Source organism: Dermochelys coriacea, chromosome 9 (genome assembly GCF_009764565.3).
Source record: "Dermochelys coriacea isolate rDerCor1 chromosome 9, rDerCor1.pri.v4, whole genome shotgun sequence".
Classification (NCBI taxonomy): domain Eukaryota; kingdom Metazoa; phylum Chordata; order Testudines; family Dermochelyidae; genus Dermochelys; species Dermochelys coriacea.
The window spans coordinates 59,060,609-59,183,148 of NC_050076.1; the positions used below are offsets into that span (position 1 = coordinate 59,060,609).

At 49.1% G+C, this 122,540-nt stretch overlaps 4 protein-coding genes, 1 long non-coding RNA gene and 5 other non-coding genes across 14 annotated transcripts; 7 read left to right on the top strand and 3 right to left on the bottom strand.

The window, feature by feature from the left end:
- Positions 1-13,056: 13,056 nt before the first annotated feature.
- On the bottom strand, positions 13,057-31,172 carry LOC122455944. The gene is made up of 3 exons (XR_006274480.1): positions 30,695-31,172; positions 20,688-20,692; positions 13,057-13,066 (listed from the first exon to the last, which is right to left on the bottom strand). It is a non-coding gene; the product is annotated as an uncharacterized LOC122455944 (long non-coding RNA).
- On the top strand, positions 27,029-30,423 carry LOC119861243 (40-kDa huntingtin-associated protein-like). The gene has a single exon (XM_038416090.2). It carries the CDS (start codon positions 27,078-27,080, stop codon positions 28,104-28,106), a length of 1,029 nt encoding a protein of 342 aa, XP_038272018.1. The 5' UTR covers positions 27,029-27,077; the 3' UTR covers positions 28,107-30,423.
- A 225-nt stretch (positions 31,173-31,397) lies between the features above and the next one.
- Positions 31,398-48,184, top strand: DKC1 (dyskerin pseudouridine synthase 1). 3 transcript variants are annotated; one of them, XM_038416087.2, is made up of 15 exons: positions 31,398-31,556; positions 32,697-32,761; positions 34,634-34,720; positions 35,290-35,381; positions 36,466-36,650; positions 37,186-37,250; positions 38,114-38,240; positions 38,928-39,058; positions 39,975-40,118; positions 40,535-40,655; positions 42,364-42,482; positions 43,558-43,661; positions 44,286-44,343; positions 45,177-45,335; positions 46,019-48,184. In XM_038416087.2, the coding sequence occupies exons 1-15, from the start codon at positions 31,541-31,543 to the stop codon at positions 46,088-46,090; spliced, it is 1,545 nt and encodes a 514-aa protein (XP_038272015.1). In that variant the 5' UTR covers positions 31,398-31,540; the 3' UTR covers positions 46,091-48,184. The 3 variants fall into 3 exon arrangements, with proteins under 3 accessions (XP_038272015.1, XP_043348926.1, XP_038272016.1); XM_043492991.1 differs by lacking the exons at positions 44,286-44,343; positions 45,177-45,335; positions 46,019-48,184 and having other exon boundaries at positions 31,420-31,556; positions 43,463-43,656; XM_038416088.2 differs by lacking the exons at positions 44,286-44,343; positions 45,177-45,335; positions 46,019-48,184 and having other exon boundaries at positions 31,421-31,556; positions 43,558-43,665.
- On the top strand, positions 37,629-37,872 carry LOC119861986. Its single transcript, XR_005295101.1, has one exon. It is a non-coding gene; the product is annotated as a small nucleolar RNA SNORD17 (small nucleolar RNA).
- LOC119861976 lies at positions 38,728-38,801 on the top strand. The gene has a single exon (XR_005295091.1). It is a non-coding gene; the product is annotated as a small nucleolar RNA SNORD83 (small nucleolar RNA).
- LOC119861982 lies at positions 39,113-39,249 on the top strand. Its single transcript, XR_005295097.1, has one exon. It is a non-coding gene; the product is annotated as a small nucleolar RNA SNORA36 family (small nucleolar RNA).
- LOC119861985 lies at positions 41,443-41,691 on the top strand. The gene has a single exon (XR_005295100.1). It is a non-coding gene; the product is annotated as a small nucleolar RNA SNORD17 (small nucleolar RNA).
- On the top strand, positions 42,860-42,935 carry LOC119861975. The gene has a single exon (XR_005295090.1). It is a non-coding gene; the product is annotated as a small nucleolar RNA SNORD83 (small nucleolar RNA).
- Positions 48,185-48,993: 809 nt separating the features above from the next.
- On the bottom strand, positions 48,994-101,272 carry MPP1 (membrane palmitoylated protein 1). Of its 3 annotated transcripts, none has more exons than XM_038416089.2 (12): positions 100,626-101,272; positions 81,839-81,982; positions 81,328-81,406; positions 79,708-79,793; positions 78,468-78,536; positions 70,928-71,124; positions 70,313-70,419; positions 67,626-67,706; positions 66,117-66,197; positions 64,307-64,509; positions 63,019-63,093; positions 48,994-49,518 (listed from the first exon to the last, which is right to left on the bottom strand). In XM_038416089.2, exons 1-12 carry the CDS (start codon positions 100,725-100,727, stop codon positions 49,342-49,344), a joined length of 1,401 nt encoding a protein of 466 aa, XP_038272017.1. In that variant the 5' UTR covers positions 100,728-101,272; the 3' UTR covers positions 48,994-49,341. The 3 variants fall into 3 exon arrangements, with proteins under 3 accessions (XP_038272017.1, XP_043348929.1, XP_043348927.1); XM_043492994.1 differs by lacking the exon at positions 100,626-101,272 and adding an exon at positions 95,153-95,467; XM_043492992.1 differs by lacking the exon at positions 48,994-49,518 and adding an exon at positions 60,021-60,134 and having other exon boundaries at positions 100,626-101,068.
- On the bottom strand, positions 55,113-59,400 carry LOC122455943. Its single transcript, XM_043492995.1, has 2 exons — positions 56,023-59,400; positions 55,113-55,595 (listed from the first exon to the last, which is right to left on the bottom strand). Exons 1-2 carry the CDS (start codon positions 56,887-56,889, stop codon positions 55,251-55,253), a joined length of 1,212 nt encoding a protein of 403 aa, XP_043348930.1. The 5' UTR covers positions 56,890-59,400; the 3' UTR covers positions 55,113-55,250.
- Positions 101,273-122,540: the final 21,268 nt, after the last annotated feature.

The following is a 122,540-nucleotide window of genomic DNA, read 5'->3' on the forward strand; positions in this document are numbered from 1 at the left end:
AGACTGCAGCAGAGAAAGCGCTGCCATGTGTTCACACTGTCAGCTGCAAGCGCAGTTGCATGGCCACATTTGCGGTACTTGCAGCAGCATTGGGAGCGGTGCACAATGGCAGTTATCCCACAGAGCACCTCTTCCCATTCTGGTGCTGGGGCTTGTGGGAAGGGGGTGGGGGTGGGCTTTCTGGGTCCTGCCCCAATGCCCCGTGATGCATTGCTTTGCATCCCAGCAATCCCTGGGCTTCCATCCACATTTGGCGCCATATTTCAACGTTTTTTGTACTGTGCTCTCTGTCTTCCCTTTCGGTCTGTGGGAATGGATCCTGAACTTGTGAGGAATATGCTGATGGGTCTTGCCAGCGCGTCACGAATTGCAGTCAAGTTATTCCTTAAGCTACAAAGTGACAGTGAGAAGTCCGACGATGATGTCGACTCTCATAATGCATACGACACGAAACTGTTTGTGGCATTCACGGACATGCTTACCACAGTGGAATGTTACTTTTGGGCTCTGGAAAAAGCACTGAGTGGTTGGATCACATCGTCATGCAAGTCTGGGATGATGAGCAGTGGCTGCAGAACTCTTGGATGAGGAAAGCCTCTTTCATCGGACTATGTGCTGAGCTCACCCCCACCCTGTGGCATAAGGACATGAGATTGAGAGCTGTCCTCCTGGTGGAGAAGCGGGTGGCTATTGCAATCTGGAAGCTGGCAACTCCAGACAGCTACCAATCAGTCACTAATCAGTTTGGAGTGGGAAAGTCGACCATTGGAATTGTGTTGATTCAAGTTTGAAGGGCCTTTAATTGTATCCTGCTCAGAAGAACCATGACTCTGGGCAACGTGCATGACATTGTGGCTGGTTTTGCACAAATGGGTTTCCCTAACTGCGGAGGGGCGATAGATGGGATGCATTTCCAATTCTGGCACCAGAGCACCTAGCCTCTGAGTACATAAATCTGAAGGGGTATTTCTCTATGGTTCTCCAGGCGCTTGTGGATCACAGTGGGCGTTTCATGGATATTAGCACAGGCTGGCCCGGAAAGGTGCATTACGCACGCATCTTTTGGAACACTGGTCTGTTCAGGAAGCTGCAAGCTGGGACTTTCTTCCCAGACCGGAAGATCACCATAGGGGAAGTCGAAATGCCCATTGTGAGCCTTGGAGACCCTGCTTACCCTTTTATGCCGTGGCTCATGAAACCCTACACAGGGAGCTTTGACAGCAGCAAGGAGCGGTTCGGTAACAGGCTGAGTCAGTGCTGAATTACTGTTGAGTGTGCTTTTGGCCGTTTAAATGGCTGCTAGCACTGTCTGTATGGGAAGCTGGACCTGGCCAATGACAAATCCTCACAGTTATAGCCGCGTGCTGTACCCTCCATAACATTTATGAAGGGAAGGGTGAACTTTTCACTCAGGCATGGACCACAGAGGTTCAACACCTGGAAGCTGAATTTGAACAGCCAAAGAGCAGAGCTATTAGAGGGGCCGAGCGCGGGGCCTTAAGGATTAGGGAAGCCGTGAGCAATTTGATGCTGAAAGCCATGAGTAATGTTTGGTGCCCTGCACGGCAGTGAAGTGCAGTGGTTCCAATGCTAGTAGGCATCTGTGTTTGCTACATATGATGCACTGACTTGCAGTGCTTGTTGCTTTCCTGGGCTATGGTATCTTTTACTTAATGCAATAAAGAATGTTTTCAAAGCCAAAAAAAATCATTTATTGAAAAGACATACAACTGCTTGGGAAACAGAAAGGGCATGACACATCTGTGCTGTGTGGGAGGAGGGAAGGAGGTGGGGTGGGGAACGGGACAATCACAGATTTGCATATGTCATATTATCATATTCAGCCTTCCTGTCTGGAGTGCCGTGCAAAGAGTACTGCACTTCAGGCTGGCTAAAATGCATGGTGATGGGGGTTGAGTGCAGTGGGTAAGGGTTGTAGTTTGCAGGGCTGGGTGGTGAAGCTACAGATTTTGGAGGCAGCTGGTGGCGATAAGAAACCAGATGTTGGGGGAAGTGGATTGGCGGTGACATGGGGGCATAAGGGAAAGAGTTTTGGGATAAGGGCTGTGGGGGGAAGCGGGGCAGGTGCGGATCTGCTCCATCTGCAATGCTATGAGTGCCTGTATCGAGTCCGCTTGGCGCTCCATAATGCTTATGAGCCGCTTCGTGCTTTGGTGCCAGCGATCCGCATTCCGCCTTCTTTCAGTCTCCCGCCATTCCTGTATTTTTTGATTTTCAGTAAGGGACTGCTGCATGACTTCATGCAGTAGGTCCTCTTTGGTTCTTCACAGCTGCTTCCTGGGTCTTTGCAGTCTTTCAGCCACTGATAACAAGGAAGACTGGGATCTCAAGGTTGCATCTGTAAAGCCAAAATGCAACAGTTAACAGAGGCAGCATTGTTCACGCTAGACAGAGCAATGATTTGGCCGTATTTAAAGACAAGTACAGTGTACACAATAGCAGAAAGTGTCCATCCCAAAGTGAGCGCACATAAGCCCCAGGAGCCCCAAAATGGTAAGCTCAGGGGCAAGGGGGACTGATTGTTTCAGGGCCGTACTGTCCTCTGGGGTTGGTTATGTGCCTTGGGGAGAGCCAACAGCTGCAGGGGGCTCCTATACTGAACACTGTCCCCACATTTTCCACAGGGTGAGTTCATCCTGAAAGATATCTTGCTGCTGATGGTGACGTGGAAAGCAAGGGAGGGTCTTCTACTGCAATGCGGATTCTGCCCTTGCCCATATGTTGCTTGCCTGTGTGCAGCAATTGTCCCCCCGCTCCTCATGGCACAGTGGCATGGACATGTTAGCCTTAATGGAACAAGAAGTACAGTTGCTCTGCCAAGGAACATGCACAAGCAAATTGCCTGGCTACTGCATGAGACCTTTGAAGAGATCACTGAGGCCAATTACCGTGATGTGAGAGAGCACATCGACACCCTATTCCGCATCTAGGCATGCACACAGCCCTATCCCTTCTTTCTGCAACCCTCCTCTCCCCAAGAGCCCACACTGAACAACTACCTTCCCAAAATAAAAGCCACTTACTGGGCACCTCCTCTGCTGTTTGTTCTTCTCCAAGCACCATCTGCTGCGACTGGCTACCTTCCTCCTGGCTTGAAAACAGCTCCTGGCTGTATGCATCCTCTAGCTCTGGGCCCCCCTCCTCCTGAGCACCCTCGCTCCCACTTTCCTCCTCCTACCTTGTTGAACTCTGTGCTGCTACAGCCTCTGAAGTGTCCATGGTGGTCTTCGGAGTGGAGGTGGGGTCACCCCAAGTATCACATCCAGCTCTTTGTAGAAATGGTAGGTCGCAGGGGCAGCACCGGAGCAACTGTTTGCCTCGCAGGCTTTGCGGTAGGCATTCCGCAGCTCCTTCACTTTAACCCTGCACTGCAGTGCATCCCACTCATTGCCCCTTTCCATCATGTCCCTTGATATCTGCCCAAAGGTATCATAATTCATAGCCATAATTCCTATGGCTGCAATGCAGTTGGGACTGGACAGCTTCCTCCCGCAAACACTGATGAGGTCCAGCACTTCGCCATTGCTCCATACTGGGAATCGCCTGGTGCATGGAGGCATGGTCACCTGGAAAGATGTGCTGAGAGCACTCCATGCCTTGCTGAGCAAACAAGAAGGGGATTTTCAAAATTCCCAGAGAATTTAAAGGGCGGGTCTGATGGCTGATCACCTGAGGGCAGGGCAGTGGAGTTCAAAGTGATAACCAGAGTGGCTAGAACAGGCATTGTGGGTGTCATAAATATAAAGGGAAGGGTAACAACCTTTCTGTATACAGTGCTATAAAATCCCTCCTGGCCAGAGGCAAAACCCTTTCACCTGTAAAGGGTTAAGAAGCTAAAATAACCTCACTGGCACCTGACCCAAAATGACCAATGAGGGGACAAGATACTTTCAAATCTGGAGGTGGGGGAACAAAGGGTTCTTCTGTCTGTGTGATGCTTTTGCCGGGAACAGATCAGGAATGCAGCCTTACAACTCCTGTTAAGTTAGTAAGTAATCTAGCTAGAAATGCATTAGATTTCCTTTTGTTTAATGGCTGGTAAAATAAGCTGTGCTGGAGGGAATATATATTCCTGTTTTTGTGTCTTTTTGTAACTTAATGTTTTGCCTAGACGGATTCTCTATGTTTTGAATCTGATTACCCTGTAAGGTATTTACCATCCTGATTTTATAGAGGTGATTCTTTTACCTTTTCTTTAATTAAAATTCTTCTTTTAAGAACCTGATTGATTTTTCAATGTTCTTAAGATCCAAGGGTTTGGGTCTGTGTTCACCTGTACAAATTGGTGAGGATTCTTATCAAGCCTTCCCCAGGAAAGGGGATGTAGGACTTGGGGGGATATTTTGGAGGAAGACATCTCCAAGTGGGCTCTTTCCCTGTTCTTTGTTTAAAACCCTTGGTGGTGGCAGCATACAGTTCAAGGACAAGGCAAAGTTTGTGCCTTGGGGAAGTTTTTAACCTAAGCTGGTAAGAATAAGCTTAGGGGGTCTTTCATGCAGGTCCCCACATCTGTACCCTAAAGTTCAGAGTGGGGAAGGAACCTTGACAGTGGGACACTTCTGGAGGCTGATCAGAGCGCATTAATAGACCAGGGCATCCACATTGCACCACGGTGCTCCAGCCGGGGCACAACAAGCTCTATGCTTCTCGTGGAGGTGGACTGCAGCGGCACTCCAGCCGCAGAGTCCGGGTGCTTTATGGGCCTTGCCAGTGTGGAAGCATCATGAGTTAGGGTGCCCGGGGCTGATTTAATGTGCTCTAACTTGCAAGTGAAGTCAAGGCCTTATGGTCTCATCCTTCTTTTGCCTTTACCCATCCTGTATATTTGAACACTCCTCCTAATTTCAATCCTTGGGGAAAACACCTTGGCCACTCCTGGTGTAAGTGCTATCTCTGAGAAGTCGCTTTTAAATACGGTTCGTGGGATAGTTCCTGGGAGTGTGAATTCCTTTACTGGGCCATCAGCGTGTCTGGCTTCTCCATTGTTGCAGCTGAAAGGCTGGTTGTGGGTGTTTCCAACCTTACAACATATTTCAGTAACACACATAGAGCAAAACTGCATAACTTCCCATATGATGATAGCACATGCTATCTAATAGGATATTAATGGTCAACAGATCAAGCCTTTTAAAATGATACCTCAAAGCATACTTTGTACCAAACAGATCATAAGTATATGGCAGTGGTGAATAGGGGGGTTTCAAGGCTCCCAGACCCGCCATGGGGAGAAGGGACCTCTGGTGAGTGTACCTTGATAAATATAATACTTGGTTTAAAAGCAAGCGTGTTTAATGATTAATTTGCCCTACAGCTACTGGAAAAGTCTGTTAAAGTGTCTGGGGATAGAGCAGAAATTCTCCAGGGACGTCTCCATAAAGCTCTCCTGGATGGTCACTCCTCATGGTCACCTGGTTGAAATAGGGTAATTTTATTAAGGGGACATTCAGAGGTGGCCGTTCCTGCTTGGCTGTTTGCCTGTGGCTGAAAAGAAATATTCCCCGCTGTTATCCACATGGTGGGAGGAGGGGGTGAAGCGAGCATGCCAGAGAACTGGGGGGGTGGGTGGCCGTTCCTGCTGGGCTGTGTGCCTGTGGCTGAACAGAAATCTTCCCCGCTGTTAGCCACGCTCTGGGGGGTGGGGTGAAGCGATCATCCCAGAGAATTGGGTGAGGGGGGTTAGTTGGGTTTGTGCTGCACATTTACCCGAAAACTGCAGCCCCTCCTTTTAAATTGCCAACCCATTTTAAATGGGCAACCCAAAGGCTGCTTGGTGTGGTAAATGAGGCCGCTGCTGTTTGAAACCATTCCCACATGTTAGGAAGGTTAAAGAAGCCAAAAGATTGTGGCTTACCGTGGTTGCCGAATTCTGTTGCCCAGCCCTGGGTGTGTGATCTCTCACACCAATCCAGCAGACCCTCAATATAAGAGGCAAAATGCAACCTTGTACCGAAAGCACATGTGCTATGTAATGTTAACAGCAAGGTTCACCATGAAAGAGTTCTCTAAAATGTGTCTTTTTAACTACTACTCTCCCTTTTTTCCCTCCCACAGGTGCAAATGTTTCAATGCTCACACTATCATCTCCGTCCCAGAGGCTAGCGAAGATTAGAAGGTGAAAAAAACGCACTCGCGATGAAATGTTCTCTGAGCTCATGCAGTCATCCCACACTGAAAGATCACAGCAGAATGCTATGGAGGCAAGCAATGTCAGAGTCCAGGAAAGCACAATATGAATGTGAGGACAGGTGGCAGGTTGAAGATGATAGGTGGTGGGTTGAAGATGATAGGTGGCGTCAGCTTGCTGACAGAAGGCAGGAGGCAATGCTGAGGCTACTGGAGGATCAAACTGATATGCTCTGGCGTATGGTTGAGCTTAAGGAAAGACAGGAGCACAGATCGCCGCTACAACCCCTGTGTAACCAACCACCCTCCTCCCGAAGTTCCATAGCCTCCTCACCCAGATGCCCAAGAACGCGGTGGGGGGGGGGAGCCTCCAGGCACCCAAGCATTCCACCCCAGAGAACTGCCCAAGCAACAGAAAGCTGGCATTCAGTAAGTTTTAAAGTGCAGTGTGGCCTTGTCCTTCCCTCCTCCCCGACCTCTCCTGGGCTACCTTGGCAGTTATCCCCCTATTTGTGTGATGAATTAATAAAGAATGCATGAATTTGAAACAACAATGACTTTATTGCCTCTGCAAGCGGTGATCGAAGGGGGGTGAGGAGGGCGGTTGGCTTACAGGGAAGTAGAGTGAACCAAGGGGGTGGGTTTTCATCAAGGATAAAAAAACAGAACTGTCACACTGTAGCGTGGCCAGTCATGAAACTGGTTTTCAAAGCTTCTCTGATGCACACCGCACCCTCCTGTACTCTACTAACCACCCTGGTGAGTGGCTGCATGTAATCAGCGGCCAGGCGATTTGCCTCACCCTCCCACCCCACCATAAATGTCTCCCACTTACTCTCACAGATATTGCGGAGCACACAGCAAGCAGTAATAACAATGGGAATATTGGTTTTGCTGAGGTCTAAGCGAGTCAGTAAACTGCGCCAGCGTGCTTTTAAATGTCCAAATGCACATTCTACCACCATTCTGCACTTGCTCAGCCTATAGTTGAACAGCTCCTGACTACTGTCCAGGCTGCCTGTGTATGGCTTCATGAGCCATGGGAGCAAGGGGTAGACTGGGTCCCCAAGGATAACTGTAGGCATTTCAACATCCCCAACGGTTGTTTTCTGGTCTAGGAATAAAGTCCCTTGCTGCAGCTGTTCATAGAGACCAGAGCCCCTGAAGATGCGAGTGTCATGTACCTTTCCTGGCCATCCCACACTGATGTTGGTGAAATGTCCCTTGTGATCCACCAGTGCTTGCAGCACCATTGAAAAGTACCCCTTTCAGTTTATGTACTCGCTGCCTTGGTGGTCTGGTCCCAAGATAGGGATATGGGCTCTGTCTATCGCCCCACCTCAGTTAGGGAATCCCATTGCAGCAAAGCCATCCACTATGACCTGCACATATCCCAGAGTCACTACCCTTGATAGCAGCGGCTCAGTGATTGCATTGGCTACTGGGATCACAGCAGCCCCCACAGTAGATTTGCCCACTCCAAATTGATTCCTGACTGACCGATAGCTGTCTGGTGTTGCAAGCTTCTACAGGGCTATCACCACTCGCTTGTGAACTGTGAGGGCTGCTCTCATCTAGGTATTCTGGTGCTTCAGGGCAGGGGAAAGCAAGTCACAAAGTTCAATGAAAGTGCCCTTATGCATGCAAAAGTTTTGCAGCCACTGGGAATCATCCCAGCCCTGCAACACTATGCAGTCCCACCAGTCTGTGGTTGTTTCACGGGCCCAGAATTGGCGTTCCATGGCATGAGCCTGCCCCATTGCCACCAGGATGTCCAAACTGCCGGGGTCTGTACTTTGAGAGAAGTCTGTGTCCATGTCCTCATCACTCTTGTCACCGCACTGCCGTCACCTCCTTGCCTGCTTTTGCAGGTTCTGGTTCTGCATATACTGGGGATAACATGCGTGGTGTTTACAATGCTCATAACTGCCGTGGTGATCTGAGCGGGCTCCATGCTTGTCGTGGTATGGCATCTACAGGAGAGCAGAGTGGCAGCAGAAGCGGTGGGTGGATGATGCTGCTGACAGCAATATGGCACCTGCATGGAAAAAGGTTCGAAACTATTGTCAGCCATTGCTTTCACGGAGGGAGGGAGGGGGAAGCAAGGGGTAGGCTGGGAGCAGACGGTGCACTCCTGGGTGCTCGCCAGCAGACGGTGCACTACGACTGTAGCTGTCATCATTTCCAGGCAGACTGAATCTCCATGAGATGAAACTTAAGAAGAGAATGACCTGGAGTAACTCCTATGTCTGCCCAGATGCCCCCAACCGATCTCACCGAGGTCGGCCAAGAGCACCCAGGAGACGATGATGACGATGACAACGGCTACCAGTCGTACTGCACTGTCTGCTGCCACAAGGCAATGAGCTGCTGCAGTATAGCAATGCAGTACCACATCTGCCAGCACCCAAGGACATGTACAGTGACGGTGAGCTGAGCGGGCTCCATGCTTGCCATGGTATGGCGTCTGCACGGGTAACCCAGGAAAAAAGGCGCAAAACGATTGTCTGCCGTTGCTTTCACGGGGGAGGAGAGGGGGTTGATGACATGTACCAGCGAACCACCCGTGACAATGTTTTTGCCCCATCAGGCATTGGGATCTCAACCCAGAATTCCAATGGGTGGCGGAGACAGCGGGAACTGTGGGATAACTACTCACAGTACAATGCTCCGGAAGTTGACACTAGCCTCGATACTGTGGACACACTCTGCTGACTTAATGGTCTTAAGTGGGGACACACAATTGACTGTATAAAATCAATCTATAAAAAATCGATTTCTATACATTCAACCTAATTTCGTAGTGCAGACATACCCAAAGCCTCTGCTTTTAGCCCCTTTCTGCTTGTCGGTTACTGTGAGATCACTGGTGGGAGCAAAGGTCATGAGTGCTGGATTCCGATGCTCTTGAGAACAGAGCTCAAAATGATGGAAGGAGAGGACAGACCCAAGTGTTGCCAACACACTAGAAGTCCATGAGCTCTAGGTTGCATTTGATTCCTTCATGCTTACCCTGAACCTGACACTCAGTGATAGCGTCACCAGTCATGACTTGTCTGATCTCCCTGCTGCCATACCCTACCCATCACTCTCTGGAGTGTATGGCTTACAATGCCATATCCTGACTTGCCTTTCTGTACTATATGGTGCTGGTATCAAATGCTGACCTGTCTCTGTGATAGGTTCAATGGAGTGCTCTCGCTCTCTCTCTGCAATAGGATTGCCCAGTGCCACCTCTTCACCCCTCTCTCTATAATAGGGTCCCCACAGTTGCATCCTGTCATTATCTGTCTCTCTGTGGTGTAAGGATGTTGTCCCCATTCGTTCTGTAAACTGCAGGCCAGTCTTCACTGATCAGCGCTGGCTCCTGATCTTCAGATCAAATGAAAACCCCACAGAGATCAAAAAACTTAAAGATAAAGCTCAGAGAAAGTCTAAGCACTGAGTGAAACCTGATTTCTGCACTGACTGTGGTGGAAACTCAGCAGAGAAATGTATTATTGAAGGCTTCCAACTCTGAAATCTGGGTGTGCTGAAGCTATCCAGGAGCCTGCAATATCAGCCACACCAGCTCTCTGCGTGACCAGTGTATTGCTTGCAACTTTGAGTGCCCTGAAATTTGTGTGTGCAGTTTTGAAAACTTGATCTTTAATGTTATAATTGCTCCCCTGCCCCGCCCCTTCTCTCTCAGTTAGTCTTTTTATCTATTTGTATTTATAGTCCCTCAAAACTAGGTCAAGTTAGCACATGCGATGGCCAGCATGGAAACCACACTTGTTCATAGCAGCATTTCTAGCATTTGGGAAGACAAACTAAGGAAGCCTGTGGGCAGACCTCTGGGCCACCTCTTGGGGTGTGTCAGCACAAGCTGCATTCAGCATAGCCGAGTCCTTGCTGTGAGCAGGCTAAATGTCACCAAAGAAACAATCTCGTTTCCATCGCAGGTTGCTGAATCACCACGAGAAATCCCAGGCTGAGGAAACCTCCCTGAATGATTTTCCCTCCAGGCAATCTACAAAACCTACCCAGCCACTTCAGCCATTTGGCCCAATGTCCTAGAATTTCCTGCCCTAGTGCAGCAAACCTAGTCAGCCTTGCACTGCTCCCTGTGAAGAGAGGGTTGTCCATTATCTGCAGCCCAATAGCAGACACTACTCTCTAGAGAACTCCGTTCAGCATTACCTGCAGACAGACAGTGCTTAAAATGGTCAGAGTAGCAAGGGATCATGGAACCAGCACCTCTCTGAGAGGTGGAAGAATCTTCCCATTCACCTAGCTGATTCTACAGTGTGAATTAGGTGCACCTCATTACATTGCACAGAGTGCAACATTTTTCACAGCCCTGAATGATGTAGCTAGGTCAAGCTAATTTTTAGGTGTGGACCTAGCCTTACGTGTCTGAGTAATCCCATTGGAATTAGGTCACCCTTGTGAATAGGGGGTTGACAGTCTGGCCCAGAGCAATTATTCTTTTCCTCCTCAGTGTTATTCAAACTGCAAAGGAGATTATTTTGGCTGACATGCCTTGAAACAGGAAAAGGATGGAAAGCTGGAAGGAAGGGGTCCATGGTAGTTAAGAATAAGAGCTGAGTTCTGAGAACAGGAAATAAGATGATATAAGGCAGGTTTATAACTATTAAAGGTTTGGAACAGACTCTCCCTGGCTAATGAGAAAAGCTGTTCTCTAGAGTTCCCTCTGGGATACTGGCAAAATGACTGATATTACTCATGATTCTTCTTTGAGTGCTTGCTCATGACCATTCCAATAGAGGAGTGTGCGCATTGTGTTCACCATTGCAGGACATTTTTCCCCTCGTATTATCCATCAGGTTGATTCTGGAGTGGCGCCTCCATGGTGCAGTATATAGGTACCTGCCCATTGCCTCCTCAGTTCCTTCTTTCCCTCAGTGGCTGTCGCTGGAATGCTCTATCTCTTGCTCAGGAAGCAATACTCCGTAGTGATTTTCTTCCTGCAAATAAATTGTAAATAAGTGCAAATAGTTAGTTAGAATAAGTTAGTAGGGTAGTTAATAGTTAGAATACTTGTAAACTCCTGCCCTGCGGGGCTAGCCTGCCCGGACTCCAATGCATGCCTCGTTCCCAGGGCTTCAAACCGTGTGTGGTTTACCGCAAACACATGCTGTTAGGGTTCCCTCCCCACTCTGAACTCTAGGGTACAGATGTGGGGACCCGCATGAAAGACCCACTAAGCTTATTTCTACCAGCTTCGGTTAAAAACTTCCCCAAGGCACAAATCCTTCCTTGTCCTTGGATGGGTACTGCTATCACCACAAAGTGAGTTAGACAAAGATTCAGAAAAAGAAAAGGAGTACTTGTGGCACCTTAGAGACTAACAAATTTATTAGAGCATAAGCTTTCGTGAGCTACAGCTCACTTCATTGGATGCATTTGGTGGAAAAAACAGAGGAGAGATTTATATACACACACAGAGAACATGAAACAATGGGTTTATCATACACACTGTAAGGAGAGTGCTCACTTAAGATAAGCCATCACCAGCAGCAGGGGCGGGAAAGGAGGAAAACCTTTCATGGTGACAAGCAAGGTAGGCTAATTCCAGCAGTTAACAAGAATATCAGAGGAACAGTGGGGGGTGGGGTGGGGGGGAGAAATACCATGGGGAAATAGTTTTACTTTGTGTAATGACTCATCCATTCCCAGTCTCTATTCAAGCCTAAGTTAATTGTATCCAGTTTGCAAATTAATTCCAATTCAGCAGTCTCTCGTTGGAGTCTGTTTTTGAAGCGTTTTTGTTGAAGGATAGCCACTCTTAGGTCTGTAATCGAGTGACCAGAGAGATTGAAGTGTTCTCCAACTGGTTTTTGAATGTTATAATTCTTGACGTCTGATTTGTGTCCATTCATTCTTTTACGTAGAGACTGTCCAGTTTGGCCAATGTACATGGCAGAGGGGCATTGCTGGCACATGATGGCATATATCACATTGGTAGATGCGCAGGTGAACGAGCCTCTGATAGTGTGGCTGATGTGATTAGGCCCTATGATGGTACCCCCTGAATAGATATGTGGACAGAGTTGGCAACGGGCTTTGTTGCAAGGATAGGTTCCTGGGTTAGTGGTTCTGTTGTGTGGTGTGTGGTTGCTGGTGAGTATTTGCTTCAGATTGGGGGGGCTGTCTGTGAGCAAGGACTGGCCTGTCTCCCAAGATCTGTGAGAGTGATGGGTCGTCCTTCAGGATAGGTTGTAGATCCTTGATGATGCGTTGGAGAGGTTTTAGTTGGGGGCTGAAGGTGATGGCTAGTGGCGTTCTGTTATTTTCTTTGTTGGGCCTGTCCTGTAGCAGGTGACTTCTGGGTACTCTTCTGGCTCTGTCAATCTGTTTCTTCACTTCAGCAGGTGGGTATTGTAGTTGTAAGAATGCATGATAGAGATCTTGTAGGTGTTTGTCTCTGTCTGAGGGGGGACCACTTGGAGTTCCTGTTTCCCTAAAATATCCCCCCAATATCCCCTTCACCTCCTTTCCTGGGTAGGTCTGAGAATAATATACCAACCAAATAGATAAACCAGATTCTTAAAAAACAGAACTTCATTATAAAGAAAAAAAAGAAAAAGAAGAACCTCTGTAAAATCAGGATGGAAGGTAACTTTACAGGGTAATCAGATTCAAAACAGAGAGGATCCCCCTCTAGGCAAAACTTTAAAATTACAAAAAACAGGGATAAACCTCCCTCTTAGCACAGGGAAAATTCACAAGCTAAAACAAAAGATAATCTAATGCCTTTCCTTGCTTTACTTACAATTTTTGTAATCCTAGATATTATTTCAGGCAGGGTTTTAAGAGATGGTTTTTCCTGCCCCTGGTCCCTCTCTGGCTCCGAGAGAACCCACACAAAGAGACAAAGCAAAAACCTTTCCCCACAGATTTGAAAGTATCTTCTTCCCTTATTGGTCCTTTTGGTCAGGTGCCAACCAGGTTATTTGAACTTCTTAACCCTTTACAGGTAAAGGAGGGATTTTATGCTACCCTTAGCTGAATGTTTATGACACATGTGAATAAGTAATCCCCACGACAGTTATTAGAAGTGCCTGGGAGATGGTCACATCCAAGAAAAGTGCCAGATTTGCAAGAATTTCAAACCTAAAACTAAGAAGAAGAGAGACAGTTGGCTGAAATTCCTCCTCATAGAGGGAGCGCTATGCTCCTCTTCGGAGCGACAACCTGACCCAGCACTGAGCACTTCTTTGACCAGGAATGCACCATCATCTATTAGAGAAAACCAGTGTGACCTGCGTTCCCCAGTACCAACCACCGCCTGGCACCGTCACTCCTTTCTGGAACCCAGGAAGGCAGTGCCGACAGCACGGCACTGCTGGTCATCTCTGGTGCCGAAGAGGACAAAAAAGTCAGACTGGGGACATTCCCCCATGAGAAAAACCCATATCAGGCCGCGTCCAATTGGTCACAACTCAGCTGGTGCCGTTGACTCCAGCCCCAGCGGGAGACCTGTCAAGTCTGGTGCCGATGGACTCCCCTCTTAGGCTTGTGGACCACTGGAGCAGGTCCTTCATCATTCACTATGAGCTGGCTGTGTAGTGCTGAGGGGATCAATAAAACACCTATATTAAATTCATCCCTAGGAGCACCATCGACGCGAGAGGCATGTGAGGTGGTGCAGAGCCCCTGTTCTCTGGGCTCAAGCACCGCAGGGCCTGGTTCCAAGAAGACAAGCACCGTTCTTGGGCAAGCCAGGAATGATGGTGAGGCACCGCCCCCAGTCTTGCTCATCTTCCAGAGGCTCAACACTGTGGCCATGCTCGCCACAGCCACATCATTCCTCACCTCAGCACTGGTCACAGTTCCAGCACCAACCTCATTCACAGTACTGGTCGCACTCCCAGCATCAGCTGCAATTGTGGCACAGCTCATGATCCTGCCACCACTCTGAATCATGGCACCGCTCCCCATCATGTCTATTTGGCAGCCGGTATCAAGTGGAGTGCCCCAGGGGTCAGTCTTGGGGACGGTTTTGTTCAACATCTTTATTAATGATCTGAACGATGGGATTTATTGCACCCTCTGCAAGTTCGTGGATGACACTAAGGTAGGGGGAGAAGTAGATACCCTGGAGGGTAGGGATAGGGTCCAGAGTGACCTAGACAAATTGGAGGATTGGGCCAAAAGAAATCTGATGAGGTTCAACAAGGACAAGTACAGAGTCCTGCACTTAGGAAGGAAGAATTCCATGCACCACTACAGGCTGGGGACTGACTGGCTAAGCAGCAGTTCTGCAGAAAAGGACCTGGGGATTACAGTGGATGAGAAGCTGGATATGAGTCAGCAGTGTGCCCTTGTTGCCAAGAAGGCTAACGGCATATTGGACTGTATTAGGAGGAGTATTGCCAGCAGATCAAGGGAAGTGATTATTTTCATTCGGCAATGGTGAGGCCACATCTGGAGTATTGTGTCCAGTTTTGGGCCCCCCGCTACAGAAAGGATGTGGAAAAATTGGAGAGAGTCCAGCAGAGGGCAACGAAAATGATCAGGGGGCTGGGGCACATGACTTATGAGGAGAGGCTGAGGGAACTGGGCTTGTTTAGTCTGCAGAAGAGAAGAGTGAGGGGGGATTTGATAGCAGCCTTCAACTACCTGAAGGGGGTTCCAAAGAGGATGGAGCTAAGCTGTTCTCAGTGGTGGTAGATGACAGAACAAGGAGCAATGGTCTCAAGTTGCAGTGGGGGAGGTCTAGGTTGGATATTAGGAAACACTATTTCACTAGGAGGGTGGTGAAGAACTGAAATGGGTTACCTAGGGAGGTAGTGGAATCTCCTTCCTTAGAGGTTTTCAAGGTCAGGCTTGACAAAGCCCTGGCTGAGATGATTTAGTTGGTGTTGGTCCTGCTTTGAGCAGGGGGTTGGACTAGATGACCTCCTGAGGTCTCTTCCAACTCTAATGTTCTACGATTCTATAATCGCCACCCCACTCCCCATCATGGCACTGCTCCCACAGTGGCATCGCTCTCCATTTCAGCACCATTATTCGGCACCAAAGAGCACAGCATCACAATGATCATTTAGGAGCGGGTCCTCAGGTTCCGAATCACAGGTGGATTCATACATCTTGTGAGGGAGCAGACTCTGGGTGGAGCATATGTGCTCTACTGCCATGGCCCAGGGGCTTGTTCCGGCAGCATGGCCTCCTGGTCAATGGCAGATGCCACTCCAGTGACTGATGTGAACCCCTTGGACGACTCACATGCCCCAGGCGGGATGCTCACAATCAGCAGCCTCAGAGATGAGGGCACCCCCGCCATCCTGGTTGGAGAGAGGTTCCTTCTCCAGGGCAGAAGTCTGGGTCTCTCAGGTCATACTTGCAGGTGATCCGCCAGCACCGGAGGATGTACAAGGTCCTATTGTACTGAAGAAGTTATCACAAAAAAGTTAAACTAAATTAGAAGATTGTGATTTGGCCCCAGCATCCAGTATCTATCACCTGGTAAAATAAAATCCCTCACACCCCACCCAGCAAACCAGGTAAGTAAAACTTAACCCAAGTTTAAGGTACAAACAAAGTGTTATTTATTTGGGGAAAGTGAACACAGTTAAGGGGGAGAAACAATAAACAGAGCAAAACAGCACAGTGGTCAGAACCAGTTGGGCCTGAAGCCCGGCTCCCAACTAACCCTTAGCAAACCATGGGTATCCCTAATTAGAGCCCTTTTTATACTTGCAGGGTGATGGCAATGACTGACAAGTGGACAGTGGACTGTTGACCGGGAACCTAGTCTCTCCAGCTGCTGTTGGGCTCCGGACCTTCCAGTGCCTTAATATGGAGTTTGCAGGAGGAACATGGAACCTGGCTGAGATGGAGCAGATGGTATGGCTCAGGATTCTCCTGGATGGTTTGCAGATGAGTGATGTTGACTCTCAAAGTGTGTGCAAAGTGACGGGTTCACAGGCTGCCTCTATGGCAGAGAGCCACCATTGCTGGGCGCAGCATCGTTATACATATAACCTCTATGATGCAAAAGTTCTGTAGAGAAAGGCTGTTGTTTAGCCCTATTCAATATGGCAATACCAACAAGATGGCATCCAAAACCATCAGTGTGCATAAGCAGCATGCAAACATCAAACATTAACCCATTATAGCATAAGGATTCACATAACAAAACAAAACCTGAAAAATAAGCCTACAGTCTGGTAACTGTACAAGCCTCTTCGTCATCTTCGCCTGATGAGGCAGTAGCAAGTATGACCATAGCCTTGATGCAAAATGATTACAAGGCTCACCAGGAGCTCTTGCGTCGGATTGCTCAGAACCTCATCCTCCAAGTAGAGAAGGTAATGGAGTCAGCCCAGGCCTTGGTAGACATACTGACCCCTACTCAGCGAAAGTAGCCTTGCCCCTGAATAAGGCTGTCTTGTGATCCATAAGGGCACTTTGTCAGTCCCTGACCTCTCTTCAACCCACAGCTAAACAAGTGGAGAGGAAATACTTCGTACTCCACAAGGGATATGAATACCAGTAAACTCATCCTGCTCAACCAGGTTCCCTGGTTGTTGCTGCAGCCAACAAGAGGGAAAGGCAAGGGAAACAGGGACCACCACCCAAGGCAAAAGAGGCCAGGAAACTGGACCTTTTAGGGAGGAAAATATACTCCACGGGGGTTCTCCAGTTAAGAACCACCAGGCGCTGTTCAGCAGGTATGACTAATTCCTGGTCAGCCATGCAGAAGTTTAAGGAGCTCCTACCATCGGACTCTAGATCAGAGTTTACTGCCATGGCAGATGAAGGCAAGACCATAGTCAAGGCATCCCTCCAGGTGGCCTTAGATGCCACGGATGTGGCAGCCCAGGTGATGGCCACAGGCGTGGTAATGAGACAAAACTCCTGGCTTCAATTGTCTGGCCTATCCCATGAGGTCCAACAGACAGTGCAGGATGTACCATTTGAGGGACTGTCCCTCTTCTCAGAATAAACAGATGCCCAGCTTCATAGCCTAAAAGATTTGAGGGCGACGCTGAAGTCATTCAGCAGTCACACTCCAGCCCCACCCCTCTCCTCCCCTCCATCCCATTCCCAGAAGCATTACAAACCTCAGCCCATGTGCCATTTTTACCCGCCTTAGCACCTGCAGAGACACGACTTAGGTTGATGAAGGAATAAAGGCTTCAGAAAGAAACAACTAAAGGGCAATAAGCAAACTTTTGAGGGTGCGCCCGAGGACTGTGCACCAATCCATAACTTGGATGTCACCCAGAGGTGAAAGTGGGCCCCAGACCCTTTAAATCGCCGCCGGAACCCCGGCCGACACAGGCCGGGCAGTACGGAAAAGCTGGCTGGGGAAGGCTGACCCCCCCAGCCCCACCCTTTTTGCCTAAGGCCCCGCCCCTTTCAGGGGCCCAGTAAGTCTTTTATCTTACTTTCAGCCCTGATGTCACCTCTATGTTTGTGTACCGTTTGTCCAGCTTTTACTGGGCATGGACCAACATCACTTCCGACCAATGGGTCTTCATATGGTAGAAGTGGGATATACCTTGCAGTTTATTTCTTCCCCTCCTTTCCACTTCCCCTCCCTGTCCCCCTTCATGAATCCTTCTCACAAAAATCTCCTGGCCCAGGAGGTGCAGTCACTCCTAAGGGTGAGGGGAGTGGAGGAGGTTCTAAGAGCTAAGAGGCCAGGGGTTTTACTCCCGCTACTTCCTGATCCCAAAGTCCAATGGGGATTTCAGACCCATACTAGACCTTCAGAACCTCAGCAAGTTCATGAAGAAGCTGAAGTTCCGCATGGTCTCCCTAGCCTCGATTATTCCTTCCTTAGATCCAGGGGATGGGTATGCCACCCTCAACTTGAAGGACGTGTACATTCACATAGCCATCTTCCCAGGCCACAGAAAATACCTTCAATTTGTAGTAAACCAGAATCACTATCAGTTCATGGTGCTGCCTTTTGGCCTGCCAACAGTCCTGAAAGTATTCACGAAATGCATGGCAGTGGTAGCAGCCTCTGTCAGGAAATGAGGAGTGAAGGTCTTCCCATACCTGGACGACGGGTTGGTCATGGGTCAGTCCAAAGAACTAGTTGAAGGGCACATAGACTTCGTACAATCCACTTTCAGGAACCTAGGTCTCCTGGACAACAAACACAAAGTCCACCTTGTCAGGATTCCCTCCCCACTCTGAACTCTAGGGTACAGATGTGGGGACTCGCATGAAAAACCCCCTAAGCTTATTTTTACCAGCTTAGGTTAAAAACTTTCCCAAGGCACAAATTTCGCCTTGTATTTGAACAGTATGCTGCCACCACCAAGTGATTTAGACAAAGAACAGGGAAAGGACCACTTGGAGTTCCTATTTCCCCAAAATAGCCCCCCAAGCCCTTACACCCCCTTTCCTGGGGAGGCTTGAGAATAAACAAGATGAGCACAAACCAGCCTTGGATGTTTAAGACCCAAAAAACCCAATCAGATTCTTAAAAAACAGAACTTTATTAGAAGAAGAAAAGAAAACAATTTTGTAAGATCAGAATGGAAGATAATCTTACAGGCAGTCAGATTCAAAACAGAGAATCCCTCTAGGCAAAACCTTAAGTTACCAAAAGACACAAAAACAGGAATACGCATTTCCTCTAGCACAGCGAATTTCATAAGACAAAACAAAAAAACCTAATGCATTTTCTAGCTAGATTACTTACTAACTTAACAGGAGTTGGAGGGCTTGCATCCTTGATCTGTTCCCGGCAAAAGTATCTCACAGACAGACAAAAGCCTTCTCCCCCCCTCCAGATTTGAAAGTATCTTGTCCCCTCATTGGTCATTTTGGGTCAGGTGCCAGCCAGGTTAACTGAGCTTCTTAACCCTTTACAGGTAAAAGGACTTTCCCTCTGGCCAGGAGCGATTTTATAGCACTGTATACAGAAAGGCGGCTATCCTTCCCTTTATATTTATGATACACCTTCACGCCTATTCAGAGGATAGAATTTATAGGAGCGGTTCTTGACTCAAATCAGGCAAGGGCCTCCTTGCTGGAGAACCATTTCAGGGACACTGCAGCTCTCATAAATTACCTGAAAGCGTACTCACCATCATAGCAAGGTGCTGCCTGAAGCTCCTGGGGAACATGGCCTCTTGGATTTACGTGGTGCAGCATACATAATTCAGGCTGCAGCCTTTCCAACTATAGAATATTAGGGTTGGAAGGGACCTCAGGAGGTCATATAGTCCAACTCCCTGCTCAAAGCAGGACTAATCCCCAATTTTTGTCCCAGATCCCTAAATGGCCCCCTCAAGGATTGAACTCACAACCCTGGGTTTAGCAGGCCAATGCTCAAACCACTAAGCTATCCATCCCACGGCTGGCATTGGTATACGTACCAGGTCATCGCCCACTAGACAAGGTGGTCACACTTCTACCGGCATTAATCAGAGCTCTTCAATGGTGGCTGGATCAAGACACGGTGTGTGCCAGCATTCCCTTTGCAAAACCTGCACCCTCGATGGATTTGGTACAGATGCCCCAGACATGGGGTGGGGAGCCCACCTGAGGCCCCTCGGAACTCAAGGTCTCTGGACACCAGAGGAATTAGCCCTGCATATCAACAACAGGGAACTAAGAGCGGTGCGTCTTGCCTGCCAAATATTCCGCCTCAAACTCTAGGGCAAGTGCATGTCAGTCTTCATGCACAACACGATGGCAATGTTTTATATAAAGAAGCAAGGGGGAGCCTGATCCTCTCCCCTGTGCCATGAGGCACTGAGGCTCTGGGATTACTGCAGAGTCCATTCCATTCACGTGGAAGCTGCTTACCTACTGGGCTATCAAAACAGGCTTGTGGACCACCAGAGCAGGTCCTTCATCATTCACCATGAGTGGTCTCTCCGGACATCCTGGATGCTGTTTTCCAGATGTGAGGATTTCCCCAGGTGGACCTGTTTGCGAACAGATGCAACAGGAAATGCCCCCAGTTCTGCTCATACCTAGGACACATCCATAAAATACTGTTTAAGATCAGAAGGGACAAAGCACGCATGATCCTTATGGCGCTGGCATGGCTGCACCAACATTGGTTCACAACCTCTCTTGATAGCCACACCAGTCAGTCTTCTGATGGTGCCGGATCTGATCTCCCAGGAGCATGGCTGCACGCACCACCCGAATCTAGAGTCTCTGTGCCTGACGGCTTGGAACCTTTGTGACTGAGTGAGATGGAACAGTGCTGCTCAGCACCATTATAAGCCGTCCTTATGGGTAGTAGAAAGCAGTCAGCCAGAACGGCCTATCTAGCAATGTGGAAAAAGTTCTCACTGTGGTCACTTCAGAAGGGGATCTCTCCTTTGGAGGCCACACTGCCCCTTACCATAGAATCATAGAATATCAGGGTTGGAAGGGACCTCAGGAGGTCATCTAGTCCAACTAAATCATCCCAGCCAGGGCTTTGTCAAGCCTGACCTTAAAAACCTCTAAGGAAGGAGATTTCACAACCTCCCTAAATAACCCATTACAATGCTTCACCACCCTCCTAGTGAAAAAGTTTTTTCCTAATATCCAACCTAAACCTCCCCCACTGCAACTTGAGACCATTACTCCTCGTTCTGTCATCTGCTACCACTGAGAACAGTCTAGATCCATCCTCTTTGGAACCCCTTTTCAGGTAGTTGAAGGCAGCTATCAAATTCCCCCTCATTCTTCTCTTCTGCAGACTAAACAATCCCAGTTCCCTCAGCCTCTCCTCATAAATCATGTGTTCCAGTCCCCTAATAATTTTTGTTGCCCTCCACTAGATGCTTTCCAATTTGTCCACATCCTTCTTGTAGTGTGGGGCCCGAAACTGGACACAGTACTCTAGATGAGGCCTCACCAATGTCGAATAGAGGGGAACGATCACGTTCCTCTATCTGCCAGCAATGCCCCTACTTATACAGCCCAAAATGCCGTGAGCCTTCTTGGCAACAAGGGCACACTGTTGACTCATATCCAGCTTCTCGTTCACTGTAACCCCTAGGTCCTTTTCTGCAGAACTGCTGCCTAGCCATTCAGTCCCTAGTCTGTAGCAGTGCATGGGATTCTTCGTTCCTAAGTGCAGGACTCTGCACTTGTCTTTGTTGAACCTCATCAGATTTCTTTTGGCCCAATCCTCTACTTTGTCTAGGGTCCTCTGTATCCTATACCTACCCTCCAGCGTATCTACCACTCCTCCCAGTTTGGTGTCATCTGCAAACTTGCTGAGGGTGCAGTCCACGCCATCCTCCAGATCATTAATAAAGATATTGAACAAAACTGGCCCCAGGACCGACCCTTGGGGTACTCTGCTTGATACCAGCTGCCAAATAGACGTGGAGCCATTGATCACTACCCGTTGAGCCTGATGATCTAGCCAGCTTTCTATCCACCTTATAGTCCATTCATCCAGCCCATACTTCTTTAACTTGCTGGCAAGAATACTGTGGGAGACCGTATCAAAAGCTTTGCTAAAGTCAAGGAATTACATATTCACTGCTTTCCCCTCATCCACAGAGCCAGTTATCTCATCATAGAAAGCAATCAGGTTGGTCAGGCATGACTTGCCTTTGGTGAATCCATGCTGACTCTTCCTGATCACTTTCCTCTCCTCTAAGTGCTTCAGAATTGATTCCTTGAGAACCTGCTCCATGATTTTTCCAGGGACTGAGGAGAGGCTGACTGGCCTGTAGTTCCCCGGATACTCCTTCTTCCCTTTCTTAAAGATGGGCACTACATTAGCCTTTTTCCAGTCGTCCGGGACCTCCCCTGATCGCCATAAGTTTTCAAAGATAATGGCCGATGGCTCTGCAATCACATCCGCCAACTCCTTTAGCACTCTCGGATGCAGTGCATCCGGCCTCATGGACTTGTGCTCGTCCAGCTTTTCTAAATAGTCCTGAACCACTTCTTTCTCCACAGAGGACTGGTCACCTCCTCCCCATGCTATGCTGCCCAGTGCAGTAGTCTGGAAGCTGACCTTGTTCGTGAAGACAAAGGCAAAAAAAGCATTGAGTATATTAGCTTTTTCCACATCCTCTGTCACTAGATTGCCTCCCTCATTCAGTAAGGGGCCCACACTTTCCTTGACTTTCTTCTTGTTGCTAATATACCTAAAGAAACCCTTCTTGTTACTCTTAACATCTCTTGCTATCTGCAACTCCAAGTGTGATTTGGCCTTCCTGATTTCATACATAGATACATAGATACTAAGGTCAGAAGGGACCATTCTGATCATCTAGTCTGACCTCCTGCACAACGCAGGCCACGGAATCTCACCCACCCACTCCTGTGAAAAACCTCACCTATGTCTGAGCTATTAAAGTCCTCAAATCATGGTTTAAAGACTTCAAGGAGTAGAGAATCCTCCATCAAGTGACGCGTGCCGCATGCTACAGAAGAAGGTGAAAAACCTCCAGGCCTCTTCCAATCTGCCCTGGAGGAAAATTCTTTCCCGACTCCAAATATGGCGATCAGCTAAACCCTGAGCATATGGGCAAGATTCACCAGCATTCCTGCATGCCTGAGCAATATTTTTATACTCTTCCCTGGTCATTTGTCCAAGCTTCCACTTCTTGTAAGCTTCTTTTTTGTGTTTAAGATCAGGAAGGATTTCACTGTTAAGCCAAGCTGGTCACCTGCCATATTTACTATTCTTTCTACACATCGGGATGGTTTGTTCCTGTAACCTCAGTAAGGATTCTTTAAAATACAGCCAGTTCTCCTGGACTCCTTTCCCCCTCATGTTATTCTCCCAGGGGTTCCTGCCCATCAGATCCCTGAGGGAGTCAAAGTCTGCTTTTCTGAAGACCAGGGTCCATATTCTGCTGCTCTCCTTTTTTCCTTGTGTCAGGATCCTGAACTCGACCATCTCATGGTCACTGCCTCCCAGATTCCCATCCACTTTTGCTTCCCCTACTAATTCTTCCTGGTTTTTGAGCACCAGGTCAAGAAGAGCTCTGACCCTAGTTGGTTCGTCCAGCACTTGCACCAGGAAATTGTCCTCTACACTTTCCAAAAACTTCCTGTATTGTCTGTGCACCGCTGTATTGCTCTCCCAGCAGATATCAGGGTGATTGAAGTCTCCCATGAGAGCCAGGGCCTGCGATCTACTAAATTCTGTTAGTTGCCAGAAGAAAGCCTCGTCCATCTCATCCCCCTGGTCTGGTGGTCTATAGCAGACTCCCACCACGACATCACCCTTGTTGCTCACACTTCTAAACTTGATCCAGAGACTCTCAGGTTTTTCTGCAGTTTCAGACTGGAGCTCTGAGCAGTCATACATACAATGCAACTCCCCCACCTTTTCTGCCCTGCCTGTCCTTCCTGAACAGTTTATGTCCATCCATGACAGTACTCCAGTCATGTGAGTTATCCCACCAAGTCTCTGTTATTCCAATCACACAATTCCTTGCCTGTGCCAGGACTTCCAGTTCTCCCTGCTTGTTTCCAAGGGTTCTTGCATTTGTGTATAGGCACTTAAGATAACTCGTTGATCGTCCTGCTTTTTCAGTATGAGGCAGGAGGCCTCCCCTCTTGTGCTCTCCTGCTTGTGCTTCCTCCCGGTATCCCACTTCCCCACTTACCTCAGGGCTTTGGTCTCCTTCTCCCGGTAAACCTAATTTAAAGCCCTCCTCACTAGGTTAGCCAGCCTGCTTGCGAAGATGCTCTTCCCTCTCTTTGTTAGGTGGAGCCTATCTCTGCCTAGCACTCCTCCTTCTTGGAACACCATCCCATGGTCAAAGAATCCAAAGCCTTCTCTCCGACACCACCTGCATAGCCATTCATTGACTTCCACGATTCAACAGTCTCTACCCGGTCCTTTTCCTTCCACAGGAAGGATGGACGAGAACACCACTTGTGCCTCAAACTACTTTATCCTTCTTCCCAGGGCCACGTAGTCTGCAGTGATCCACTCAAGGTCATTCTTGGCAGTATCATTGGTGCCCATGTGGAGAAGTAGGAAGGGGTAGTGATCTGAGGGCTTGATGAGTCTCAGCAGTCTCTCCGTCACATCATGAATCCTAGCTCCTTATCCTGGACTACCTGCTTTACCTGAAGAGAAAGGGTCTTGCAGTGTCTTCCTTTAGAGTTCACCTAGCTGAAAGCTCAGCATTCCACCCAGCTCTGAATGACAGGCTAGTTTTTTCCAACCCAATTTGTGATCAGTTCTTAAAAGGCTTAGAGCGTCTTTACCTGCAGGCACATCAGCCTCTGCCTCTCTGGGATCCCAACCTGGTGCTATCTTGGTTGACAGGGCGGCTGTGTGAGCCATTGGCAGTGTGCCCCTTGATCTACTATCTTCCTGATGGCCATTACCTCGGCCAGGAGAGTTTCAGAGATCTGAGCCCTCGCCTCCTAACCACCATACACAGTCTTCTTCAGGGACAAAGTTCGGCTTCGTTCACACCTGTCCTTCCTTCCTAATGTGGTCTCATATTTCTATGGTAGTCAGGACATTTTTCTCCCAGTCTTCTATCCTAAGCCTCATGCAAACAGACAGAAACAGAGGTTGTACTCTCTGGACATTAGATGTGCTCTGGTCTTTTACATAGAAAGGAGCAAACCCTTTCAGAAGTCTACCCAACTTTTTGTTGCTATCACAGAAAGGATGAAAGGGATACTGGTCTCAGCACAAAGAATCTCTTCTTGGATAACATCCTGCATCCACACATGCTATGACCTGACGAAGGTGGCTCCCCCATGCTTAACAGCGCACTTCACGAGATCACAAACCTCATCATTGGTATTCGTAGCTCATGTCCCAGTCCTGGATCGCTGCAGGGTGGCAACCTGATTTTCATCTACACGTTCACTATGCCATCACTGTACAGGTGAGAAGCAATGCAGCCTATGGTATAGCAGTCCTCCAGTCCATATCTCAGATAAATTCCAATCCCACCACCTAACTGATTGCTTGGGTATCACCTATATTGGAATGCACATAAGCAAGCACTCGAAGAAGAAAAGATGGTTACTAACTTTTCTGTATCTTTTGTTTTCAAGATGTGTTGCTCATATCCATTCCACAACCTGCCCACCTGCCCCTCTATTGGGGTTGCCCTCAAGAAGGAACTGAGGAGGTGGTGGGCTGGCAGGGGCATATATGCAGCACCACGGAGGTGCCAGGGGGCACCAGAGTTGAGCCGACTGATACCACTAGGGGAAAAACTTCTGGTGACGGCGCACGCGATGCACGCACACCTATATTGGAATGGACACAAGCAACACATCTCTAAGAACAGTTAAGGAAAGGTTAGTAACCGTCTTTTCCAGAATAATGAGAAGTAGCCAGGCACAGTATATGGTAACCAGTGAAGTGAGTTTCATTTGGTTTCTTCTTATTTCCATGTGAAAATAAAACCATTGCCCAAAAATATGAAACACACAGCACAGTCAGTCTTCAGATTTCCTCTTGGCATCCAGATGTCCATCTCTGCAGCAGCCCTAACTCCAGTTTTTTTTTATGCATCCATAAAAAAGATAAATAACCAGACCTTGCAAACTAATTAAGGAGGGGACACAATTTCTACAGCAAATGGTGCAGAGATTCAAAAGTACTCTTTTGCCATAATGCCACCTAAATACCCGAAGAGGAGTGGGTATGACCGTTCACCAGCATATACTTGCCAGTATATACTTGTTTATCCTTTGTGGTTCTTACTCGGCCATGGTGAAGAAGTTTAGTTTCTGGAGCACCTGGGAAAATGTCTAAGGAACTATGAATTCTTGATTTATTGTATAGTGACTTTATGGGTAACATACCTTATGCTGCTCTAGAGCTGCAACACTGCTGGCTAGCAGAGTAAACCGCAGGGAGATCTAAGCATATTTTTTTCTTGTGGTGGGAGGTGGGATTAGTTTACATGTGCACTGTTGCTTTCTTACCAACCAAGGGAATTTTGCACTCACCATTATTTATCACAGAAGGACTGAATCATGAAATCAAGATTTCAGATTATAGCATTTCTTCAGAGAAATTCACCCCACATCAGTTTCAGATTCCTGAACTACAGCATATTAGATGTTTCTTGTGTTGCCTACTCTATCCCATGGCTGGATCTGGGTAGGCTGAGCCATAGAGGATCACCTATAGGAGCAAGTGCCATGGTGCTAGGGTTAATTCTACAGAATTAAAGATAAAGATAAGGTTGCAGGTTCTGGCAAACTGTTACTCTATGTAACTTAACTCCAAGATGCAGCACACAATACTGAATGAGCATGTAATTGTGTCCTCTTCCCCCCCCCCCATCCCTTCCACTCTGTTGTTTGTTACCTCGTTTTGTTGTGTTGGGAGCTGGTAGTCTCTTTGGACCATTTTTATGTCACTGGGAGGCCACTAGCCTATGCTTGGACTCTGTGAATGGATACACCCTAATGAAGGCTCTGAGGTGAGGCAGGGAGGGCTGGATGTGCTGCTGACCATGCTGGCAGATGGAGGGCGGGTTTGGGGAGCTAGCCCTTTTCCCAGATGGAACTTGCCCCTGGTTTGTGGGGCTTGCCCAGCGCCGTGCCCGTGGGCTGCCTGTGTCACTGTGTAACGGTGATGCCGTAGCCCGGGGGAGGGGGGGGCTTGCGCCACGGCCCCACGACGGGGTTTCAAGCCTGATGAGCTGGGCTGCAAGGATCTGGGGCTGTTCCCCAAGCAGGCTGGGACACCACACCCCTACTCCGCCCCACTCCCCAGAGAGCCCCTACCCCTCAGCCTCCCAGGGCTTTGGGGAGCCGAGCCAACTCCCCCCGCATTCCCTCTCAACAGAAAGGGGGACTGACTCCCCTCTCCCTTCCCCGGAAGCGGCGGAAATCTCAGCCCCGCCTCTTGCCTGCTCCCGGGGTGCAGCGCTTTCCCGTTAGCTACGCCCCTTCTCTGAAGGGGTCGTGGCAGCTTCTTCCACTCAGGCGGCTGCCCATTGGCTGGCACGCGACGGTTTCACTTCCGGGCGGCAGCCGGTGCGCGGATGGCGGCAGCGGGTGGCTCGGGCCCAGCTGGCCCCGGGGGACTGGGGGCGGCCGGCCCCGGCGGGGGCTGGGACGGGGACTTCCTGGCGCGGTACCGGCTGGTGTCGGCCAAGCTGCGGAAGCGGTTCCTGCGGAAGCCGAACGTGTCGGAGGCGGCGGAGCAGTTCGGGGTGCTGGCCCGGGAGCTGCGGGCCCAGGAGAGCCTGCCCTACGCCGCCTGGTGCCAGCTGGCCGTGGCCCGCTGCGCCCAGAGCCTCTTCCACGGGCCCGGCGAGGCGCAGGCCCTGACCGAGGCCGCTCGCCTCTTCCTGCGGCAGGAGCGGGACCTGCAGCAGCGGCTGAGCCTGAGCGGCGGCTTCGCCGAGCATCTGCAGGCCTCGCACAGCTGCTTCGCCTTCGCCGCCCGCCTGCACCTGGAACTGGGGCAGCCGGCGCTGGCGGCAGGGCTCTGCCTGGAGCTGGGCTCGGCGCTGCGGGACATGGAGCAGCCTGGCCAGGCCGCCCCGCACTTCCAGCGCGCTGCCGAGCTGCTGGCAGCCGCCGAGCTGCCCCTGGAGGCGCTGCGCTGCCTGGGCGAGCTGGCCTCCTGCCTATTGCTCACCCGCGACTACGACGGGGCCCTAGCAGCGCTCACCCAGGCGCAGCTGCTGGCCCAGGGCGGGCCCAGCCCGCCCAGTGGTGCCTTCCTGGAGGTGTTGGTGCGCTGCGAGGTGTCCCGAGTGCTGCTCCTCCTGCTGCTCCAGCCGCCGCCGCCCAAGCTGCTGCCTGAGCACGCCCAGACCCTGGAGAAATACTGCTGGGAGGCCTTCGAGAGTGGGGCGGGGGCTGGGCAGCTCCCCCAGGCAGGGTACCTGCCCCCTGGCCTCTTCCTCCTCCTGCAGTCCACTGTCATGGCCTGTCAGGAGAAGGACCTGGAGGCGCTCAAGGTGCTGCAGGCAGAGCTCTGGCCCCTGCTCAGCCCTGAGCAGAATCACCTCCTCCACCTGGTGCTTCAAGAGATGATCAGCCCCTCTGGGCAGGGGGCCTGAGTCCCCCCACGCAGACTGGCTTCAGTTGCCTGCTGCCACTTCCATAGGGGAGTCAGTCTCCTACCAGAAAGAGAGGCCTGCCCCACCCACCTGCTGCTGCAGCCTTAGTGGGACTAGGGAGATAGGCCTTGTCCACCTTCAGCTGCCATCTCTATGTCACCATCTACCATCTCCACAGAGAGTAACTGCACCTTCACTGATCAGTTGCTATCTCCCTCATATAGCCTGAAACCCTCACCAAGCATCACCAGAGAAATTAACCTCATACACCTACTCCAACGATCCACAGGAGAGAGAAGCCCCATCTGCTACGCTGGGGAATGGCCTTTCCTCTCAGCTGCCAGCCACAGGAGTCTAATCCCAATAGGATCACCACCAACATGACTTGTTTCACCCACCAGGGGATTCTGTTTCCCACAGTAGCCACATAGAGGGTTGTTCCATTTTGACTCATCACCACTACAAAGCCTTAGTGCATCTCCCTGTTACTATCCGCATGTAGGAAAAGACTATGTGAGCTAAAGACTATTTTCCTATTGGGGACAAGGAACTTGGATGTGCCAACACTTCCTATTAACTACTTCTAGTTATAGAGATTTTTCTTTTTCAGCCCCAGTGCAGCCTCTTTGCCATTCTCCTCTCATTCACAGATTTGAGACACCTGCTACTGCAGGAGATGACCTGATCCATTAGAAACTGTGTATGTAAGCTACTACAGTTTAAGGTAGTAAGAGGCTGGATTCTTGCCATTTTTTTATGAAGAGACTACAAATGGCACTCATTTTCCAAACAGTCCACAAATGCCAGGATTCAGTCTTTTAGTTTAAAATTCTTCCATTTGGAGATGTAATGACTAGTGCATTTTTTTCTGTATCTGTTTCAAAATGAGACTGGTTTTGTATCAGTGTAATTCACATGTAAGCAAGCTGGTAAAAATACCAGTTTCTGTTTAAAATGTTAATTTAAAAAAAGTAACTAAACTCAACTCTTTTGCTAAATTGGAAGCTAAAGTTTTATTCTGTACCTTCTGCTCCTTGTTCTGTTTCAATGTTGGAAGCTGTTGCCTAAAAGTTGTACTTTCTAACTACCTGGCTCTCAGTCCTAGCTCTTGCTCTGTTAATATAATGCTGTAGCTAGAACTCTGGAGACACCAATGTATTCTGAAGCCTTCTAGTTCTTTAAGATGTAATTCAGTAAATATTGTAGACTTTTAAAATTGTTTATTGCTCAATGCAAATATCACTAGCTACAACCTAAGCAATGTGGGGAGTCACTGCTGCTGGCTTTTTAGCTTCACTACCTTGTTGGTTTCATTCAACAAGTAGGTAAAGATGGATGTAATATGTTTAATTTTAGCATTTGCTACAGATACTATATTACTTTACATATCAGGCCTGTTACAGCAGTTTAAAAGGATTGTATTGGTGTAGAGGGAACATTTACCTATAACTTTGGTCCTCGGATATGTTTTTGCAACTTCTTTTAAGGTGTATAGGAGTTGTGCAAAATTGAGCCTTGATGTATATCTGAAAAGCATGTGACCTTTGATTAGTTTAACACTTAACATTAATTTTTCCATTTTAATGATAAAGAGAATTGATAATAGACCCTTTCTGTGCTCTAATGAACAAAACCTGGGCCTAGAAGCCATAGAGTTCTGCACTGTGACTCTGTAGTCCGGCAATCATTTAATCTTTGGGGGCCAGCTTTCCTACTTGAATTTCCATTTACATTCCCATTTTACAAATTGGTGGTGTAAATTTAATGTTTGTTTGGCACTTCTTATGTGCTGAAAAATGATAATGCCCTGAGAAGAGCATGTTTCTGGCCATCTTCTGGAAAGAATGTTTTGAAGATGAAGATGCTGAAGATGAACTTTAGTTGCACCTTTCTGGGGTGGGTTCCCTTTAATTGTTTCTTTAGGATGCATAAATGCGGGGTTTTTTTTTTCTTTTTGCGAGCGGGATTACCTTTTACACAAATGGAACCTTGTGGACTTCAAGCTAAGTAGTGTTCCTACATAACATGGTCTTCTGTGTGAATAAAAGTGAGGCTGTTTTGGAAGTTGCTTAAAAAATACTTCAAGCCTATACTGTAGTAAGTGGAGACGAACCATCCCTGTAAAGCACTGGAAATTGATGGGTATTGTGTCTTTATTTTGCTTTATGTGCAACTGCAAACTGATTTATACATATAAAAGTAAACCTTACATTATTTCTTAAATGTTTTGAAACATAATTTTTACTGGCATGTTTTGAAATCATCATTTCATTCACTGATATATGACTCTAATGAAGCATCAATGTACTGGAACTCAGACTGGAGTTTCCTGTCTTTATTGTCCTGAAGTAGTCTTCAGCTCTCTAAGCTTGTGTATGTGCTGCAGGGCTTGAGCCTAGGTGCAGTGCCAGAGGGCAGGATACAGGGAAAAAAATATTAAAGGGAGCTACTATTGTATGTTACATCTTTTAAGATAAAATTGTGCAAAAACAAAGCTCCAGGTGTTCCTCGTGTGGGGAAGACTCATAACCATGTACTGAACTGGTGATAAGCTTCCGTGAGCTACAGCTCACTTCACTACTCATTACCTCCTTCCTCTATTGCACATCTATTGGGTGAACGGTTTTGAGTTTTGACTGTCCTTCTGGAGTCTGAGTACCTCGGCCACAGCTCGCTCTTGTTCACTTGAGTACGCTCCTACCCGCAGCAGCATGCTTACAATAGCCCTATGAACTGGCAATAACATTGCTGTTTAGAGGGGCTGACAGGAGGCAGAGCATTGGGCGTTTCTATGGCTGTGGTACTCCTTTCCCCTAAGAAAGTGGAATGAGCATATTCAGTGTAATTACGGACTCTGGCTCAGCTTTCCTGCAGCAAAGTAACTTTTTTTAAAAGGTGTGACTGCTTCCTATATGCGAAAGAATCAGATAGTCTTTGCTTGCCTTAGGAGGAGGTCTGGCGTTAGCCCTTGGCAGGGTCACTGCGCCCCCTAAGCTCCGGTTACGGACATCCCCGTGGCGTGCGGTTGCTGCGGGGGAGGCACGTTCAGTGTCGCGATGCGGGGAGGTTGACTCTCATGTCGCATCCTGGCCCGGGAAGTTTGTGGGGGTGCCCAGCGCCCCGCAGGAGCTGGTCATGAGGGTCGGAGGCGGCGTGCGCGGGGCTAGCGGGCTGCGGCGGCCTGGCCCCACAGTGAGCGCAGGGTGATGCCCCCCGCAGGGCTAGTCCGTCACGTGATGGGGAGCGGCTCGCGCGCCGCCTTGTCACGTGGCGGGGAAGCAGCGCCCCCCCTTCACCGGGCCGGGTCCTTGAGCACGTGACAGGGAAGGGCCTTGCGCGCGGTGCATCTCGGGACAGGGGCGGCCCTCGAGTCTCTCTTTCTGCGCGGTGGCGGGTGGCGGCAGCACGCGGCTCCCGGAGTGCGCGGGGCGAAGATGGCTGACCGGGAAGGTGGGGAGCTTGTCCCGGCCGGGGGGGTGGTTCTGTCCGGCCCGACCACGTGGCCTGGGGCTGGTCTCGGTCTTTCCGGCTGTCCTGGGCGCGGCCCTGCTCCGCTGCCTGGGCCGCGACCCGATCCGAGCCCCGCCACTAACTGGGGCCGCACCGCTCTGCGTACACGTGGCTTCTGCCGCCCTTCCCCGGGCGACCTTTAGAAACCCGGGAGCTCCTAGAATTACCTCGGGGTCAAATACCTGGTGCCGTGGTGGCAACACCCTCTTCCCCGTACCCAGGACCAGCGGGATGTGCGCGCGGCCCGGCGTTTGCCAGCTCCGCCGCCTCTCGGCTTTCGTTTGCAAACGCTCTAGTCACCCGAGCTGTGCTGGAAACCTGTGCGCCAGTATGGCGTGTGCCTGACTGTGGGCATCCTGGCACGTGGCTCTGAGATTGGGAGCTGTAAGCTTCCTCCCGCTCCTGCCCCATTAATCTCACTTCAACACGGACTCTAAAGCCTAACGAAGATAGTTTTCGTGTCAACAATGGTTATTTCATTATCAGTTTTTGTCAGGAGAGGAGGAGGAGTGAAGCTCCTGGAATTGGGCGTTGCTGCAGAGAAGAAAATGCAGAAGGATTAAAAGTGGGAAAGAAACAGATGGGGAGGGGAGAGAAAGAGAAAAGACAATGGAGAAGGAAGAAAATTGCAGTGTGGAAATAAGAAAAGGAGTATTTGTGGCACCTTAGAGACTAACCAATTTATCTGAGCGTAAGCTTTCGTGAGCTACAGCTCACTTCATCGGATGCATCCGATGAAGTGAGCTGTAGTTCACGAAAGCTTGTGCTCAGATAAATTGGTTAGTCTCTAAGGTGCCACAAGTACTCCTTTTCTTTTTGTGAATACAGACTAACACGGCTGCTACTCTGAAAAGTGTGGAAATAGTTGCTCTTAAATATCATATGTTGCCTCTAATATTGAATGCAACGAAGTACTGAACAAATAATAATTAAGTTTCTTCTGAACCTGATACTGAACTAAGGAATCTAATTTTTTAGAACATAAACGTTGCTTGTGTACAAAATTCTGTAGTGCTGACAGTTTGGATTTGGATGAGTTCTGGTATGAAAATATTTAATGTACCTCTGTTTCAAATATAGGTTGTATAGCTAAGAAGCAGAAGAAGAAAAAGGATAAGAAATTTCTACCAGATGCAGATGTTGCTGTGAGTGAATTTTTTTTTTCCATTTGTCTGACTGAGTTTGCCTCCAGGCTAGCTTGGTGCCTTGACTTGATTTCAAGTTGAGCAAAACTCTTGTTTGGGGAAGATCCTGGAACCTTCACCTGTTTTAAGTATCTCTAGAAAAGGACTCAATGGCCCGCTTCTGGAATCTCTTACTATTTGAGTAATGGTTTAACTATGTTACTCACCTGCAATTTTAGGTCTTTAGTTGGAGGGTGGATGGGAGAGAAGCAGCAGGACAGAAGGCAAGCCGTGTTGTTGCCTGCCTTGGTTTTGGTGAATGCTGTCCATGGGAGCTCAGGGACTTAAGATGGGACAGTGTTATGGCTTAGAATGAAAGACAGTTGAAGTCTTTGTCCTGAATCAGCACCTTTCCTTGCTCCAAGTATCCATAGAAAAATAGAATTGCCCTACTGGGGGCAAAAAACTGTGAATTTCTTTAATAATAACAAATTTTAGCATATTTTTAAGTTCTTTATCAGCTTTGATCCCCAAGCATTTAGAGTGTTGGTGTCTCTTGGAGTAAAACTACTTTTTTTTTCTAATAAAAGTAAATCTCTTGAGACTAAGATGGCTGTTTAGGATCCCATGGAGTGATGTATTTGCTCTACAGTGGACTAAAGGTTTAGTATATTGCCTTCCGCCACCAACTCTCTGTATCAGTTTTTTGTAATGTACCCGAATACTTGGATGCTAAATATCTAAACTATAGTCTTAAATTCATTCACCTAAATTTGGATTACTGCTGGTTATGCACTATGTATCTTATGACTTTAAAAACAAACTGTATTTTTAAATAATCGAAGCACTATACTCACATGTACAAACAGTCTTTTCTCAACCTGTATATTATATAATTTTAACGTTAGCTTTAATACATTTTTAAAATCTGTTCTTATCAGTTTAATTAATTATTCTGGTAGGTAAGGGGTGGGGGGAGATGCTTGTGCTTAGAATGTGTTATTTAAAAGACAATCTGTCCTAAATTGGCCTTTATTCATTTTTAAATAGAAATAATTCATTATTGGATTGGGATTTAGTATTTTTTCACCCATTCACTGAGTCACCTGAAGTCTAGAGAAGCAAAATAGCACCTCTTTCCTTTCAAATTGTGATGCATGCATTAAGACGTAATTAGCCAGTGTTTTGGGTTTGTTATTATGGCAAAGTTGCTTAACTGAGGTCATGGCTACACTACAGACCTTGCACAGCTGTACTGCAGCAGCTGTGCTGCTCTAAGGTCTCCCGTATAGCCACTCTATGCTGATGGGAGTGAGCTCTCCCATTAACATAATTAAGCCACCATCAACTAGCAGCGATAGCTATGTTGTCGAGAGAAGGGCTCCTGCCAACATAACGCCGTCTACACCAACGCTTCTGTTGGTGAAGTTTATGCCGGTTGGGATGTGGTTTCTTTTGCAATGCACCAAAGAGATTCTGCCTCCTATGGTCTTTTGGAACTGAAACTTTGCTAGTATTTTGGTGAGTGAAGGGAGCAGACTGGGATCATTATTCTGCATTCAAACATGTAGCCATCCTTTAGTACTTTGACTTGCCATGGAGCTCTGAGGGGTGTTTCACGTCATTCTTCATTAATTCAGTTCCAGAACTCTTCAGTTTTACTTGATGTTATAGCCATAATCTCTCTGGACAATGATCATTTTGCAGCGAATTCATGATGCTGTGGATATATGTTGCTTTGGTGTAGCTGTCATTGAAGGGAATTGTGTAAGATATGTTAGCAATAATTTGTGAACGTTGGTAGCAGAATACAAAAGACTTTCAGTCTTAAGAAAGAGATAAGACACTTTGCATGTCAACTCCACTTCTCTGATCTGTGATTTCTCTCCCCAGGACATACAGCACACAGAGGAATTCTTCATCAAACCTGAATCCCGAGTGGCTCAGCTGGACACATCTCAGTGGCCCTTGCTGCTGAAGGTAAAGAGGATTATAGGATTCCGTCTGTGTGTACAGATATAAAAACATTACTCCTTGTTTCACACGTGTTCCTTAGCCTACATGGGAACCTAAGGCAGAGGGTAACGAATCTCGCACCAGGTTCTATGACCCAACTGAAAAGGGCTTTGAAAAGGGCTTTCGCTTGTGTGCCTGATCTGTCAAATTGCATATGATCTTGACCTGCCTTATAACCATCCCCACAGGATTTACACCCATCCCTTCTTTCTGTGGAGGGATAATGTTTGTGTAAGTCTCCACAGAGACCCTAGTTCTGTACACAGGCATACTGGGTTTGCTCTACTTTGTAAAGCTCTGTTGTTCTACAGAGCTTTTAACCTTCTTTTCATAGCGGCCTTTTCTTGCTGTGGAAAGTCTGTTTCTAGAACTGCCAGTATGGGAGAGGCATTTTCGGTTAATTGTAATTTAAACTAGGTCAGATTATGTGATTGCAGATCTCCATGGGGATCAAAAATTCCAGGTAAAATGGGATTTGTTTCTAAAGACTTAGAGTATTTTTATTTATGGCACGTTTTGTTTGGATTTTGTAGAACTTTGACAAGCTAAATGTGAGGACAACGCACTACACACCCCTTCCTTCTGGCTGCAATCCCCTGAAGAGAGACATCACTGAGTATGTTAGGTATGTTTATTGGGGAAAACTGTAACTTCTGTCACAGTTTACACACTCCAAGGGTTTGGTGACTCTCCCAGTTTAAGTAGGTCTGGAAACAGTTACTTTTCCTTCACTGTTGTTGGCTATACAAAATTCCTCTTTAAATTTGGTTACCAGTCTCCTACATTTCAATTTGTTCTAGTCACAGATTCTTTTCAGACACCATAACAAAGTAGAGTAATGTTATGGTGTCTGAAAGCTATATAACTTCCCTTTCCCAGCATGGTTCACTTTCTGTCATTGTATAGTGGGTATTGATAAAGAGATACAAGTAAATGTACATCCAATATGAAGACTTTAGTGGAGATGTTTTGCCAGGCTGGGGGAGTTTTCTCTTGTAGTACCGACATCGTGCATCAACTATGGGAAAGGGACTGAGAGACTTTTTCCATTGTTCCATATGAACTGGAACCATAAACTCACTGAACATTAAATCCCACCAAATGAGGGTAGAATCCATCCTCCACATCATATCCGCTCATTATACTCCACACCTGAATATAGCCATTATATGGACAACATACCCCCATAGCTCAGTGTCTGTACTCTGACCCGTTAAACTTTTACCCCAAATCGGGGAGATTGCAGATTGTGTTCCTTATGCCACCCGCTCCTAAACCGAATTTCACACCCCTTGATAATCTGTACCTTATTCCCTGATAACCAGAAACTTCTATGCCTAAAGTCTGTACCGTTTTCTTTTTACTTCAACATTATCTTAATAAATTATTAAATTTGATGCAGTCAGGCCAAGGTGGCAGTAAGGCCAAGATTTTCAAAAACGGGAGTTTAGAGTTAGGCTGTTTAATAAAAGTCCTGTTTTAAATATAGAGCACCTAATAGCTCATTTGACTTAAATGAGAGCTGTTGGTTGCTCAGCACTTTTGAAAATGCTCCATATTAGGAGGAGCTCCTATTCTCAAAAATCTTGGATGTAGTTTTTCTTGGCTGCAAAGCATCTCTCTCTTTAGAAGCCAGATGTCCTTGGTAAAATACAACCAGGATATCAAATGGCATTGAAGGTTCTAATCATCTGTGTGCTGTGTTCCAGGACAGGCTTCATTAACCTTGACAAGCCATCCAACCCTTCTTCCCATGAGGTGGTTGCCTGGATCCGGCGCATCCTCCGGGTTGAGAAGACAGGGCACAGTGGGACGCTTGACCCCAAAGTGACGGGGTGTCTGATTGTGTGCATCGAACGAGCAACACGGCTGGTTAAGTCTCAGCAGAGTGCAGGCATGTCATTTATAGCTTTGGGGTAGTTTACTCTCTCGTTTTTTTTAAGTGGTCAGATGAAAGACTGACTGACTGTCTGCATTTTAATGATGAGCAGAGGATTCCAGTTCCAGGCCTCTAAAGCCTGCCTATTTCTAACTAAGGTTTGCTGTCCATTATGGCAGAATACAAAGTTGGGATGAACTGAAGGCCTGGCAAATAATTGTTTTCCTGAACTTTGTGGTGTCACCATTTTTAGCTGATTAGGTCTCAGAACAGCAAATTTTAATTTACACACAAGAGGTTACCATTGCTTTTATTCAGCCTTGTGCTGCCCTACACAATAAATCTTGCTCCATAAATAAACCTGCAGCCTGTGTTTCTTTGTTGATAGATTCAAGGGGTTAGAGCTTTTTGTGCTTGAGATGTTTCTAAAAGTCAGTGGCTGTTAAGAAGACTGGCCTCTATAGATGTTTGAATTGTAATAACACCGACATGGCGGTGAACAATAAAATGCAAGTGGCCGCTCCTGACTACTCTTCTGTCATTCTTTCAGGCAAAGAGTATGTGGGAATCATTCGGCTGCACAGTGCTATTGAAAGCGAGATTCAGCTTTCCAGGGTAAGTCTCTGCATGCTTGAACCCATGTTTGCTTCCTGCTGTGTTGTCTCATCAGTGTACATTGGAGATGTGGGTAAGAGCATTCCTTAAAGAGCCATTGAGAGCATTTTGTTGCAATAGAGGTAATAAACAGCCCCTAATAAAATCAAATTTGTGCAGCATGACATCGTGTTACTTAATCAGATGCTTAATTTGCTTTGGTTCACTGTATATTTGCTGTCTGTGTTTTAGTATATTGTCCATAACAATTGCAATTCTCCCTTGAGAATACAAACCTCAGGCCTTGAGATGCTGACATGCCCTTGCTATTTCACAAATGCTGTGATTGTGCATTTTAAAAAAGACCTTAAGTCTCCTCCTAGCAGGCATGCGGTGTATGTGAAGTGATGATGAATCCATTCTCAGAGTGCTACTGCATTGCCCTCCCTTCAGCATGCAGATTCCTGTTCTAGAGTCCCCGTGCTGTGCAGCCTCCAAATACCCTCCAGCCTTTCATTGTTTTATTGGGAGCTGCTGTGTGGCCAACTCTGTGCAGGAGAGGGGCAGAGCCAGAGCCAGCAGGGCAGGAGCCCCTCTTCACAGGGCTCTGTCTCAACCAAGATGAGTGATGCTGTCTGATCACATGCTGCTGCCTGGTAAAGTAACCCCATTGGTAGCTGGGGGAGTAATTCCTATCAAGGGGGTGCGTAAGTGGCTCATATGGGCTTGCTTTAATGTTGTATGATCAGATACAATGTGATATACAATAGGAAAATGATTTTTATTGCCCAAATAGCAGCATGCTTTTGTGTCTAGATGTGCTGATAGAATGGTGTGGGCTGTGTAAAGGTGAAGGCTGACAGTTCTTCTGCTTCTTCCCCTAGGCAATAGAAACTCTGACCGGTGCCCTGTTTCAGCGACCTCCCCTCATTGCAGCTGTCAAGAGGCAGCTGAGGGTCCGAACCATCTATGAGAGCAAACTGGTAGAATACGACCCTGAGAGGAGATTAGGTAAAACACCTCATAGGTTCTCTGCTAGCACTTCAAAGCATGAAAGTGCTGTTGTGGACTCTCCCTGTGAGGCTCTAGTGAACACACCACTAGAGGGGACTTGCTGTTCCTTTTCCAAGTGCAGTGATGTGCAGACACTTGATGGTCCCATTTTAAAATCCAGGCTTTAACTTGTTAATTGAAACTGGCTTAAAAAAGAGGTCTGTGTTCCAGGCTGAACTCCAAAGGGGATGCACTGCACTACAGCCATCTAAGGAAAGGAAAAGTGCCCTCTGTTTGTGTTCCTGGGGAAATGTGATGAATTCCTCATTATGGTGATTTCTGATGACTGACAGAATCCCACCAGTGCACCTACTTCCATGTGGGATGAGCTTCTTCCCAGTAGAGAAATGCCCTTAGACTGCCAGTCCCCACCCTCTGCAAGAGCTAAAATTGTCTTGCATATTTTCCCCATGATAGAAGTTGCTGAAATCTTCTTCCACGAAGAGCCAAATGATGCAAAGTAGACAACATTAGCACTGTGCAAAGATGACTTACATCTATCACCCAATACTGATGGCTCATTAGAGGCACTGAACATGGAGCCAATCACAGGGCTCATTTTAATCCCCACAGGCAAGTGTGTTAAATTATGGTAACTCTGGATAGCTCAAAATTCTTCTCTCCCCTCCCTATATTGCATTCCAGGTATCTTCTGGGTGAGTTGTGAAGCTGGCACCTACATCCGTACGCTGTGTGTCCACTTGGGCCTGCTGCTGGGGGTTGGAGGCCAGATGCAAGAGCTCCGGCGAGTGCGCTCGGGGATCATGGGAGAGAAGGTAGGAGGGTATGGCTGGCTTTCTTTTGAAAGGCCCTTGCTGTAAGTTATCTTAACCCAGAGTGTTGAGTTCAGTTCAGGGCTGCTGTCCCTGTTCTGGTAATTAAACTTTGGGACAGTGAGTGGCTGGGAGACATGTCAAGATGATGGGAAGCTTCGCTTTCTGCCACTTCTGTCACTCAGCCCACAAAATGTCCATGTACTGAAAGAGCTCAACTGCTTTCTTGCACTCTGGCTTTGGGCTCTTCAAGGTATCTAATGTAGGAAACATACTTGGATTAAAATGAGCACCTCTTTGTAAGGTCCTTGGCTACTGCTGTGCTGGGGGTGGTATAAAAGCCTAGGTAGACTTTCCAGCATGGGCCCAGATGGTCCTGGAGTTTGGATAAACACTTCATTTGTGGAACAAGTTCTCTGCTCTTTTCATAGCAGGGAGACTCTTGATGCAGCCACTTTTCCTAAGAGCCTGTGATCTTAGTGCCTGTTACACTGCATCCAGAGTACTGAGGTTTCTGACAGGGTGTTTGCTGCCATTGCAGACAGCGTTGTTGTGTGCGCGATTTGGGGCACTAGGTAGCTCAGCCTTTCACGTGCTGATGTTTCATGTGTGGGAAGCTAAGTTCATTTGTGGGTCAGGTCACAAATGAGTTTTTGTGGTAAACATTGTATACAAACCTGGCAATTTGTGGTCAGGAGGGTCCCAGGACTGGAACAGCAGAGGGTTGCTAGCAGAGTTACGTGGGGGGAGTTTGTATTGCACTTGGTAATTTTATCTTCAACCCCTTTTGGGAACCCCAGAATTCATCACTGCTTTTTCTGCAGTGTATTTCTCACCATTGTTTTAGCCAGTTTTTCTTGGTCTGATTTGATTGGGTGGCTGGGCCAAGGGTAAACTTAGTGGGCATCTCTCTCTGCAGGACCACATGGTGACAATGCATGATGTACTGGATGCCCAGTGGCAGTATGACAACAACAAGGATGAGAGTTATCTGAGGAGGGTTATCTTCCCCTTGGAGAAGCTGCTGACTTCACACAAACGGCTGGTTATGAAGGACAGTGCGGTGAGTTCCTGAATGGCTTTAGAAAATATCAGCAGGTGGTGGGACAGTAGGGTGACTCTAATGCATTTCACCCTAACTTCACCTCCAGCTTGGACAACAAGTAATAAATAACTTTGGTGGTGATGATCCAGATCCTTATAAACAACCACCAGCATCTCTTTCAAGGAGGCAGTGTGCAGGTCTGAATAGCAGGGGGTACTGTTCCTCAGCATAGAGGAGCAATGGCCAAATCCTGGAGTGTGGGGGGAGATGCTCTTAAGTCATACATGGAAAAAATATCATTTTATCACTGGGGCAGCACCAATTGGTATTTAGTGGCTGAATAAATTTGCAGAGTCAATGTTATGCATTGGTTAAGACCATGTAACTTTACGTTCTCAACCAGATTTTTCAGCCTTTCTCTTATACCCTTCCAGGTTAATGCCATCTGCTACGGCGCGAAGATCATGCTTCCTGGTGTTCTGAGGTATGAAGATGGCATTGAGATTAATCAGGAGATTGTTGTCATCACCACTAAAGGGGAGGCCATCTGCATGGGTAAGAAGAGGTCAATGTTCTTCCTCCAGCCACCGAGCTAGCTACTTGGGTGTAAAGCCAGAGCAATACAGCATCTTCAGAAGCTTGTAACAAACATGGGTGGCTTGAGCATTTCATGGGGGGCGGGATGGCATGCTCCATGGCTGGAATCTTTCATCCATGTTTCCTGGTGGGAAATGATGGGATGCTGTCACCAAATGCATCCGATGAAGTGAGCTGTAGCTCACGAAAGCTTATGCTCTAATAAATTTGTTAGTCTCTAAGGTGCCACGGGTACTCCTTTTCTTTTTGCGAATACAGAGTGACTAACGGCTGCTACTCTGAAACCTGAGATAACTATGATTTGCTACCCTTAGAAACGCGAGAACAACATTACTTAGAGAGGTCAATGATACCAACTGAGAAATAATGGCCTAGTTACAACTCTGGTATCTGGTACAGTAACAGATTTTATTGCTCTATAATGTGTTTTTTCTATTTTTATCAATTTAAATTTTCAGTTGTGCGAAATTGTGGTAGGGCAGACAATTTGACATGTTAAGATTCAAAAAGTTAGTGTTACAACTGTTAACACATTGTCAACGTTGTATGTCAAAATGTACAAAATATCCTTAAATCAAACTCTTAAGTTCTTAGGCAAAGAAAGAAATCAATGGAAATATATTTTGGTCAGTTTGTATACAGTGAAATTGACAATTATCGACTCTTAGCAATAAAAGTCTAATCCTTCCAAGCCTAGCTATACCACTCCATTCCCGTGTCCTGGGCTTTCAAGCACACCCTGTATGTGAAATGATGATGAAGTTTATCCATTCTCTGAGTACTGCTGCACTGCCCTCCCTGCAGCACCTAGATTCCTGTTCTAGGGTCTCTGTGCTGTGCAGTCTCCAAATACCCTCCAGCCTTTCAGTGTTCTACTGGGGGCTGCTTGAGGGTGTGGCTGGCTGCCTGCAGGAGCAGGACAGAGCCAGCAGAGCTGGAGCCCCTCTCCATGGGGGCTCCATCTCAACCAAGACGAGTGATGCTCTCTGATCACATACTGCTGCCTGTGAACTCCTCTCTCCTAACAAATCTAGTATAAAGAAATGATGCATCTTGGATGGCTGCTGAATGGGTGTGCACTGTTATTTTGTACTAATGCCTTTCTTATTACCAAATGCTTGCAGCAAAAAATTTGCCTAGGTAATAAGGACTACAGTGCCATCCTGACTGGGCACATGTCTGGCAATGAGCAGTGGTGTGTGTGTGTGTGTGTTGCCTATGCCCTGTATCCAATACTGGACACCACTGAGTGACGTAACAATTCACTTCTGGCTAGTCTGTGAACCTGCATCTGGTGCTCTGCTCGGGGGGTTGATGAATCTGCTACAATCTTAGCTATGAGATCTGAGTCTTTTAGCTCAGGCAGTAGATGCTCCTGCTTTTAGATCCAGAGCTCCCCAGTTTGTACTTCCCTGATGATGAACCAGACGGGAAGTGAGTTACAAGTGGAAGCCTGTCCAGGGAGTGAGTTGGATGGACTTATTAGGTAATTGTGTAGGGAGTTGATGAAAATTGCATCCCTTTGGATGTCAGTCTTGGGAATACCATCTTTGTAGCCCATCTCTGCACCAACATAACGCTGAGTCATAGGAGACTGAATCCAATAGCTGGCCAGTATTGCTCTTTTGTGCCTAAATGTTCATTCTTTTCATTTCCACTAATGCAGCTGTTGCCTTGATGACCACCGCAGTGATTTCTACCTGTGACCACGGTATAGTGGCAAAGATCAAGAGGGTGATTATGGAAAGAGACACTTACCCCCGCAAATGGGGTCTTGGTCCCAAGGTGAGACTAAGGGTGGGAGGCTGTGTGGTGTTGGAAATGGCATTCAACTATTGAGAAATTGGTTCAAAGCAGTCTCTTACAAAGCTGCAGGTCCCAGATAAAGGCTTCCAGTTTGTCACCTCCATTTACAAACATATGTAGTTTGTCTAAACCCTCTGGAGCGAAGAAGATGAAAAAGGCTTGATCAATTTTGCTCCTGCTGTGAGACCGTAGGGCTCTTCGGGCTATGTCTACACAGCTATAACCATGTCCGAGGACTGGGCTGTCCCTAACTTGGCTAAAAGTCTGGTTCCAATTGGTGGTGTAGACTAGATCTTGACTAGGCTAAGCCAGGATCAGACTGATTTTAGTCTGTGCTGCGAATCCTTCCAGGAAGAGCCAAATGATGTGATGTAGCTGACATTAGCACTGTGTGCAAAGATGACTTAAATCTATCACCCAATACTGATGGCTCGTGGAAGAATTAGAAGATGTTCCATGCCCCACTCTTGAGAGGCTGAAGTAGTGTCTGTAAGAATGCTCCAAGTGCTCTAATGAAAGGTACCATTGAAATTTAAAATAACATTAGAAACACAGTATGTCATGGCCATGTGGCAGAGTACTAAAGTCTGTTGAAAGGGGCTCCAGGAGCAGCAGAAATACCACTTCCATCTCTCTTGCACAATTCCACTTACCCACGTGCCTGATACATAAATGCTAATCATATGTGCATAGCTGGGTCTGTAACAGTAGAAGACTTGCTCCAATTTGCTTGCAGTTCCTTCTCATGCAGTGACACAGTGGGAAGGTAAAATAATCTTTTCTGGAATACTGCTACTTTAATTAACCGATGTTGCAAATAGAAGAATGACATCAGCCAAGGAATAAACTCCTAAGCAACGATGATAATTTGCGATGTGCTATCAAAGGCTCTTTGAGGACATATTTGTCTCTCTCTGACCTGGTAAAGGTTTCATCGTGAACTTGGTTCTCTTCCACAGTGTGTCATCACATACCAAGTGACTTCTCCAACTAGAAATGATAGCTCCTTTGAAGCTAGAATGTGACCTTTTTTTCCTCTGCATTTTCACGCCAGGCAAGTCAAAAGATGATGATGATCAAGCAGGGCCTGTTGAGCAAGCACGGCAAGCCCAATGAGAGCACGCCAGACTCCTGGAAGAAGGAGTACGTGGACTACAGGTAATGCACAGCGTTCCAGAGACATGTTTGAGGGACAGGGCAGAGGGGTGAATTGCATGTGTTCAGTCTCTGGTGTGCTATCTTAGAGTGCCATTTCCTTAAGGCATATTGCTGACTTCTGCTGGAAAATGTCAGTTTGGGGTACAAAAGGTCACGGGGGTTGAATATAGCATGTTTAAAATACTGTCAGGCAACATAATACCTTTTCAAAGTATGTTAATTGCAATGTGGTTATTTGCCATCTCTAGGGAGCACTGCCCTGGAAGAATAACGGGGGGTGCTATTCCAGACAAACCAAGTGAGCAGACAGTTATCCCTTTCTAGCTTGATACCTGTGGCTCTAGAGGGAGTCAGTCTGCCAAATTAAACAGGGGAGGCTCTGCCTTTGTCCCAGCACAGTTAGGCACTGATGTGGGCTGCAGGCTTTCCGTACACTGCCGAGTGTTGTATAACATAGCGATCAGAAAAAGGAGCTGTAGTGTGTCAACTGTGTTGCAGCAGGAGGCTGAGGGATGTAGCTTGGTTTGCAGCAAGTATCTAGGAGGGAGGACAGTAAATCTGAACATACAAGATTGATTGGCAGTACTCACACATTCAACTCAGAGGTGTGTTTCCTCCTTTCAGTGTTGCTATAAAGAAAGAGGCAGAAGCCCCAGCAGCAATGGCTGAGAGAGTACCAAAAGTAAGTACCATAGGCTGCTTTCGTGTAACATCCATTTCAGACCTGTGTATTGTCAGATGAACATCTCTGCCTTGACAGATTGATCCCGTGAATTATGCTTTTTTATGTTGTTTCTTTGGGGGAGGCAGAGTTAACATGTGGAGTCTCCTTCGATTTGTCCAGCAGAGTGGACTTTCATATGTTATCCATATTCGCCTGTGTGGTTAGTGTTGCATCGCCAGGCTTTGAATTCATTGAGGGACGAGATCTGGGAACAAGAGCCTTAAAGACGGCTCAAGGCCATGGCCCAGAATCTGAATGCAGAGCTGTGCTCATGGGATTCCAGAGGCCAGGGGCACTAGCCCCCATCCTAGTCTGGTGCAGTTCATCCCAGTTGAAAAAGCCCAACCAGCATGTGTGTGTTACCAAAGGAAGCAGGTTATCTCTGTGGGGCCAACCCTGGACCTGTTTTTGGACTGGGTCACTTTTGTGTACAGATGACATAGCAGAGACTGGAAGAATATGGAGCCCTAAGCTGTGATGGAATGATATCATGGGAAGAAAATGAGGGAGGGGTGTGCCAGGGATTCTCGCAAAGCTTTCAGAAGACCATAGACAAGTTCCAGAGGGTCTATAGTCTCCCTCATTACACAAGCAGTGATGAACTTGACAGCGTTACCAGGAATAAGGCTTGCTCTTACCAAGCTCCTGAGGGTGCAGAGGGCTAGGATGGGAAGGTACATTGAGGAGGTGGCATCAGGACTATGTGGGGTCTGTCATCTGTACACATCTGAACTTGAGACAGGCCTGCTGTTATGGAGAGCTGATTTGATGCTGGCTTTACTCTTAAACAGAGAAAGCGGGAGACAGAGAGTGAAAATGAGGCATCAGTGGCTCCATCCTCCCCGGCCACTCCACAACCAGACGAGCAGAGCAGGAAGGAAAAGAAAAAGAAGAAAAAAGAGAAGAAGGCCAAAGAAGCTGCAGAGAGCGGAGGGGAGCTAATGGAAGTGGTAGGTAGCTTGATGGGGCTGCTGAGCTAGGAGTGTGGCTGCATTGCATCACTTGTACACCCCTCTTTGTGATACTTACAAACCCTGAGACACCTATTTGGTTTGTCTATGTAGGTCGCTGCTTTCCTCCATCAGTATAGAGTTACATCACTGCAAGCCTCCTCAATATAGCTAAGCTTAGTTGGCACCATTGTCTGTCCCTGGGGGCTGGCCTGCCATGGATAAACAGATTAACCTGTAGGGCAGGGTGTGGAAGGGGCTGTTACAGACTGCCCTTGTTTAATGGGTTAGGAATAATCTGCCCTTGGGTAGCTTTCTCACAATTGTCTGGCAGAGATTATTACGCCTTCCTCTGGTGCCTCAGGAGTGGTGCACAGTTGGAGATAGGGCACCAGGCTAGATGCCTATTGATGTGGTGTGGCAATTTCTTCTCCAGTGTACATGCTCCTGGACTTGGTGCATTGCATGTTGGTAATTACCCTGCCAGGCAGATTTTGTTTTGGGGAGCCTTGGATGGGGGAGGGTCAGCATGGTATGTCACTCTTCCCTCATGGATGAGAGCTCCTGGGGGGTAGTTAAGATGAATCCTTATATAAATACCTCATTAGTCCTTGCTGAAAGGTGTCACAAATCAGCAGTGATTCCTTCCCAGCCACCCTTCCTGAGCTCCATCTTCTTTGCAGGCCAGTGACGCCAGCACCAAGAAGAAGAAGAAAAAGAAGAAACAAAAGCAAGCTGAAGAGAGCTCGGAGTAAGTGGCTAGATACCTCCCAGCCAGATGAGGCCATCTGCTTTGGATGGAAGACGGAAATAACAAAAGCTATTCCCCAGCAGTGCAGAAACACTGCCTGCAGTAGGGTGATGAGGCTTCTGATCCGTTGCTTATACAAACAAAACCATGTCTGCAGTGTGGCTCAGCAAGCTCACCATAAGCCTCTCATCCTGTTTTAAGGGTGGCTGGAGGGAAGAGTGTAAAACTTACCCACTGCACTGGACTCTGCTCTGCTAAGCTGGTTGCCTCAATACATATAAAACTCTTTTCGGGGAACCAATAGCTTCTGCTAAAAATGGGCCCTCCTAACCTCCAGTGTTTTGAGCAATTTCCACAAATGGAGATAATGCCTCCTTTCCTAGTCCTGCCTTTCCCTCTGTTCGTGGGTCCGGGAGCCATTACGCTGACAGTCACAGAATGTTCTTACAGCTGAAGGAATTGGCCTGAGCCACTCACCCTCTTGGAGCAGCATCCGGGGTCTGGGTGATCACATTGGCTATTTTAAGTTCTTTGGTTTTAAACTTGCAGTGCTTGGCTTGAGTCTCAGCTAGCCAAGTCCCAGTGTCTCCCCCAGGAGGGTAGATGTTTTAAGTACATGTTTTCAGTTTGTGTAGGCTTAGAATTTTGTACTTGAGGTTTCTCCCATTTTTTGTTTCAAAGTGCAGGGACCTGGCTCCATTTGCTGTTCATCAAACTCCCATTTACGTGTTCTTACGGCTGTGTCCACCACTGCCTCAGCCCTCCTTCCCAGTATTAGCACCTAATCGATTCTGGGGGTTGGAATGGAGAGATAGGAGAGATCTCTGGGGCCAGAGGCCCCGTGTGATCTGGAAAGTGTTGGCTGGTCGTATGTGTTCTCTAAAGGGTAGTGCGAATGGAGATTGGAGGCCTTTGGCACCAGCTCTTGGCTGGCTGAAGCTGATCGTGCTATGGGCAGCAGATGGTCTGTTCCAAACAAAGCACCCAGGTTCTCTTGCTGGAGTGCCTTGCTGGCAGGAGGAGGTGGGTTGCTGGTGCTACTGGGTGACTGGATTTATCCCTATACCTGTTTTAACCCCTTCAGGGAGGGGCTAGGATGCTCTGCATTGAGCAAATACCATCTGAAGTAAAGGCCTAAAGTTGCCTAAGAGTGTGTTGCTCTTTTTTCCCCTTCTCCAGTACTAGGGAGACACAGGTGGTGAGCACAGCTGGGGGCTGTCAGGGATTTAAAGGAAAAGAAAGTTGTGATTATTATTTACTTTTTATAAAAAAACAATAAAACAAAACACCTTAACAAATAAACTATTTTTCAAGTGTTGACTTGTTGCTGTTCAAGCTGGGTAGGAAGCAGTGCTTCAGTTAATTGGCCACCTCTGCGTTGAGGTGGGGGCTACTATGAGACAGGCCTCTTCCCCATTCTGTCCTTAGTTGTGCCTCCTTTCCCAGGGAGGAGGAGCTGAAGGGGAGAGGATGGTTGGTGCTGGCTGCTCGGATTGATTGCAAAGGTAATGATGGTGCTGCTCTGGAATCTTCTAATAGGCACTGACTAAATTACCAATTTGTTTTGGTCAGCACCTACCTTGGCCAGCTTGGAACATGGGATTTTTGCATTGGAAGGCCCTATTCCCTTAAAAGGGCACTGAGACTGTTTGTGAACCAACCCACACATGCATACTGCTGGCTTTGCCCTAACTTCCTTCATAATAAGACTGACTTTTGCTGTTTGGTGGGAGGGAAAGGAGCAGGGGTGAGTGCTCTTGTTATGTGTGCAGAGTAAAGCCAGCTTGTGCTGGTCCTGTGTCAGAGAATAAATTGAGCAGTGATTCCCTGCCCCTTTAAGGGCCAGTGTGGAGCAGTCCAGTAGCTTTTCTGCTCTTGAATGGCAGAGAGGTGTATAGCTCAGATGGCAGTGTTCCAAGGGCAGGGAGTACCTCACTGCCGTTCAGCTGGTTTCTTGGGGAGCAGTTCATTGGAGGGATGCTGCAGTTACCTATTGAGCTCAGTACAAACTATGAAACCAAGCAAACACTTCAATACTTTTATTGCTATGTTGTATTTCCCTGCGGTGGACTAGAATAAAGGTCTCTATTGCACATCATCAGGTTTTTTGGCATTCTTAAAAATTGTAGATTTCAGACATGTTAATCCCCTTTCCCTCTACCCTTCCTGACAATACAGCACACAAAAAGGTCCTTTGAGCTAGACATTGATTATGGTTTGAAGAACTGCTGCTCCAAAGAGGCCCCTAGCACTGTCCCCCTGGCAACACTTAATTCTGGCACCAGTGGGGGTCTTAGGCTCAAGCACCCCATAAGTGGAGGTTGGGTATGTGCGTGGAGTGGGTGCACTCCTTGGACACAGTGTATGTGCCTGGACAGTCTCTCTTGTTGCTTTGTAATGCAATGGATAGATGATTAGGTCTAGACAATCTAACTTACTGACTCCAGGGGTTATTTTAATCATTGTTGCCTTAGTGGTGTCTGACTATGGGTCAGAGGTGTCAAGTTATAATTGCACAGAATGAGTCAGGAACTCCACACATCCAGCATGGAAGACCAGCCCCTGGGATGACCAACTCCAGCTCACAGTTAAAAATAATTAGCCCTTCTGATTGTGGAGAAAACCCTTGGAATACAAGCTGTGGTAGCACTGGCTTAGCCTGAAAGAACAGCTCTGTAATCTGAACTGCCCCTTTGGCTCAAGCATGTGCTGACTCTGAAACCTAGGGCCAGGATTTTCAAACAGTGCATTCTGCCCTGCTGCATCAGATGATAATGTGCAAATGGCCAAATAAGATTCAGAGCTCATGGTGTTAGAAGTGCCTCCATCCTGTCTTCCTCAAGAGTGAAGCACAGTGCAAAATGGCTACCACTCACAGGTTTAGTTACTAGAGCAGGCCCCTATTTTCCCCCTTAGTCATTGGGAAAGCTTCCCTGTGTGATCAGTAGGAGTGTTGCTGAGTGGAGGGACACTATGGCTCCAGCTGTGTAGCACTAGGATGCAGACCCTAAGATTAAAATAGAATTTCTCCCCCAAACAACACTACAGTAGTACTGATGCACAAGGACTGGTGGCTTGTGGCCTGAGCTTGGAGATCCCTGCACTTATCCTGTGCATAGTAGACTAAGTGAGACTGGGGCTATAGAACATTAAAAGGAAAGGGGGCTGGGTGTTGCATTATGTAGATCAGGGGTTTCCCACCATTCCATTCTGCAGGATGGGAGTAACAGGAAGCTGCCAGGGTTGGACAACTGCTCAGTAGACCCAGGAGACAGGCACCCACTGGGGCAAGCTGCAGGCCTGCTCAAAAGCTTCTTGTAGCAGCTTGAGGCTTTCCTCCACACCGTTGTTGACTAGTGAAAGGTCAAAGTAGTGCGCGTAGCGGCTGCAAATGCTCTCCGATTCCTGGTGTAGTTGCTGCAAGGCTTCCGACTGCAACAGAAGAGAGCCAGTGAGCTGGGGCTTGTGCGAGGGGTAGTGTGTCCATGCAGAACCCCCAGACCAAGGAGGTTGAGGCTGGCAGATTGCCCCTATTGGTTTGGGAAGTACATGATGCACTGTGGGAGGGCCTCTGACCCAGATGGGACATTAGACCCATTTCTTAGTGCAGTGGCATGTACTGAGTACTGGTCTCACTAAGCAACGCCCCCTTACTCTAGCATGGTGCCAGAATGGCCCTCTTGGGGATACTGCATTATACCCTTACTGCTGTGCAAACTGAAAGGATAGCAGCTTACTTAGGGACGTGGAGGTGCTTCCTAAAACTCTGGGTGCTGAATGCCCAAAGCAGCACAGGGGCTGCTGCATACAGCATCACTCCCTACTTGAGAAAGCTAGCTCTGTTTTGGGTTTCCCACACACAATAGGCAGTCCCAGCAGGGCGCATGGCAGTCCCAGCAGAGTGCATAGGCGCCAGCTCCCTGGGCCGGCCTGCAGAGGACCTATACACCTCACTGCAGGTTGTGATTCCCCCTGACCCTACCCTAAAAAGTTTAACTCTATCCCTGCAAAAAGAAATCCCTTTGGGTTGGGCTAGTGGGACACTTTCCTAGCAGTATTATACTGGTTTAACTCCCCAGGTGGGTACTTAGGAATAACAGTGCCTCTTTCCTATGGCGCTTTGAAGGTGCTATCAGCTACAGCAGAAGAAGGCATCCTTTCCTGACTGTAGGTGTCCCTTGGCAGGGAGATTACATCCATACAGTTCTGCTGGTAAATTTCCCTAGGGAGACAAACTTCCTCCACCTGCCTCTGGAGCAAAGCCCCAAAGACTGAGACAGGTGGTTGAGGGATGAGGGTGCTGGCCTGGGACTCTGGATAAAAGTTCTGTTCCCCATCCAGCTTCTGGCCAGCAGCATGAGCTCAGGGAAGTTACTTCCCCCCCCTTCCTCGGTTTATTCAGACAACAGGCTCAACTCTGTTTCTGTTCACACTTTCCTAGTACCTCTACCGCTGAGGGCTACCTTTGGTAATGGCAGACATCAGAGGTGGCTGCATGGAACTCTGAAGCACACCTAGCTCCTGAAGGTATTGCAGGCCCGCAGGAGCCTGCTCCAGCATCCAATTAATATTGTAAATAGGAACTCCAATACAACTTCCTTCCTGATTCTCTCTATCAGAGTTAGGCTGTATCCACAAAAACAAGGAGTCTGGTGGCACCTTAAAGACTGACAGATTTATTTGGGCATAAGCTTTCGTGGATGCATCTGAAGAAGTGGGGTGGTTCTTTGAGTAGTGTCCCTATGGGTGCTCCACTTTAGGTGTCTGTATGCCCGTGCACTCTGGAGATTTTTTGGTAGCAGTGTCCCCATTGAGCCCCCGCATGAGCTCTCCCTCCCTCGTGGTCTGCCTGGAGGCTATTTAGCACTGCATGGGCAAACCCCCCTCTCTTCCATCTTTGGCCTCTGAGGGAACAAGCAGTCTCTTCCTTATCTATGTCATTAGCATAAGTAGTGTTTGTGGTGTTACCTTTGTTCTCCTTAAAAGTAGTTAAGCCAGTGTGCCTTTGTTTTTATTTATTTATTTATTTTTAACCCCAAAGGGGAAAACTTCAGTTTTCTGCCCTGTCTGGGGACATTCCTCCTCTCCCCCAAAAGGCATATAGTAGACCTTTAAAAAAAAACTGAAAAAAAAATTATGAAAATAAAGACAATGTTCTTCTGCATTCCTCCCTGCTAGAGGATGACAACCCCCTGCCCAGAGGTTTATCTGGCTCTCTCTGCTCCAAGCAGTGCCTCTCCTGCCAGGAGTCAGTTCCTGTTATTGCCAGACACTCACTGTGCCTGGGAGACCCTCACAGAAGTGCATTATCTGCTACAGCTAAAACGCAGCCTCACAGGAGCTGAAGTTCAAACTCCTCCCGATGGAGAAAACACTTCAGTCTGCAGGGGACCCCGGTGGTTGCTGATCCCGGATCATCCCCGGAGCCTTCACTTCAAAAGGGGTCAAGTAACGAAGAGGAGAGAAGGGGGGGAAAAAAGCCACCAGCAGACTCCCCCCAGAAAGGCTCGTAAAAAGAGCTCCTCCGAGCAAGCGGCCACCTCGGTAAGAGGACACCAGCAGAGGGAGCTCCTGCTGTGAGCTCTGCTGCGGGGCAGCCATTCTGCTGTAAGCGCTGCCCTGTGGCACAGTCCCCATGGCACTGTCTCCCGCCAGGGGCTTCCAGTCATGCTCTGAGACGAGAGAGGGGACAATTACCATACCATCTCTAAAAGAGCAGCACTAAGAAACCCTTTGGTATCGGGTGTAATAAAACTCCCATCTAGGAAGTGTTCTGCACTGTCCCAGCCGTCCATACTGACAAGATACTACAGACACTCCTTTGTGGTGTCACATGAGCCCATGGTAACACGTACTCTGGAAACCTGTGGCCTCAGTATCCAGGGACAGACAATTACCGTACCATCTCTAAAATAGTGGCACCAACAAACTTTCTATACTGGGCACAACAACATTCTCATTTAGGGAGTGCTCTGCCCATCTATCGGTACTGACAATGTACCACGGACACGCCTCTGTGGTACCAAATGAACCCATGGTGCTGCATGAGCTCTGGTACCCTGGAGACCTAATGATTGGGGAAGAAACGCAAACCCCATTACTTGGTACCAGGACCCCGGTACTGAGCACATCCCAACACCCAGAATCGCTCTTGGCACCGGGCTGTATACTGTCAATACCCCAGTCAGCGGCACCCTTACCCACTGACAAATCTGACACTGGCCAGGAGGAGATCTTCTCTGGCCCCTCATTGTGGCCCACCATCACACTATATGCCCTTTGTTTCTCTGCAGTCCATTCCTCACCTGCTCCCTCAAAACAATGGGCTGACCCTTCACCCCAACCCACGGGTCCTCTGCCTCCAGGTTTGGTTCCTTCTTAGTTCCAAGGCTTAGAGGCAGAATGCTCTGACGAGCTGAAAGACGTGTTGCAACACAACCACAAGTTGACCACTCGACATACTTATCTACAAAATGGAAATGACTCCAAGTTTGTGTTATTCCAGAAACACAGACCCAACCTCATCTTTCCTCCCTTTGATTTTGCGCTACATTTTAAACTCTCACCTCAGCTCCCTTAAGGTATATCTTGTGGCGAAAACGGCTTCCCACTTGGTGTTTGCTCACCCACTAATGCGTAAAATTCTTTAAGGGCATTGGGAATCTCTTCCCCTGTGTGACACCACCTGCTCCAGCCTGGGACTTTAACCTAGTTCTCAGGGTTTTGACTAGACCTTCCTCCGAGTCCAGGGCAACTTGTTCTCTCTTACACCTGTCCATGAAGACAGCATTTCTAATTGCCATCACCTCAGCCAGGCACATAGGAGAATTAGCGGCCCTGATGGCACATCCATCATTCACGGCTCTATTTATTTATTTATTTTTAAGACAGAGTAACTCTAAGGTCATGTCCCAAGTTTCTCCCTACTTTCTCTTTACTTTCCATGTGAAAAAATGATTTCTTACTTTCTCATAACTGTTGTTCTTCAAGATGTGTTGTTCACATCCATTCCACATTAGGTGTGCGCGTGCCGCGTGCTTAAGCGTTGGAAACTTTTTCCCTTAGCGGCTCCCGGCGGGGCCCCCAGAGTGGCGCCACTGCACCCTGCATGTATACCCCTGCCGGCCTGACCCCCTCCAGTTCCTTCTTCTTGGCGACTCCAACAGAGGGGTAGGAGGTGGAATGGACGTGAACAACATCTCGAAGAACAACAGTTACGAGAAAGTAAGTAACTGTTTTTTCTTCTTCGAGTGCTTGTTCACGTGAATTACCAGCTTACCTCTGGAGGAGGGTAGGAGTCACGGAACAACTGCTTGGAGGACCGCTCTGCCAGTCGCCGCATTCTCTCTGGCCTGCTTGTTGACTGCGTAGTGAGTCGTGAAGGTGTGCACCGAGGACCAGGTGGCTGCTCTGCAGATCTTCTGGATCGGGACCTGTGCCAGGAACGCCACAGAAGTCGCTTGCGCCCTGGTTGAGTGGGCCATGACCGTGGGGGCCGGAACACCTGCGAGCTCATAGCATGCCCGGATGCAGCTTGTAATCCAAGACAAGATCCGCTGCGCTGACACTGGGAGGCCTTTCATCCTCTCGGCTACAGCCACAAATAGCTGCACGGATTTACGAAAGGGCTTGGTGTGCTCCAAATAGAACGCCAGCGCTCGACGCACATCCAGGGTGTGCAAGCTGCGGTGACTCGGGTCCGTATGGGGTTTCGGGAAGAACACCAGCAGACAAATGTCCTGGCCCAAATGGAATTGGGAGACCACCTTAGGAAGGAACTTGGGGTGCAGTCGGAGCTGCACCTTGTCCTTGTGAAATACTGTATACGGTGGCTCAGAGGTGAGGGCCCTCAGTTCGGATTCCCTTCTGGCCAAGGTAATGGCAATCAGAAATGCCACCTTCCAGGAAAGGTGGAGGAGAGAACAGGAAGTGAGGGGCTTGAAAGGGGGTCCCATGAGTTTAGAGAGGACCAGGTTAAGGTTCCATGGAGGGACTGGGGGGCGTGGGTACAGAAACACCCTCTCCAACTCTTTAAGGAACCATCCCACCATTGGTGGGAAAACACCGAGCCCCCCGAAAACCCTGGATGGAAGGCAGAGATGGCCGCCAGGTGTACTCTGAGTGAGGACGGGGCTAGCCCTTGCTGCTTGAGGTACAGGAGGTACTCCAGCATGGCCTTCACCGGGGCCTGGCATGGCTGTACCTGTTGGGGTTCATACCAACATGAGAACCTTTTCCACTTGGCCATATAGGTCGCCCTGGTAGAGGGCTTTCTACTGCCAAGCAGAATCTGCTGCACGGGAAGGGAGCACTGGCTCTCCAGGGTGTCTAGCCACAGAGCCTCCATGCTGTCAGGTTTAGTGACTGCAGGTCGGGGTGGAAAAATTGCCAGCTGTCCTGTGTAATGAGGTCCCGGTGTAGGGGCAGGACTACTGGGGCCTCCACTGACAGCTCTAGGAGTAATGTGTACCAGTGCGGGCAGGCCCAGGCTGGGGCGATAGGATCACCGCCACCCTGTCCCTGCACACCTTGAGTAGGACCTTGTGTACCAAGAGAAGCGGGGGGAAGGCATACATCAAGCCCCCTCTCCACAGGATCGCGAACGTGTCCGTGAGCGAGCCCGGGCTGCGGCCCTAGAACGAGCAGAACCGCGGGCACTGGGCATTGGCCCTGGTGGCAAACAGGTCTACACGGGAAAACCTCCACCTGTGGAAGAGCGAAAGCACGACGTCTGCTCTGAGCTTCCACTCGTGCATGCCGAATGACCTGCTGAGGGAGTCCACCAGCTCGTTTCGTACCCTCAGGAGACAGGACGCCTCTAGGTGAATTGCATGGGCTATGCAAAGGTCCCAGAGGAGGAGAGCCTCGCAAAAGAGTGGCGAGGAATGGGCCCCGCCCTGTTTGTTTATATAAAATATGGCAGTAGTATTGTCTGTCAGAACTGTCATGCTGTGATGCTGTGAAGAGGCGTGAAAGGTCTGGCAGGTGAGACAAATCGCCCCGAGCTCCTTCATATTGATATGGAGCGACCACTCTGCTCCAGACCACAACCCCTGCGTCATGAAGTCCCCCAGGTGAGCCCCCCATCCGTGGTCTGATGCGTCTGTCACCAGCGTCAGGTCCGGCTGTGGGGCGGCGAAGGGGATGCCTTTGCAAACCATGGGCTAGGACTGCCACCACCGCAGGGAGTCCAGCACATCCCTTGGGGCTGTCACTACCAAGTCCAGGGGGTCCCTGCCTGGGTGGTACACCCGAGCGAGCCATGCCTGCAGAGTCCTGAGTCTCAGTCTGGCATGCCTGACCACGTGCATGCATGCTACCATGTGGCCCAGCAGCCGCAGGCAGCACCTGGCCATTGTCATTGGAGACTGGCGCAGGGAGGTGACCGCTTGCTGGATAGCCTGGAATCGGGATATTGGAAGGCTTGCTCTGGCCTGCACCGTGTCCAGAACCGCCCCTATGAATTCTACTCTCTGCGTGGGTACGAGCATGGACTTGGGGACTTTGATTTACATGACTTATGAGGAGAGGCTGAGGGAGCTGGGATTGTTTAGTCTGCAGAAGAGAAGAATGAGGGGGGATTTGATAGCTGCTTTCAACTACCTGAAAGGGGGTTTCAAAGAGGATGGCTCTAGACTGTTCTCAATGGTAGCAGATGACAGAACGAGGAGTAATGGTCTCAAGTTGCAATGGGGGAGGTTTAGATTGGATATTAGGAAAAACTTTTTCACTAAGAGGGTGGTGAAACACTGGAATGCGTTACCTAGGGAGGTGGTAGAATCTCCTTCCTTAGAGGTTTTTAAGGTCAGGCTCGACAAAGCCCTGGCTGGGATGATTTAACTGGGACTTGGTCCTGCTTTGAGCAGGGGGTTGGACTAGATGACCTTCTGGGGTCCCTTCCAACCCTGATATTCTATGATTCTATGATTCTATGATCAGGAGCCCCAGTTCGCGGAACAATCTCAGGGCCGCCTCCACATGACCCCGCATTTTCGCCTCGGATCGACCCACCAGGAGCCAGTCATCAAGGTACAGGTACACCTGGATTCTCTGCCTCCGTAAGAAGGCCGCCAGCACCGCCATGTACTTTGTGAACACCTGTGGGGCTGCAGCTAGACCGAACGGGAGAACTGCAAACTGGTAATGTTCTTGGCCCACGGTGAAGCGTAGGAACCGCCGATGTGTTGGGTGGATGGCAATATGAAAGTACACGTCCTTCATGTCGAGGGCAGCGTACCAGCCTCCCGCATCCAGGGAAGGGATGATGGTGCCCAGGGAGACCATGCGGAACCGGGCCTTGACCAGGAACTTGTTGATCCCGCGCAGGTCTAGGATCGGGCGAAGGCCCCCTTTGGCCTTGGGGATGAGGAAGTACCGGGAGTAGAACCCTTTCCCCCTTAGGCTGCGCAGCACCGCCTCAACTGCCCCTGCCTCTAGCAGCAAGCGGACTTCCTTCTCTAGGAGATGCTCGTGAGAGGGGTTCCTGAAGAGGGATGGGGAAGTGGGGAGGGAGGGAGGGAGGGAAGAGAATTGCAGCAAATACCCATTCTGCACAGTGCATAAGACCCAATGGTCTGACGTAATGTTGGACCACGCACAGGAGAAACAGGGCAGGCAGTTCAGGAAACAAAGGGACGGATCCAGTGACTGGTCTGGTACGCTGTCCTTGAGCACACCTTCAAAAGCCTGGCTTAGTGCCCGGCTGGGGTTTGTGCTGGCCTTGGTTCTGACCCGGTGCATTATTGTTACTGTTGTTGTTGCGCCGTTGCCTGTTATCCCTGCCTCACCTACGGTAAGACTCATGCCTATGGCGAGGCTGGTACTGTCGTTGAGGGGGAGGCTGCAGCTTAAAGGGCTTCCTCTGGGTCGCTGGGGTGTGCATACCCAGCAACTTAAGTGTAGCTTGCGAGTCCTTAAGGCTGTGCAGCCTCGTGTCTATCTGGTCCGAGAAGAGCCCGGACCTTTTGAAGGGGAGGTCCTGGAGTGTAGTCTGGACCTCAGGCAGCTGGCCTGACTTCTGCAGCCACCCCGAGTGCCTCATGACCACCCCCAACACGATTGTTCTAGCCGCCGCGTCTGCTGAATCCAGGGAGGCCTGGAGAGAGGTCTTGGCTACTGCCTTGCCCTCGTCCACCAAGGCTGTGAACTCCTGTTGGGAACTTTGCGGAAGGTTGTCCTTAATCTTCCCCACCGCCGCCCAGGAGTTGAAATTGTGCCTGTTGAGGATGGCCTGTTGGTTCGCAATCCTCAACTGAAGGCCCCCAGATGAGTACACCTTTCTGCCAAAAAGGTTCAGGCGTTTCGCCTCCTTGGCCTTAGAGGGTGGGGCCTGCTGTCCATGATGCTCCCTTTCCTTTACCACTGAGACCAGTAGGGAGCATGGACTCAGGTGGCAGAACAGGAACTCATAGCCCTTAGATGGGGCAAAGTATTTACGCTCCACTCCTTTGGCTGTTGGAGCGCTGGAGGCCGGGGTCTGCCATATGGTCTTATATTGGACTGAATGGTCTTAATGAGCGGGAGCACTATTCTTGATGGACCTTCAGGGCTCAAAATGTCCACCATGGGGTCCTCCTGCTCAACCATCTCCTTGGCCTGCAACCCCAAGTTCTGGGCGACCCTGCGCAGCAACTCCTGGTGGGCTCTATGGTCTATCGGTGGAGGGCTGGACACCGCTGTACCCGCCACCACCTCATGCAGGGATGACGAGGAGGTTAGCTGCTGCTCGATCCCTCTGGCTGGTCCTCCTGTTCCCCTTCTCCCACGGGAGGGGCCTCTGGCTCCGGCCGGGGCGGGAGTCCATGGGACAGCACTGGACTCAGTGCCGGTCTCTCTGGTTTATCCTGGGGAGATGCTGGAGGCTTGGATACTGTAGCCTCCGACACCGTCTGGCATCGGTGCAGGGACCGGGATCGCTGCACCGAGTAACTTGCCCTGGATGGGGCCCCTTGGCGTTCCTGATAGGCCCAGGAGGTCCAGAAGAGCCAATGGCTTGGCAGCCCCCATTGGGGTTGCCAGCCCACCCGAAGGTCCCTGCTGTCCAGGGCCCGGTGCGGGTAGCTATAGTGGCCTGAGTCGGCACCAGATTGCTGTGATGCCGATCGCGATGGTTATGGCGGTGCCAACGATCTGTGCTGGCGGGAGAACGAGCGGCTCCTGGCTGAGCGGGAGCGGTACCGGCGTTCCCTGAACCGGGATAGTCTGTGGGAGTCCTCTGGTGAGGGCCGTTTCAACTCCTCCTGGTGCCGGTCTCTGGGTGGTGCCGGAGACTGGTGTGCCCTTTCCGGTGCTTCCTCGCAACAACCCACTCCCAGTGCCACAACCTCCTTCTGGGCTGCTGGTAGCTGTGAGTCCACAAAGTCGGTGCTCGACTGGGACCAACTCCGGGAGCGGTGCTGGGGCGGTGTCCTCGAGCAGCACACTATTGCCGGCTTACTCCTCAACGGCACCCGTCGCATGGGTGCTGGAGGGTTCTCCCTATGTGGGAGTGGGCTCGCCACCGACAGCTTGATGAGGTCCTTTGTGGCCTCAAAGGTTCCAGGTGTGGAGGGCTGATCCATTATGCCCTCGAGCCCCTCGTCTACACTGAGCTCACTTAGGTCTGGGCTCGGTGGGGCTTGTGCTGCCGGGACCGCCGGTGTCGGTGCCGTATCGCGGCCTTCCCACTCTCATCAGCGCTCAGGGCCTTGGGAGGCGCCGGCCTCCTGTGCGGGGAACAACTGCGCCTTCCTTTCGGCTGTGCCAATGGCCACACCGGAGAGGACGAGCGGTGCCGGGGCCTAGTCTGGCACTCTGGGGCCGACAGTTTACAGTGCTTAGCCAGTGCCAGGTCTCTCAACAGCTCCGGGGCACCACTCACCAAGGAAGCCTGAGCTAGCGTCGGGCGCTCCGGGCCGGTGGCTGCAATGCAGCCTCCATCAACAGCTGCTTTAAACAAAAGTCTCTTTCTTTCCTTGTTCTTGGCTTAAACGCCTTGCAAATCCTACACCGCTCAGTTTGATGTTTGTCCCCCAGGCAACAGACACGAGTTGTGGGGATCACTAACTGGCACAGGTTTGTGGGACGTGGTGCAAGCCTTGAAGCCGTGGGCCTGCGGCAAGTGCTGAAAGCCTCCAAGCACCTAATCACTTAAGTGTCCACCATAAAAGTATGTTAACTAACTGATAACAGCTACTCTGAAAAGGCTAAGGGACTGCTCTTCTGAGAGAGAGAGAGGTTGTTTCAACGCCGCCATGGACGGAAAGAAGGAACTGGAGGGGGTCGGGCCGGCAGCGGTATATATTCACGGCGCAGTGGTGCCACTTGGGGAGCCCCGCTGGGAGCCGCTAAGGGAAAAAGTTTCCGACGCTCGTGCACGCAGCATGCGCACACCTAATGTGGAATGGACGTGAACAAGCACTCGAAGAAGAATCAACAGATCCATCTCCCTGTTTTTTCCCAAAACCACATAGTGACAACTGGGAGACAATTGTGCATATGTTAGATATTAGAAAGACATTAGCATTCTACTTGGACAGGACTAAGGACTTCAGGAAATCCCCTAAACTCTTCCTTTCGTTCGCAGAAAGATCCAAAAACTCTGCGATATCTCCTCAAAGCCTATCCAAATGGGTCTCTAGTTGCATTAATCACTTACCAAGGAGGCAACTTGCTTCCGTCCAGAGTCCATATGCATTCCACGAGGTCAGTTTCTACTTCAGTCACATTCCATAGGGATACCCCTATCTCAGCAATCTATAGAGCAATGACTTGGGCCTCTGCCCATACTTTCACAGAACATTATGCGATCACTGAAGATTTGGCCGCTGACACCATCTTTGAATCCACAGTACTCTCTGTAGTAAAAGACTCTACTCCAAAGTCCCAGCCTCCAATGGTGGGTACTGCTCAGGAGTCACCTAAAGTGGAGCACTCATAGGGATACTACTCAAAGGAGAAGAGAAAGTTACTCACCTTGTGCAGTAACAATGGTTCTTTGAGATGTGTCCCCCTGTGGGTTTTTCACAACCCACCCTGCTCCCCTCTACTTCGGAGTTCTCTATAGAGCTCTGTGGTAGAGAAGGAAGTGAGGGAGGTTCGCCCGTGCTAAATAGGCAGACCAAAAGGGAGGAAGAGCACATGTGCAGGCTCAACAGGACCCTGCTACCAAAAATCTCCGCTTAGAGATGCAGGGGCACACAGACACCTAAAGTGAAGCACCCATAGGGGGACATTTCTCAAAGAACCATTGTTACTGCACAAGGTGAGTAACTTCCTCTTTTTAACCCATGAAAGCTTATGCCCAAATAAATCTGTTAGTCTTTAAGGTGCCACCGGACTCCTTGTTGTTTTTCTGAGTCTCTCTTACATTGTTTTTTCATCTCTGTCCCTAGTAGCACTTGAAATGAACATGGCTGTTCTGTTTACCAGCATCATGAGCTCAGCTCTGGGCAACAGTGAATTGCTGCAGCCTGCACCCCTCTCTTTGTGTGGCGTTCAGCAGCCAGAGCGTATTTAGAGGGGAAAAATATCCCTGCTCTCTGAGCTGCTGGAGGTCATGTTTTGGCTCTAAACTCTTCCCTTGACTTGCTAGGCAGTTACCTGAACTGTGAAAGCAGGCTAAATATAGCACTTGCTTCACTACCCTGCGCCTGTCCCTGCGGCAGAAGACAGTTCTTAGCAATAGTAGCTCAGCCTTGCTTCACACTGGCACCTTCAGCAACTGCAGTGGGTGCATGGGGTTGCAGGCCCATGGAGCCAGCTGGCCCACAACTTTTTCAGATAGCACAACAGTTAGCCCTTATGTAACACCTTCCATTGGACAGCACTTCACAAACACAGACTAATCAGTTTGCGGGTGACACTTCATTCAAAGGCTACATAAACCCTCCAGCTGTTACAACCTTCTGATCAAATTGTCTGCAACCTAATCGCCAGCTACAGGTTGACTGACAGCCAGCCCTGTCCAAGAGCATGAAGCAGGGGTCCTGGCTAAGACTGAGTTCAGGCAGGGCTTCCAGGGCTTGTTTACTCCTCAAGGGAGTAAACAAAGGGAAAATGGGACACCCCACAGGGCTGCCCCAAGGGCACCCTTCACTCCCCATCTCCCACGCAGGGCCAGCCTGAGTCCCCCCACCGCCCAGGGCTGGCATTGCCACTCACCCCCTGCATGTTCCTCCATTCTCCACTAGGGGGTCACACCCCACCTTTTTGGCAAAACTGTATTTGTCCAGTTTGATCAGTTGGCAAGAGCAAACGGGACAAATGCCCAGTTTTGCCAGAAAAGTTGGGACGGCTGGGACAGGGTTTAAAAAAGGGCCTGTCCTGGCCAAAATGGGACATGTGGTCACCCTGCTCCTCTTGCCCCCTGGTTTCAATGTCCAGCTGTGTGGAATTTCTCAGCTCTACTCTGCCATTGCCACGCAGGCACCCTGCTTAGCAACGGGTTAGCTTAGCCAGGCCACTAGTGAACCAAATGGGTTAGAAAGACACGCGCCTGCTGCAGCCTGGGAGCCCAGCACTTTCTGAACAGATTGCTGCATAAACCCCCCTTTCATCTTCAGTGGTAAAGGGCAGCAGCTCAGTTAGCTAAATAATCAAGAGAACATCTGCTGTTGCCATGTGCTATTTGCATAGGCAAGACTATTCAAGGGCAGGACAAAGGGACCCATCCAGCGGCATACCTAAGCCAGTCTCTCGTACAATACCAGTCACTTGGCTGCTGCACAGCACCAGAGACTGGAGGGGGCAGCTGATCCAGATGTTACTGTTTCAGGCTGGCTGCCATCTAATCGGCATGAGCCTCACTGACAGCAGGAAGGTCTCTGCAGCTTGAAACTACTGCAAGTTGACAGTGCTTTGGCTCTGGGAAGTGCAGGGAGAGCCCCGGGCAGGGCAAAGTCAGAATCCATGAATACCAGGGACCGGGCCCCTTAAGGAGCCATTGGTGGGGTGGTTTGTGTCCTTACCTATTGGAAACTCAGCACCTTAGCTGGGATTCATACATGAACGGAGAGGGGTTGCTGGGGAGAAGCTGCTGGCAAAGTCCCCCCACCCGCATTGCCACATCCCCTGTAATTCCAGTCCTGAGACAGCCCTCCCCTCCCAAGTCCTAGTGAGGGAGGGGAATGAAGTAGCAGGGGGCACCCTCCCCAGCTATGCTGCTGTCTGGGGTGAAGGTCTTGCTGCCTTCGCAATTCCTATAGGCTTGGAGGCATCCAGGCGCTAGCTATGGAAGAACACACATGCTGGACAGTTTCACTCCCTCCAGCCACCAAATCCCTCTAAGGGCAGGGGAAGCAGCAGGTTTGCCTTATCTCACCTCCTAAGGAATTCCTTTTGCAAAGTGGGGAGATTGGGGCCCGCTGGGTCCTGGGGGGGGATGGTGCTGGTGACTGGCTGAGGGGGAAGAAGCTGTACCCAAGTCTCTTGTTCAAGTCCAGGTGGCCACCAGCCCCTTACAAACAGCTGCTGTGCCCCCAGCTGGGAGGGTGAGGGGGGAAGCACACTCACACTCACAGCTTTGGAGTTACCTGGTGTTCTGCACTTTATCTCAGGGAGGTTTAAGTTTGGGGCATTTCAGATTAACTCCTCTGGCTGGGAAAACCCAGACACCCGACAGGGAAGGGACAAGCACCAGTTTCTGAACAGGGGACAGGAGAACAAGTCCCCAGGGAGGAAAGGGAACAGAAACAATTGCTTGAGGGTGAGATTCCCAAAGATATTTAGGTGCCTAACTCCCATTGATGTCACTGAGAGTTAGGCACCTAAATATCTCTGTGGACCCTACCTTTGGGGTCCCACCACTGTGAGGAAAGGGCTCTTCATTCCCCTGGCCACAAGCCACAGTGGGGGGCAGGGGTGTGTGCAAAGAGACAAGTGTGTGTGGGGGAGTGAGTATGGGAGGACACGCCTGTATAATCGCTCCACCTCCCGCCACACCATGTTACCCACCTGATTGGCCTGGTCTGTTGGTGCGATGAAGACAATGAATGGGGACAGCTCGGCAGTGCGAACAATCTTCAGGGTCTGCAGATGGGGGTCGGGGAGAGAGAGGGGTCAGGAGCAGAGCGCAAGGCCCTTCCTGCCTTCCAGAGGGCTGCCAGCTCTGCTGGGTCCCTGCTGGAGGCCAGGATCCCTGAAAATCACACCCTGGGTGTCTGCCAGGGACAGGCCCAAGTCACAGCCTCACGAAGAGGTGGGTCAAAGGCTAGCTCTGTGGGGCTGGTGACAGCTTGCACTACTGCTGTCAGAGGTCTTTGGGCTTCAGGCCTGTCACATTGGCTAAGTATAAATTCACTTTAAAAATCCTTAGCTTGGGATGCAGCAAAGGATTCCAACTGCACCCTTCCAGAAGCTGCCATGTGGATGCTGGCCCTCGGCTGCAGAAGCAGCTGATGTTCTGCTAGCTAGACAGTGCCGATCTGAAATAGTGACACCTGAAGGCAGATCAGAACTAGTGTGATCTACCTCTGCAGGCCAGCAGCTAGTGACCTCCGCAGCTGTAATTATCCTCTCTCATCCCATTAGAAAGTTCTCAGGGACCCACAGAACAGCTGTCATCATTAAGGGCTGGGACGGTCAGCTGATTGAGGGGAGAGGTTTGCCTCCATACCCTTGTCATTAGCTGAAGGCAGTAAGTCGCCGAGTTGGGGCGCAGACTCCCCTGCCCTTTCCACGGGGGCCCTGGGGATGGATATGCCAATCCCATGGCAGCTTTGCCATCTGCCTTTATGCTCCCCTTTTAGGAGGTGGGTGATCCCTGGAATACCTGTGCAGCAGGAAGGTGTGGGGCCATCAGCGGCAGTCTCACTCAAGGTATCTGCCCAGTACAGGGGCACTAAGTGGAGTCCATCCACTGGTTTTATCTCTTGTGTTTATTTTCCTTCCTCCGTGCCCTTCCCCCCTGGCTACTGGCAGGTGCATAGCTCAGTCCAGCTCAGTTGCTCTCTACAGCGCCCCACTCTCCTAGCCAAATGGCCTGCTCTTTCACTGCCTTGCCTTTTCACCCAGCCCCAGCTTGGGTTATGCTTTAAGGGATACATTTTGCACCCAGCCACTAACATCATGCCCGCAAGTGACGGGCCCCAGCGTTTTGCCTGCCCAACTGTGGGATAAATCCTCCTTTGCGCCCCCAATTGCAAGTGCAGTTAAATGTGGATGCAAAGCTGCCCCCAAAAATTTTAGAGGTGCTTTTTCCAACTCTGACCGCTAACACGCCACCGCCATCCCTCACCCTCACCTGGGGCTCAATGTCCAGGATGGCGATTTTATCCTGCTGGTGGATCTGATGCACTGTTTCAAACTTGGTGCCAAATATGTTTCCCTGGTAGCTCCCAAACTCCAGGAACTCATTGGCGGAGATGTCCCTGGTCATCTCCTCAGTGGAGATGAAGTGATAGTCCTTCCCGTCCACTTCGTTCTTCTTCTGGGGGCGTGTGGTGTCTGAATGGGCGGGAGAGCTGGGTGACTGACCTGTTTTGCCGCCTCACAAGGGAACCACAGGGGCCAGCCAGCTTGGGCCAACACGACCACTTAGCAGGAAGGCTGTGGAGAGATTGGCTGCTGCGCCACTCTGCACCATGGGAAGCCCTCACGTGTTCCCAAGCTGGGCCCTAGGGAGACCAGGAGGGGGAAGTCAGAGGAAGTGAGCACTTGGTGAAGAGAGGCAGGGCCTCCACCAGCTTTAATCCTTTGCTGCTCAAAACAAGGGTGGGCAGAGCATGGATTTGCTGCCTGTAGTGCCTTGACTGTTGCTCAGGTGAGGGGATCTGGAGCATTCCTGCCTCTCGACCTCCTTGCCTATGTCAAGGGCCACCAAGCCCTGCCCCTAGTGATTATTATGGCCAGCCAAGGTCACTGAAAGCAGCATCACTTGGGAACAAGGGCTCACATTAGACCCTGGACTGGACTGTAAACTCTGTCAGCCCAAAACAGTTTTGGCAACAAAAATCAGGCCCAGCAAGACCTATGAGGCCTGCTTTGAAACTGACTAGGTTTCATGTTGATGGTGTCCTTTTAAAGCCAAGGGAAAACACTGATCTACCTGCTCTGAGGCCAGGCTCCTGGCACCTCTTGTTCTATTTCTCCGCCGCTGGCAGGAGGCTCCGAAAAGCCAAGATACCCCAATGAAAGCAATCTCCACCAGCCTTTGCATGCACACCAGGCCATTCCAAGCATGGGCCTGGCTGGATGTGCTCTTCTCCAGCTGGCCTTGCCATGTTTTCAGCACTGGCACTGCTCAGGAGTTATGGCAGGAACATGGGGTAATCTGAGCCCAATCGTTGTCCCTGATGGCAAGGAAAGATGCCTCCAGGACAGACAAGTGCCATCTTGCTGGAAAGTACAAGTGTGCTGGAGACATTGCTGCCTTGGTCGAGGCAGGCCCCATTTACCCAGCATGCATCCTGTGGGACTACAACATCTTCCCTAAACATGACTGTGGGCAACCTCCAGAGCCACTTTAGCAACACTAGCAAAACAGACCAAAAAACCCTCGCCCAATGCGGTGGGTCACTGAAATGTCCAGTGGCAGGAGCTCGGGTCCGATTTCAAGGCTGATTGCACTGAGGTTGTGTACTCCTGTATCTATGAACACATGGGGCTGAGACATTCTCTGACGGCATTTGGGGTGGTCCTGTTACTCTCATGAGTCACTCCAAAGGAGCATCTACATCTAACTGCCACCTCATCCCCACTGGGGTTCTGCATGCACCACGGACAGTACAGAATGGCTTAGAGCTTCCCTATCTTTTTTTTTTTTTTTTAAACAGGGACTATTTTTGGTAACCCTTCCCCGGTAAAGCCCGGTGCTCAGTGACCATGAACTCAAACTGTGCAGGGCTCAGAGGGAGCTGGAACAATCTCTGAACATTCCCTGAAACAGCTTTTCTGCACCTAAAACCCCCCCGCTCTACGCAGGCAAGGCTAGGATTGAGTGCTGGGAAGCTGGCCTTCCTAGGGCTTTAAAATGGCTAGTTCTGGTTGCTGACACAGAGCAGGGAGACACTGGGGGCGAGTAGAGCTCAACCGCATTGTGGGTGACTACTTACATGGAGCCGGATACCCAAACTTCTCCGGGTTCTTGCTGAGCAGGGCATTCTTAATGTGGCTACGACCTACCCCGCTTGCACCTGTGCAAGAGGATGAGAGAGGGATGGGAAATCAGTGCCCCGCGAGAGAGGCCTTTCCTGTACTGGAGAAGGGGAGAGGGGAATCACAAGAGCCATGTGGGAGGAGTAAGAGAAGAACCCCCTATTCAGAGGAAGGAGCTCTGGCAGAGAGAGCGGGTAGGGATGGAGCAGGATGAGCTAGCCAAGGAAATTCCATCCCTGTTGGGTCACAGAGCCCATCCCCCAGAAGGAATGGGATAACTGCTGCCCAGGCCAGATAGCGGAGCCTCTTCGCCCCTTTGGAATGGACCAAACTCTGCAAAATGGGAGACCCTGTTCTTTTCAATATGGCCATAATGCAGGGCAATGCACTTCCAGTCCCAGAGTCAGCCCACTGCTTCTCCATGGACTGGGCAAGGCACAGCCTCGGCACTACCGAGTTAGGTCTGGATCCTCCTAGGCGTCTAACGCCCAGTGAAACCAATAGGAGTTAGGCACCAAAATACCTTTCAGGATCTTGACCTTAGTGTCTACACAGTGGCACTCAGCAACGTTAATCCAAATTACCAAAAGGAATTAATTTAAAATGAATTAAAATAAATCCCCATGTGGAATTAAGATAAACCAAATTAAAGGCCACTTTAATTCTGAATGGGTGTGTCCACACAGGGGGTTAATGCGGTTTACTAAACCCACTTTAAAAGCTAATTTAGAATAACTTTCCTGAATGTCCCCATGCAGACATGCCCCGAATCTCATACCAAGGGGTCTGTGCCGTGCAAGGCTCAGGACAGGGGCTGATTCCCACCCTTAGGTTTAAACAAGAGGCAGCTTTGTTATTCTTTAAAAAACAAAAACAAAAAAACCCACTGCATTGTTTTTGAAAACCCATCCCCTCCCACCCAGAACTGACTGCTCCTCCTCCAGGTTCCCTCTGCAGCACAGTTTGCACCATGATCGGGTACTGCTAACAGTGCCAGTTTCTAAATGCCCAAGCCAGTACAGCTGTGCCTGAGGATGCCAGTTCAGCTCTTCTGAACTTCTACTGACCAGCCAGCAGGGGCAGCTCAAAACACGGGGAGAGCGGGGGCTTGGGGTGACTCTTGCAGCACCCCAAGCCCCCACACAAATCTCTCTACAATCCAGTAGGACTCTCAATCCGAGGAGAATACATTTTATTCAGGCCAGATGTAGGTCATAAATCCACCAGCTGATGTTGTTTTAAGGATCAAGAGCTTGATCCAAAGTCCACTGAAGTTAACGGAAACACTCCCATTGCCTTGGGATCAAGCTGTGTTAAAGGAGTAACTGACCTAACCCTCAGCTGGCAGGGTTCCCCAGTGGAAATGCTCTATCAGGTTCCATTCTGTCCAGGCCATTGTCAGGGTCGGGGTGGAGAGGGACAATGGCCAGAGAAGCACAACATGTACATAGGGGGCAGGGACATACCTATCAGCACCAGGGTCTTCCTCTTGAAGGCTGGCAGCCTCACCACCTCCTCATACGAAATCACATCCAACTGGTCAAAAACTGGGGGGGAGAGGGGAAATGGAACCAGAAGAGGATCAGAACCAGTCCAGATGCAAAATCAGGGCACATCCCTGTCCAATGCCACTGCGACATATTGGCATTGGTATATAATACCACCACCAACCCATAGCTCTCATATTGCACTTTGCATCAGTAGATCTCAAACCACTTTACAAAGGTCAGTATCATTAGCCCCCTTTTAAATATGGTGAAACTGAGGCACAGAGAGGGGAAGTGACTTGCCTTTTGGGGGGCACCAAACTATTTCCAAATTCAGTGAATAGTCTGGGCTGAAAAAAAAATGGAGATTTTTTAAAGTTAAAATGAAATAATTGGACTTTTCCTTCCAAAATGGCATTTCAGTTCAACATTTAGCGAATTTTTAAACCAAAATAAATAAATAAATAAATAAATAAAAACAGCGCGCGCGCGCGCACGCACAAGAGAGCAAGAATGAAAAACACCCCAAAACAATGAACCCAAAATGATTTTCCCCCCATTTTTGTTTTGGCAAGAAAAAAAGAACATCAGGCTTGCTTCGAACCAATCTGATTTTTTTTTTAGATTTTTCAGTTTGGCCCATGTATCAAAAAATTAATTATTCAGCTCTGCTCCTGAGGCTCTCTCCTAGGTCACACTGCATCCCTTACAAACTCAACTGCAGAGAGAAATCAGCAAATGGTAACATACTTTGGGGATTAATATGGGGAAACTGTAGTGACAAGGTGTGAAATAAACAGCTGATCCTCTCCTCTCCCTGTTCAGTTCTGCCCAGGAGTCTGGACCCCAGAGGAGCCAAATTAGAAGCTGCAAACTAACTCTTAGCTGAAGGATTATGGGTATCTTAGTTTATTCCCCTGAAGCAATTGTGAGGATCTTTATTTATCCCCTTGATTTACTGCCCTGTTTTCACCGTCTCCCAGACTGCAGACCAGGCCAGGCGCCAGCATGTCCTCAGGTTCTGGTCACACAACTCTCCTCCCCCCCCCCCCCCATCACTCAGTTCTCTGGTGCATTGTTGGCAATGGCTTATTGCGGGTCAGTTTCAGGTCCTGGTGCATTAAAACCTCACTAGTACAATCACTTAACCAGCAGGGTTTGTTTGCTTGTGTTGGCTGGGCTCCTGGATGAAAGTGGTGAATAGGGAGGATTCTCCCTGATCAAGGAACAGATTTTTGATCTGTTAAAAGTTTTAAGAGGTGAACTGAAAACCTCTGACTTGCCAGGACCCGAGTGCAGAGTTTGTGTTTGTCTTGATGCGTCTGATGATGAGGGCCATAAATTAGCTCAGGACTAGATTTCCAAGGTCTCCGCTCCTACAGTTGAGGCAGCTCAGCACACATTTCAGCACCAAATAAGGACCAAGATTTTAAAGGAGCTCAGCACCCATTATGTACCCACCATGCCAAACTCTGGCCCTGTCTGTGGGTGCTGAGCCCTTCTTGAGATTCCAGCCAGAGAGTTGCTTCCGGTGCAATATGTCACTGGGGCGCCATGACAATGCTCAGGTGTCACTATGCACAGTGTAAACGACGACACACAGTGCACGGGAGAATTGGGGCCATAATTCCTAATGCAGAGCAGAGAGCTGCACTTCTGGGAGAGCAAAATCCCAGGGCAGAGGGAGCAAAGTGGGCAGAGACCAGGTGGGGGAGCCTGCAGGAGGGACTAGGCTGGGGACCATCCCTCTGGCAGGACAACAGGCTTTACATTATCTTTAGTTATGGGTCTCTGCCCATCCCTCCTGAAATGGGATTTAACTCTGCACCCATTCCCAGCTAACACACTTGGGCCTAGAACAGCTGTAAAAAAAAAAAAAAAAACACAGATGGCTCTCTTACAAAGTTGAATGCCTAGTGGCAGCACCCCCTGCCTCCCCTGGCACCAGCCGCTGGCAGAGCTGTTCCTACATAGCTCTTTTCTTCCAGTCAGGCTGGGAACACAGCGTGTTTAAAGCCAGATGACATCCTCTCTCCTTCCTGTGTGCACCCCATGTCCATGCCTGTTGTGACTCCACAGCAGCAATGTAAACAAAGCCAGCAAGTCGAGCTCTTTGCAAGCTGCTTTGCAAACAGGAGGAGACAATGTAAAGAGATCCCCAGAGGGGAAAATAATGGAGAGTCATTTACCAGATGACTCGAGGTCATCCGACTGATTTGTACACGATGGGGCTCTTCTGAGAAAGCCAACGCGCCAGCAGCGCGGGGCAAGATGCCTTTCCTCATGCTCCCCTGGAGGTAGTTGTGGTAGCCTCCAATAAGGAGACAGCTACCAGAGCACGCACTGCCATGCTGTGCAGCTCTGACTGCACTGTTCCCAGGAGGGGGAATTTAAGAGACCACAGGAAAGGCAGGTTTCACATGACATGGGGAGCCTGTTGCAGAGGACATGTGGATCACTGCCCTGTCACCAGGCTGCGGCATCCTGCGTACGCTGTCCAACCAGTGAAACAACCTCACAGAGTCCAGTGCTTGTTCTAAGCACGAGAGTCCTGCGAGCACCCCTGTCCTGCTGCCCGATGGGAAGGTGCATTGCGGCGACAGCTGCCAGGGCTGATCCTGAGCAGCAGCGGACAGGGGCTTGTGACAAGGAAGGGGGCTGCTTACTTGAGCTGTGCTTGGCCAGGTATTTGTCTTTGCACTTCTTCTTTTTCCCAAAAGGGCTGCAGCTCTGGGCTTCACTCTGACTGGACTGGGTTGTACTAGCCACACGCCTGCAAGGGGGAAAACACACGAGCGACAGAGGGGGTCAGATCAGGTAAGGTTAGGTTTTGGTCCAAACCTAGCGACCGCCAGAAGCATCTGGATTTCCTCAATGCACAAGAGTAAGGAAAGGATAGTCAGGGCTCACACAAAAGGGGTCAGAGAGTATCTCCTTGCCAGATCTAGTGTCCACACCAAGGTGATCAGGGCAGCACTGGGCTAGACCCATGGGTCACTGTGGCCAAGATCAGACTGTGCCAACAGCCCATCCCAAAAGACACAGTCTACCTAACTCTCTTTGCACTGAGCAGCTGGGCCCAGCTTCTCCAAAGAGCAGCACCTACACCAGTCTCATCTCTGAAGCATATTCCACGTGGATGCAAGGCAGGGATTCTGAGCCTCCAGCCCCTGGGCAGCTCCCATGCTGGAGATGCAGCACTTGGAGCTGTGCACAGAGCCTGGAGTCTCCCAGCCCCCCCGGCCCACCTAGCTGCTTTCACCAGCAACTCTGGACTGTACCATTCTTGTAGTTCAGGGGAGGGGATCAGCCCTGCTGACTCCGTGGAGGACCCTTCTACTCGGCCCTGCCACCAGTTGCTGTCATCCTTGTTGATGATTTGGATTATGTCCCCCGTCTTGAACTTCAGCCCTGCCTCCTTGCAGGGGATCAGGCTGTCCATCTTGGGGTCATAGTCAAACTGGGCCCTCATGAACATCTGGAGAAGAAGCCAAAGGTCAGTCGGTCAATGCCACGTGCTTTCGACTCTGCCATTTCTGCTACGCGGCTCCTGTGACGTCCCCCAGCAGTGACCATACAAGATGGGGTAAGAGATTAACTGCCCCAAACCTAAGCTGCAAGTGTAGGGTACATCCCCATCTTGTCTCCCCTGTCCCTGACCCCCTTTTCAGGTCTTATCTGCAGACCTGATGAGCTAGAAGAGATGCCACAACCTAGAGATGAAGGGGCCCAGGCATTTAGAAATACCAATTGTTAGATTACGTACACACTCCCCCAACCCCATTGGCCAACCTAACGGTCAGTCTGAGGGGCTTTAATTCTACCTGAAGATCCACCCAAAATCTAACTCCATGCCTTCCCCTGGCCATCCCAGCAAACTGCGTGTCCTCTGACTCTGGGAATCTCCTGGGGAAGGAGGAATGGCATCATCCTTGGGGAAAGCTAAGAGTCCAGACAGCAAGTGTGAGGCAAGCGCTGGCAGAGGTCGGGGCACAAATGGGGAAAGAAACCATCTCCTGGGGGTGAACTGTGGTGAAAAGATAGTTAAAGGTGGGATGAGTGGGGCAGAGGGAAGACAGAGTCTTGAACTGAACATTAACTGCTACAGCCATTGCTTCAAAACAGGACCAATTCTCCTTCCCATTTCTAGTCCCTCCAATATAGGATGAGCTGGAGCAGATCAGGACCTCGTGGTCTAGTTGTCTCAGGTTCTCACCCTGCCACTAGTCAGTCCCTCCACACACGCTATTTCCCCTCTCCCAATGCAAAGACTCTCACTATCAATCAGAGCTAGTCCAAAACCTAAATGCAAGTCACTGAGAGCAGGGCCTAGACAGGGTTACTTGGCCTGGAGCCAGCCAGATAAAGTGCAGTAACCCAACAACAGGCAGGACCAGGGGAATTCCTCTATATACCAAACATACAGAGCTCTCTAGCAGGCACTGACTCAGTTATCTGAACCGAGGGGGCAGGGGAACTGGCAGCCATCGCTTAGGAGTCAGGTGCCAGAAGTCACAGAACAAACAGGGAATGTCTTTGAGCACAAAGATCTCTGCATGAGCGTCGATTTGGGGAGTGGGGGCTGGAGTGGAAAAGTTTCCAGAGAAGGGGATGACCTGATCCCTCATGACCAGATATTTCTCCCATCTTCTGCCCAAGGCAGCAGGTCTCAGAGGCTGGGTTTGTGTGTCCACACCTCCCCGGGAGCAGCGGTTTGCCTGGGATTTTACCCTTTGCTGAGTAAACTTCTCCAGCTGCTCCCTGGCCACCTCTAGGAAACTCACACCTAAGCTTTGCAAACCCATCACACCGGCTTTAGCAGGCAGGGCAACCCAGAGGGCTCAGCACTAGGGACCTTTACAGATAGAAAGGGCTCAATCTGCGAGTACAGTCCTATACCGTTGTCCATACCAGCTCCCTGCATCTCCTGTGGCATGTCTGTTCTGTGAGCATTGCAGAGCCCAGAGCAACTGCAGAAGAGGAAGTGTATCTTTAGCAATATCATTGGTAAGCTCCACCCACAGGGGCTTTCTGGCTGTGAGAGGAAGCTGAGCATAGCTGGGATTTTGCAGTTGAGGGGCAGCTTTGCATGCATCAAACATTTGGTCACCGTGCTGAAGGGTGGTGGTAGCTAAATCCACAACCCATGGAAGACCTGAATACCCCATGGATCACAGCTTGCATGTAGAGATGCTCATGCTGAGCAGCAAAGCCATGAGCAGGAGATCTCTACTGTCCAAGGGAGGACCCTTGTTTGAGATCAAATTTACCTCCATTCCACACAAACGTGGAGTTCACTCAACTGTTATTGCTGTAAATTATTTGCCCTGGAAGTGCAAAGCCATGACACTTAGAAAGTTTGTGGATGATACCAAGCTGAGAGGGGTTGCAAGTACTTTGGAGGATAGGATTAAAATTCAAAACTATTTGGACAAATTGGAAAAGCATTTTGAAGGAAACTGAATGAAATTCAGTAAGGACAAATGCAAAGTACTCCATTTAGGAAGGCACAATCAGCTGCACACATACAAAATGGGAAATAACTGCCTATAAAGGAGTACTGCGGAAAGGGACCTAGGGGTCATAGTGTATCACAAGCTAAATATGAGTCAAAGTGTTACACTGTTGCAAAAAATGTGAACATCATTCTAGGATGTATCAGCAGGAGAGTTGTAAGCAAGTTGCAAGAAGTAATTCTTCTGCTTTACTCTGCGCTGATTAGGCCTCAGATGGAGTAATGTGTCAATCTCTGGGCACCACATTTCAGGAAAGATGTGGACAAATTGGATAAAATCCAGAGAAGAGCAACAAAAATGATTAAAGGTTTAGAAAACATGACCTCTGAGGGAAGACTGGGGGGAAAAAAAGGGTTTGTTTATTCTGGAGAAGAGAAGACTGAGGGGAGACATGATAACAGTTTTCAAGTACATAAAAGGTTGTTATAAGGAGGAGGGTGATAAATTGTTCTCCTTAGCCAGTGAGGACAGGAGAAGCAGCAAAGGACTTAACTTGCAGCAAGGGAGGTTTAGGTTGGACATGAGGAAAACTTCCTAACTGTCAGGATAGTGAAGCACTGGGAACAAATTGCCTAGGGAGGTTGTGGAATCTCCGTCACTGGAGCTTTTTAAGAACAGGTTAGACAAACACCTGTCAGGGATGACCTAGTTATTATGAAGTCCTGCCTTGGGTGCAGGGGACTGGACTAGACCTATGAGGTCCCTTCCAGTCCTACACTTCTATGATTCTCTGATGTGGAAGCAGAGAACAGTGCAATTCATGCTTGGAAAAGAAGCTACTCCCACATGATGTCTGGAGTAAAATATTCTTTTTTTGTCCCATCTTTAGACCCTGCCAGATCAGAGCTCTTGACAAGCAGGGCCTTGGAGATCTTTCTTCCTGAGCAGGATAAACAAGACTTTCTTTGCAACATATTAAAACAGGGGTTGGCAAAGTACTGTCCATGACTGTCCCCACTTTTACTATGGAGCTGTGGCCTGTGAGATAACAAGTCCCAGCATGTAGTAAACAGTATCCCTTTGTTGCCAGAAGTGCTGGGGATCAAGATGGAGTATTGCATGCTGGGACTTAGGACTTAGGGACTTAGGATTCTGTGAGCCACATCTCAGCATTAAAGACCATAAAGGGTCCAACTGCCCCTGCAAGTGAGGCTCCCAGATTCCAGATTTGCTCGTGCAGCCCCTTCCATTGGTCAAAATTTGGATGGACCAACCTGAGGAGAGCCTGTGAAATACAAGTGACATTGGCCAATCTCTTGTTAATATAAGAACTCGGCGGGTTGTGACACCCTGTACCCATGTTCACTACTTTTATATGGCTATAATATATTTTGTACAAAGTATACCTTGTTTGAAAACTCCATCTGCTGAATATTATTATCCTGTTGAAATATGTGCAACATCACTGCATGTCAAATTATGAGATTTTGCTCTATAATTATTACTGAAATATGTTGTAGTTCTGGGTAATGCCTACAAACTAGTTTCTGAGAGACAAAGACACACTGAAGTATCATCATAATCAAATGAACCATCAGGGACTGTCACCTAGATAAGCAGCCATCCTTTGGCAGGAAGGAAGATGTAAGCAAGAACTTTACATATTAGCACTGGAAAACAATTGGAGGTCCCATGTAAACAGATTGTCGCCCGACTCCCAGCTGGGGGCAATCCTCAAAGAAGGGGAAAAAATTTATGGATGATACCAAGCTGAGAGGGTTGCAAGTACTTTGGAGGATAGGACACCAAACACCACACAAATTACCTTTCCCTGTCACCTTACATCTCTCTGCTCATAACATCAATGAATACCTGAAGAACACTGAATTAAGGGGAGTGGTCCCAGGCTGAAAGGAAATCAAGTCTGTGAACTGAGAATTACTTGCATCATCTGGCGCAATAAGAATGACATTTGCCTCTAATCTTATTTACCTTGGTAAAGTTTAGGAATTAGCTTAATTTTAACTTTTTATTTCTTTTGTAACCAATTCTTTTATCCCTTATCACTTATAATCACTTAAATTCTTTGTCTAGTTAAACAAACATATTTAATTGTTTTATATAAGCCAGTGTGTTTGTTTGAAGTGTTTGGGAAACCTCTACTTGGGATAACAAAGGCTGGTGTATAAATATTACCCTTTGTTAGAATGTCAGACTATCTATGAGCTTATACTATCCAGGGGTCTACCAAGCAGTATAAAATGCACAGTTCTGGGGAGATATGCAGTATCACCCTGTATTTATTCATGGATGGTGGGAGAGCAGTCACATATACATCTGGGAGTGATTTTACATGCCAGTGGCTGTGCATGAGCAGGTGAGGAGTGGCTGTGTAAAAGGCAACCCAGGCTAAAAAGTTAAGGGGACACAGCATTTCAGCAGTCCAGACTGTACCCTGGGGAATGTCACATGAGGCTGAATCTCCCAGCTCTCAGAACTCCCAGTTGTCCAAAGATGAGGGGGTGAGGTGTGTGTGGAGAGATATTTAATTCTGCTTTTGAAATAACCGAATTGCAAAGTGGGCCTAAATCAGAGCACTGGATCTAAACACCTCAAACATTATCAGGGGCCTTGTTCAAACAGGAATTGTTTTGGGGCAGTTCTCTGGCCAGCATTATACAGGAGGTCAGAGTAGACGATCACATAGTCTCTTCTGTCCTTGGAATCTAGGAAGTGAAATCCAGATTTGAACTGGCATCTTCCAGTCAGACATTACCCCAGAGGTGTAACCCAAATCCCAGTAGTGGAGTTTGAAATCTAGGCCAAATCTGAATTTCAGAGCTTGCCTCTAGCTCTGGTTATGAGGTTACAACAGGTGGGACCTGTTTGCTCTTATCCTCCCATTCAGATCATTCATGGTGGTTTAGTTCAGAATGGAACCACCCTCGCAATCTCTAAACAGCAACCTAATTGGTGCAAACTAATTGCTCTGCTTGGGGTTGGCTGCTTACAGTATAAGATGTGAGGGAGGAGCTTGGGCAGGGGCTGGGAAGGGATGGTTTAGCTCCAGAAAAAGTGATGGGATTTGCTTCACACTTTGTAACCCTATCTGTGAAGTGACAGCAACAGTGAAGGACAGAGGGATTGATCAAAATGGGCAGGCAAAATTGAAGTCATTAGGCTTCCTAGCACTGAAATGTCACAAGGAAAGGCAGCAAGAGCATCTGTGCATGGCCGTTTATTGGCATAGACTGCTCCAAAACCCTAGCCAAAATGACATAAGGGAGAAATGAGAGAGACAAGGTGGGGGAGGAAGGGAATATCTTTTATTTGAGCAACTTGTTGGTGAAAGAGCCATGCTTTCAACTTCACACAGAGGGAAGAAAATTTCAGTCTTCTGAGGAACAATGTCTCAGTGAGGAGGGTTTGGTCCTTGACACTGGCTAGCATGTGCAAGATACTGCCCTGGTGTCCCCCCTCAGCAGAGGTGCCTGCACATATCTGTTATTAAGTCAGTGGCACTACAGCTGGTTTTCACAGCATCAACTAGAATAAGTCGCTAGCTAGAGAAGGGAAAAGAGGACAGAGCTTAATAAATAAGCAGAGATCAGAGCTCATCCTGATAGCAACAGAGATGAAGGGGAGAGATGGGGAGGAGGAGATATTCACCTTTCACCTCATTGCTTAGAGAAACCAACTCCAAGGGGAGATAGGTGACAAAGGAAGAAAAAAGATGAAATACAGAAAAGGGGGGCAGAATGGCTCCAGGGCCACGTATGTTAATTTAAAAAAATAACTTCACCCAATCATCCTTCTTAAGAAGAATCTGCCTGAGCAGAATATTTGGCTCTGTGCAAATGATGTCATAGATCAGGGTGTTTCATGTTGCTAGTTTTACTGAACTAATTTGAGATCAGAGAGAGAGAGAGAAAATGTTATGTTAACTCCTGCAATTTAAACATATGGGATATGAAAGATCGAATCACTGGAGACACAATCACCACCTCGAAAAGCAGTTTTTGTGTGGAATAACTAGCACTCAGCTGGGATGAATTTAGTTTAAAGTCTTTGCATGGAAGAGATACACTTTTGCCATCTGTAACTAGATGGATTCTGTTAGCCTGTATAGCTGGTATCACACATGTATAATTGGTGCCATCTATGACAGGTGTCATGCCCTAGAGGTATTGGGGGCCAGTGAGCTGCTCCTAGATTAAGCCACAAGAAAAGCTCAAGTAAGTATAAGAAAGGAGGAAACTGTATCCTTTTGGAATCAGTTGGGACCCATCAGTCCTTGCCAGCCCCCTCTTCCCTCTGGCCTCATTAATCTCCAGAAGCCAAATGAGCGAGATTAATGGACCAGCCCTGGCTTCTGAATCCCTGTGCTGAGAACAGGAGCCTTGTAAAAACATGCACTTCTGTTGCTATGGCAATGGCAGCGTGGTCTCATAGCCAAGAGCTGGGGTGTTTTGCTCTGCTTTCCCGCCACCCCCGTTTCCTTCCGACTATCGCATCAGCACCCTGGTGGCGGCAGAAATGCTGCAACTCAGCTTGACTGCAGAGTGACAGCATTTCACCAAGGAGGCTGAGGCATTACAACACAGGGCAGAGTTTGTTACTCTCTCCTCCAGCCAAAGAGCAGACTGGATGCTGCAGGCTCAGGTGCCCATGTCTGCAAAGGGTCTTTGCAGTCTAACCCCACCACCACTGAGGACAACGGGACTCACTCCCATGGAATTGAGAATGGAGTCCAGCCCTTGGTACCTACCGAGCCCCCTTTCAAACCACTTAACACAGGAAGTAAATATTGCTGTCCCCTTTTTAGAGATGGGGAAACGGAGGCACAGAGAGGGGCTATGCTGCACAGTGTTATACAGAGTCTGTCTACACTGCAAGCAAAGGTGCGCTTGTAGCATGGGTTGGCTTTAATGTAGCAGCCATGGGGAACAATGAGCACGTAGCCACGGTGGCACAGGCTTCAGTGTGGGCTAGCAGCCAGAGTACAAAGCAGGCTCCCTGACCATCTTGTCCTCAGGGGATGGGGCTGCAGCCTGCGTGACCACGTCTACATGGCTAATGTTACCAGCGCTAGCTAGATTTAAGCTGGCACAGGTATGCCCACCTGTGCTACCATCACATCTTCACTTTGCTGGATGGACAGACCCTCAGACTGGGTAAATCCTGCTCTCCTTTCCCCCATGTAAATGCAGAACAGCTCTATTTACCTGTGCCAGGTTTATATCAGTGTAGCAGAGCAGTTCAGCCCACTGAACCCACACCCCAACCCCATGACACCCTGGTCACTTCTCACCAGCTCAAAGACATATGGTCTGCAGGGCTGCTGAGAGAACACGGCTGCACCTACCTGTAGCGCAGGGAGGCGGCTTTGCTGGTTGGGGATGACTTTTATTGAGACCGTCCCCTTGGCTTCTCTCTAGTGGATAGAAGGAAGGGCAAGAGAGAAGAGTTGGAGAATGTGGCTTCTAGATCAACCCAGAAACCAGCTCAAGGCCCCCAGTGTGTCATTAACCTCAGGGTGCACAGGCACTCCCCACTGGCGCCGGGAAACCTACAGAGGGCTGGGAATCTGGAGCCATGGTGGCAATAAGCAACAGGGGAGCTGCCTTGTTTACTGAGTGAAGAGCTGATGGGAGCTCAGCAGAGCCAGAATCACTGTGGCTAAAGGCTTTTGCACTGTTGAAGCCACAGTGGCTAACTTAACTAACTCGGGCCTAGAGCTGCATCTAGGTGGCCACACAGAGCAGAGTTTTGATCCTCTTGTAGCTTTAAAGGGGTCCCCAGAATGAACTAGGAGAGAGAATTAAATTCACCCCATCTCTCCAGCCACAGAGAGGGTTCGGGGCTATGGGGCACTTACAGACCAGCCTGGGGAGAGGAGGGCAATTTGAACCAATTCTTCTCCCAACCCTTGAGACCTGCCCACCCTCTGTATTGCTGTTGCCTTATGAACCAGTTCAGGAGAGCAGGGAAAGGGATGGGAGCTCATGGAGATGAGAGGCTGAGACTGGCGGTGTTTGAATAATCCACAAACTCCAGACAGCTCTTTCCGGCTCCTTCCAGGAAGGGGATGAGTGACTCCTTGGCACCTCTAACAGGTCTGACGGGCTAGAGTTTTAATCATGGACAAGGTGAGCGCTCAGGGTTCCTTAGAGAGGTCCTTCTCTGAAGCTGGGCAACCATCTACTGAATGGTGCAAGAGGACAATTGTGGCCCTAGCAGCTGGAAATCAGAGCCTGACTGAGCACCATCCCCCTAGCTCCCATGGCAGAGAGGAGTTCTAGTTTGACTGCATGGGGGCAATTTTAAATTAAAAAGACAACCGAGCAACCCGAGCCCTACCATGGGCATTGCATGCACAGCCCAGTCCAGTGCTCTGAGTGGAGATGGCCTGCACTTGAGAAGTGGCCTGGCATTTGATGAGGCTCCAGTAGAAAGGGGAACAACAATAGTTCCTCCTAGTGCAGGAGGTGTTGCAACATCTGCCGTGATTTGCATATTAAGAATGAATACAATCAAATCAGGCAACATGTGTGTTATGTGGCCAAATGGGTCATTCCTCAGGAGCAGCCTCCCAAAATACCTACCAGCATCTTCTGCAGCTGGTCGACTGAGTGGTTGCTCACACTTTGCCCATTGATTTCTATGATCTCATCACCCACATGAAGGGAGCCTGCCGGTGACAGGAGAAACGAACCCATAAAATGCACAAGCAGGCAAGATACAACCCCCCAAAAATTCTGGATTGCAACCCCCAAACCTATTTGCAAATCTCAGACCAAATGGCTTTTGCATTCATAATGCATAGGCATAGTTGCTTTGCAGCATGCAACCATCTCCTGCCATTTTACATCCAGATTGGCTCATTTAACATGATTCTACCAAGGAGTCATGGTGTGTATCAGTGCACATACATGCATATAAGCATGTGAAATACACAGGAGGGGAACACGGCTTCGCTCCCTCCATACACACTCCTTTTGGTTATATTTTTTAAAAATTGATCAAAAACTAAAGCCATTCATACTAGCCTTTGATCTTGCATCATTCTGTAGTTTAGCTTGCAGTAAAAGCATTCTATTTTAGTGGTATCCACAATGTTAGCCAATATGTAATATAAAGCTGAATGGTAACCTCATTGCAGAGCCAAGTATATAAACATTCTCTACCTTAAGTGCTCTTGTTTTAGATAACAGGGAGTCCGGTGGCACCTTAAAGACTAACAGATTTATTTGGGCATAAGCTTTTGTGGGTAAAAAATCCACTTCTTCAGATGCAGAAGTGGTGGGTTTTTTACCCACGAGAGCTTATGCCCAAATAAATCTGTTAGTCTTTAAGGTGCCACCGGACTCCCTGTTGTTTTGGGGATACAGATTAACACAGCTACCCCGATACTCATTTTAGATGTCCGTACAGGTAATGAAGGCTGGATTCTGATCTCAGATACACAAGGATAAGCCAGCACTCCAATGATGTCACTGGAGTTGGTCTTGACTTATTCTGGTGCTAGATCAGGATCAGGCTCTTGTTTTCAACATGGACCTATAAAGCCCTCTAAATGGACCCAAGGTCATCGAAGGGCACTTCTTTTGTACGTACAGGACATCTATTTTGCATGCAGCCACCATGCCATCTGCAGGTGCCAGAATAAAAAAAAAAGGAAATGGTGCAAGTTCATTTACTTTGGCAACTTCTTTTTGTTTGCAGGTCATTGGCACAGAAATTCTGCCTTGTTTGTGCATTTTAGCAATGGAAAAAAATGTCCTTCAAAATTTGTGGGATCTGATCCACATGGAGTAACAAAGAATCCATCAGCAAGATGAACACAAATGATTTCTGGTTCTGTTTGCAGGCATGAGCTTAGTGACTGCTCCTGCACCTGCCCCATCTCCCCTCCCACTTTTCCCAGCAGAGAACATCATGAAACCTCCAGGGCGTTAATGCAGCAGTCACATGTAAAGAGCAGATGGAGGGGATACAAGAGGTACAGAAAGGGCACTGATGATATAAATCAAAGGGAAAATTCACTGGCACCATGGAACTGTTTAATCCCTTTGCACTGATATTGCCCAGCTCCAAAAATGAAATTAACAGGCCCTACCCAGCACCCGGGAGGAAGGAAAGGGCTAAATCTCTGACTAAACAGAAGCCTTTTGTGTCTAGGTCTCAGTCAAATATGACTTCAGATGCCTGCCATTTGCTGTTACCTTGTCTATGTATCATGCCTCCATGGAGAATCCTGGCCACCATGCAGCTCTGCTTCTCATTCAATTTCAGTGTGATTCCCTGGAAAACAGGAAAATCTGTGACTATTACATATCTAGGGTAGACACCCACTTCTCCAGGTAAAGGCCTTGCCTAGCCAGTATCCAAGACTGTCTGTCTCACTTCTCAGAGTCCTCTCCTGGCTCAATTCCAGCCAGGTTAATTTCCTCTTGGCAGAATAAATCAACAGCTGATGCAGCTTCCTCCCAGTCCCACTATGACTTGTGCAGCTCCCCTCAGGCTCCTAGTGGGGCAGTGGCCAAAGCAGCATCTTTGTCCCAGTGGAACAGACAATAGTCTGGCTGAAGTCTGCAAAATTCAAGGTCATCCCTACCCCACCCACAGACCTGAGAGCTGGACTGGATTGTCACTCCCACTGTGCATGCCAATGCACCGGTGGGACTCACCCTGACCCTTGGGGCCTTAAGGGTTACCAAACTCTTGCCAGCTCACCATGGGTTCCTCAGTGACCTTCTCGAACTGGACCAGCCGGATCTTGCACACCTCCCGGCTGTTCATGTGAGCCAGGCTGCCCAGCATGGCTGAGCCGTTGGTGTAGATGTCCTCGGTCACAGTGTTTGATGGATACACGACGGCCTATCAGGGCAAAGCACAGACCAGGGTTAGGGACAGCATTGGAGGCCCTGCAACATGCCCTTCTGTGGGAGATGAGCCCATCTGGAACTTCCTAGTGTATCCATGACGATTCCCTATGTGCTTAGAGACTGTTGGTGGCTCTTGCTGCGTTCTGCTGAACCCATCAACCTCAAGATACACTTTCTGGCCACGCTATTGATACCTCTCCTGTGAACAGAGCTGGTCGGAGAGCCGGCACCAAGCTGGAGAGCTGGGATTGCTGAACATCACTGCCCTTGGGGAGGCAAGTTCCAGGAGTGCTGGGAAAGCGGCACTCCCAGCTCTCAGGAGGAAGCTGAGCCTTGTGTCACTTCACAGTGATCCCTGCTGGCCAACTCAGGAGTAAACATCAGTGGAGCTCATTCTAGCTCAGACAGCAGGTGAAGCCTGTGTCCAAGAGAGATGGGAAAGTAAAAAGAAAGAAAAAGAAACATGAACAGCTTCAGCCAGAGAGAGAGAGACGAGCTTGATCCAAATGTCCAGCGTGCAAACAGCACTGGTCTGGCAATACTTGAGAAAGGAAAAATGAAATGGTCATGGTGGCCAAAGGGTTTCCAGGAGCCTGCTGCAAGGAGTTCCAAAGCTTAATAAGACGGCGCAGAAGAATATTACAAACCTAGAGTTAAATGTTACTTTTTCCTCACATGAGAATCACTCCAGAGTAACTTCGTAAAATAAATGGAGTTACTCTGGATCCACACAAAATGTAACTAGGAGCAGAACTTGGACTCTGGTTTCCATTAGTTTGAATCAACTCTCACCTCTGGTCCAAGCAACACAGCTGTCTGCAGGCTAAGCTCCTCACAGTGCCCATTCTCCCCAGCATCCCACAGGGTTTTAAGCACTAAACTTTGTGGGATAAAATTAATGGATCACTGACACAAATCATAGCTGTCTCTCCACCCATAGATGCAGCAACTCCATCTAGAAACCACCATGCCAAGAGCAGGCCTTCCAAAACTCACTCCAAGGAATTCCAAGGAAGCATGAACCCAGAGTTGTTCACACACACTGCAAGTCCTAGAGCTCACCAGTAACTCCTGCTGTCCCACCCATGATGGCATATCCAGCCGGGAGGGTTATACAACCGCCTCAATATCACAAATTAACAGGACTAGGAGGAGGATATTTCTCGAGCAGTACTTGGCAGCACATAAATAGTTAAAGAACTGATACCTGGTCAGTAGGAACCATGGGAACCGCTGAACTAGTTCCCACTAAGCCAGCTTTTGCAAATGTACCCCACAGAGCAGGCGGCTGGGTCCTGCTTCATGGAAACACCAGACCTGCCTCACCTCAGGCTTTTGGGGTTGCTTGTCAGGCCCTCACAGCTCCAGGAGTCTTGGTACCATTCTGGCCATAATCCATGGATGTCACAGTTGCAGGTGCTGAAAGCTGTGAACAGCACATTGGATAGAGCAGAGGCGGGACAGAAACAGGTCCTGTCCACGCAGCGCAGGAGAGAGGGTTTAAGCCCCACCACCAGCCAGCAGAAACACTTGATTTTCCCAATTTAACAACAGTTACAAATGAGCTGGCTGTCAGACGGCAGTGAGAACGTGTGTGTGTGTGTCAGATGGCAGTGAGAACGTGTGTGTGTGTGTGTGTGTGTAATCTGCAGCAGGATATTGGAAAGGTGGAGATATTTTCAACAGCATTCTCACTCCCCATGGCCGACCTGGTCCCAGTAAAATCATGCTTTCCACTGGCCAATAAGCAGATGAGAAGAGGAACCATCCCAAAGCCAGGTTGCCGATCATGTGTGTGAAGCTCTGGAGACTTAATCTCCCCTTGGCTACAGGATGTTACACAAAGCATCAGTAGAAATCTATAAACAGCATATAGAGGGCCAGATTCCTCCTGGGACAAAGTGAGCCCAACTCCACCGAAGTCGATGCAATGACACCACTTAGGCCCTTGGCCAGCATGGGAAATAAGCTAGGCACCCAGGATTTCACCCAGAGTGCATCTTGCAAGTGCCAGGGGCCAGTGGCACCTCATTTCAGCCCTGCAGCCCCTTTTCAGATCCAGTCTTGGGCCCCACTCAGCCCCGTCAATGCTCCTCAGTCCTGACCCACAGCTCCCCCTGCTACTCCAGTCCATATCCCTGCTTGGGCAGCTCACTGTGGACCTGCAGCCCCTGCTATCCCATGCTGGGCCCCAATGACACATCCATTGGTGGTAAGCTTGTCAGACATCTCTCCCCCACAGCTGGCACTACACATCCATCCCCTTTAGCCAGCTCCCAGCACTCGCTAGGGTAAAGCAAACACCCCCAGCGGTTCCAGATTAGATATTAGTCCACTGATATTAGTATCACTGCACAGACCCCTGTAGCCCCCCCCAGATTCCAGCCGCTTCCCAGAGCAATGCGGGGGCAGGGCAGGCAAGCAGGGAGCCTTCCCTGCCCCCGGTGCGCGCCGGGCCAGAGCCACTCTAGGTAAATGCTGGGGGGGCAGGAGGCTGCGGGGAGCTGACGGGCTGCAGAAAATAACTCTGCAGGCCACGTGCAGCCCACGGGCCGCGTCTTTGAGACCCCTGCTCTTATATCGATTTGTTTTAGGACATTTCTGCTCTGAACTCAAAATGTCTCTTCAACCAGCCAATTCACCCACCACCACTGCTCTGCTCCACTCCACCCACCCTCAGTCCCAGCTGCAAAGCACATTCAGAAAACACAGGAAAACTCTGGTGGGAAATTGTTTTTCTCTAGTTTCCTTGATTTTTGGTTATTTTGTTCTTTGTTTTTAAACTGACCTTGGATTCCTCTGCAACTTATCTGACACCTTGCCCGCACCCTCCCCTCCTTTCACCTTTCAGGTAAACACTAAGGACATGTCTACGCAGGGAAAGATTTGCAGCTTAAACCAGCATCAAAGTTCCATTGCTGGTATCCCTTATGTTTAAGGGTATGATTTAGTCATTGGTATTTATGGTAAAAGTCATGGACAGGTCACGGGCAAGAAATAAAAAGTCACAGGCTGTGACCTGTCCATGACTTTTACCATAAATACCTTGACTGAATCTTAGAGGGGGAGGGACACTGTAAGGGGGAAGCACTGTGGGGGGCGTGCTGCCGATCTGGCCACCTCTGCGGGGGGGAAGCCCCGGGGCCAGCCACTGCTCTGGCCGCCCCAAGATCGCTGCTGGGAGCCGTTGAGCTGTGGTTGTTCCCGCTACCCCCCCAGGACTGCTGCTCAGGCGGTCCCCAGGGCCAGTCACATCAGGTGCTGCTCGGGCAGTTACAGGGGCCAGCTGCCCAGGGCTCACAGAGCAGTGGCTGGTGCAGCTGGCTGCAGAGCCATTCCAGCAGCAGCCAGTGTGGTTGTCCCCAGGGCAGCTGCTTGGACGGCCCTGTGGTCGGCTACAGGAGCCACTGCAGAAGTCACAGAGGTCGCTGAAAGTCACAGATTCCATGACTTCTGCAACCTCTGTGACAATCATGGAGCCTTACTTATGGTTGGTGAATGAAATAAGCGATACCAGCAGAAGCATTTTTTTTTAACCTATCTACACATTAGGGCTTCTGCCAGTTAGAATCATAAATCACACTTGAACTGGCATTGCTATACCATCAGGAGTGTTTAGTGTGGACCAGGCCTGTTTTGGAACCAGCCTTGTACCTAGGGAATGCAGAATCAGCTGGGTGCAGCTTCCTGTCTTTAAGAGCATGTGTGTGGGGACGTAGCAACTTCTCTCCCCCCACCACACACACACTTCACATTCATCTCCACCACAAAACCACAATGCAATTCAGCATGCGCTGGCAGATGCTGGACAAAAGGGGCTAGGGGCTGCAATAGCAAAGGGGCGGGGGGGAAAACTTCAGGCCTAAGGTACACTGACAAAGCTGTGCAGGGAGCCCAGAGCTCTAGTGGGAGATGGGGGCTGCAGATCAGGTTTGAGGGACATTGGCGGAGCTGTTTTGAGTGCCAGGACTGGAATCGTGGGGGAGGGAAAGTGGAGGAGAATGGCTGTGGGTCAGGTTTGAGGCGTATTGCTAAGTTGCCAACTCTCAGGATTTTACCTGGTGATACTGGGTGCCTTATTCAAAGTCCCAGCTCCTGGAGTCCTGTGCTTAGGTGAGAATCTGAGGTTTAATTTAAAAAAGAATGGACGTTTCTAACCCCCACGGTCAAAGAGAAGAGCTTGAAAAATCGAATCTGAATGAACCCTAAAGGCTCAGAAACTAAATGCAAGAAAATGAAGCCAAAGGGTATTGTTTTTAAAAACAAATCTCATGAATTTTACACCAATCCTGTGACTCAGGGAGGGAACCCAACTTATGATTTCTGAACATTTGGGGTTGGCCGTGCTGCACTGGCAGAGCTGGGTGAGGTGTCTAGGGCTGGCATAGCGGGGTGGGGTGGGACACATTTCAGGACTGAGGTACACTGGGGGAGTTACTGAGGGGTGATGCTGCAGATCAGGTCTAGGGTGCATCAGCAGAGCCATGTGGGGACCCTCAGACTGGAACCGAGGGGAATACAAAGCCCTGGCACAACTGGGGGCAGAATCCATCACTGGAATAGCAGGCAGTGCTGCAAATCAGGACTATGGTGCATTGGCAGAGTTGTGCAGATGCCAGGCCTGGACTCCCAGAGAACGCTGCAGTCAGGATTGCAGGGCAATGGCAGAGCTGGGGAGGACACCAGATTTATTGAAAGAAACCATCTTTGAAAGCCCAAAAAATCTCCAAGAAATTAAAAAGAGCCAAACAGGTTGCTCCTGCCAAATTTGTTAAATACGTTCATACTACAGATCCTGAAGCCAAGCCTCAACCCCAGGTCATGCACGTTGCTGTTACAAGCCCCAGGAAAGCCTGGCTTATGGTGAAAGGGAGAATAGCTAGAATATCAGGTAGGGGGCTAGGTCTGCTATCCAGACTGGGGAGACAGAGGGACAACTAGATGCTCAGGGGTGGTGGGTGAACCTCCCCTTTGGGGAGGCTAGCCCCCAGCCTCGCCCCTTCTGCCTGAGGCACCGCTCGCCGGAACCCCGAGGGGGCCCCCCCCATGGCTGGACGAACCCCCGCTGGCTTCAGGGGAGGGGCCTCGGGGTGGAGCATGGGTGAGGCCACAGCCTGGGTTAGGGGAGATTTAGCCTCCCTTGGCCTACAATACCCGCCGCCCATGCAGATGCTTCTGGATTCAGGGAGCAGACAGATGGCGGGAGATGAGGAAAGACACATGGTGAAATTGCCCTGGGCCACTGGACAGAGGAGGGGTAATGGAACCATTCTGAGGCAGAAAGCAGACATGCTGCTCCCTGTTTGCCTTCTCCAGCGGAGCCAGCAGGGACCTTTGGGAAGCTGGAGGAAGTCTCACTGTGGCCCCAGTCAGAGTTCAAAGTACCTCCAGGGGAGCAGAGTCAGCATGGCTTTCCCTCTTATCTCTCCTTGCTTTCCTCAGCATATATGAAACAGCAAGATTCCAGCACATCAGCAGCCCTCAAACACCAGGCTCAGCAGAGCACAGACGCTGTCACAAAGGTTGGGACAGCCTAGGAACATCTGCCCCTCCCCAACCCTAACCTTTGCTTTCAGCTGAGGAAAGGACAAAACATGCATTTGAATACAGCTCAATGAAAATATCTATGCCTAGGAACAAAGCATGCAGGCCACACTTACAGGCTGGGGGACTTTATCCTGGGAAGCAGTAACTCTAAAAAAGATTTGGGGGTCTTGGGGGATAATCAGCTGAACAGGAGCTCCCAGTGTGACAAGGTGGCTGTAGAGCGGTAGTCACCCACTCCTACCTTAAAAGGCTTAAAACAGCCCGAGGAGAGGGCTGTGGCAGGGAAGGAAAAGCAGGGCTGATTGGAAGAAACAGCCTCAGCTGGGGGCCGCACCCCAAGCAGGCAGCAGCTGGCTTAATCAAAGCCCAGCTGGCCCTTATGAGGGCAGTGGGCCAGGAGCACAGAGTCTCCCTCTAGCTGAGGAGGGAGATGGGCCTAGCTGCCCGAGTGCTAAAGGGTACTGGAGTGTAGCAGGGCTGGGGAAAGGCCAGAGGAGCTGTAGAGCTCCAGGCCGGCAACTCCCCAGGCTACAGGGCCTTGTAGGAGGCCCCTGGAGGTATCGGGTTGCAGGGGATGGTCCAAACCCTCCTTGCTTATGATGACTGGCTTATACACACTGCAGTCGGCCCCAGTGAAAGGGGGCTAGATGGTGACTGGCAGTAGCCCATAGGCTAAGGCAAGGTGTGGATGGAGGGTGGGGGTTCCCCAGGGAAGGGAGACCCAGATCTGTGGGGTATTGCCTGGAGGGGCAGCAACCCAGGTAAAAGGGCACTGGGGTCTGGGAGGGACATGGGGGCAAGCAACAGTGAGACACTGGCAGAGGGTGCTCTGGAGCTGTTAAAAAGGGCTAATTCCCAGACAGCCAGCAGGAGGCGCCGCTGGGTGAGTCTGTGCCCCATTACAGTGGCCAAAAGGGCTAATGCTAGCCTGGGATGCATCAACACAGGAATCTCAAGTAGAAGCAGGAAGGTTATTTTACCCCTGTATTTGGCCCTGGTACGACTGTTGCTGGAATCCTGTGTCCAGTTCTGGTGCCCACAATTCAAGAAGGATGTTGATCAATGGGAGAGGGATCAGAGAAGAGCTATGAGAATGATTAAAGCATGAGAAATCAAGCTGTACAGTGACTCAAGGAGTTCAATCTATTTAGCTTAAAGAGAAGATGAAGAGGAGACTTGATCACAGTCTATGAGTAAGGCTGCGAATCTTTCATGGAAGTCACAGAAGTCACAGATCCCGTGACTTCCAGAGGCTGACCCCAGGGCTGCCCAAGCAGCTGGGGCAGCCCTGGGGCCAGCTGCACCAGTTGCTGTTCCAGCGGCCCCAGGCAATGCCCTGGAGCAGCGGTCTGAGAGCAGCAGCAGTGCCCCAGGCTGCCTCCGCCCGGAGGAGCAGCAGTGGTGGTGTGGCCCCAGGCCACCCCTCACCCGGAGTGGCACCAGGGCCCCGGGCCCAGAGTGGCGGTAGTGGGGCCACAGGCCCCCCCGCCCCACCTGGAGCAGTGGCAGTAGTGGGGCCACAGGCCACCCCTACACCCCAGAAGCAGTGGTGGCAGTGGGGCCCTGGGTTGTCCCCCATCCCCAGGAGCAGCAGCATCTGTTGGAGTACCGCCACCCCCCCCAAGCAGGTAAGATTTAGTTAGGGGTATTTTTGGTAAAAGTCACAGACAGGTCAGTGACTTTTACTAAAAATACTCATGACTAAATCGTAACCTTATCCATGAGTACCTACATGGGGGACAAATATTTAATCATGGGCTCTTCAGTCTAGGCAATCCAATGGCAGGAAGCTGAAGCTAGACAAATTCAGGCTGCAAATAAGGGGTACATTTTTAACAATGAGAGTAATTAAACATGGGAACAATTTACCTAGGATTGTGGTGGATTCTCCAGCACTGCCAATTGTTCAATCAAGATGAGATCTTCTAAAAGATCTGCACTATAAATTATTTTGAGGAAATTCTCTAGCTCATACCATACAGGAGGTCAGACTAGGTGATCATAATGCTCCCTTCTCACCTTGGAATCTATGAAACTTTACGAACACTCAAATACAGTGGATCACTTCACCTTCCTCCTGAAATGCAGCCACCTCTGGGGTGGAGCTCAGCAGCTGTTTCACAGAGCACTGCAACACTACACAACAGTTTAGGTCGAGAAGTGAACAATAACATCAGTGGACTCTACAGGGGGAGCATTAGGACAGAAGAAAGTGCACAGCTGGTATTATGGCCAGGACAAAGGAGCACCCCACTCTGATTATAGCTCCCACCTGCCCACTAGTGACAATAGAGACCGAAACAAAAGAGGCAGGAGTGACTGCAGGTCTTTTACAGCTGGTGCACAGATGCATTGTGGGAGAGTTGGGTCCCGTCTCAGAAGAATTAAGCTGCTGTTTGTACATTCCTCTCTGTTACTGCTCCATTGATGGCACTAGCATATAGGTGAGGGGAAAAAAGGATTTCAGCTGAAATCTAAAGAGAGACAGAGAAGTGATGAGGGAGAGAGACACAGAAAGGCTGTGCTGGACCACGGGGCTGCAAAGGAGAAGGCACAGTGGGAATGTGCAAGAGATCCCTGGGGAGGTTAGCGCTAGATGAATGGAGGGAGCAGAGACAGGAGTGGGCAGCGAGGAGCCAGCCACCGGCCCCGCTCAGCCCGCTGCCAAACCCAGGCCGAGACTCCAGCAGGCAGCAGCGTGCCATTAAAAATCCTGCCCGCCCCAGGCCGCTCTTCTCCGCCTCCACCCTCCCCTACGGGCAGGCAAGCTTCCCCCTCCCCAGACTCTTCTGCTGGCTGCATTCCTGCCCCTCCTCCTCTCCCTCCTGGCCGCCAATCAGCTGATGGCCCTTGCGAGGGAGGGGGAGAAGCGAAGGTGCAGAGCACTGCTCAGGGAGGAAGTGGAGAAGTGGTGGGATGGGGCTTTGGAGAAGGGGGGTGGAATAGGGGCATATCCCCTCCAGCCCCTGCTGTGAGCCGCTCTGGGCAGGGGGCTGGAAGAACCCCCAGGACCCTAGCCCACACCCCCAGCCCTCTGCCCTGACCCCTACATCTCCCCACAAACGCCCAGCCCTCTGCCCTGACCCCTGCACTTCCCCATACACCCCAGCCCCCTGCCCTGACTCCAGCACCCCCCCACAACCTGAGCCCCCTGCCCTGACTCCAGCACCCCCACACATACCCAGTCTCCCACACACCCCAGCCCTCTGCCCTGACCCCTGCACTCCTCACACACCCCAGCCTCCTGCCCTGACCCCTGCACCCCCCCACACACTCCAGCCCTCTGCCCTGACCCCTGCACCCCTCACACACCCCAGCCTCCTGCCCTGACTCCAGCACCCCCCACATACCCAGCACCCCCCACGTCCTGACTCCTGCACCCCCCTCACATGCCCCCAGCCCTGTGCCCTGACTCTTGCACCCTGCACTCATACCCAGCCCCCCCACCCCATGCCCTGACTCTTATACCCCCCACATTCCCACCCCCACCCTGAGCACCAAACGGAAGCTCCTGCACACACACACACACACACACACACTCTCCCACCTCGCACCAAATGGGAGGTGCTCTGGTAAGCACTCCACACCCAAACCTCCTGCCCCAACCCTGAGCCCCCTCCCTTATTCTAGCTCCTGGCCAGACCCTACATCCCAACCCACAGCCTGCTCCTTCACTCCCAGCCCTGTGCTCAGTGTGCTCCCACCCTCAGCTCAGTGCAGAGAGAGAGGAAGAGAATGGGCTAGAACCAGGTAGGTACCCACTCTATGTGGCAGGGCCAGGATCCCAGACCGGCAGCAGGCTATGTGGGGCTGGCAGCCGGGACCCTGGCTGGCAGAAGCAGGAGCTGGTGGACTGAACCCCAGACTGGCAGCGGGCTGAGCCACTCAGCCCACTGCTGGTCTGGGGTCCCGGCTGCTGGCCCCACTCAGTCCACTGCCGGTCTGGGGTTCTGGCTGCCGGCCCCTTGCCAGTTGGGGTCCCGGCCACAGGCCCCGCTCAGCCTGCTGCTGGCCTGGGTGAATGGAATCCCAGGCCGGCAATGAGCTGAGCGAACCAGCAGCGGGCTGAGCAGGCTGGCGACATAAGTTCAGCATTTTAATTTAATTTTAAATGAAGCTTCTTAAACATTTTGAAAACCTTGTTTACTTTACGTATAACAATAGTTTAGTTATATAATATATAGACTTCTGGAGCGAGACCTTCAAAAACATTAAAATGTATTACTGGCATGCAAAACCTTAAATTAAAGTGAATAAATGAAGACTCGGCATACCACTTCTGAAAGGTTGCCAACCCCTGTCCTAGACCCTAACCACCACCTGTTGAAACCACAGTCAAACAAGGAAAAGTTACAAGAGAGGCCAAGGCACCGGGGTAGAGAGGGAAGAGGAAGCAGGCATGCTAACTGCTCTACTGCTGGCAGATGGGGCTAATACAGATACATCTTCTTTACTAACATCAACATTTCAAGGGGCTGCCACAGCCAGGACCAGCCATGTTGGGGTTAAACAGGAGCACTAACCTTTCTAAACCACTAGGCCAGCTTGTTTCTATCTTAAGCATTGGTATTAAATAAATCGATGCCCAAGTATCAGCAGAGGTAAAAGCAATAGGAGCTGTGGGTTAATAAAGAGACCTGTAATGCAAAGCAGTCACTGTGTTGCCAACTCTCAAAGCTTTCATGAGTCTTGCAGTATTCGGTGTGTTTCTTAAAGCCCCAGCTCCTGGAGTTCCGTGAGAATGTCAGCTAAGAACATTTCTAGCACTGGTGATCCCTGAGAGGGGTTTGGAAAAGTGACCTCATAAAGGCTTAAAACCCAGAAACAAATAAAAAGACCCCAAAGGTGTTATTTTTATTAAATATCATTATTTTGAAGCCAATCTCCTGATTTTTCAGGGCCTGGCTCCTGTATTTTGGGTGCCCCGGGGTTGGCAATCCAATAACCTCAGAGTTAGGAACATCAGAGTTACGAACTGACAGGTCAACCACACACCTCATTTGGAACTGGGAGTATGCAATCAGGCAGCAGCAGAGACCAAAAAAAAAAAAATAGCAAATACATTACAGTGCTGTGTTAAACGTACACTACTAAATAAATAAAGGGAAAGTTTTAAAAAGATTGACAAGGTAAGGAAACTGTTTCTGTGATTGTTTCATTTAAATTAAGATGGTTAAGAGCAGCATTTTTCTTCTGCAGAGTAAAGTTTCAAACCTGTGTTAAGTCACTGTTCAGTTGTAAACTTTGGAAGGAACCAGAATGTTTTGTTCAGCGTTACAAACAGCCTCCATTCCGAGTTGGTGCTAGCAATGAAACAGAAGCACTAAGGGATCGTGTGTAATGGCCTTACCAGGCCTGACTGGGTTAGGGGGATGTTGACCATAGCGACAGTGCCACAGCCTGCTCAGTGTAAACCTCCTGCCTGGCACACACACGCAGCATTGTTGTTCTGAAGCTTTGGCCTTGTGTAGCTTGTGACCTCTCGACCCTTCGAGAGTCAGCGCAATGACGGTCTGGCCGGCTGCTTATGCAGGGCTCTCAAATCCCTTTGAGGGAGAGGAAACATCTGCAGGAGGGCTCAGAGTTCAGGAGCACTGCAAGGAGCCAGCTGAAGTGAAAATACAGACTGAACGCCAGCTCAGCACAATCCAGGCAGAGAGAACAAGGGTTACTGCTGTACCTCGCTGGAAATGGGATCCAGGTCAGGTCAGAGCCCAGGGTCACCTTGTCCCACATTGGAGATTCAGGCTCAATTCCTCTGGGACGATGCAGCTCCTGAGATTAATGGAATAGCTGTGTAATGAGTGGCAAAGGAGGAGGCACCAGGAGCTGCTACTCTGTACAAAGTGGCCTTGATGGTGCTTTGGAGATGGGCCATGCTGCATTGGGCACGCTGGTGGAAAAATGCCCTGCTAGGACCACATGTTCCAAGGGATGGGGGGAGCAGTGCATCTACTCAGCCATTAAATATACCAACCCTGCCCCCAGCACCTCACTGAGAGCAACACAGAGCAACCAGATCACCCCCTGGATCTGGACCCAAGCTCTGGAGTGTCTGAAATCCAGACCTGAATTTTGCAGTGGGCCCTCCATTTCTAAAATGGGCTGAACCCAGATCCCAGGCTGTAGAAGGGATATTCCTTGGAAAGGCCAAAGAACTCTCACCCCTCCAGCTCACACAGGTCCTGGGGGAGGGGAGGCACAAGCAGCCCCAGCTTAGCAAAGGAGGCCAAGCTCCTCCAGCCAAATGCTGCCACCCTTGCTGCAGCAGGCAGGGAACAAACACGCTGGCAGGCAATCAAACATTAACTTCACAGCAATTAGATAATTTGAACAGCCATCATCCTTGTCCAAAGATCAACCAGAGAATGGTACACTTTGCTAATACCTCTGCCCCATGAAAGCGGATAAGGGCCATCTGCCTCCACTACCTGCTTCGCTCTTGGTCACTCCTTCAGGTCAACTTTGAAAGAACAGGTTTCAGAGTAGCAGCCATGTTAGTCTGTATTCGCAAAAAGAAAAAGAGGACTTGTGGCACCTTAGAGACTAACAAATTTATTTGAGCATAAGCTTTTGTGAGCTACAGCATCCGATGAAGTGACCTGTAGCTCACGAAAGCTTATGCTCAAATAAATGTGTTAGTGTCTAACGTGCCACAAGTACTCCTTTTCTTTTTGAAAGAACAGGACTCCCAGGGGAAGCCCTGACTAACAAGGGCAAATATAAAGTCACCCAGCAGAAACCCAAAGGCGATGCTGGCTCTCTTCCCACTCCAGGCTGGCACAGGGCCCCAAGGAAACAGCTGTGCAGTGACAAATGAGGTCAAAGACACACACAGGCCTAGGTCTCTCTCGGATTCACCTCCAGGCAGGGATCACTGCACAGCCAGCTGCGGACAGGAAGCAGGCTCCACTGCACACGTCTACTCCCTTCACAGCACCCTCACCGCTGCCTCATTGCAACGGGCCATGGCCACACACAGACACCGTAGCTGTCAGCCAGCAGCCCTATCAGGCACCGGGAATTAAACTGCCATGCGGGGGATGGATGGTGTTGCTCAGGGGATGGTTAAAGGGACACAGAGCCCTTCGCATTGAGCTCCCCAGTTCAAACCCAGCCCAGGCCTGCGGAGGCTGGAAGCTGCTGCCAGGGGTGTTTTGTGGATTCCAGCCCAGGGCCACATGACAAAGCACCCTACAAACCAGCAACAGCATTGGCACATCAGACCAGAAGAATGGCCACGCTAGGTCAGACCAATGGTCCATCTAGTCCAGTAGCCTATCTGCTGACAGCAGCCAGTTCCAGGTGCTTCGGAGAGAATAAACAGAACAGGCAATTGAGCGATCCATCCCCTGTCATTCAGTCCCAGCTTCTGGCAGTCAGAGACTTAGGGACACCCAGACCAGAGCATGGGGCTGTGTCCCTGCCCATCCTGGCTAAAAGCCATTGAGGGACCTATCCTCCACACATGCCCCCTTCACAGAAGCCCCAGCAGATGCCAAGGATCAAATGGGCAATGGAGACAGAACTCCCCTCTTGCTGGAATCCCCCAGCTCAGGGCTGAGGCATGCTGGCTGGGCAAGGTGGGTGGGGGAAGCCTGACCATTGTGTTTACCCTAGTGAATTAGGAAAGGCATTCTGTCTCCAGGGACCTCCTCTTGCCTTCTACAGGATACAAATATTCTTGGGGAGCCACTCAGATCCCAGGCAGGAGGAGGGTCCCCTGGGCTGCCAGCCTGGCACCTTTCTCCAAAAAGAGACACAGCCCAACAGCCACTCATCCCAGAATCCCGGCCTCCCCCTGGGACAGAAGGCAAGGGCAGAGCCCCAACACCAACCTCCACTCCCTCTAGCAGAGGACCACTGGACCGGCCCAGCCTCAAAAGCCTACTGTGTCAAGAGCACCCACTGCCCCCACCATCTGCTGTGACCAAGCAATTCACAATAGCACAACCGAGCCAGTCTCTCCTGCCCCTCCCCAACATCCCCGTGGCACCCACTATCTGTGCGCAAAGACAGCAGAACCTCCCCACACCTTACCCTGCCATCTGGTTACTGATAACAACGGGTTACTTGGAGGCATAGGACCCTTCCAAAGGGCCAGTGCTTCACAGCCATCTCCTGTGTCTGCATGTGACTGCAGCAGGAGGGGTTTGGCAGACTGGGACAGAGAGCTCGTGGTTTCACGGGTCGAGAGGTGGGAAGAGCACCTGGCTGCAATGCACGATCCAGTAACTAGAGAGAGAAGAAGAGGTAGTATGGAGCCAGGAGAAACCATGGAGACCGCACCAATATGCCCACAGCAGTAAGCACAGGTGATAGGGTTAAGCATCAGTGTACGAGGGGCTGGGGACCCGCTCCCTTCACCACCAGTACTGGGATCCATCAGGGAGCCCATTGCGATTGAATTATTATTTAAAGCACTTTCAATTTAAAAAAGCATTGCAATGAGGGCAAAACTGCCCATTTTGACCTTTTTGGAGCAGAACATTTCGATTTTCCTTTTCAAAATGGCTTTTCATTGCAATTTCCTTTGATTCTGAAAAATAGTATGAAATTTTTAAAGATGCAAAATTGGAATGCTTTGATTTTGTCAAAACAAAACATTCTGATCGACTCAAAGTGATTTTTTTCAGCATTTCAGTTCACAAGGAATTTAGATTTTTGTTATTTTTATTTTTGATCCAGAAGAGAAGACATTTTGAAATCACGAAACTCCCCTTGACATACCCAGTTTCTCCACAGCCCTACCCAACACCCAACCTCAGAATTTCTGGCCTAAGAGCTTTGACATTGGCTTAAGTGGAAGCAGGATGAGACCGTTCAATGCATTTGAGGTTGGATTTGTTATTAGCATTTTACAAGCATTTTCTCACTGTGTCTTCAAATGCCCCGTGGAAAGTTTGTGATGGGTGGTGGTAGGAATTAGGGAAACGTACACGTGTGTGATAGGGCTGGAGTGAGAAGGGAATGCAGAATAGGATTTTGCATTAATTTGTATAGCAACAACCCAATCCCTGTTCCCAGAGAGCAATCTTGACTCCAGGGTGGTCAGGCTTGCTATACAGAAGATTTCATAAACACTGTCAAAACAAAGGGAGAGAGGAACAATCCATTCACCCCATTTGACCAAAGTTTAGAGTGTGGAGCAGTTACAGAGGTCCAGACTCTCAGGTGCCTAAATACCTTTGAGGATCTGGGCTAAACAGCTTCATAAATGGGGGGAGGACTGCAGCTTTGCACTGTCAGAGATGGCTCCAAGATTGTATGTCTGGAGACTTTTCCATCGCCTGAAGTCCCTAAGGGTCTGTCTACCCTTGGTGCTAGAGGTGCAATTCCCAGCTTGGGGCAACATACCTGAGGCTACCCTTGATTTTCAGCGTATTGGCTCCATCATAGCTTGTGAGAGTCTCTCCCAGCAAACTGGGCATTACAGCTCTAGCTTGAAGTGCAGACGCACCCTCAGATTCTAACAGAGAGCCTGTAACTAGCCACACACTCAGCATTTTCTCCATTTCTTTGAAATGCTAGGTCTTGGTGACTATGCAGTCTGATTCGTGGGCTCAGAAATACACAGCCCCCTCCAGGTGCTGTTACGAAGGCCTGTCCCAAATGTCCTGATACACATCAGGAGACCTATAAGAAAAAATAGAAAAGCCCGCTACCATCCCAGCTCACCATCAGCCCTGTTGTTTATGTCTTTCACCCTCCAGTCCCATACAGCTTCTTTGGATTTCACAAGACCAATTACATGTCCCTTGCATCACTCTCTAGCTGTAGCTCCTAAAGGGTTAAAGACACTCTGATGCAGAACAGGGCATAAAAAGGAAAGACTGGGAGCAGACTCATAGTGGGTATAAACTGTCACAGCTCCACTGAAGTCTCTGAGGCCACAACAATTTACACCTGCTGTGGAGCTGGCTGTGGGATTCCAGATTGGTGAGATGGGGAGCAGGAAATGTGAAACGTTTCTTTGTGAAACGTTTCCAAAACCCCTCCTTCCACACAAGACCATTCAGCTTTCCTCATGGTGCCAGATTTCAGCCACCAAAAAGAGAGAGAATCCAGAGTTCTGGATGAAAGCTCACATTTAACTCACTTATGATGGGTGGTTGTGTTTCTTTCTATTGCTTTCTTGAATAACAGGGTGGGTTAAGGATAAAGTTTCAGTTTGGTCTCCAATTTCCTCCCTGCTTCTGTGGGTTTAAAAAGAGAAGCAGTCATTGCTCAACTGTGCAACTTTGCAGCCTGAAAGTTACACACCCTAAGAATGCTGAGATTTCTGAGCACTTCTGGGGATAACGGGCCAGATCTCAGCTGATGTAAATTGTCATAGCTCCATTGACTACACTGGAGATACCCCAATTTACACCAGCTGATAATGTGGCCCTGAAGCAGGAGGGCACACTGCAGATGTTTTCTTAACCAATGCCACTGCCATTCAGCCAGTGCTGTTGTGTGTAGGGTGACCAGACAGCAAATGTGAAAAATCAGGACCGGGGGTCGGGGGTAATAGGAGCCTATACAAGAAAAAGACCCAAAAAATCGGGTCTGTCCCTATAAAATCGGGACATCTGGTCACCCTAGTTGTGTGTGAAGCCTGCCACACTATGATCATTGTCTCAGGAGCAGGAATTAGGAGGCATGTGCAAGATTGGCCTGCCCCAGTTTCCCAGGGCTAAAATCCATTGCCACATCTCCTCCAGCCTGATGTGTGGACCTGCTTACTGGAGGTTGCTCAGCAGCTAAATCAGCTCATGTGACAGGCAGTTCCAGTTCAGACCAGCTACAACTTTGCAGCAAAAACAAGAAAGAGCCTCATTTTAGCCTGGAGCTGCAGCTTTCCTCCTCCCACTCAGCTATCCATTCCCTACCCAGGGCAAAATGGGAAATCCTCTTCCAAACTAGCTTCACATGCCCCTGCCGGCCCTATTCCTATCCACCCAGAGAAGAAAGCCACCCATGAAATGCTGCAGTGTGATGGCAACAGGGAAACAGAGCAGGACAGTTCATTACAGATTCAAATACAGCTGTCAGCCCCTTAGCTGTCCCCCAGCCCCACTCAGAGATCTAAGGGCAGTGAATACCACCTCCTTCCCTCACACCCTGCTTTTGCATCTGCAGTTCTCCCTACCCTCGGATTAGGGTTTCCTCACTGTACCCTGGGCTGGGGGCTCCAGAACCAATCAATGCTGCCCCCATGTCATCCAGGGAGGTAGCGTAGGAGTAACACAGAGCGAGCACTCCCTCCCTCCCTGCTCCAGGATCTTCAGCCACAGCACCTCCCAGCTCTAACCCTGATCCCACTCACACCAGTTTTACACTGCTCTAATGCCACTGTCTTCAAGGGAGTCACTTCAGATTCAAACCATAGCAAGCAAGAGCAGGGCCACAATCTCTGCCAGCCCTGGGGATGGAATGGGGTGGGGAGGCAAGTGAACTGGATTCCTAAACACTGATATCCTTGGTGTTGTAAAGAGCAGCTTCACTGAAGCCAGCCTCAACCCTTCAGTGACCTCACAGAAAAGGCTACACACGCCCAAGGGCCAGAGACTGGAGTGAATAAGAACCAAGAGACTTTGCAATAAGCACCTCCCATCTGTGGATCTCAAACCAGGAGAGGGATCATTATCCCCATTTTGCGATGTAGAAACTGAGAAATGGAGCGGTGCAGAGACTTGCCCAAATTCATACTGGGAAACCCAGATCTCTTAGCTCCCAGTGCCCCTGTTTTGCCAGCTGTAGGGAGGGAAGTGAAATGTGATTGGTGCTGTACCACAAATGTACATCAAACTGCTTGATCACGTCAATTCTACCCCAGGGAAGTTAGTAGCTAGCGCACCATCTGCACACCTGATTCAGAACACAGTAGCTAAGGCCGGGATGCCCTCTGCTGTGGGGTCATTTGGGCTGGAACTGTAATAAATACATTGGCTTCTCCAGTACAATAAATGCCTATCTTGAAAAAGTCAGCCAGCCAGCACCACCAGCATCCAGTCCAAAGTGAAGCAATGGAAGCACCAGTGAGGTTAACAAGCACTAGACATGCCCCACAGGGAAGCTGTTAGCATCTTTGCCTGGTGACACCTACAAAGCTCAGGAGAGTCCCTGTTTGCAGGAGAAGCCGTGGAAAGCAGCATTCGCTTTATTTGTTCTGTCACTGCTGTTTGCTTTCCCTCACTATACTTCTGACTGGTGCTGCTCAGGGCATGCTGAAGTGCCATTGCACACAGCTCCTCTGCTGGGACACAGACGCTCTGGAATCTCAAGTCCCCACAAACCCACCCCTCTCATAGCAGACTGGATCACACAAGGGAGCTAGGGCTGGCATAAAACCCTCCCTCTAAAACAGTGGTTCTCAAACTTTTGTACTGGTGACCCCTTTCACATAGCAAGCCACTGAATGCAACCCCCCTTATAAATTAAAAACACATTTTTATATATTTAACACTATTATAAATGCTGGAGATGAAGAGGGGTTTGGGGTGGAAGCTGACAGCTCACGACCCCCCATTTAATAACCTCTCAATCCCCTCAGGAGTCCCGACACCCAGTTTGAGAACCCCTCCTCTAAACATCCCAGCAGTACAATTGGCCCATCTCCCCACACTGTTCAATAAGTGCCCGCCCTTCTAGTAAATGGGGGAAATGTATGATGCTATAGGCTGAGGGTCCCCAACCCTTGGAAGGTACCCCCCATAACAGACTAAAATTATATCCGAAATAAGCATTTTAATTGCATCTTTCCTAAATAGGGGTTTGAACATTTGGGGAAGGGAAAGATTTGTGGCAACTTCTACCCCCTTCCCAAAGGCCTTGGGATGAGGGGCACAGATCCTGTTGTGCCCAGTTGCTTTGAATACTGATCTCCCTCTCCCCTCTTGAAATAGTGTGTTCCGGGTTAGGGGAGCCCCCAAACATAAAGTGTCCTGGAGCAATCACCCCCCACTGTATGAGACCTGACTGCTAGCGGCCCTAGGCACTGTGCCCGGCTGCTTGCTCCCTGGCTGCCGCAGCACCCCGGGCCATGCTACCCATTGCGGCTTCCCTGCCGCTTTCCCCGCCCCCCCGGGAAGCGACCCTCCTACCTCGGGCTTGGGCCGGCTCTGCAGCAGCTGCTCCAGGTACAGGTCGGAGAGCGCCGTCCGCATGCTGTTCACACTGTGGCCCCGGCTCGACTTGAGGGTCATGCCGAGCTCTCTGTTGCCACCCGAGCCGCCTCCTTTGCGCAGCGGCCGCTCCCACGCCGACTCCAGCCACCGGAGCCTGTTCCCCTGGCTCCAGCAGAGCGGGCTGGCTCCCAGCTGCAGCAGCGGCTCCCGGGCCGGCTCCAGTCCCTGCGCAGGCTCCTGGGTGCAGCCCCTGCCCTCCCCGGCCGCCTAGCGCCGGGACATTAATTCAACCGAGCCGACCGGTGCTAGTAAAGGTGCTGCGGGGGGCAGGATCCGGGGCTGGCCGGGCGGCTGCGCTCCCAGCCTGCGGGTTCAGGGTGCTGTAGCCGGCCGGGCAGCGTGCGGAGCTGAGCCGGCGGGGAAAGGAAGCGCCAGGCTGCAGGGAGCTGGCGGGTTGGCACGGTCACTCCCCCTCCCCGCCCTACAGGAGGAGCGTCCAGGCGGGGGAGGCCGCGGCCCCTGCTCCTGCGGCGGGCGAAGAGACCGACCCCAGGAACCCGGAGAGAGGCGGCTGGTAGGGGATGCCCGCTCTTCCCGCGCAATGACTCCCCCCTGCGCTCCTTCTCCGCGCACCAGAGGGGAAGGAAAACAAACAAACGGGCAGGGAGAGGCAAATGGGGACGCACAGCTTCCCCCCACCTCCTAAAAGCCATGCACCCCCTCCAATCCCAAACCCTCCTGCCCCCATCCCTGCACCCCCAAACAATCATGCACCCCCTCCAATCCCAAACGCTCCTGCCCCGTCTCCCCCACCCCAAACAATCATGCACCCCCTCCAATCCCCATCCCTCCAGCCCCATCTCCCTCATCCCCTGAACAGCCATGCACCCCCCCAAGTCCCATCCACAAACCCACTGCTAGTGCCCTTTACTCCCAGACATCCCTGCCCCTCTCCCATCCACATCCCCCCTCTATTCTCACAAAATGCACCCTGAAATCCTTCCACCCTGCAGACATTCATTCATATCCCCAGTCCCCCAGCCATTGCACCCATAAATCCAACCACTGCCACCTGAATTGCTCCTCCAAAACCCATGTGCCCCCAAGTCAGCCAGGTGCCCCCCACAAAAACCATCACCACAGCTCAAATGATATCTACTCCTCCAACTCCCCCAAAATATCAATCCATCCATATCTCCAAATACCTCCCAAATCCAGTCATCTACCTCCACTCCCTCCCCCAGCGGAAGAAAGACACAAAACAGTCCCCAGCCCTGTGTGCCAGAGAAAGAAAGAAAGAAAATGATGGGGGAATGGGAGAAAGAGAGAGAGCTGGGGTAAGTGGGTGCTCCAGAGGGAGCAAATGATGGGAGAATGGGAGAAAGAGAGAGAGCTGGGGTAAGTGGGTGCTCCAGAGGGAGCAAATGATGGGGGAATGGGAGAAAGAGAGAGAGCTGGGGTAAGTGGGTGCTCCAGAGGGAGCAGGGATACGGATGTACCGTGCAAGAGGGGATTAGATGGGAGCTGGGGGGCGGGGTGGGGAGGAGGAAGCAAGACAACAGGAAGTTACTTAGGCTGTGAGCTCCTTGGGGAAGGAACTGCCTCTGTGTTCATACAGCGCCTTAATGCAGTGTGGTCCTGGGCTCACTGTTACCACCTGGCCCTACTCCCTCTGGCACTAAGCTCCAGGCTGTGCTCTGCTCTTTGGTGAATGATACTTGGATCTCTCTCACTCCTTTGATGCAGAACCTCTGTGCTGGGCCTGCAGTCTACCACTACATGTCTGGTCAAATGGGAGGAGATTACGAGATGAGATCAATCTAATAACCTGCCCAGAAATGTGAGGTCCCACTCTCTTGGGATATGCTTGGCTCACCCCCTACCACGCTAGAACCTTTCCACAAGCAGCAGATATTTGGGTGCTTGCACTGACACATGCAGCACAGGGCCTGGGCAGCAGGAGTCCAGCTCACCCTTGCGGGAGTGTCTAAACCTCTTGTCTGCAGTCACTTTCTGACTGCACTCCCAAGCCCAGCCCCATCACTACTTTGGGTCAAATTAAATGTTTCATTTAATTTTTGAGGGTCTTTTAACCTTTTTTTTTTTTTTTAAACTGAAGTAAAATTCAAAATTCCATTTGTTTTGAATGGAAAAAATCAAAGCTTTTTATTCTGAAAATGTCAAAATGAGCCCTTCAATCTTTCTGGATTTTTTTTCACCAAAACAGTTGGAAAATTAGCTGTGAATTTGTGAAATGTTTCCATGGATCCAAACCTGCATTTTCTGATGAAAAAAAGTTTAGTTTGAAAATTTTTGCCCAGAACTAAATGAAAAAGCTACAGCCTCTGAAACGAGAGTCACAACGGTCTTACCATTTCAACCCTCAGGCTAAGAGACCCGAACAAAACAAGCCTACTGCTCTGTACCCTTCAAGCATCATGATATGGACATGCGTGATGTATGGCCATAGATAGAAATCAACTGTAAAACTGGAACGCAAAGTCTGAGGGTGTTGAGATTTGCCCGCCCATCCCACAGACAGGCCCTGCTATGAGGTCTGGATGCTAAGCCCAGCTTTCCTGAAGTCTGGAGGTATTCAGATCTGGTGTTTTGGTTCACGCTCGTCTCTAGATGCAAGGTCAGCAAGTCTGTGCTTGCACCATCTCCCTGCAAGCTGATAGGGCTTTCATGCCTCTTTGGTCACGTGTCAGCTTGCCCAATGCTGAGAGGCATTTGGTCTGGGAGAGCAGGAGTTGAATGGAGAGTCAGAAGACCTAGCTTCTATTCTCAGCCCTCCACTGACCTTGTGCAAGTCATTTCCCCCTGTTCCCGTTCCCACCCTTTGTCTGTTTTGTCTTAGATAGTAGGAGACAGCTGATACCCTGAAGAGCTTACAGTGTCTAGTACAAGGAGACCTTGATTTTGGCTGGGACCTCTAGCTGCTAAAAGTCCCTCATGTCACAGTGCAGCCTGCTTGGGAGGGACAAGCAGCAAGACTCAAAACTGCAGCCAGGAAGGTTTAATCCCATTAAAATGTCATCTTTTAAAAATAAATATTTTAAACAAGAATTAATCAAAGCTTTTGTATACAGTTTTGTGGGGCTCACGATCAGTGCCTTTGAGCCATGTGTGGCAAGAAACCCTCCCCTTTATGTAGCAGAGCCATGTCCCGACTGACAGAAGACAAATTTGTCAGTGTGCTTGCCCACAGATTAAGGCACGGAAATGAGCAGGGTTTGAAGATCTATGTACTGGTAATGGCACCAGAGGAAGATGAGCTGACAAACCATTTTGCTCATTTAATGTGATCCCTATTAATAACAGACTATCAGAAAGTAGAAACTGAAAATCTATGGATTTATCAATACAGAGAGCCTCAAAAATTAATCTGAATTAACTCAAGGTGTGAATTTAAAGTGGATTAATTAAATCACATTAAACCCCTGTGTGGATGCTCTTATTCAGAATTAAAATGACCTTAATTCAGTTTAGTTTAATTCCCCTCAAGTGAATTAAGCTAAACTGAATTAAAGTCATTTTAATTCTGAATTAAAGCATCCACGGAGGGGCTTAATGCAATTTAACTAATCCACTTTAAACTTATTTCAGGCCTGGTCTACACTTACAGTTGATGTCACCACAGGTCTCCACTCCTCTGACTAAAAGAGCTAGGCCAACCTCAGTCCCAGTGTACATGCAGCTAGAATGCTTCAGTTGACATAGCTGCCCTTGTGTGGGGAGGTGGTGGTCTGACTCGGACTGAAAAACCCTTCTCTTGGTGTAGGTTGTGTCTACACTGTGAAATTATACTGGCATAGGTACAGTGATGTAGCTATGCCAGTATAGTGTTCCTAGCAAAGACATACTTTCAGATTAGCTTTTCTAAGAGTTATTTGGAAATATGAAATTCAATGTAGGTGTTGGGAGAATGTTTTTCATTAAGATAAAACCACCAATGTGAAAAGGAAATAAGTAACAGCACAGGCTAATCTCCTATCTGTGGAACTCAATCACCTAGAACTTCCTGGGGAGGCTTTCTTCAGTGGGGCCATGTGCACCTCGGCCCAACTGGCAGCTCGTCGCCGGACTGAGAGGACATAGACACATCTGGAAGTTCTTCTGATCTCTTCAGTCCAAAAGAACCCTGAGAAACCAAAGGAGAGAGGAGAATAATGTAAGTCACCGAAGAAAGGAAACGGGGAGAAGAGGAGGAGAAGGAGGCAGGAAGGGGAAGGAAAATAAGGGTAATGAAAATAAGACTCAACTTGCTGTAACTACAACTTTCTCCTGCTTGATGGAATAAGGCTTCTGGCCGTGGCATTTAAAAGCCAGAAAGTAGTGTGAATTGTGGGAGGTGGGGACAAAGAAGAGAAGGCCTGTTCTAGGTGATTAGAACCATAAATCTCTCAGAGGATGGGCCAGGTCCACAGCGGGGGCCACCGGTCACACCTCCTCAATGGAATAAAGCAAGATTACTTAAGGGACCAAGTGTAGGGCTTCTCCACAACAAGGCATCCAATGCCCTGGCTCTGCAAATGCTGTTTTTCAGAGAAAGGAAATTAATTGTTCCCCCTGCCCCAATCAAACCATCTCACTAGAAACATACTCCATAGAGACTGGGGGGGATGCATCAGCCATTGCTGTTATGTGTAGGTTCTTATATCACACTCCTCCCTGTAGTAGCTGAATACCTTCAGTAGCACATTCAGCATGGTGACTAACACCTGGCACTTGGTGTTTATTCTCTCAGCCTCTTCCCAGGGGGAGAAGTGTGTGCAGTGGAGTGTCTTGCTAAGGTGGGGCGGTTTGGGGGGGGTGATGTATTTATGTTAGAGAGGCAGGTCAAAGAAGTTCACCTTCCACTTGGAGCAGAAGGTAGATGGGGGGTATGATGGTGCCCCCCATAAGGCTTTATGGAAATATGCTTATGAATGTATATATGACATAACTAGAATATGTTTTATGTTACATATCCCATGTAACATATCTCTGTAAAGGTTATGATCTACTGAATCTATTAATCCTATTTGAATGCATGTATCATTTTTGTATTCAAAGTTATGAATATTGGGTGTGTACTGGCTTGATTTTTAAGTAGCCTTTGTAAAGCATTTGGTCAGCTTCTTGAGAAAGGAATGTGCAAATTAAGTGCCCAATCAAGAAGCACTTAAGAGACAATGGATCTTGGAATGCTCCAATCCACATAAGAAGTCTATTTCAGGATGTTCAAGGTAGCATGTGACCCATGGCTGCTACCTGTAAGTTCTGAGTCATGCATGGACATGTGATTGGCCCATGTGACTCCAAAACTCCATTTTGTAGCTGGCTTCTACACAGGGAGAGGGAGGGGTGTCCACCACAAGAGAGAGCCTATTTAAACCCCTGAGAAACCCCTCCATTTTGTCTTCAGCTTGCTCGAGAGATACCTGAAAGAAACTGGAACGAAGGACAATAACTATAGGGGGTGTGAGTGATTGCTGGAACCAGACTAGAAGGAGACTAGTCTGTAAAAGAAAGCTTACTGGAATTCCTCTAAGGGTGAGGTTTTTATCTGTATTCAGTTTTCTTAGACATAGACTTGCGTGTTCTATTTTATTTTGCCGGTAATTCACTTTGTTCTGTCTCTTACTACTTGGAACCACTTAAATCCTACTTTCTGTATTTCGTAAAATCACTTTTTACTTATTTATTAACCCAGAGTATGTATTAATACCTGGGGGGGGGGGGGAAGGAGGAGCAAACAGCTGTGCATATCTCTCTATCAATATTATAGAGTGCAAACAATTTATGAGTTTACCCTGTATAAGCTTTATACAGGGTAAAATGGATTTATTTGGGGTTTGGACCCCATTGGGAGTTAGGCATCTGAGTGTCAAAGACAGGAACATTTCTTTAGCTGCTTTCAGTTAAGTCTGCAGGTTTGGGGCATGTGGTTCAGACCCTGGGTCTGTGTTGGAGCAGACTGGCATGTCTGGCTCAACAAGGCAGGGCACTGAAGTCCCAAGTTGGGAGGGCAGTGGTAGAAGTAGTCTTGGCACATCAGTTGGCAGCCCCAAGGGGATTTCTGTGATCCAGCCTGTCACAGTGGTGTCATGAACAGGATCTGTGCACAGCTGATTGCTCTGAGACACTGGTAGTGATTTTAAATGAGTTTTAAGTGTGGTGGCTAGAGAACAGACAAAGTGGTTACTGGCTTGTTATTTTCTGTTTGCTTATTTTGGGTAAAGGAAATAGGGACAGAAAAGGAAGCAAAATAAGTAAGAGTGAAGATCAGAAGAAGCTAGATCTGCACAGGTTGCAAATTACCCCGAAAGCCTGAACACTGGGTGCTGGGAAAGTCTCTGTTACCTAAGAAGCCCCTGAGCTGAGTACATCCCAGTTTCAGTGAACTGCAGAGGGGGCGTGGCCCAGCACAAGAAAGCAGGAAAATGACTACAGTGAAGCAGCTACTGAACTAGTGCTGGCTAGACTGGAAGCAGAAGAGAAGGTAAAGGACCAGGAGTTTCAACTGAAACACAAAGAAGCAGAGGCAACTGAACACAGACTATGGTGGCAGAAACAGCCAGGGAGGAGGCTGCCCACAAGAGAACTATGGAGGCCCAGATTGAGGCCCAGAAGCATGAACTGGCTGTTATGGAGTTGAAGAGAAAAACCCTCCAGTTGCTGGCTCCACTTCCCCAAAAATCCACAAATGGGAGTGACTACGTCCACAGTATGATGAATCCAGCAATATTGCCAAATATTTCATCATCTTTGAGAGACTGTGCATGCGATCCCTGAAGATCAAAAGATGATCACATTGATAGCAAAATTGACTGGCAGAGTTCTGGACATATTCAATAAGATGTCTATTGTTGATGCTTCAAACTATAGTAAATTTAAGGAACTGGTTTTGAAACAGTTTCAGGTTACACCTGAAACCTACAGGCTTAAATTCAGGAGTCTTAAGAGGGGATCTGGATAGAATAATATGGTTTATGTGAATGAAGTGAGAGATTTGGTAGATAAGTGGGTGGGGGGGAAAGGCATTACAAGCTTTGAAGGAATGTGTGATTTGGTTACTCAGGAACAATTCCTAAATATGTGCAGTGATGATGTAAAACAATATTTGTGGGACAAAAATGTGGGTGCAGGGGGTGAATTAGCTGGGTTTGCAGACTCTTATGCAGACAAGCTGCAATTAAACATAAACCATTGGCAGCGGGATACAGGGTTGGGGAAAGCAGAATCACCATTTTACCCCTGGGAAAAAGGAGGCTGGGTGTTCACATCCCCATTCCCCTGTTACTCGTCCCAAGTCTCTTGTACAAGCAGAGGCGCCCAAGAGGTGTTATCCTTGTAAATCCATTGAGCACCTGAGGAATAAGTGTTCCTTGCTGAGTGGAAACAGGCAGCAAATAACACATGAAGCTGCTGCTTCTCAGAGCCCTCTTTCCACACAGGATTTATAAAGCTTGCTTCCACACAACCAAGCAGTGAGCATATGCATGCTGTTAAATTGAATGGTAACATGCTTCTTGGATTGAGGGACACAGGTGCCGAGATTTCTGTGGTTAGGAGGGACCTGATCCAGGAGAAGGATTTATTGCCAGGGAAACTGGCAGAATTGGAGCTGGTAGGGGGTTACAAAGTCCTTGCACCTTTAGCTAAAAGTACCACATTCAAACTAGGGATTTGCAGGCTGAGCTGACTGTTGCAATAGTGGTACACAATTCTGCACCATTTCTATTGGGGAATGATTTCTTTAATGTGGCAGAATCTGTCCCAGGGTTGGTTAGCAGTGAGCAGGAATCTTGGCTAAAAAACACGGAGCTGGGGGGGAAAGTCACATGGACTGCTGGGGGAATAGGAGGGTGTCTCTTAGATTCCTCCATAGCAGTAAAGACTGCTGCTTTGGGGGCAGGGATGGTTGTGGCCAGTTCCTGTAGCCCGGGGGCTCAAGGCAAGTTCCAGAGGGAGGGGCTGGACAAAGCCAGCTCCTGTCCCTTAATCATCTCCCTGGGGGAGGGGGATGCACCACCTTGTAGCAGGGGGGCCACCCCAGCCGCTGACTGCCAGAAAGTTGCAGGTCAGCAGGGGGCAGGGCCTGCACTGGGGTGCACAGAGACGTGTCCTGAAGGTGGAATTTGGGGTCCTAGTGACTGCTGCGGTGGGAACAGACCCCAAGAACTCTGTAGCTGGAAGCAAGCCCAACCTGAGTGAAAGGGGGGGAATTTTCTGGCCAGTGAAGGGTCTGTCATAGCTAGTAGCTGTGAGCCCACAGCCGGACCAGGGTCACCTTCCCTTTTGGGGGACACAGGAGTGGCTGACCCAGAGGGAAGCCCAGATGGAAGGTGAGGGTGGGGGGGCTGGAGAGTCCCCCCACCTTTTTTAGGGAGGATCTTTCCCAGGAGGAGGGTGAAGAATCTGCATTGAAAATGCCAGTCCCCTCTACTGTGCATCAGGGTTTAAGGGAAGACTGGGGGTCAGATCTCTCGGAAGGGGTCACCCCCCCAGCTAACCTTTTGGGAACAGAAAGTGGGGTGCCAAAAGGAGTCTTACCAATCCAAAGCACCCCATTGAAAGATGTTGTTCTTACTACGCTTGTAAGAGGTAAAACTTGTCTTTTCAAGGCAGGAGAGAAAAAATCTCTGCATGGGTGAAACTTCACAAGGGAGTGGGGTCCAGCCCAGAGAAATTCCAGAGGGAGGGGCTGAGGGCAGGCATGGTTGCAGTACACCCTTTCCTTGCCAAAGCCTCAAACCCAGGCCTGACTTAAAAGCCTTCTCCAAAGAGGCAGAAGAATCTGCATCAGAGTGTCTACCAGGGGGCACAAAGAAATGGGAAATGCAGTAGCCACTAAATGAGCTAAATCATGTGAACAAAGCTTATCCACCGTAGATTTGCTGTTAATCTTTTGTCTTTTGCTAATTCATCTGTGGGTTAAAACACAGGAGTTACTACTAGTGGTAAAAGTTTTAAAGATGTGGGACATACCTGGTTTGTGGAAGAAACTGTTGTACATGCTAGGGATAGTGACAAGACAGCCCCACAAACCTGTTACTTTTCAGCCTATACCTGTAAACCAACTGGAAGCTTGGCATAGCAGCAAAAGCATAACAGGCCCATGCTTCTGGGTAGAAGGGGAAACGGAGGCACACCGCCTCATGGCATTGGTGGCTAAATGCCAAAACACTTCCACTTTAACAGATTTTGCTGTCTGCATTCTGTTAGCAATACTATACCCCAACCTGTTTTCAGGCATCAGGGGACCAGGAACCCCAAAACTTGCTAGAAACTTATGAATGATATCATGCGGCTTAAAGGTACTGAAAAGGAGTGTGACCAAAGACAAATAGGGATTTTACATGTACTGCCTCTGCCATGGAATGTGTCCAAGTCTCTGGCAGTAAGGTCAGGAGGAGGGTGTGACAGTGCCCCCATAAGGCTTTATGGAAATATGCTTATGAATGTATATATGACATAACTAGAATATGTTTTATGCTACATATCCCATGTAACGTATCTCTGTAAAGGTTATGATCTACTGAATCTATTAATCCTATTTGTATGCATGTATCATTTTTGTATTCGAAGTTATGAATATTGGGTGTGTACTGGCTTGATTTTTAAGTAGCCTTTGTAAAGCATTTGGTCAGCTTCTTGAGAAAGGAATGTGCAAATTAAGTGCCCAATCAAGAAGCACTTAAGAGACAATGGATCTTGGAATGCCCCAATCCACATAAGAAGTCTACTTGAGGATGTTCAAGGTTACATGTGACCCATGGCTGCTACCTGTAAATTCTGAGTCATGCATGGACATGTGACTGGCCCATGTGACTCCAAAACTCCATTTTGTAGCTGAATTCTATACAGGGGGAGGGAGGGGTGTCCATCCACAAGAGAGAGCCTATTTAAACCCCTGGGAAACCCCTCCATTTTGTCTTCAGCTTGCTCAAGAGATACCTGAAAGAAACTATAGGGGGTGTGAGTGATTGCCGGACCCAGACTAGAAGGAGACTAGTCTGTAAAAGAAAGCTTACTGGAATTCCTCTAAAGGTGAGGTTTTTATCTGTATTCAGTTTTCTTAGACATAGACTTGCATGTTCTATTTTATTTTGCTTGGTAATTCACTTTGTTCTGTCTGTTACTACTTGGAACGACTTAAATCCTACTTTCTGTATTTCGTAAAATCACTTTTTACTTATTAATTAACCCAGAGTATGTATTAATACCGGGGGCGGGGGGAAAGGGGAAGGAGGAGCAAACAGCTGTGCATATCTCTCTATCAGTGTTATAGAGGGCTAATAATTTATGAGTAAAATGGATTTGTTTGGGCATCTGAGTGTTAAAGACAGGAACACTTCTTAAGCTGCTTTCAGTTTAAGCCTACAGCTGTTAGGGGATATTGTTCAGACCTGGGTCTGGGTTTGCAGCAGTCTAGCGAGTCTGGTTCAAACCAGGCAGGGCACTGAAGTCCCAAGCTGGGAAGACAGGGAAAGCGGAGGCAGAAGTAGTCTTGGCACATCAACTGGCAGCCCCAAGGGGGTTTCTGTGATCCAACCTGTCACAGGGAGGTCTGTGGTTCCTGGGGGAATTCATTCCACAGTCTCAGACCGGCCCCCCAAGAAGGCTGTCTCCCGCACAGATGAACTTAAGCGTTGTTGAGAGTTCCATTGTGCTAGAGCTGTGGTTCTCAAACTTATTTGATCACACACCCCTTCTTTGTGTCTAGTTTACCACCACACAAGTACATATACTGGCGCCCAGTTCTGAAGGGAGAGTGGACAGCAGCGATAGCTGATAGGCACCCAGCTCTGAAGGTAGCACCACTTCTAGCAGCAATGCAGAAGTCAGGGTGGCATGATATGGCATTGCTCCCTGACTTCTGCGCTGCTGCAGGTGGCGGCACTGCCTTCAAAGCCAGGCACCTGGCTAGCAGTCACCACTCTCCTAAAGCTTCTCATGCCCTGCAGGGGGGCATGCCCCCAATCTGAGAACCTCTGTAGAGGAATGAAGCTGTCAACCACGGTCTTCATCCCAGAGCTCTAGACAAGAGGAAGAAAAGACTAGCTTCCAAGGGAAGACTACCTGATTTTTATACAACCATCAGCCCTACAGTATTGGGCACAGAGGGGGGCTGTGTAATGTGCACTGAGCACGAGACTATGTGCACACTTACGTGATGCAGCAGAGAAGGAGCATGATCCCCAAGGCAAGGGGGAAGGCATACAGAGCTGCCTGGGGGAAGGACCCACGGATATGGGTCCAGAGATCGTCCATGTAGTCTGCTAGCCAGGACCTGCGGACTCCTGCAGAGGTGACACATTCTAGTCAGCAAAAGGAGCAAGGTGCTAGAGGGATAGAATAAAAAATCTGCTACAGGGATGTCCTTCATTAAAAGCACCACAGGGGAAGAAGGTATGTGGCACCTGATCCTCTACATGCACTTTTGTCTGTGGGAGAGCCAATAAAGTATCACATTGGCGAGTCCCTGTTGCCTCCCCACATGCCCAGCCAGTTATCTCACCCACCTTGTCTCTCCATAGCCCAGAGAGTGAGGAATGGATAACTCTGAGGACTGGTGATAGAATATGGTACCTGACTGTGCTCCCAGTGAACACAGTTGACCTCCATGGGAACAGGATAGGGCCCAGGGAAATTTGCATCTCTAGGTCCCTTGTCTCAATACAGACCAGGCTGGTAGTGCCCACCTGATGGCTTGTTAGTAGCCTACATGAAACAAGCTGGTTGCCTGGTAATATAAGAAGGTTCTAAATTGGTACAGTAGAACCTATAGAGACATCCTCCTGACATCTGTGAAGCAATAGAGATCCAGATCCCATGTGTCTTTTCTTGGCAGAGTCCTGGGTCCCAGAGCCACATGAGGATTGGACCCTGGGCTGAACATAGACACTTGGGAGAAGGTGAGCTCTATCTCATTAGGTTTTGGAACCTGAAAGGCAGGTTTGGGGAAAGCTGAAACAGCCTGAATAGCTTTCAGAAAGACTGGAACATCTCTAAGGGCTCATCTGCCTGGGGACACTCAGGAAAGTTAATTCAAATTAATTTTTAAAGTCAATGAGTTAAATTTCATTAAAACTCTGTCATTCAGAATTAACATGCCTTTAATTTGGTTTAATTTAATTCTGTGAATTAAGCAAAATGGCATTAAAGTCACTTTAATTCTGAATGAGAGAGTCTACACAGGAATTTAATGCAGTTTAACTCATCCACTTTAAATCCACACCTTTAGGTAATTCAGATTAACCTTCCTGAGTGTTCCGATGTAGACAGACCCCAATATTAATTGTTAAATGTTGGAGTTTTCTCATAGTTATTTGAACAGAGACCAAGAGGACCCATTTTACCTGACCCAAGGAGTTTCAGTCTCTTAGTGAGATTTTTCATAAAAGTAGATTTAGAAAAGGACCAATAAATCCGAATTTATTCTGAACCATGAATAGTATAATAATTCAGTTCCTGTTCCATTTGCCCCTGTTGATCCTACATAGCACATAGTGTTTAACTATTAGAACTAAGAATACACTTATCTCTTCACTTGCCTCACCTTGTGACTGTCCTTTGCCATTATAAGGCACAAGATCTCGAGGAGGAGATAAGTCTAGTGTCAGTGCCCTCAATGCAGATTATTTTTACTTTTATACAAAGCAATCAGAGAGACAATCCTGAACTCTGAGCCCTTCTTACAAAGGAAATGGAGGGTCATTTGGTTGCAGGGTAAACAAATTACATTCTGCCCTCTTGAAACATCCACGTACCCCTTTGGCATGGGAGGGGGGTTGGAAGAACTAGCTATGAGAGTTTCATAACCACATCACACATCCCCCCGCCCAGTTGGCACTAACCTTCCCCCTTGGCAGCAGTTTTAGCAGAGTGACCAGGAACTGAATGGGTCATGGTGACTGAACTCCTCTCTTGTTCCTAAAACTGGTTCCTCTTAGGTCCAAGTTGGGGTACATAGCTAGGGCCAGTGCTGTAGATGCTCTTATGGATACCCAGAGAATTTATAGTTTCAGGGCTGCAAATCCTGTCCGTTTCTCCAGCACTGAACTGACTCCAAGGGAACAATAAGCCTCACATCCATCCTGTACCTCAGCCTGCAGATCCCAGATACCGGGAGAGAGGGGGGTTTAAAAATATGTCATCTACGAGCATTACCAATGGATCTGGCAGTACCATTCTCTATTTCCACCCCATAGAGCTGGAGGCCTGTCTCTCTTTAGCTGCTGCTTTTGCTACTTACGTTGGATTTCCTGGCCTGGGTCTCCTCCCTCTCCTACAGCAAAGGGGTAAACTTTCCCCTTCTGCCAAGCCAGAAGTCTTCCTGGGACTGGTTTCTGGGCTCCCCACTCTCTGATCCTGAAGAGGTGCTTGGGTGGATGGGAGATGGCCTCAGGCTTGGAGGTGGGCTGGTAGCAGGAGGCAGAGGCAATCAGCCAGACCAGCAGAGGAAACACAGCCTTGTGCAACAGCAGTGCCATGGCTTCTTCCTTCCAGGGGACTTCTCACAGGGCTGGATCCTCCTCACCTGGTTCCGCCTGGCCCCTCACACGCTTGCCCTTGCCCTAGCCCTAGTCTTGCTCTTTCGGGATCCTTTGACCACAAGAAGACTGAAAAGTGTAAAAGGGGTTGGGGGTTTGTTATTCTGAGAAAAGACTTGTCAGTTACTAAGGGGAAAATTTCCCAGACCAATTCCCTTTATTACAGCAGAAAAATTGGTATGAGCCCAACATGCTGGTGAGTAACTGTCCACACAGGACCTGATCCAAAGCCCAGTGATGTCAATGGGAACCTTTCCACTGATTTCAGTGGCCTTTGGAACAGGCCCAAATAATGCACAACTGTGCCTGTAGTGCCTGTTTGGATGTGCTCATGCAGGCTTAAGTGGATGTAAATTGCAGCCCACATTTGAAAGTAATCCCTTAATTCTCCAGCCAGTCAGACGGGCTCTTAAGTGCATTTCTTGCTAGAAAGAGCATCTCACTAAGAAAGATTCTGAATTTATAAATATAGAGGCAAGGCCTGAGCTATAAAGCTGGGATTCCAACATCTCCATCATTTGGGGAAGTCTGGATCCAGGATGATCCATGGTATCACACTTTGTCATCTGATTGCAGGCATAGCTAGGAACTGTGCTGTTATGAGCACTTATTATAAAGACTCTCTTGTGCATCCCTAGGGGAAGCAGGGCTGTTTGGATTCATGCTTCCCTTATCCTAATAGTGCATGAGACAGGCTCATAACAATGAAAATGCTGCTGTGGGAGCCTACAAATGCAGAGAGCAAACTACAATCCTGCAGCTAACCACAGTATAAACAGCAGGGAAGAGGAGAATTACTTTGAAATATGAAGAGAACCATTTAGGATCATAGCCAAGATAGAAAAGACCCTATTGAATCAGCCAGTCCACACCCCTGCCAGAGGCAAATGGAGTCCACCAACAGAGAATATATCTGATATTAAATTGACACTGCATCTGAGCATTACAAATATTCCTGGGAGACACAGGTTGCCAAACAACAGCAGTGTGTCCTCTTTATCCTGTCCCCCACAAGCTTCAGATCCTGCATGGAAGATACAACTGACAATGACTTCTCAGATATCTGACACTCATGGGGGCATTAAATACCTTCAGACAGCATGGGGGATCTTCAGTGTAATTAATAGCCCCCCTGATTCAGCCCATGCAAGAAGAAGGCTGATCGTGTAGTTAAAGTACTGGGCTGGGTTCAATTCCTGGCTCTGCCATAAGCTTGGATAGGTCACTTTGTCTCTCTCTGCCATGGTTCTCCACCCCCTGTAAAGCGGAGATAATAGCACTGCCCCGCCTGATAGAGGTTTTGTGAGAATGAATACTTGGGAGGGGCTCAGATGGGGCTTGTAAGTACCTGAATACATGTAATAATAATAATCCTGAGCTCTTCTATAGCGCTTTTCAGCTGTACTCTATACAGGAAGGCAGTGCCATAATCCCCATTTTACAGAAAAGGAAACTGAGGCACGGAGTGGGGACGTGATTTGCCCAAGGTCACCCAGCAGATCAGTGTAGGTGGGAATTGACCCCTGCTCCTAGTTCAGTGCCCTATTCACTAGGCTACACTGCCCCCTCCCTCTGGGTTGTTTCCCATTTTTGGCTCTGGTTCTGTATTTTGTAAAAACATAAGACTAGCCATACTGGGTCAGACCAACGGTCCATCTAACCCAGTGTCCTGTCTTCCAACAGTGGCCAATGCCAGGTGCTTCAGAGGGAATGAACAGAAGAGGTAATCATCAAGTGATCGATTTTATGCAGCATGGGATTAATTCTGAGAATAACAAATTGTTGCTAATTAATGTTAACTGTCCCCTTATATCAGTCTCCCATATCTGTTTTCATAGAATTGGTGTTGAGAACCCACTGTTACAGCAGCAGGGTTTGACATTAGCAGTATCAAGTGTCTCCCCTGGACAGTGTGCTTTCTGCTCATGCACAGGATTGAAAAGAGCAGCACATTTTGGGTTGAAAAGTAATTTCCTTTTGGGATATAGCAGGAAGGACCTTGGGGGTGGATTATGCCTTCCTGGGAGTATTGAGGGTCTGTCTGTTAGGATCAGATAAGTGTCCCCCAACTGGTCAATTTCCTGGGCCTGCAGGGCCCCCAGATGTACCCCATGTGCTCAATATCCTGGACCTGCAGAGGCTCCCAGAGATGGCTGAGTCTGGATTCTGCTGTTTCTAGAGTCCCATTATTTGCCCTGATTTTCTTGTCATTTGCCATTTTATTTGGGGAAAAAGCCCTTTTTAGCCAGCATTTTGACATTGTAACATATGCTTATTTTGGTGCCTTTCAGTGTGGGGGAAATGTTTTTCTTTTTAAATGCTTTAAGAAATTAAAATGTATCTAGGGACAGGAATAAAAGCCCAAAGCAAATACACTCACAAAAAGGTCACTGGCCTCTTGGCAGGATCCAGGGTAGCCTGTACATAAGCAATAGACAGGGTAGTTCTGTGTCACATGAGTGACTCTGTGACCCAGATCCTTAAGCTGTGGCTGTTGCAGCTCAAGAGATGGTTGCAAAGGTGGTCTTTGCTCTCTCCCAATCCTGGGCTAACTGAGTTGACAAGCCAATTCCCTGGCATAATTTAGAACAGGCTGAAGGCAGTTGTAAACAATACAGGGTGTACAAAATACCTCTTATGCCCCCTCTGCTGACAGGTAGGAGTAGGGGTGATGTAGGAGTCAATATACCAGCTCTACGCCACTGATGAGCCCTATGTGATACTCCTGTGGAGCCACAATCCACCAGCAGTGCAGCACAAAGCAGCAAAGGGTTTGGGTTTGCTGTTTGGAACCGAGTTACTCACATGGATACCTGAAGTCTAAGCAAGATCAGCCACAAGAAAAAAGAAGAGAGTGAGAAGAGAGGAAGAAAAGGCAGAAAGACAGAGAGAGGCTAGAAAAGAGGGAAATGGATAACCTGAGGTATGGCTTTGTGGGGGAGGGGGATGAAACCATCAGTGAGATATCTCAGAGAAGCTTCCGGATGATGGATAATCCCTCCACGCTGTTTCTTGAAAGAATGACCAGGGTTTATTTCATAACACAGTTTATCAGACTCCCCTGACCCTAAACTGAGTAGGTTTCTGTAATCCTGAGATGCTGTTGCAGGAAAGATCCTCTATCCACAAATCGACCTAATTGCACTATTAGCACTTGCTACCAGTTTACACCATGCAAGCACTTTGGGTCAGATCCTCAGCTGGTGTAAACTGTGTGGCACCATTCTACTAAAGGCAACAAAGCTACGACAATTTACATTAGCTGAGGATCGGGCCCTTTAACTCTGCAGAATCTTTGAATTCTTGTTTCGAGATGACATGGGGGCCGGGGATTTGGGGAGCTCTGACTCATATGGCAAGGGGAAACCAGCTCTTTTCCATTCCCAAGAAGAGGATACATTTAATGAGACAGGTCTGGAAACTAGTCCAGGAGCCTGTCAGGCTTTACAAATCCACCGCCCACAATCCAGCACTTCACAGCCATTACTGAGTCACATGACTTCTGGGCAGCTGGAGTTGCTGCAAGGGACTTGTGACTTTGCCCACGGACTGCAGGTTTAGTGCAGTTTCCCTGTTCATACCCTGCTGCCTGGAATTTCAAGGCTGGCTTCATACTTTGGGAACACTCCAGATTGGACACTTCCTGGGTTAACCTTCTTTCAAGTTGCAATGGGGGAGGTTTAGATTGGATATTAGGAAAAACTTTTTCACTAAGAGGGTGGTGAAACACTGGAATGCGTTACCTAGGGAGGTGGTAGAATCTCCTTCCTTAGAGGTTTTTAAGGTCAGGCTTGACAAAGCCCTGGCTAGGATGATTTAACTGGGACTTGGTCCTGCTTTGAGCAGGGGGTTGGACTAGATGACCTTCTGGGGTCCCTTCCAACCCTGATATTCTATGATTCTATGATTCTGTCCAATTGATTGATTCTTTTAAATCTCTTTATCACTGTTTTTTAAAAACTCAGCATCTGGGATGAGGGCAGCAAGTCGCGACTCCTGCTTTGAGCAGGATGAATTGAAGCTGATGAGAGAGCACCACCATCCTTTCAATAAAAAGAAAAGGAGTACTTGTGGCACCTTAGAGACTAACAAATTTATTTGAGCATAAGCCTTCGTGAGCTACAACTCACTTCATCGGATGCATTCAGTGGAAAATACAGTGGGGAGATTTATATACACAGAGAACATGAAACAATGGGTGTTATCATATACACTGTAAGGAGAGTGATCACTTAAGATGAGCTATTACCAGCAGGAGGGGGGGAGGAAGAAAACCTTTTGTAGTGATAATCAAGGTGGGCCATTTCCAGCAGTTGACAAGAACGTCTGAGGAACAGTGGGGGGTGGGGGCGGGGGGGAAATAACATGGGGAAATAGTTTTACTTTGTGTAATGATCCATCCACTCCCAGTCTCTATTCAAGCCTAAGTTAATTGTGTCCAGTTTGCAAATTAATTCCAATTCAGCAGTCTCTTATTGGAGTCTGTTTTTGAAGTTTTTTTGTTCACTCTTAGGTCAAGCATTATAACATTTAAAAACCAGTCGGAGAACACTTCAATCTCTCTGGTCATTCGATTACAGACCTAAGAGTGGTCATTCTTCAACAAAAAGAACTTCAAAAACAGACTCCAACAAGAGATTGCTGAATTGGAATTAATTTGCAAACTGGATACAATTAACTTAGGCTTGAATAGAGACTGGAAGTGGATGGGTCATTACACAAAGTAAAACTATTTCCCCATGTTACTCTCCCCGTCCCTGCCCCCACTGTTCCTCAGACGTTCTTGTCACTGCTGGAAATGGCCCACCTTGATTATCACTACAAAAGGTTTTCTTCCTCCCCACCCCCCTCCTGCTAGTAATAGCTCATATTAAGTGATCACTCTCCTTTCAGTGTGTATGGTAACACCCATTGTTTCATGTTCTCTGTATATATAAATCTCCCCACTGTATTTTCCACTGAATGCATCCAATGAAGTGAGCTGTAGTTCACTCAAGCTTATGCTCAAATAAATTTGTTAGTCTCTAAGGTGCCACAAGTACTCCTTTTCTTTTTGCAAATACAGATTAACATGGCTGCTACTCTGAAACTCATCCTTTCAATGCATCTCACTAGCCCTGCAGCCCAAGAGACTCACAAAAAGAGAGGCAGCTACAAAAGAGAGGCTCTGGGATGTGCCAGTGGTGGAGGCTGGTGGGATTGAGTGGATTGGTCCATTCTCCACAGGTGCCCCGATTATACCCCCCTCGCAACTTTATTCTGGCCACTGCTACCTTCCAAGCCAAGACCAACCATTTTGGCCTCCTGACCCTTTTCCTGCTGATTTTACCAATGCCAAGGAAGCTGCAGTGACTATATGGAATAGGGAGCCCAGGCCCTTGTCTAACAGTTTCAGAACACAGCTGGCAAGGGCAGGCTTATCATTGGAGGAGGTACCTGTCACTGTAGGCCACACCTCCCAGGGGACCCAACCCAACTTTCCCCACAGGGTGGTTTAGTATAATGACAGGAACTACAGAGCTGCCTAACCATCTGGTCCATCTCTCTGCCAGTGCAGGATGGATCCCTGCAGGGCATGTCAGATGGCACCCAGGGTTTCTTTGGCACTAGCTTGTGAGCTGCTGTTCATAGGAGGAGCGTGGTCCATCATGAACTGGTATCATGGAGCAAATCACTGAGCGGTGCAGTGGCCCTAGCCAGCTGTATTCTGACACTGAGTGAGTTGGAGTATCTAGATTCAGTGTATATCCTGCAGCTGCTCTGGGTTCTGGAAAAATCACCTTGGAAAAGGACATTGTTTGGTCTCCTGTTCCAAAAATAAAAGATAAGATCAGCTTGCAAGCCACTGAGAGACAGCCTGTTCCGAGCCCTGGGAATCCTTAGGTTTCCAGCCCTGAGTTTGAAGTGCTCTTTGTTTCCCCTAATGAGGGCAATGACCCTGTTAAGATTCACGTCACCAGACACACAGGGAGGAGTTCCTTGCTCTGATGAGCATGGGGAGCCGTCCTTCAGTCTGGTCACTCTGTTCCTGTGAGCAGGTTGTTATTGTGATGATGCAGTTGGCCTGAAGGGTAATCGGATCTCCTGCTCTGGGCAATAGTCACTGCAGGGGCCAACGAGGAGTGCATCCTCCTGCTGTTCACATACAGCAATGCAGCACCACCTGGTGGCATTATATTTGAATCCTCCTGTCAGCTAAAGTGTCAGATATTGGCTGCTGCTGAATGTGGGTTACCAGGGGGATGCACTGATGATGGCCTGTGTGATGGCACATCCTTCACGCCTATTGAAATGCACAGGAATCCTGCCCCATGCAGCACTGTAAAAGCAGGATGCTTGTGTGTTTCAATCCACAGCGGACCGCTCACAAGTGTTAGGGCACAGAGAATGGATGTTCCATGTGCCTCCACCAGCTGGCAGGCCTAGTCTTCAGGCCTGTCATCCTTGTTAGGTTTCAGAGTAGCAGCCATGTTAGTCTGTATTCGCAAAAAGAAAAGGAGTACTTGTGGCACCTTAGAGACTAACAAATTTATTAGAGCATAAGCTTTCGTGAGCTACAGCTCACTTCATCGGATGCATTTGGTGGGAAAAAAAAAGTTTTTTTCCACCAAATGCATCCGATGAAGTGAGCTGTAGCTCACGAAAGCTTATGCTCTAATAAATTTGTTAGTCTCTAAGGTGCCACAAGTACTCCTATCCTTGTTAGGGTATCTAGGACCCACTGAAGATACTCTTTGACTGTCCTGCTGCGTTGTGCCATTGAGCTAGCACTGCTGTAGGGATGCATTTATCACTGTCTATTACAGCCCAGCTAGTCACCCAGTGGCACGGAGAGCCATTCCTCCACTGAGACCAACCTGCTTCAAGCTTCGTGTTGCTTTTCTCCAAGGGAGTGGCTTTCCTGGCTGGCCAGCAATGTCTTGGAATCTCGCTATACCACCCATGCAAAGAGCTGTTATTACAGTCCCCAGGAAAATCACTGTCCCACACATACACACGCACACACATCTGTATCTGCACATGCATATACACACACACACTCCAGAATATCAAGGCTGTTTTTCTCATCTTTTACCAGAGCAATACAAAGGTGCCACATTACAGAGCAAGGACTGAGACTCTCTTGCTGTCAGGCCATCATGTCCGTAAAAAGATTTTTGTACAGAGCAAATTACCAGGTACTCACTGTCAGAGGCAGCCCTAGGGCAGTGAGGCCAAACCCCGGGGGAACAAATCAGGCTTCTAGTTCCAGATGATGGCCAAACTGCAGAATGCCAGCCCCAGAGGACATGCTCGTGTGCACGTGCACACTCCCACACCTGGTCACATCTGATCTTGGAGTCTTCCATTCTGGTTCTAAAGCTGCCATGTGGAACCCTGCTGCTTTTATGACATCACCCCCCCTTCTCTTCCCCACACTTGCCTTGGTTAAAGTAGATTGAAACAAAAGGGGGAGCTCTCATGTCACTATCCAGCTGTGGGAGGAGGGAGTTGACCTCCCCCACACACACACACCAGTCAAGAGGGGGTTAAGGATCAGCCCCCACCCAAGCAGCTATGAGGCTTGTCAGACCCTGACAAGGGTCTATGAAAGGGAGGAACGCAACAAATTGGGGTGCCACCCAAACCAGACTGGAGCACTGTGTTATTATTAGCTGGTGCATGGTGTGCACGCACCGCTCGCCTCAGTCCTCTGAGGATGAAGATGGGCTGGGCCGTTATTGCTGTTGAGACCCTGTTTAGCCACCCAGGAGAATGGGAGCCGCAACAGCCTGCAGTATTGAAAGATTGCTCCCCTCTCCTATGCATGATGCAAGGGCCGTGGAACTAGTTTTCTTTTGTCTGGCCTGCTTGCCATCCCCTGGCAGGGGGCAGGCCTGCTTACATGGCATCAATGGAAGGGGGCACCTCAGAACCACACCAGAGAACTACGTATGAGGTGAGCTAGGCGCTCACCCTCACCCAAATGGCCAGCCTGAGGTCTAACATGACAGGGAGCTGCAAGCCAGGGAGAGGAGGAGGACAGCAGGGGAGCTGTGTGCCTTACCAAGCCAGGGAGAGGGGAGGGAACTCCCCCTCCATCTCGCTGCCCTGTACTCTCACCCCTACACTCCCTTCATCCTGAATCCTTGGCAGCTGGACAGATTCTGCAGTGATCCCCAAAGAGCAGGCTGATTATGGAAGCTTAGCTGGTGAACCATCACCTGTCTCCTCTGAATCACTGCATTCGGTTAAGGAAAGCCAGCTGCTTTTCCACACAGTGGATCACTTTTCGAGAGAGAGGGACCCACTTCCCTCCCCAACGCCTCAACATTAGCTCGTCTAATCTCACTAGGTTCCTATCGCT

What these genes read in the sequence shown, in the direction of transcription:
- DKC1 (XM_038416087.2), top strand. An exon ending in AGTGGCCCTTGCTGCTGAAG is followed by an intron (nt 34,721 to 35,289) that starts GTAAAGAGGATT and finishes TGGATTTTGTAG; the next exon opens with AACTTTGACAAGCTAAATGT. An exon ending in GCGAGATTCAGCTTTCCAGG is followed by an intron (nt 37,251 to 38,113) that starts GTAAGTCTCTGC and finishes TTCTTCCCCTAG; the next exon opens with GCAATAGAAACTCTGACCGG.
- LOC119861243 (XM_038416090.2), top strand. Translation starts at nt 27,078, where the DNA reads ATGGCGGCAGCGGGTGGCTCGGGCCCAGCTGGCCCCGGGGGACTGGGG.
- LOC122455943 (XM_043492995.1), bottom strand. Translation starts at nt 56,889, where the DNA reads ATGAGTCTTACCGTAGGTGAGGCAGGGATAACAGGCAACGGCGCAACA. An exon ending in TCCGCGAACTGGGGCTCCTG is followed by an intron (nt 55,596 to 56,022) that starts ATCATAGAATCA and finishes TAAGTCATGTAA; the next exon opens with ATCAAAGTCCCCAAGTCCAT.
- MPP1 (XM_038416089.2), bottom strand. Translation starts at nt 100,727, where the DNA reads ATGACCCTCAAGTCGAGCCGGGGCCACAGTGTGAACAGCATGCGGACG. An exon ending in CCTGGCCAAGCACAGCTCAA is followed by an intron (nt 67,707 to 70,312) that starts GTAAGCAGCCCC and finishes TCTCCCCCCCAG; the next exon opens with TTTTTGACCAGTTGGATGTG. An exon ending in GAAGACCCTGGTGCTGATAG is followed by an intron (nt 66,198 to 67,625) that starts GTATGTCCCTGC and finishes CCTCTTGCACAG; the next exon opens with GTGCAAGCGGGGTAGGTCGT.